The following is a 144,179-nucleotide window of genomic DNA, read 5'->3' on the forward strand; positions in this document are numbered from 1 at the left end:
AACCTCTCCTCCTCCTAGAGGTTCAACATAGTTTTAGCTGGTTAGCAGCTTGACTTCAGGCAATGAATCAAGACATAGGGGAAATGATTCACAAGTTGAGGGAATTGGGACTTTATTAAAATGGTGTTAGGTAAGGTAATCTGTGTTTGTGTTAGAGACCTATAATTTATGTAGGTTCACATGCACTTCTTTTTTGTTTAGAAACTGCATAAATTGGGAAATGTGTAGAGTGTTGTGGAACCAAATGTATTTGTATGTGTTCAACACACTGTACCGTTGACTCAATTATCCATGTCGGGATTGGTGGTGTTAGTCGCTCAGTCGTGTCCAACTCTTTGCAACCCCATGGACTGTAGCCCACCAGGCTCCTCCCTCCATGGGGATTCTCCAGGCAAGAATGCTGGAGTGGGGTGCCAGGCCCTGCTCCAGGGGAATCTTCCCAACCCAGGGGTCGAACCCAGGGCTCCACTATTGCAGGCAGATTCTTTACCATCTGAGCCACCAGGGAAGCCCATGTCGGGATTATTCACTTTAAAAAAATTGATTAATTTATTTTAATTGGAGGCTAATTACCTTACAATATTGTAGTGGTTTTGCCATACATTGACAAGAATCAGCCATGGAAGTACATGTGTTTCCCATCCTGAACCCCCCTCCTACCTCCCTCCCCATCCCATCCCTCTGGGTCATCCCAGTGCACCAGCCATGAACACCCTGCCTCATGCATCGAACCTGGACTGGTGATCTATTTCACATATGGTAATATACATGTTTCAGTGCTATTCTCTCAATCATCCCACCCTCTCCCTCTCCCACAGAGCCCAAAAGTCTGTTCTTTACATCTGTGTCTCGTTTGCTGTCTTGCATACAGGGTCATTGTTCCCATCTTTCTAAATTCCATATATATGCATTAGTATACTGTATTGGTATTTTTCTTTCTGGCCTACTTCACTCTGTATAATCGGCTCCAGTTTCATCCACCTCATTAGAACTGATTCAAATGTATTCTTTTTAATGGCTGAGTAATACTCCATTGTGTATATATACCACAGCTTTCTTATCCATTCATCTGCTGATGGACATCTAGGTTGCTTCCATGTCCTGGCTATTACAAACAGTGCTGCGATGAACATTGGGGTACACGTGTCTCTTTCATTTCTTGTTTCCTCAGTGTGTATACCCAGCAGTGGGATTGCTGGGTCATAAGGCAGTTCTATTTCCAGGTTTTTAAGGAATCTCCACATTGTTCTCCATAGTGGCTGTACTAGTTTGCATTCCCACCAACAGTGTAAGAGGGTTCCCTTTTCTCCACACCCTCTCCAGCATTTATTGCTTGTAGACTTTTGGATCACAGCCATTCTGACTGGTGTGAAATGGTACCTCATTGTGGTTTTGATTTGCAATTCTCTCATAATGAGTGATGTTGAGCATCTTTTCATGTGTTTGTTAGCCCTCTGTATGTCTTCTTTACAGAAATGTCTGTTTAGTTCTTTGGTCCATTTTTTGATTGGGTCATTTATTTTTCTGGTATTGAGCTGCATGAGCTGCTTGTATATTTTTTGAGATTAATTCTTTGTCAGTTGCTTCCTTTGCTATGATTTTCTCCCATTCTGAAGGCTGTCTTTTCACTTTGCTTATAGTTCCTTCGTTGTGCAAAAGCCTTTAAGTTTAATTAGGTCCCATTTGTTTATTTTTGCTTTCATTTCCATTACTCTGGGAGGTGGGTCATAGAGGATCCTGCTGTGATTTATGTCAGAGAGTGTTTTGCCTGTGTTTTCCTCTGGGAGTTTTAGATTATTCACTTTTAATTTGCAATCTGGCTTCTCCTTTCAGTTAGGATGTTTCAGGGCTGCTCTTGGAATGCCAACTAATTAAAATAATTTAAGTAAAACATAATTAGGTACAAAAATAAAATCCAATCTTTTCTCAGCTCCTGAAGATTCTGCCACTAAAATGTAACTCTAATTCATCCACTATCTTTTCATTCTCCAGCACCATTTTACTGCAGAGAACTTTATTGCTTTCCATGGGTTATCGTAGTAGTTCCCTATCTGGCTTTCCTGCTCACCTCTTCCCCATCCAATAATCATTCTGCTGATAGTAATCTTCAACAAACAAACACACCTCTCAACACAAAATTTTCTTTGCTTGAATACGTTTAATGACTCATCAGATTGCATGTACATACCAAACTGATCATTTAAGGCTTCTTCGTGCCGCCTGCCCCAGGAAGCTTACCTGATCAGAGCTCCATGTCTTATCTCGCTTCCCAGCTGTGAATCTTAATGCACTAGATGTTTTTCTCTAAGGGAGACTAAGGTATTCCTGAACTCCTGTTGTCTTTCTGCTGTCCTGTCCTTTTATTTTATTTAAAACATTTTTTATTTATATTGAAGTTTAGCTGTTTTACAATGTTGTATTACTTTCTGCTATACAGCAAAGTGAATCAGATACACACTCACACACACACACACACACACACATATACGTGGGTCCCCTTTTCCAGCACAGAGCACTGAGCAGTGTTTCCTGTGCTACACAGCAGGTTCTCCTTTGTTTCCTATCTTCTTACATAATAGTGTATATATATCTATCTATCTCAATCTCCCAGGCCATCCCAGCCCTCACCCACTTTCCCCCTTGCTGTCCATACATTTGTCCTCTACCTCTGTGTTTCTATTTCTGCTTTGCAAATAGGTTCATCTGTACCATTTTTCTAGATTCCACATATATGCATTTATATTAATTAGGGTCTCCACAGGAATTCATCTCAGCTACTATGCAGTAGTGTAGCTAATAGATGGGGAAACAATGGAAACAGTGACAGGCTTTATTTCTGTAGGCTCCAAAATCACTGCAGATGGTGACTGCAGCCATGAAATTAAAAGAGGCTTACTCCTTGGAAGGAAAGCTATGCCCAACCTAGACAGCTTACTGAAAAGCACAGAGATGACTTTGCTACAACGGTCTGTCTGGTCAAAGGAAATCTACTCTGAATACTTGTTGGAAGGACTGATGCTGAAGCTGAAGCTCCAATACTTGCGCCACCTGATGTGAAAAGCCGACTCATTGGAAAAGACCCTGATGCTGGAAAGACTAAAGGCAGGAGGAGAAGGGGAAGACAGAGGATGAGATGGTTGGATGGCATCACTAACTCAGGGGTCATGAGTTTGAACACTTTGGGAGTTGGTGATGGACAGGGAAGTCTGGTGTGCTGCAGTCCATGGGGTCGCAAAGAGTCGGACAAGACTGAGCGACTGAACTGAATTATGCAGTACCTAGCTTGGTGACTGACCCCAAAGAGCTGCAACTTGCCTACTTAACTAACGGCTCTAGGTGTCTCACCTAGAGCCAGACATCCTGGAATGCGAAGTCAAGTGGGCCTTAGGAAGCATCATTATGAACAAAGCTAGTGGAGGTGATGGAATTCCAGTTGAGCTGTTTCAAATCCTAAAAGATGATGCTGTGAAAGTGCTGACTCAATATGCCAGCAAATTTAGAAAACTCAGCAGTGGCCACAGGACTGGAAAAGGTCAGTTTTCATTCCAACCCCAAAGAAAGGCAATGCAAAAGAATGCTCAAACTACCGCACAGTTGCACTCATCTCATATGCTAGTAAAGTAATGCTCAAAATTCTCCAAGCCAGGCTTCAGCAATACGTGAACCATGAACTTCCTGATGTTCAAGCTGGTTTTTGAAAAGGCAGAGGAATCAGACATCAAATTGCCAACATCCGCTGGTTCATGGAGAGTTCCAGAAAAACATCTATTTCTGCTTTATTGACTATGCCAAAGCCTTTGACTGTGTGGATCACAACAAACTGTGGAAAATTCTGAAAGAGATGGGAATACCAGACCACCTGACCTGCCTCCTGAGAAATCTGTATGCAGGTCAAGAAGCAACAGTTAGAACTGGACATGGAACAACAGACTGGTTCCAGATCCGGTAAGGAGGACGTCAAAGCTGTATATTGTCACCCTGCTTATTTAACTTATATGCAGAGTACATCATGCAAAATGCCAGGCTGGATGAGCACAAACTGGAATCAAGATTGCTGGGAGAAATATCAATAAGCTCAGATACGCAGATGACACCACTGTTATGGCAGAAAGTGAAGAGGAACTAAAGAGCCTCTTGATGAAAGTGAAAGAGGAGAGTAAAAAAGTTGGCTTGAAACTCAACATTCAGAAAACGAAGATCATGGCATCTGGTTCCATCACTTCATGGGAAATAGATGGGGAAACAGTGGAAACAGTGACAGACTTTATTTGGGGGGCTCCAAATTAACTGCAGATGGTGACTGCAGCCATGAAATTAAAAGACACTCCTTGGAAGAAAAGTTATGACCAACCTAGATAGTATATTCAAAAGCAGAGACATTACTTTGCCAACAAAAGTCCATCTAGACAAGGCTATGGTTTTTCCAGTAGTCATGTATGGATGTGAGAGTTGGACTTTTAAGAAAGCTGAGCGCCGAAGAATTGATGCTTTTGAACTGTGGTGTTGGAGAAGACTCTTGAGAGTCCCTTGTACTGCAAAGAGGTCCAACCAGTCCATCCTAAAGGAAATCAGTCCTGAATATTCATTGGAAGGACTGATGCTGAAGCTGAAACTCCAATACTTTGTCCATCTGATGTGATGAACTGACTCATTGGAAAAGACCCTGATGCTGGGAGAGACTGAAGGCAGGAGAAGGGGCCAACAGAGGATGAGATGGTTGGATGGCATCACTGACTCTACTGTCACGAGTTTGAGCAAGCTCCAGGAGTTGGTGATGGACAGGGAAGCCTGGTGTGCTGCAGTTCATGGGGTTGCAAAGAGTCAGACATGACTGCATGACTGAACTGAACTAACTGCTAACAAATCCCATGGTCAGGAATTTTGGTCTTTTATTCCCTGAGTCTGAATTTGGTAATAAGGAGTTCATGATCTGAGCCACAGTCAGCTCCTGGTCTTGTTTTTGTTGACAGTGTAGAGCTTCTCCATCTTTGGCTGCAGAGAATATAATCAATCTGATTTTGGTGTTGACCATCTGGTGATGTCCATGTGTAGAGTCTTCTCTTGTGTTGTTGGAAGAGGGTATTTGCTATGACCAGTGCATTTTCTTGGCAAAACTCTATTAGTCTTTGCCCTGCTTCATTCCATATTACCAAATTCAGACTGAAATTGAAGAAAACAGGGAAAACCGCTAGACCATTCAGGTATGACCTAAATCATATCCCTTACAATTATACAGTGGAAGTGAGAAATAGATTTAAGGGCCTAGATCTGATAGATAGAGTGCCTGATAAACTATGGAGTGAGGTTCGTGACATTGTACAGGAGACAGGGATCAAGACCATCTCCATGGAAAAGAAATGCAAAAAAGCAAAATGGCTGTCTGAGGAGGCCTTACAAATAGCTGTGAAAAGAAGAGAAGCAAAAAGCCAAGGAGAAAAGGAAAGATATAAGCATCTGAATGCAGAGTTTCAAAGAATAGCAAGAAGAGATAAGAAAGGCTTCTTCAGCGATCAATGCAAAGAAATAGAGGCAAACAACAGAATGGGAAAGACTAGAGATCTCTTCAAGAAAATTAGAGATACCAAGGGAACATTTCATGCAAAGATGGGCTCGATAAAGGACAGAAATGGTATGGACCTAACAGAAGCAGAAGATATTAAGAAGAGATGGCAAGAATACACAGAAGAACTGTACAAAAAAAGATCTTCACGACCTGGATAATCACAATGGTGTGATCACTCATCTAGAGCCAGACATCCTGGAATGTGAAGTCAAGTGGGCCTTAGAAAGCATCACTACGAACAAGCTAGTGGAGGTGATGGAATTCCAGTAGAGCTAGTTCAAATCCTGAAAGATGATGCTGTGAAAATGCTGCACTCAATATGCCAGCAAATTTGGAAAACTCAGCAGTGGCCACAGGACTGGAAAGGTCAGTTTTCATTCCAATTCCAAAGAAAGGCAATGCCAAAGAATGCTCAAACTACTGCACAACTGCACTCATCTCACATGCTAGTAAAGTAACGCTCAAGATTCTCCAAGCCAGGCTTCAGCAATACGTGAACCGTGAACTTCCTGATGTTTAAGCTGGTTTTAGAAATGGCAGAGGAACCAGACATCAAATTGCCTACATCCCCTAGATCATGGAAAAAACAAGAGAGTTCCAGAAGAACATCTATTTCTGCTTTATTGACTATGCCAAAGCCTTTGACTGTGTGGATCACAATAAACTGTGGAAAACTCTGAAAGAGATGGGAATACCAGACCACCTGACCTGCCTCTTGAGAAACCTGTATGCAGGTCAGGAAGCAACAGTTAGAACTGGACATGGAGCAACAGACTGGTTCCCAATAGGAAAAGGAGTACGTCAAGGCTGTATATTATCACATGCTTATTTAACTTCTATGCAGAGTATATCATGAGAAATGCTGGACTGGAAGAAACACAAGCTGGAATCAAGATTGCTGGGAGAAATATCAATAACCTCAGATATGCAGATGACACCACCCTTATGGCAGAAATTGAAAAGAAACTAAAAAGCCTCTTGATGAAAGTGAAGGAGGAAAGTGAAGAAGTTGGCTTAAAGCTCAACATTCAGAAAACAAAGATCATGGCATCAGTCCCATCACTTCATGGGAAATAGATGGGGAAACACTGGAAACAGTGTCAGACTTTATTTTTTGGGGCTCCAGAATCACTGCAGATGGTGACTGCAGCCATAAGATTAAAAGACGCTTACTCCTTGGAAGAAAAGTTATGACTAATCTAGATAGCATATTCAAAAGCAGAGACATTACTTTGCCGACTAAGGTCCGTCTAGTCAAGGCTATGGTTTTTCCAGTGGTCATGTATGGATGTGAGAGTTGGACTGTGAAGAAGGCTGAGCACCAAAGAATTGATGCTTTTGAACTGTGGTGTTGGAGAAGACTCTTTAGAGTCCCTTGGACTGCAAGGAGATCTAACCAGTCCATTCTGAGGGAGATAAGCCCTGGGATTTCTTTGGAAGGAATGATGCTAAAGCTGAAACTCCAGTACTTTGGCCACCTCATGCAAAAGAGTTGACTCACTGGAAAAGACTCTGATGCTGGGAGGGATTGGGGGCAGGAGGAGAAGGGGACGACCGAGGATGAGATGGCTGGATGGCATCACTGACTTGATGGACACCACTCTGAGTGAACTCTGGGAGTTGGTGATGGACAGGGAGGCCTGGCGTGCTGCGATTCACGGGGCTGCAAAAAGTTGGACAGGACTGATCGACTGAACTGAACTGATCCCCTGAGTGTCTAGCATAGTGCCTGGCACACAGTAGGTGCTCAGTGAACACTACTGAATGAATAAAGCACCAGAGGACAGGCTCCACGCCCACGGCAGAGCTCCAGGGACGCACACACATGAAGGGCAGTGGCAGCAGGGCATGGGCTGGAGCTGTCCTGGGCTCCTTGAGAAGAGAGATCCCCGGCCCGCCCAGCCATGCAGGCTGTGCACAAAACCCTTCCTCGAAAAAAAATTCATGTGTATGTGTACACTCTCCTAAATATTTGTTTATACACACACTATCTACATAATACATGAAAATATCCTCACTCCATATGTGTATATATATATATGGATTGTATACATATAAAATCAGTTCAGTTCAGTTCAGTCACTCAGTCGTGTCCAACTCTTTGTGACCCCATGGGCTGCAGCATGCCACGCCTCCCTGTCCTTCACCAACTCCCGGAATTTACTCAAACTCATGTCCATCGAATCAGTGATGCCATCCAACCATCTCATCCTCTGTCGTCCCCTTCTCCTCCCGCCTTCAATCCTTCCCAGCATCAGGGTCTTTTCAAATGAGTCAGCTCTTTGCATCAGGTGGCCAAAGTACTGGAGTTTCAGTTTCAACATAAGTCCTTCTGATGAATATTCAGGACTGATTTTCTTTAGGATGGACTAGTTGGATATTCTTGTAGTCCAAGGGACACTCAAGAGTCTTCTCCAATAAAACCACAGTTCAAAAGCATAAATTCTTCGGTGCTTGGCTTTCTTTATGGTCCATCTCTCACATCCATACATGACCACTGGAAAAACCATAGCCTTGACTAGAGGGACCTCTGTTGGAAAAATAATGTCTCTGCTTTTGAATATGCTGTCCAGGTTGGTCATAACTTTCCTTCCAAGGAGTAAGTGTCTTTTAATTTCATGGCTGCAGTCACCATCTGTAGTGATTTTGGAGGCCCCCAAAATCTTTTGCCATCAAGTGATGGGACCAGATGCCATGATCTTAGTTTTTTGAATGTTGAGTTTTAAGCCAACTTTTTCACTCTCCTCTTTCACTTTCCTCAAGAGGCTCTTTAGTTCCTCTTCACTTTCTGCCATAAGGGTGGTATCATCTGCATATTTGAGGTTATTGATATTTCTCCTGGCAATCTTCATTCCAGCTTGTGCTTCTTCCAGCCCAGTGTTTCTTATGATGTACTCTGCATATAAGTTAAATAAGCAGGGTGACAATATACAGCCTTTGGAAGAGCCACTCAAACTCCATGACAGGCCCTACCGGACCACAATTCCGATTTCCTCAGAAGGATAAACTCAAGTTTCCTCCAAACTGGCTCAGCACTTAAAAGCCAATCCGCTGCCAGCCCAGGAAAATCAAACCAAGCGCAGGAAATAAAACCAATCAGGACCCGCAGCCAGCCCGGGAAATAGAGCCAGTTAGAACTCAACACCTAACCCCTCTGAGGGTGAGCAATCTGACCCAGAGATTCCTGTTTCTAAAATTTTTCAAACGAGAATACCCCATACAAGCAATGCAACCCAGGGCTCAGGGCTCCTCTCCTTAGCTGCTGCGTTGGTAAGGGTGGGAGCCCCAGCTGGAGCTTGGTAATAAAGACACTCTTGCTTTTGCATCAGATATAGGTTCCCTGGTGGTCACTGGGAGATTTGGCGACTTGGGCATTACACGTTGACGTACTCCTTTTCCTATCTGGAACCAGTCTTGTTCCATGTCCAGTTCTAACTGTTGCCTCCTGACTTGCGTACAGATTTCTCAGGAGGCAGGTCAAGTGGTCTGGTATTCCCATCTCTTTCAGAATTTTCCACAGTTTATTGTGATCCACACAGTCAAAGGCTTTGGCATAGTCAATAAAGCGGAAGGAGATGTTCTTCTAGAACTCTCTTGCTTTTTCGATGATCCAGCGGATGTTGACAATTTGATCTCTGGTTCCTCTGCCTTTTCTGAAACCAGCTGGAACATCTGGAAGTTCACATATAAAATAGGTAAATATATAAAAATGTGTGTGTATACGTATATCATAGGTTAAAAAGTACATGTAAGTAAATTAATTCTCGTACAGCCTTGACTCGGAATGGCGAGAGACGGGTCAGGACAGCCGGGGCCGCCCCTTGGCCCCTCGGGGACCGCCAGAGCGGAAGGGCGCGGTTGGCCTTTCTGGCTTGCTGTCCGCCGCCCCGCCATCGGGTGGGCTCCGGGCGGGTGATCCGGGCTGCGCGGCCCGGGAGCGGAGGCTGGCGGCGGCCGCAGCGCCCATCCTGCGGGAGAGCCCCAGGTCGCCCGGCGGCGCGCGGGGCCCCAGTCCCAGGGCGGCGCGGGCAGGGCCGGCCCGCGGATGCTCCTGCTTCTGTGCCCCGGCGGAGGCGGGCGCCGCCCCCCGCACGCCGGCTCTCGCCAGCGCGGGCTTACCAGGAGTCTGGAGGCTGAGGTCGGTGCGACGGCGCCTGGTCACTGTCGCTGTTCCCCGAGGCTGGTAGCGCAGGTGCCCAAGCCATCCTGGAGTTGTACTGAAATCACGTGAAAAGGTGATCCGTTTCCATTTTCAGTCCCTTCAGACTGAGTATGAGAGAGACTCCCACTGGTCCTTGGATGGTCTTTAATATCTAACACGTGTTAATAAATACACCTTTTCAATCAAGATAGAATAGGCCTCAGGTCAGGAGTTTGGGGCTGGTAACAGCATCTGACCAGAATTTGATAACATTGCTTTTGTTTTCACTTTATTTCTTTTTGTTCATTTATATATGTAGTTAATTGCTTTTCGTGGTAGGTAAGGTCGGCTGTCGATGGTGGTGATAAAGTTCTGTTTTAAAATTTAAGTAAAAATGACTCCATTTATTGAAAGATACGTAATAGTGTAATTGGTTTGTGGATGCAGAAAAGTGCGGAAGTTTAACAGGCTGGAGAATGACTTCCTTGTGTCTAGACTGGACAGGGGTCTTTTTGAAGAGACTTGTCATTTTGAAATTTTTACGTATTTGATTGAGCTCTGAGAGCTAATTCCTTTTCTCACACCAGTGTCCTGGGTGACACACTACATCAGTGAATCATATCCAACGTGGTGCAATAGAATTGTTTTTATCACATAATTTGAAGCTGATTACAGTTTAGGCAGGGTTTTATTTTTAATTAATTTTAATTGGAGAGTAATTACATTATTGTGATGGTTTTGGCTACACATCAAAATGAATTGGCCACAGGTATACATGTGTCCCTCCCATCCTGAACACACATCCCACCTCCCTTCCAACCCTGCCCCTCTGGGTTGCCTTAGAGCAGCAGCTTTGGCTGCTCTTAAGCAGGGTTTTAAAACAACTGTGTACTTAGTGACCCCAAATGATATTGTACCTTAGTGTCTCTTTTTATTCCATTATCTGCTATGTAGGGTTTTTTTTCTTTTTTTCTATTTTTGGTGTAATTGCCGCTTCCCTCCTCTCACTCTTTTCAGAGTTCTGAGTTAAGGGGTACATAAACATCCACTTCTAAATTGATACGGTTCCCCACCGAGTGCAGGCTTTCCTAAATAGAGCGCCTGGCCCAGAAGAAAGAGAAAATGTGCCAAATAGACATTTTCAACAGAAGTACTTCCGGCGGTATATGTTGGAAATGTCCTGTCTTCTTTGCTGGCCGTCATCCGTTTTTCTTAATTTCACTTTATAGCAGTCAGTTGTTGACTGCTTAACAGTCAACTGTACTTAGAGCAATGACAGTATCACTTGGGGGAAACTCATTTTAAAACTTTGTTTTGTGAATTTCTTTAGCATGAAAAAGCAGTGTCCCTGATAAATGAAATAGATATAGGAAGATTTCCATGATTGCTCACCCGAATTCTTCAAAAGCTTCACCTGAAGGTTTGTATGTTTGAATTTCTATAGCTTATAATTTGTTCTTGTGATTCCACTGCCACTCTGTTTCTACTTGAAGAACTTTTTTGCAAGGTGGTGTTCTGCAGCAATACTGGAGAATACTGGGTCTTAATGGCAACCCAGTCCGGTACTCTTGCCTGGAAAATCCCACGGACGGACGGGCTTGGTGGGCTACAATCCATGGAGTCATGAAGACTGAGCGTCTTCATTTTCACTTTTCACTTTGGTGCATTGGAGAAGGAAATGGCAACCCACTCCAGTGTTCTTGCCTGGAGAATCCCAGGGACAGGGGAGCCTGGTGGGCTGCCGTCTATGGGGTCGCACAGAGTCGGACATGACTGAAGTGACTTAGCAGCAGCAGCAGAAAATTTGATGATAGTCCATGATCAAAAGTTTGGGAAATTCTGCCTTCATTCCAAATACTGTTTTTAAAAAAAGTTATAGAACTTTTCAGAGTATATTTTATGGTAGTGTTAATAATAAATATTTAAGGGTGAATATTGTGTGCAGAATTTTCCGTACGTACTTGACCATGGAACTGTTTTATCTGTTTTGGGACAAAGGCTTTGTGGAACTTGCTTTGGGAAAATTCTGATATCATGATTTCATTTTTCCTCTTAATAATAATTCTGTGGTTTTGCTATCAACCAGTATATAATCTTTCTCTTCCACTTTTATTTCAAGGGTGTGGTTATCTTGAATGTATTGATAGTTGGTAATTCACTACTTGGTCACTAAACTTATTTCTTTATTGGGTTATAGAAGAATTATGAAAATCAGACACCAGAAATACCCAATTCATTACCAGAAACTAGTGTAATCCAATATACTTTGTTTACAGAAGTCTAGAATGGGTACCATACATTTCAGAAAGATTGATTTTAAAACTTTAAGTTATCTCATAGATTGACTTGTGGGTACCACCATATTTCCCTATTATGATAATTAGGTCTTAGTATATTAACATAAAGGACAATCACAAGTGTAAACCCCAGCATATAGAAATGTGTGAGGATTTTGGTGGTTGTTGTTACAGTGTGTTTAGGGTGCTACCGGCATTTCTCTATATAGAAAAATTAATATCCACTTTCCATTTAAAATTTAAGTTTCTTGGACACTTGGTTTCTAATTTTATAACATGGGCCTTAAATTTTTTCTCCCATTGAGAAGATAAAAATGAATGTATCTCTTTAGCTTTCTCTTTAATACCCATTTATGTGTGGGTTACTTTTGGCACAGAGGGAGAAGTTAAGCTGCTGTTGGAAGCAAACAATGTGACTTACATTTAATATTTATCTGCCCGGGGATGTTGTTGGATTAAGATGTTGAAGAGAGTTTGGAACTTTGTTTTAGAGCTGTGTTCTCCATTTGTTGTTCTGCTCACATATTTTAAGCTCCACCTGCTTTTAAGGGTGCGCGTGTCTTGTATCAGTTATCGGGGGGAGATAAATGTTTCCTTGTCCCCCTTCACTCCACTTTATGAATAAAACTTCAAACCACTTTATTAATAAGATGCTTTTGAAGATCTTAAGAATGTTCTTTTGTTTTTGCTCTCTTTTTTAAAAAAAATCTCACTTTCTTATACATTTTGAGGACATTGAAGTTTGTTTTTCTATGTGCTCAATCACTATTTTTATTTTGTCAAAAAAGCACCTCATTTGGCATATGTTAAAAGGAATCAGTTGACAAACTTGGATGTTAGATTGTACATATTCATTGAATTTAATGCAACATGTGGCTTAGTGATTATACATTAGTAATACTGTTATTCTGTTCCTCATATTGACAAACTCTGGTACTGTAAGTCATTATTTCAAGAAGGTATATGGTAGTCACAGAAAATTACATTAAGTGATTCATAATGCAGGTTGACCCAAGTCTTTACATTCAAAGACTGCCTTTATTAACCCACATAGTTGTCCCTAATCCTCATTTCTGCCAGCTCCTCCCATAAACTTCCTGCACATTAATCTTAGAAAGAGTGATGGATGGTTTCTTTTTTTCTTTTATGTATAAGGATTCTCATGGAGAGATGGGTTTTAGGGTCTCTAAGGTCAATGCAGAAGGTGGCGATCTCATAGAGACGAGACTGTTTCAGGGAGGGAGAGGCAATTCCTTAGGAAAGCACCGCGTTGGATCCTAACATAACACTTCTTCATAAGTCAGTTTCAGTTGTATTATTTTTCTTCCGAAGTTTGTTGGAGCTGTTTGCTGTTTCTGTAGTTGAACACTTAGATTTGGAGTGCATGTTTGTCTTTTAGCCCTAGAATCACCCTAGTACACGTGAGATCTCAGCACACACTGACCGAGGAAGCAGAAGACACATTCTGCATCTCACACTCACTGACTTCAGGACTTAACTCGTTCAGGGAATGGTGGACCTCATTATTTAGTCTGGAGAAGGAAATGGCAACCCACTCCAGGATTTTGCCTGGAGAATCCCATGGACTGAGGAACCTTGTGGGCTACAGTCTATGGGGTCGCAAAGAGCTGGGCACGACTGAGTGACTAAGCAGCAACAATTATTTAGTTAGTATTCTATCTCTGTTTGCACAGTGTATAGATGAAGTCATATAAGTGAATCCTGTTTGAATTCACATAAATTAAAATGTCATTCTGTTCGATTAACTGATGACTTATTTACACTTTGTCCCTTTTGTGTCTTTCCAACTTATGCCTTCAGAATCTTCAGGTTCTCTTGTCTTAAAATTTAAAAGTACTACTGGGAGATGGTGATGGACAGGGAGGCCTGGTGTGCTGCAATTCATGGGGTCACAAAGAGTCGGACACGACTGAGCGACTGGACTGAACTGAACTATATCTATTAAAGAAAGGCTCTTACCTATCACCAGTCTCTTACTGATTTATGGGATTAGAGCCTGTGAGGAGAGAGAAAAGTTTCTTAAACATAAACTCTCTGGTATTCTGTCTTTGTCAGGGAAGTATATTCTCATAAAAATCTTGTAGGTAAACAAATATTCTGTGTGTCCTAGTGAAAAAAAGGAGGGGATAAGATAGTATAGATTTAGGTGTTAACTTTTAAAGTGGGAGGAATGTGAGTATCTTCACCTAGTTGGTGCCAATTTGAGGAATTCTAATATGATTCCCTGTTTTCCTTCCAACTATATTGAATTGGGTTCTGTTGCTGCAAGCCAAGTTATTCTAATTGAATTTAGATTCAGACATGACTGTTTCCCATGGCTTCCATTCTTGTAGGCTTTATTTATACTGCTTTGGACAGTAAGGGTTTGCCTTTATTTATATTCACAGCATTAATCACCTATTAATTTTTCATTTTAGGTTATTAAAACATCACATTCATTAGTATAATAATTAGAAAGTCAGTTATCCTCCTAAGGACCAAAACATTTGAGAACAACTCTGATATTTAATTTCTTATATTTTAAAAGGTCTGGCTGAAGATTTTGACTTGAGTTTTGTCCCCATGTTAATATTGTTGTAGGGAGGTTTAGACTTATTAAATAGGTGTGTGTCCTGGAACAAGACATTTCTCTGGATCCTAGTGATTTCTACCATCCAGCTAAAAACTAACTGTATTACATTTGGTAGATAGTGGAGAATAAGGCAAAGGATTTGAAGGTGGCATTGATATGTACTAAAAACAACACGGGCTTTGGGATCACACTGTTTACCTCTTGGGGACTAGCTAAAGACTCTCGAGCAGGTTACTTACCTAGTTGAGACTTAAATTCTAGTCTGAAAGTTTGGACAATAATAGCAACCTTTCGAGGTTTTCCTGGAATTAAATACAGTGCACGCTCAGTCGTGTATGACTCTCTTGCAGCTCTGTGGATTGAAGCCCGCCAGGCTCCTCTGTCCATGGGATTTCCCAGACAAGAATACTGGAGTGGGTTGCCATTTCCACCTCCAGGGGATCTTCCCGACCCAGGGATCAAACTGTGTCTTTTGTGTCTCCTGCATTGGTAGGTGGATTCTTTACCACTGTACCACCTCAGAAGCCCTTAAATACGGTCAGAAATGTTAAAGCATCTATTGCAGTACAGCACATTCATATCTTAAGTTTCTAAAAAAGTCTTTCCAGTTTAGGGCAGGAGACTAGAAATGCCTAGCTCTTTGTAAGGCCGTTGTTAAGTTTTGCCAAAAGTGAAACTAGTTGTGAAAGTAGAAGGCGTGAAGAAGATAATTCCTTCCTCTTCTTTTTTTTCTTTTTTTTAAAAATAGTCTCTCTATTATCTTTAGGATAAATTTAGGAAGAAAATGTTTAAGGGAAGATTCAGTTCAGTTCAGTCGCTCAGTCGTGTCTGACTCTTTGTGACCCCATGAATCACAGCATGCCAGGCCTCCCTGTCCATCACCAACTCCTGGAGTTCACCCAGACTCACGTCCATTGAGTCAGTGATGCCATCCAGCCATCTCATCCTCTGTCGTCCCCTTCTCCTCCTGCCCCCAATCCCTCCCAGCATCAGAGTCTTTTCCAATGGGTCAGCTCTTCGCATGAGGTGGCCAAAGTATTGAAGGTTCAGCCTCAGCATCAGTCCTTCCAATGAACACTCAGGACTGATCTCCTTTAGGATGGACTAGTTGGATCTGCTTGCAGTCCAAGGGACTCTCAAGAGTCTTCTCCAACACCACAGCTCAAAAGCATCAATTCTTTAGCACTCAGCCTTCTTCACAGTCCAACTCTCACATCCATACATGACTACTGGAAAAACTGTAGCCTTGACTAGATGGACTTTTGTTGGCAAAGTAATGTCTCTGCTTTTGAATATGCTGTCTAGGTTGCTCATAACTTTTCTTCCAAGGAGTAAGCGTCTTTTAATTTCATGGCTGCAATCACCATCTGCAGTGATTTTGGAGCCCCCCAAAATAAAGTCTGACACTGTTTCCACTGTTTCCGCCTCTATTTCCCATGAAGTGATGGGACCAGATGCCATGATCTTCGTTTTCTGAATGTTGAGCTTTAAGCCAACTTTTTCACTCTCTTCTTTCACTTTCATCCAGAGGCTTTTGAGTTCCTCTTCACTCTCTGCCATAAGGGTGGTGTCACCTGCTATCTGAGGTTATTGGTATTTCTCCTGGCAATCTTGATTCCAGCTTGTGCTTCTTTCAGCCCAGCGTTTCTCATGATGTACTCTGCATATAAGTTAAATAAGCAGGGTGACATAGATCTATTAAATGTCCTTATTGAATATTGTTCTTTGGTGCTAGTGACCTTTCCCTAGCTGTTTGAACCAAGTGAAAAAGGTTAATAAAGCTCTACAGTAAAACAATCTGACTAAAAATAAAGCTGCATACTTAATGGAAAGCCTGGCCCTTTCATTATAAGTGGGAGAATATAACTGAATGTTTGATGAATGCAGAACTTTCATAAGATTTGAGACTATACCAGTTCAAGTTTAAAATAAAGAGGAAAAGAAGTTCAAAATGTACAGATCACCAGATGAGAGTATAAATTATATGGGAAAGTGTATATAAAATAGAAATTAAAGAGGTTGTGGGCATCCTAATGTCACATCTATACTGAAGATATAAAAAATTAAAGTGTCTTCCAATTTTGTATTTTTAACCAGAGAAAAGTTGTTTTCTGTGAATACTTCTGTTTACCAAAACAACCATTGACTTGGTTCTAAAAGAGTTAGATTATTTAAGTCCTGTAAGAATTTCATCTGAAATAGTTTTAGCAGCATACAGTATCAGTAATTATGATATGAAGTCAGCATAATGTTTGCATCTTCTAAAACTGGTTTGATATTTGCTTAGTGCAGTTTTACCCAATTATGTTAGTGACCTTGAGAATTAAAAAAAAAAAAAAAGTCGCAGCAGTGTCCTGTGAAAGAAGTTTCTGTAACCTGAAGTTAATTTAAAATTACTTATGATTGTCACTTATTTTGGGCTCCTAATAAAATCCAGTTACAATTTTAAGACCTGGCAAAATTCAGTTAAAATTTCTATTTGCTTTATTCAGAGTACCAAGGAGTAAATTTTCCCCCTAATTTGTTTATGGAGACCTACTTTTCATAAAGGACTTAAACAAAAGCATCTTGGGTCAAGGATTTGCATAAAATATTCGTTTCTCCCAATGCAGTTAAATGGATGCTCTTTCAGAAGATGTTCTTGCTTGCAAAGATGATCATAAAGTCATGCCTATTCCCATATGGAAGAAAATTTGTTATTTTCCAAAGGTTTAGGACAACCTGGGGCAGTTTTTTTGAGGAAGCTTCAAACAGCCCAAGAAAGAAAGGACTCTTTTGAGGATGAGAGTGATGCAGAGGCTTCTTGGAACAAAAAGATAAGCCAGAGGTCAAAGGGGAAGACTTGAGTTAGGTAGGGCTTGCCTAGTGGCTCAGCTGGTAAAGAGTCTGCCCGCATGCCAGAGACCTGGGTTTGTACCTGCGTTCGGACGATCCCCTGGAGAAGGGAAGGGCTACCCACTCCAATATGCTGGCCTGGAGAATTCCATGGACTATCCATGGGGTTGCAAAGAGTTGGACATGACTGAGGGACTTTGACTCACTCACTGAGTTAGGTAAGAGATGGGAGGGGTGGTAACAGGAGTGGGTGGCTCAGTAGCTTTGGCCCAAGGGAAGGAATGTGGGGAGGTGAACTTAGATAGGTCACCAGAGGTCCCTTCACTGATATGAAGGGATGTGGGATGTTATTGGCAGAGGGGAGTCACTGAAGTCTTCATAGGAATCAGATAAAGACGTTTCTGATTTAAGAATATCAGCATGACCACAATGTTCTGGGTAAATTTAGGGTAGGAAGAAATTGTGGGCAGTCGTTTTAGGATGAGATGGCAAAACTGAGTGAAGAAAATTATACCTATCCTTACATCACCTGTAATTGCCTAAGATAAGATTCACCTGGAGAGCTTTTAATTATTGCAGATTATCCCGATTTTCATCCGCGAGTGGTCACCCCAGTAGGACTGGCATCTGACAGGGAATTGATCATTTTAAAAACAGTTCCATGTGGTTTTATCTCCAGATGGCTGGGGAAATGCTGAATATTCATTGGAAGGACTGATGCTGAAGCTCCAATACTTTGGCTATCTGATGGGAAGACCTAACTCATTGGAATTGACCCTGATGCTGGGAGTGATTGAAGGCAAAAGGAGAAGGGGGTTGCAGAGGATAAGATGATTAGGTAACATCACCAACTCAATGGACGTGAATTTGAGCAAACTGCGGGAGATAGCAAAAGACCGGATCTTCACTGGCCGTAGTGTATGCTGTCCCAAAGAGCTGGACGCAACTTAGCGACCGAACACCACCACCACCACCTAGAAGAGGCAGGCGCTGCTTGCTTCTTGTTTTGGTCCTGCTTACAAGTATGAACCCTGCTACTAATATGAACCCAGCAGTTCCTGGAAGAGGGTCCCTGCTCACTTCAGGTCTTCTTAGTCAAAGTGCCTTCACATCTCTCTGAACGTCAACTTCCCTAAATGAAAAAGGTTTGAGAGTGTCACTTTACCGTGCTATCTCAGTCTGTCCTCAGCCTGTCACAGGCCCAGGCATAGAATTCTGGTCAGTTCAGTTCAGTCGCTCAGTCGTGTCCGACTCTTTGCGACCCCATGAATCGCAGCACTCCAGGCCTCCCTGTCCATCACCAACTCCAGGAGTCCACTCAGACTCACATCCATCGAGTCCGTGATGCCATCCAGACATCTCATCCTCTGTCGTCTGGTCAAAGGGCGCTTTTCTTCTGGGAGCTGGCGAGTTAGACACACGGAGCCCTGACCCCAAGACCGTCAGTGCCCGTGGTGATCCCGGGGCTTGCCGGGTCGTGGACTACCACTCCCAGCATGCTCCGAGCCCCGCCCTCATCCTGCCAGGTCTCGCGTGAAGTGACGCAGCCTCGGGAGAGTTTATCAGGGAGGCTGCCGGCCGCTGGTATCCTGTTCTCCCTCCCAGGTTGGCGTCGGGGACCCTCTGTGTCGCCACAGGCACAGCGCCGCTCACACCATGGCTTGGATCCGGACTGCGCAACAGCCTTTCGAGAGACGTGGGTCTTTGGAGCCTCTTTAGTCCCGGGCCGCAGGCAGCTCCGCGGCGGCGGCGGACGGAAAGGTAACTGGAGGAGCCGGGCCTGCCCTCCCGGGGGCTCGGGCTCCGCTGTTTAGGACGGCCTGGCCCCCGTCCCCGCCAGGCCCGGGCCTGGGGCCTCGCGCTGCCCTCCCTCAGGCGGGCTTACTCAGGCTCGGAGCTTGGCTGGACCGCACCGGGCAGCTTTCGCTCCGCCTTCTGTGCGGGGGGGGACGGCGGGTTCCTCCCACCGCGGGGTTCCTCAGCGATGACGCCCCCGCGGCCCCGGCCCCCGGCCCCGCTTCTACCAAGCCGGCCTGGTCCTGGACCACCCTTGCCCGCCTTCAGCTCCCCAGCCTCCTCCTTGCCTTGCCCCGGGAAACCTTCATCTTGAGCCAGCCCCTGCCCCTAATCTCCGTAGTCTTCTTAAGCCTCGCTGGGTGGAAGAGGCGGTGAGTCAGCCCAGGCCTTTCGCCTCCTGGTGGCGTTGTCTTGCCTCTGGTAAAGGAGAAGTCAGAGCTCTGCGGGGCAGGGGGAGGGCCGGGCCCCGGGAAGTGGAAGGGGAGGTGGCCTTGTCGGAACGCTCCCTGGCCTCCGAGGTTGATGGAGCTTTGGCTTCTGCGATGCTCTTTACGTGGTTGCCGTCTGAGCTTCATCACGGTAGGGGGGCCAGTGTAGCAAGTTGAAAGCTAATAACGGCTTCCTCAGAGCTTTGCCTTACAGATGGGCCACTTATCTGTGACCTTGGACAAGTCACTTCTCCTTTTTAGTTTCTTCTAAAGTGGGAGTAAACAATGGATTGCTCCAAGGGTTAAAACACAAGATAAGCGTTGTCTGAGTATCAGTCAGTACTAGCAACAAAGAATGAATTGATTGACTTGATCCCTGGCCGCTTGCTGTGGGTCAGGTTATTTTGACCCTGAGCCCTAACTTACTGAAAAATAAAATGAGTATAGTATCTCTTTTTAGGGTGTTGTGGCAAAAACATGAAATACAGGGAGATGTTTGGCAGACTCTGCAGGGCTGTGCCAACGCTGGTTATTTGTTCTCAGAACCTCTGGAATGGATGGACTCTTCCTGAGCAGTTTCGCTAATTTGCAGCAGCTGGACAATGCTCCTCATTGATAGCTGTCTGTCGGCATAATCGTCGCATCATCTCTCTCTGGTAAGGGGACCTTTTCACTCTGCATGGCGTCTTTGTCATATCATGGGTGTTAAGATCAGTGACGGGTACGCTGAGTCCTTTGACTCTATCCTTTTTTTTTTTTTTCTCCCTTGGCATGTTTGTCACTCATCGGCTCTTTATGTGTTAAAGCCATAAAACTCTGTGTGCCTGTTGAAAGAACAGCATTGGAGCTAGTCTTTGGTGTTCCCTGTAAGAAAATACCCTTTGTTATTTTTATTAGGTGGCGGGGAACTCAGCTCAAAATCTGTGTAGGAAAAGCGCCTGGATCCCAGTCTTTCAATGGCTTCGAGACAACCAGAAGTGCCTGGTAAACTTAGTTCTTTTTGGTAAAGTTATGTTTTACCCTTTAAGGTTTTAAACTAGACAGAAACCACTTTTTCTGAACCAGATGTTAATAGTTACTCTCTGCCATTCAGACTTACTATTTAAATGATGCCAGTCTATTATCTTATTAATATAATCCTATTAAATGATTAGTATTATCTTATTATCACATTAAATCTTAACATATTATCTTATTAACCCACCCAGGGTGTGAACGCAAAATCTAACTTGAAAGAGTACCCTTATTGCACTTAGTAGTAGTAGTTAGTCGAGTCTGACTCTTTGCAACCCCATGGACTGTAGCCCACCAGGCTCCTCCCTCCATGGGATTCTCCAGGCAAGAGTACTGGAGTGGGTTGCCATTGCCTTCTCCAGGGGAATCTTCCCGACCCAGGGATGGAACCTGGGGCTCCCGCGTTGCAGGCAGACGCTTTACGCTCTGCACCACCAGGGAAGCCCTGTTGTGCTTAAGCATATGACAGATTTGTCAGTTTCTTACATATCAAGTCAAAATTCAGAATAGTTCTTGTACCAAAATGACTAAACTCACCCCTTTTTTTTTTTTGTGAGGAGGAGGTAGGAGATTGGGAGGAATGAAAGTCAAAGCAAAAAAGACACCAGCCTGATTTCAAGGCACCTTGAACTTAGTTATGAGAATATTCACTGCAATTAGTGAGTCCTGGGTTCTTTACAGGGTGGTAATTTCTGGGTTAGTGAAGTCATTGATCCTTCCTTAGACTGTTTCAGTGGGAGTGGTTAGTGATTTTTAAAATCTGAATCACTCAATTTTTAAAACAAATTTAAAAATCTGTTCATCATCATCCTGGCTGCACTGGTCTTCGTTGTGGTGTTGCGGGCTGCTTTCTCCAGTTGCGGCGCCTGCAGGCCTGCCTTGGTAGTTGGGGCACGGGCTCTCCAGTGAAGGTGCACTGGCTTCGTTGCCCCATAGCGTGTGGGATCTTAGTTCCTGGCTAGGGAGTGAACCCCTGTCCCCTGCCCTGGAAGGTGGGTTCTTAACCACTGGACCACCCGGGAAGTCCCTGAGTCAGTTTTTGAGTCTCAGTATAGGTGATGGTGCCTGTCTCTCCGGGTTACTGTGCAGGTCAAACATCAAATAAATGAAAATTGTGAATCAAAAGTTAATATCGAATAGTTACTTACTGCCCAGAAAAATTTTTGTTTTCTTATTTATGGGAATATGTGTGAAAGTTGCTCAGTTGTATCCGACTCTTTGCGACAGTCCATGGAATTCTCCAGGCCAGAATACTGGAGTGGGTAGCCATTCCCTTCTCCAGGGGATCTTCCCAACCCAGGGACCCAACCCAGGTCTCCCACATTGCAGGCGGATTCTTTTCCAGCTCAGCCACTGGGGAATATATTTCCTCATAAATACTACCTGACTTTATTATTTTTAGGAAGGCTATTGGGATGTCTTTAAGATGTTTGTGAAATTGCTCCCAAATTAAGTGGAGGGATAGGAGTCTCCCCTCTGTCTTTCGGTACGGATCCATCCTGAGTCTCAGCCTCCCGTCAGCTTGTGCTTGTTTGTCTTTCGCTGTGGTTGTGCTGACTGTAACCTCCCTGTGGGCGTCTGGGCCCCAGGGTTGCATGCACCAGGTTGCTGCTTGAAGGGTGGGGAGCATGGAGGGTGTGAGTGCTGGCTGGTTTCACCTCATGCTTGCTAGTGGGGTGTTTAAGATCTGTGCCTCAGTTTCCCAGGCTGGAAAAGGGGAAGAATATCTGCTTAATGAGGATTAGAAAAGATGAGGGATGCGTGCTTGACAAGGAAGGTACTTGGTAATTGTTATTTGCTTTTGTGTGTGTTTTGAGTGAGATAATCCACATACTATACAATCAGCCATTTTAAAGTGAACAGGTCAGTAGCGATCTTTAGTGACAGAGCTGTGCAACCATCACCACTGCCTAACTCCAGAATATTTTCTCACCCCCAAAAGGAAGCCTTGTCCCTGCAGTGGTCATGCCTTATCCCTGCCTTGGCTCCTCCCTCCACCCAGTTCCAGGCAACTACTAATCCTCTTTCTAAGGATTTGTTGGTAATTGTTACAAATCATAATAGTAAGGGTAACTGCTTGTCCCACTCTGTTTACATAGAATGTCTTTGCTGGTTTGGGACTTAACTGCCACACAGGTTGATGTTTTGGAGAAAGTGGTTGTGTAATTATAGCAAGAGGAAACTGTCAGCCTGAAGGCAGGATCGGGCATTAGTCCTGGTTTGAAAGGATCCACAAACAAAGTGAACTTTGCTCCCTGGTCTGGTAGAGCTGAGCGCGCCCTGGAAGTGGGAGCCTGGGTCAGGGTGGGGCGTTCCAGTGGGCAGGAATAGCAGGGTCAGCTGGTAGTGCTTCGAGAGAACAGTAGCCAGTAGTTTCTGGATGGACATTGCCTTTGCTCTTTTGAGTCATAGGGAACATTTGAAACTGTTTTGGACGCTGCTGGACACCCAGTGTGCCCAGCACGTCATATTGCTCGTTTTCTGAGGAGATGTAGGAAAGGCAGGATCTGTCACCTCTGAGCCTTCACTCACTCGTCTGTAGTATAAAATGGGAACAAAACTTCATGCTTTTTTTGGGGGTGGGTGGTGCAGGCCATGAGGCTTATGGACTCTTAGTTCCCTGACCCTGGATTGAACCTGGGGCCTCAGCAGTGAAAGTGCCAAGTCCTAACCACTGGACTGCCAGGGATTCCTAAGACTTCATATCCTCAGTTTTGCCTGAGTTGAGATGCTTGGGATTGCCACGGGGGTGATGGCCTAAAGAATACAAGCTTTGAAATCAGGTGGGTTTGGGTTTTGATTCCTTACTGCACTTTGAAGTTATGTGACCTGGCTCAGGTAAATTGAATTGTTTGGTTTCCTAATCCATGAAGATGGATTAGGGCCGCTGTGTGGGTGAAGTGGAGAATCCAAAGTGGCAGGCCGAGAGGAACGGCTTTGTCCTGTTTCCTTACCTTGCCTGGGTTAGCTGTTCCAGAACCAGCTGCTATTGCTTTGTCCCAGAAGTGTTTCAGAGCCTTCCTGCCTACAGACAAATTAGTTTAAAGCTACCAGTATGTTCAGCTGGTAAACCCATCCTGACCAGTGTCTCTGTTCTTAGCTCTTGAGCCTAGTGGGCCTCTAGGCAAGATGTCCCTGCCCATCGGGATGTACCGCCGGGCATTCAGCTATGATGATGCCCTTGAGGACCCTACACCCATGACTCCTCCTCCATCGGACATGGGCAGCATCCCCTGGAAGCCAGTGATTCCAGAGCGCAAGTATCAGCACCTCGCCAAGGTATCTGACCCTGCCGAGTGCCGCTGGCAGGCCCAGCCCCTTCCTTCTGCTTCCTCTGCTCCTGAAGCCGCCGGTGGCTCCCAGCACCCAGCGAATGGGGCACCCACTCATCTTTGTACATGTTAATGTTCCCTGTGGGGTTGGTGGGCCTCTTTTCCTTTATCATTTTAAACTAGCGTGGCCCTGTCTTCTCTCGTTACCCGCCCCTGCCGTTTCCACAGTATTAAGTCCAAGCTCCTTAGTCTTAGTCTGGATTTGCATGGTCCTGGTCCTCTGAACACCATGCGCCCCACATGCCGTGATCCAGCCTTGCCAGTTTCCTAAGATTTCTTGTGCTTAATAGGGTGTTGGATGCCTCTGAATCTCTGCTTGTCACTGCTCCGATTGCCTGGAACAGTCCCAGTCCCCGTCCTGTCCCATCTGCCTGACAGACGGCATCCTTTGAGTCTTAGCTCGATCTCAGTCTCCTCTGTGGTCTTCCTCTGTCCTCCCAGTAAACTGTCCCCCTGCTTTTCAGGTCTCCAGTGTCCTCTGGACCCTGTCAGCATCCCTGCTGTGTTACGGCACCCTCCATTAGCATATTGGGGGCAGGGCTGCGTCTGATCTGTATCCCTCTGCAGCATCTGGTGGAGGGCGTGGCAGATGTGCTGCGCTGCTCCTCGTGCGGTCCTGTCTCGGGTGCCTGTCCTGTGCCGTCCCCGGGAAGCTGCCTCCCTGTTGGCCCTCCTGCCGCAGGCACACGCGCGGATCTGCGCTCACAGCCCTTTGTGCAGCTGGGCTCATGCTTCTTACATGTTGGCTGCAGGCTTGTTATTGGAGCCTCTGCTTCCTGACTGTCTGTTCTCACCTCTGACTTCCCACGACCAAGATGCCAGAAAGTGGTCCCATTGCCTGAATTAGCTGGTGCTTCTGCTGCTGCTAAGTCACATCAGTCGTGTCCGACTTTGTGCGATCCCATAGACGGCAGCCCAACAGGCTCCCCCGTCCCTGGAACTCTCCAGGCAAGAACACTGGAGTGGGTTGCCATTTCCTTCCCCAATGCTTGAAAGTGAAAAGTGAAAGTGAAGTCACTCAGTCGTGTCCAACTCTTAGCAACCCCATGGACTGCAGCCCACCAGGCTCCTCCATCCATGGGATTCTCCAGGCAGCAGTACTGGAGTGGGTGCCATTGCCTGAATTAGCTAGCCTTGCCCAGTTCAGGTGACTCCTCCTTACCCACACCTGCGGTCGCGCTGCACTGTGGGGTCGTGTGACGGCTCGGGTCCTGAGGGCAGGTAAAGCCCCTGTGTAAGCAGCCCTGGGGGTGAACCCCGAACAGCCTGTTCCCCTGCCGTGAGCCTGGCCTCACCCCTGAGGCAGCGTCTCATGTGAGAGATGAAAATACTTTTGTCATGGAGCTGCTGTGGGGATTAAAGAAGAGATAGCAGGGAGGCTCCCATCTTCTGTGTGGAGCTGATGCTGTGACTGGCTCCCAGCCCGCCTCTCTCGGTAGAGCCGTATCTGAGCCTTCCTTTCTAACGGGGGTGCCCCACTCACCCGCGCCCGCCCTGTCAGGCTCTTAGAATGGGGCGCCTCTTGCCGTCGCCATGAAGGAGTCCCCTGCAGCTCCAGGGCGCATTCCCCACATTAGTCATCTACCAAGATCTGACCCAGTCAGCTACTGAGGTGGAAGCACTCTGTAAAAAGTGCTGGCAGTACCAGGAGAGAAGGGCCCGGCAGCGGCCGGTGGCGCCACAGCAGCAGGCTCCCGGGACTGGAGCAGGGGATAATAAGCGCGGCTCCTGATGGGGCTTGGGGCTTGGGCGGCCCGCCACCCTCTGCATCTGTGAAGGCTCCTGCCTGCTTCACGAGGCAAAGAATGTGCGTCCAGTCTTCGGCTGTGCCCCAGCTGGGACAGCTGACATTTGGAACAGCCGTTCTCCACGGGGAGCCCAGCCCCACTCTGCGTGCATGCTTCCGCTGGTCCTAACTCTCTACGCCCTAGGCATCCGCGTCCCCACCCGCAGCTGTCCTCCAAGTGAGGAAGCAGAGGTTTATTTAGGTTTTACTCGAGTTAGTTAGATTGTGGCTGAGAAGTTTAAATCCTGTTTTGTAACAGGGACACATTTCAGTACTTTCCGTCTACTCCCCTCCTTTCTGACCATATTTCCTCTCAGCTCCTTTGGAGAAGCAGAGAATAAGGAGGAAGCCCACTTCTCTGCTTCCAGTCAGCGCCGAGCACCGCGTCAGGTGCTGAGCTGAGGGAAGGCAGCATGCTCCAGCTTGCTCGCGTGAAAGATGAAGCGCTATGGAGACTTTCTGGTGTGTTTTAAAGGACCATTATTGGACCTTTAGAGCCGTGGTCCAGAAAGTGTGGTCTCGGGACCTGCAGCAACAGCATCACTTGGGGGTTTGTTGGAAATAACGTTCTTGAGCCCCTGCCCAGACCTCCTGAATCCCCTCTGGGTGGGGCCCAGCAGTTGTTTAACAAGCCCTCCAGTGGATGCTGGCGCTCGGCAGGGTTCCAGAACTACTTAGTAGATGCAGTGGTTAATCGCGCAAAAGCAGGGATGGTGCTCGGGACACAGTCAACGCCTAGTGATAGGTCTCCTCTGCGTCCTTAGGGCGTGGTAATATAGTGTACTGGACAGTCTGGGAGGACAGTAAAGCCCAGGGCTTCCGATTCTGGCCCTCCCACTTCTATGAGTATGTAAATACAGGCTCTCTGTATCATCTCATATGTGCTGTCGCTGTGCATCATCTATAGCTAACCAGGTGGGGATGACAGCCCCCTTCACGTGTTTCCTCACAGATCTGATTGCTCCTGAAGGGGGGGTGAGGCTGTGACTCTGTGTCTGGCTCACGCGCCCCCTCCCATCTTGAGCAGGTGGAGGAGGGAGAGCCCAGCGTCTCCCCACGCGCCCCGGCCCCACTGCCGGCCACTCACAGTGCAGAGAAGGCCCCTGTGGTGAAGGCCAAAGCAACCCATGTCATCATGAGCTCTTTGATCACAAGTAAGCCTCTGCGCCCTCGGAATAGAGTCAAGTGGGGCGGGGGAGAGCTGAGCCCCCGCAGCCAGCTGCCAGGGGCTCTGCATGCCCACCTGCCTCAGTGTCTGTCCTCAGCAAGCCCCGCCGAGGCCAGCCTGAAAAGGCGGGAGATTGACCCAGCGCTCAGGATTGTGGTTCATTCGGGGCACTCCCGCTGCTCTTTTGCTACGGCCTTGCTTTCCCCCGTCCATCAGTGTGGCCTGGGGCAAGTTGCCTTAACTGTGGCGGCTGTTCCCCCTCCAAGAGGTGGGGGATCTGGCCCGCAGTAGGTGGCAGGGTTAGATAGCACAGTGCTCAGGGGCCAGGGGCTTCTGCTGCTGCTGTCTCAGGCTCTGCTAGAGGAGACCCCCTCAGGCATCACCCACCTGCCCTGCGCTTTTTAAAATTAAATGGCTCAGAGTTGTTCTTTTTCCTGGACCTTGAGGCACCAGTCTTTAGTCTTAAGAATATGTGATTTATGGTCCTGATGAGACTAGAAACAAGATAGCCTGAATTAGAAACATCCTGACAAGTTCTCTAAACTCAGTGGTTCTGGAGGGTCCTTGTAGTTGCCATGGGAGGTTAACAGTTAATAGATACAGAGCTCTGCTTGTCCGCAGCAGCCTCTGCTGGGGGCAGGGCACGTTGGAGGTCAGAAGCCCTTGTTTATGAGCTCGGGGAGGGCGCCAATTAGTCTTGGGCAATTCCTGAAGAGCTCACCCGGGAACCGAAAGTTCAGACTCTTACCTGGACTTAGTTTCTTATTCACACAGAAATGCACTGTTTGAATCAGCAGCTACTACTTGTATTTTGCAACCTTGAGAATGTGTCCTGGCAGTGTTAAGAAGCTTAGTCATTGTTCTTTCTGAGCAGTAGAACTTGTTTATTGAAAATACAGGTTACCAACAGCATAAAACATCGTAGAACCCCAGTATATATTGTTATCACTCAGATACTTATTTGGCTTAGTTATGTCCACCTGTAAGCATATTTTTATATAATTGTAGGTATAATAAACCGTTTTATTTTTTCAGCTAATACTGCCATAAACTTTTGATGTTGGTATAATCTTAATTTTTTAAAAAAGCTGCATTTAAATTAGTGTATTCATGAAGAAGTCCTTTCCTGCTTTTAAAATTTTCAGGTGACTACCTGGCAAGACTGGAAAACACCTTTATACATTTAGTGTGTGTCTGTTTTCCCTTGCTTCTACTTCTGATGGAAATAAACTAGCCTCTTGGAAGGGGAAGAACTAAGTCCTGAAGGGCCTGTGGCGTCTGCACTTTTGGCCCACAGCCGCCACATTCTCACCCATGAGGGGTGTATTACGCAGAGTGTGCAGGTCAGGCAGAAATTCCAGTCGTCCAGGGCGTCACTGACACCGGTGATGAGACGATCAGATGCTGTGCCAGGCCCTGTGGCGGGCAGCCGCGCGCACCGTGGGAAGCACCGCATCGGTAGACCTCGGCCAGTTCAAGGCACATTCTCTCGGGTTCAGATCTAACTGCTACCCTGGTGCCGCCTGGCCTAAGCGTGGCCTGGTTTCTCTTTGGGCAGAGGTCTGAGAGAGGGTGGTGAGTCTCTGAGAAAGCTTTGTGTTGGAGAGCTCGCACTGTCTCTGAATGTCTGCTGCCTTCTCCGTGTCGCGTGTCTAAATATGAGTGACAGAAAATGTCCTGGGGTACGAATGAGAGGACAGTAAGGAGTGTTTCCCTGGAGTTTGGCCGGCTGTCTCTTTAGGAGTAACCTGCTCTTTAGCTTGGGTCAGGGGGCTTCCTTCTGCTCAGAGACGCTCTGTGGGAGATTGAGAATTGCTGCCATGACGCCTGTCTGGGGGATCCTCTCTCAGACAGCCAGTGTGAGCTCTTGCTCCCGGGGAGAATGGTGGCTATGTTATCTCCCCCAGGTTGTGATGGGAGGTGGGGGATGGCCATGACTGTCATGTCCTCTGTCCCCAGAACAGAACCAGGAGAGCATTCATCGTTTTGAGCAACAGGCAGGGCTGCGAGATGCCGGCTACACCCCACACAAGGGCCTCACCACTGAGGAGACCAAGTACCTGCGAGTGGCAGAAGCACTCCACGTAAGCTTGTTCTTAGGGACTGAACACACGCAGACCCTCGTCCTCTACAGCCTGAGTGCGGCTGTGGTTCAGGAGTTCCCGCTCAGCTAGTTGGGGGTTGAGGAGAGTGGTGGGGAGAGACTTGAATGAGGAATTTAGAGCTGGTTTAGTCCCCCTCCAGAGTGGTTGCACTTTAGCTGAAAGGTCCAGGGCTCTCAACCTCGTTTCTGCTTATCTGCCTATAAAGCTTGGGTCGGAGGGTCAGATGAGATTCTGGGCTGATCCGTGTGAGCACGTGATGAACAGCAGAGCCAACGTGGGTCACTCTGTGCTAGTGAGTGACCGAGGGTGAGAAAGGAGAGTTGGGAACCTCAGAGGTAACACTGGATGAGAAGGAGTGTCAGGTTCTAATTTAATTTTAAAAAAATTTAGATAGTGTAGAATTGGGATGTTTCTGCTCTTTGATTTTTAAAATTGGAACAAATAAAGAATTTTCAGTAAGGCTTTTGTTGTTTAGTCACGAAGTCCTGTCTGACTCTTCACAACCCCGTGGACTGTGGCCCACCAGGCTCCTCTGTCCACGGGATTTCCCAGGCAAGAATACTGGAGTGGGTTGTCATTTTCAATTTCTCCAGAGCATCTTCCTGAGCCAGGGATTGAACCCATCTCTCCTGTACTGGCAGGCAGATTCTTTATCACTGAGCCACCTGGGAAGCCCCTTCAGTAAGGTTTATAATGACCAAATGTATCAATAAAATAGTTTTAAATGATTTTCTTTCAGGGACTATCATTTTATAATTAATGCTGCTTTTAAGATTTATCAAGCACTCATATTCACTTCATCTTATTAATCCTCTGACATAGACTCTATTATCCGTGTTTTGTAAATGAAGAAACGGGTTTAAGGTTATGTATTTAAACATCCACAGTATCTGAACTCAAATCTCTGGATACCCTATTCCCTGTGGATTCTTTCTCATATTCCAGAATCTTCTAAGAATTTGGCTCCTGAAGGGGCTTACTCGGAGGCGTGATATACAATATATAGAAGGAGGAATAATGTAGTTAGTGGCCTGTGGCAGAGATACAAGACACTGTAGACGATGGTTGCCTTTTGTAATGAGTGTCCCGAATGATTTTTGCACACACATAAAACTGTGCCGTGGGGGAGTCAGGGCTGGTTTGGTGTCCAGCTGAGGCTCTCAGACGAGACATGCTTTTGGAGGAGCTCCGTCAGCCTTTGACACCGACAGCTTTCCAGGGTGCCATTCCGAACTCACGTGCCCAGTTCACCCCATGCACCCATGGAGCTGAGTCCGGCACATCTTCTGCATCTTGGTCGCAGAACATGAGGATGGCTGAGATGCCAGCTCACATAGCTTCCCATGCTGAGGATGGAGAGGATTCACACGTGGGCACTTAAGCGTAGCCTGGGCATTGGCATACTAGCCCCGGGGCATGGAGATGTGTGAAAGCCTTGGCCCAGGAGCAGTGAGACAGGCAGGCTTGTCTCCCCGGGAAATTGCTGGTCTGTGGTTAGGCATCTGTTTACTGCACCCAGAGCACCGGGTGGCTGGGTACGGGAGGGAGAGGCTCACAGAGGGAGCGTTGAGCTGGAGAGAGTGGTGCGCCGAGGCTGGGCCTAGGAGAGGCAGGGAGGGGCGCTGAGGAGGGCCCACGGCGGGGCTTCTGGCTCCTCCACTTACTGGCTGTGAATGTGTGGAAATCAGAAGCTCTGGTGTGAAGTTAGTACAGAGATGTTTGAGATGTATTTGATGAAAACATGTTTTTAAAAGACGGCCTTTTACCTAGCACGGCAGAGCCGGAGAACATCTGTCCTGTAACCCAGAGGGCGCGCCTGCGGACATGTCCTTTTCCTGAAGTCAGAGTGAGGCAGGTTGTTTGCACCCTGACTTGGCTGTCTTGTATCTGCTCTGACTTTCACAAAGTCTCTCTTCTGAACCCATGTGAGCAGAAACTAAAGCTCCAGAGTGGAGAGACAGCAAGAGAGGAGAGGCAGCCGGCGTCCACGCAGTCCACCCCGAGCAGCAGCCCCCAGGCCTCCCCTAAGCAGAAGAGCAGGTGAGCACCTCGCCGGCCCCAGCAGCCGGGGGCTCAGCCCGAGGCTTCCAAGTCAGGGGCGGGAGCTGGCGGCCCCTGGCCTCAGCAGGGAACACTTCTAGAGCTGGAGCAAAAGGGTGTGTTACCTGGCATTTTATCCTTTCTCTTCAGAGGCTGGTTCACTTCTGGTTCTGCCACAGCCTTACCTGGCCCCAGTCTTAGCACCATGGATTCTGGAAGCGGGGATAAAGACAGAAGCTCAGCTGATAAATGGAGCCTCTTTGGACCGAGATCCCTCCCGAAGTCTGAGTCAGGTGGGGCACCCTCTTCCCTAAAGAAAGCAGCGTGGCGGGCGTTTGACCACGTTTGCTGGTAACTGCCGACAGATCTTGAAATTGTCTGCTCTGTGGTTTCCTTCTGCAGGAGGCTTTGCCATCCAAGCCTACAAAGGAGCCCAGAAGCCTTCTCCAATGGAAGTGATGCGCGGACAAGCCACCCGGAGGACGGAGGAGCCAGCAACGTTCAAGCCGCCCAAGATGGATATCCCAGTGATGGAAGGGACGAAGCAGCTGCCGCGGGCCCACAGCCTCAAACCCCGGGACTTGAATGTTCTCACACCCACTGGCTTCTAGAGCTTTCTGTCCCGGGGGCTCTGCATCGAGGGTATCGAGCCCAGCTCCCTTTACCTTGGCTCTGACATAGGAAAAGTTTTGTCTTTGTGAAAATCAGACTGAGGCTAGATGGAGACATAATTGGTTTTTGCGAAACATTAGTGCAAAGCTTGTCCTTGTGTGGAAAAGCCATTTTGTATTGCTTTAACGTTAGACTAAACTTGAGCAGTGGTGTATGGGGACCTCCCCAGAACTTGGACCACTGCTTACTAGGTGACTGTCTGTGTTGTTCCAAAACCAAGGCTTCAGGATTCCTTCACCACTGTCCAGGTGCGCGTGGACAGACCATGGCGAGGGGATGTCCGTGGACTAGCGCAGGCGGCTTCGGCCCTCACGGCTGTGCTGGTGCTGGTGCTGGGTGCTCCGGTCTGGTCAGTCAGGGAACCCAAGGCCTGCTTGAGATCTGGGTAGGGCTAGGAGCCAGCCCCGGCAGGGACCCCCCGCTTGTGCTGGCACCGGCGTCTCCTCGCGTCCTGGGGGACCTCGTGGGCCTGTGTCCCGCAGCCAGCCCTTGCTGTGGGACCTCTGGGGCCTGTGCTGTGGGAGGGGTGCTTCTCTTCTGCGTGTCACAGAACAAACACTAGTCTTAACACATCCTTTGTTGCACTTTAAAGTGACATTAATTTAGCTTCCATTTGCTGCAGTTGGAATGTAGTCTTGAGGTTCATGGGAAACTGCTGTCACTCTAGTTTGATTTTCTTGCTCAGGCTAGGGCTTCGAAATTTTTTTCCTGGGAGGCAGAAGAATAAAAAAATTTCTGTATGCAATCATTTTCCCCTCAAATGAGCCTCATGCCTTCGTAAACATACCTCGCTGAGGAAGGAACTGGGGAAGCCACTCTCTCATTTCTCTTCACTGTACACGTGCAGCCACTGTCTTGAACACCATCCGTTCCTGCTGTCTCTTGCCTTTGGACGGTATTGTGTCTACACAAGGAGCCGAGCTGACCTTCCCCCAGAGACACCCTGGAGTCTCAAATGATCAGAATTAATTTATTTGTGTCTTCTGTTATGCTTGTATCTCTTACTTGTTTTGACAATAAAAATCCGTACTACTTTCTCAAATGTAGATGGAAGTTTTTTTTCATTAAGTTACTCCATTCTGCCTGCTCAGTCATGAAGCCTAAGCATGATAAACTTGATATTTTGAAACACCATTGCCTTTTTATTGTATCCTTTTAACATCAGTCTTTTTGCAGCACACTCAATACTTTTGTTTCTATCCCCCTTCATTACATTAGGTCTTAACAGACTGGCCACAAATAGGCAATATCACAGGTCCGATATAGGATGTTTGTTTTCCGTTAGGGACACAAACATCTTTCTCTTTCGAAACAGGTTCTCAGTACCTTGAATGACGTAACATTGATGTCTCAAATTTGTTTAGCACATGGATTCTTTTTTTCACATCTTGAATGGAAATGTTAAACATATAGTGCATACAGTATTACCTGTTTCAAAAAAAAGTATACATAAATAATTTATTAAAAAATATATACACCATATGTATTTAAGTCATATCTGAGAAGAGGCTAGGACAGGGTTGTTAAAAAAAAAGATGTTTACTAAAGAGTTAGAAAGTTATCATAGCCTACAGATAAATAAGGTAGGTTTGGTCCTGTTAGATTTTAAACTACTTTCTATCCTTCTGGGACTTCCAAGCAGTTGGAGGTGGAGTTCAGGAGGTATTCTTGGTGTTCAGTGCCTCAGACAACCTTGTGCTGCTCCGGGCCTATGGAGAGACCTCCGAGTCGGGGTTCAGGTCTGCGGCAAAGAAGAGCAGGAGCCTGAGGAGGCGCACCTTGTCCTGCAGCTGCGGGACGAGCGGCTCCCCCAGCATGCGGACCAGGCGGCTGCGGAAGGCCTCGATCTGCTTCTCCACGTCCACCACGGAGATGTCGTCCCCCTGCTGGGGCTTGGGCTTGATTCTTTTGATTATTAAGTCTTTCCGGTCAATCACTGAGCTCCGCAAGTGCTCTGCAAGAGGGAAAAAGTCAGCGGCACTGTTCCGAACGACTTTCTATTCCTCTATGACTGGGGAAGACGGAATTTTGGTAGGTAGGGTGTAGGCAAAGATTTGTTGATGAGTGACTAGGCTACAAGTCAAAGGCCCATTTCTGAAAGGTCCTTTGTTCTGGTTCTCTCTGGACCTCAGGTTTTAGTATTAAAAAAAGCCTTGGTTTTAGTTCTTTTTCCTTTGTTGATTTAGACAACAAACCTATATTAAATAATGAAACTATTTCAAATGGATATAATTGGAGAACTATTCTCTGAAAAGAATTGCAAAGATATTACATTTTACATGGTAAGTCTGTCATGATTTTGGTTAATCGTAATTCTGTTGAATCCATTTTGTATGTATTGCAGGATAGACCAAATGAATAAACATTCATGTTGAGAATAAAGCAAGGGTTCTCACTATGGGAGACAAGACTGAATTAAGGAACAGGAAGAGGAAGAATTCTGTGGAAGTGGAAACAGGTATCAGTATGAACTTTCATTTTTTTTAAATTACATAATTTACTAGCCCTTGTCAGAAAGGGCCTAGAAGCAATAACAACTGATGGCTGTCCCAGTAGCAATCAGCATACTCAGCACCTAGATCTTGGTTTTGAAATACTATTTCCCACTCCCCACTAAAAAATACCAGAACTCTTGGCAAAAAGGCTGATTTTAGGATCATGGCAAGGAAGTTACAAGGGGAACCTGGAACTTTTTTTTATAAGAAAGTAAGGGAATGCTTAGAAACTAATGGGGACATATTAGTTTCTGTTGGCCACATTTTGAACAATATGATGGTAAATAATGGCCAAAAAAATGGGACTATAACACACTGAATTTTAAAATGTCCCAAATCCATAGTAAATAAGAATGAGTGCAGGGAGAAGGGGAAGGTCATTTTTATCAGAAGGCCAGTTAAGAAATGTAGAAGGAATACATGACTAGAAAGGGACCAATTTTCCATCTACTAAATCAATTCAGTAGTTCACCAAATGAAAGGCTGAACGGGAGACTGAGTTTCACCCTCTGGGAAGAGAACACGGGAGAAGTCTCTTAGGGACTCCCTGACCATATGGTCCAACTTCACACCAGTGAGACCACACTGATGTTCCTGCCTCTTGATGTAATGCACTGGAAAGGGGTAGCCACCCTCATCTCTTCTGTGTTCTTGCTGCTCATGAGAGAATAAGCTGACCACCCCAGTTGTGTGGTGTTCTATGAAGTAACTGACCTGGACTCTTCAAAAGTGTCCTGTTACGAGAGACAAGTAAAGGCTGGCAGCTGTGTTAGATGACAGGAAGCAGAAGAGCATACCAGCCAAGCACAATGTGTGATGCTTGACTGAATCCTGACCCAAAGCAAAACCAAACAGCAGTCAAGGCTACCACTGGCACACATTAGATAACATTCTATCAAGGACAGAATCAGAGGGATAATGAATAACGGCATGTAGGAGAATATTCTTAAGCTGAAGTATTTAACAGTGAAGGATTATGACAGTGCAACTTACTCTGAACTGGTTCAGCGAAAAAAAGTATGTGGATGGAATAGATAAGCCAAATATGGCAAAATGCTAACAGCTTCTGAATCAAGGTACAAGTTACAGGAGTGTACGTCATACTACTCCTTAAGCTTTTCTGTAAGTTCAAAAATAAAATGCTGGGGAAAAGTACAAACTTCTAAAGGTACCCATTACAAAACCATGACTCGGTCCCAGCAGGGCTCTGGAAGTGTGTGGGATCGAGGCACACAGGGCACAGGGTCACAGGCAAGGCAAATGGAGGGGAAGGGCCCTGCAGGCCTTTTGAGTCCAGGTGTACCAGAGACCATGCCAGCATCATTGTATCCATCTCATTTATAAAAGGGGGTAATGGCACCTTCATTAACAGGGTTCCTAGAAGGACTGAACTACAGGGTCTAGAAATTTGAGAAAATAGAATCAACTGAAAAGAAAAAGTATAATAAATAGATTGCAGAATATCCAAAAAGTCTGGAAACAGGAGGCACAGCTGCTCTGAGATGTCATCATAGGGGCATTTCAGCATTTAATCAATGTTACAGTGAGCGCCTACTCTGCCTCTGGGACAGGGCTAGGCTCCGAGGAGACAGTGGGATCAGAGACCTGGGCCCAGCCCTCCTGGACTGACATTCTAGCCGCAGGAAGCCTGACAGTGGTTAGTCAACAAAGACAGTTGTGGTTTTGGTGAGTGCAACCAAAGAAATCAACTGGGTGCTGTGATACACAGGAACACTGAGGATCAAGGGAGGCGGTGTATTCTAGCTGGGGAGGGCCTCTTAGTTGAGTCCCAAAGGATAAGGAGGTAAGCATGAAAAGTCTAGCGGAAAAGCAGTCCATGTAGCGGGAAAAGGTGCAAATGCCATGATGTAGGAAAAGCTTGTTTGGAAAACTAGAGGTTAGAGCTGGGTAGTAACAAGGAAAACGGGACCAGAAGAGACTGGCAGGCAGCCTGGGTCACAGAGTTTGTCTTCTGGACGCAAAAGGAGATACGTGGAATGTTTTAAGCAGTGAAATGTGCGATACTTCAGTCTGCTACTGGGGAAGAATGATCACAGGGGGCAAAATCCTTTTAGTAGAATTTGATTTTCTTAAAGCATGTGCTACTCTGAAAAACAAGAAAACGACTTCAAAATAACAAAGAATTGGCTGCAAAGAGAGGGATGGGGAGACTTGGGAGCAAGAGGAACTTGGAATTTATTAATACCGGAAATTTAGAGAAGCAAAGGTTAGCAGTGCCCACCTACCCACCGCCCAAGGGGAGGAAGTCCTGGCCAGTGGACTTGAACCATTCTGGCCCAGCTGGCGGGGCCTTGGATTTCATGCTTCAGTAGGGATGAGAGTTCTTACTGCAGAGGTTCTTGGGGTTGTTGTGTGAGGCAGTCTTTGCAAAGGGCTTAAGTGGCATGAGATCTGGCTCGAGATACTTGGGCTGGGAGTGCCGTTACTCGTCCCTGGGTCAAAACTAGGGCTAGTGATTATCATGTGTCAAGGTCATCGTCACCAGGGCCTCCAATCCAACGGTCACATGGAGCCCTTTACCATCTCTGCAGCTCTTCCATGTACCTCCGTGTCAGTACCGGCAGAACCCTGGGTGTATCTTCAGCCTCGACACCCTTGCCCTGCCACACCCTTGTCACCATTACCCCCGCCTGACCTCCCGCGTCCTCAGCCAAGCTGTCCGCCACCCATCGGGCCTTACGTCGACCGTCTTGCCGGGCTCCCTTCACTCTGGAATCAAGACAAGTGAGCTCCCTAGCTGGGGGCCTTCACGCCCGCTCCTGTCTAGGCCCACGGTCTTGTTTGCTGCTGCGCTCCCCTTGCTCACTGAATCCTAGTCCTACTTGGTTGCTCTATGTTCCTTGGACTCATTAAGTTGCTTCTGGCCTCAAGGTCCCTGGACATGCTGTTTCTTCTTTCTGGGAAACTTTGCCCTCCCTATTCGCCTGGCTAATACCAGTACTTCACATCTTAGTCTGAGTATTACTCCTTTAGGGAGGCCTTCCTGAGTTCCTCCATAAACAAGTCCTACTTTTTCCCTTCACAGCATTTATTTTCATTGCAATTTTTACTAGTGTGATGGTTTGTTTCAAGCCAATCACTTCACTAGACAGTTAAGCTCTAGGAGGGCAGGGGCCACGTTGGTCTTGGACACTGAAGTTTTCCCAATGAGCCAGGTGCAGAGGAGGCGCTGGGTGAATATTTGTTGTCTGGATGAATGTATGGACTGAGCCGACTGTGCCCGAGTCTGCCTTTCTCCCCTCTGTGGATGAGGCTCCTTCAGGAAGGCTGTGTGTGAGACTCTCCTTGGAATGAACAGGCGTCTGACTTTCACATCACTCTCAGTGGCTCAGAGTGAAATTCAGGAAAGTAATTTTGTTCATTTAAATACCATATGTTTAAATTCCTAGATTCATAGCTTCAAAGTATATTCTAATTACATGCATCAGGAGAACTCACAGCATATGGCAGCTCGTAATTTTGCTGAGGCTCGGACTTGAGTTTCATGGCTGTGAAACTGGGGTGAGGGGGCTTACTTCCCTCAGCTCAGGTGACAGCCCAGCATCCACCTCTTAGGGGCTGCTGTGCTCTCTATGGGAACATTTACAAAATGTGGGGGTTCAAGATACATTGCTCCCCAAGGCCAAGGGTCAGTATGAAAGTAATTTAACCATGTATAGAGAGTTTAGAAAGTGGGCATCAGAAATTCCTTAGAACCTCATCTTCTAATCTCATCTGGAATTTTACAGAAAATTAATTTCCTCCAGTGTGTTTCCACTGTACACAGGCTCTGGCCACAGACCTAGGTTTGAACCCTGGCTCCGCAGGTACTTTCCTCTCCGCTTCTGTTTGCCCATGTGTGAAGGGGGTTGGTGCTCATCTCACAAGCTTACTGGGTTAGACAAGCCAGTGTATGTGAATTTGCCTATGCCCCCTTCCTCTCTTCCTCCTTAGAAGTTCCCACAAACAAAGGGCACACTTGGACTCCCCAACCTCTTTCTTTCCTCCCCACCCTTGGAGCAGGACAACTCTGTGTGTGCGCTCAGTTGCTTCAGTCGTGTCTGACTTTCTGCGACCCTGTGGACCGTAGCCCCGCCAGGCTCCTCTGTCCGTGGGATTCTCCAGGCAAGAATGCTGCAGAGGGTTGCCGTGCCCTCCTCCAGGGGCTCTTCTCCACCCGGGGCTCGAACCTGTGCCTCCTGAATTGCAGGGGGATTCTTTATCTGCTGCTCCTCCTAGGAAGCCCATTGGACAACTCTGGCTGACCTCGAAATGCACTCAGTGATGTCCTCCTCCCACTTGAACCGGGCAGAGATGACTAAGGAGCCGTCACAGTAAAATGCCTCCTGATAAAGACACTGACTATTTCAGGGAACCATTCAGTTGTGTTCTTCGCAGGACACTATTTTCAAACTTCTGGTTCTAAATATTTCTTCTCCTTCTTAACTCTTTTCCAAAGAAGCTGAAAAGAATGCTAAGGATAAAACAGGATTGGAACACCCCATTTATTCTTAGTCAGTATACACTGGTCTGAGAGCTTCCTCTCCCTTATTCAAGGCAGAAAAGAATATTCTGTAATAAAAGTCGATCCCATGTCCACCTTGAATCACTATTGCCCATGACCCAGGTATATTCCCTGGGAAACAAAACAGAAATGAACAACAAGTATTAAGGGTGAACTTTAAACAAAACCAAGCTGCTTTAATATTAAACTTTCTGCTAGATCTCCAAAAGAAACAATTTACATAAACTTCAGTGAGGCTGAGCACACATGGAATTTGCCTTTGGGGCTTTGTTCTTAAAAGGACACGTACCTTTCTTTGAGCATGTTAAAAAATGCACAAACCACACAACCTCACGTCATGGCCTTGACAACACTGTGTTAGGTTTTAGTTACAAGTGTCTGAAACAGAGAAGACCCCTGTAATATACTCCTCGCCTGGCCACAGGCAGCCTGAGAGTCGGCAACACTGACAGCAATTTCTGCTTTATTTCACGCTGCTGCTGCTGCTGCTAAGTCACTTCAGTCGTGTCCAACTCTGTGTGACCCCATAGATGGCAGCCCACCAGGCTCCCCCGTCCCTGGGAGTCTCCAGGCAAGAACACTGGAGTTGGTTGCCATTTCCTTCTCCAGTGCATGACACTGAAAGGTGAAAGTGAAGTCGCTCAGTCATGTCCGACCCTCAGCGACTCCATAGACCACAGCCTTCCAGGCTCCTCCGTCCATGGGATTTTCCAGGCAAGAGTACTGGAGTGGGGTGGCTTTATTTCATGCCTATTAGCAATTAGTCTTGGCAAGTTATGTATTATCATCCCTATTCTATAGAAGGAAGAAACTGAGGTCTAGAGATATAAAATTAGCTGCCCAACGCAGAGTAGGTGATGGAATTGGGATTCAAACCCAGAACTTCTATATTCAATCCAGTGCTTTTAAATTTTTTTAATGTTTCTGTAATACCTTCCTCAATTCCAGGCAAAAGAGGGTGTAAGGACCATCTTATCTTCCCAAGAGCATTACCGAGCTAAAATCAACCTCAATATGATCATGTATGTGTGTATATAGGTGTATATATATATATACACACATATATATATGCAATGTATATATATATATTAAGGACAGAATAAATGGCAGAAATAGCAAGGACCTAAAAGAAGCAGAAGAGATTAAGAAGAGGTGGTAAGAATACACAGAAGAACTGTACAAAAAAGGTGTTAATGACCCAGATAACCATGATGGCGTGGTCACTCACTTAGAGCCAGATATCCTGCAGTGTGAATTCAAATGGGCCTTCGGAAGCATTATTATGAACAAAGCTAGTAGAGGTGATGGAATTCCAGCTGAGCTATCTCAAATCCTTAAAAATGATGCTGTTAAAGTGCTGCACACAATATGTCAGCAAATTTGGAAAACTGTGCAGTGGCCACAGGACTGGAAAAGGTCAGTTTTCATCTTACCCAATCCCAAAGAAAGGCAATGTTGAAGAATGTTCAAACTATCTTACAATTGAGCTCATTTCACATGCTAGCAAGGTAATGCTCAAAGTCCTTCAAGCTAGGCTTCAACAGTATGTAAACTGAGAAATTCCAGATGTACAAGCTGGATTTGGAAAAGGCAGAGGAACCAGAGATCAAATTGCCGGTATCTGTTGGATCATAGAAAAAGCAAGAGAGTTCCAGAAAAACATCTACTTCTGACTCATTGATTGTGCTAAAGCCTTTGACTGTGTGAATCACAACAAACTGTGGGAAATTCTTACAGAGATGGGAATACCAGACCACCTTACCTGCCTCCTGAGAAACCTGTATGCAGCTTAAGAAGCAACAGTTAGAACTGGACATGGAACAACAGATTGGTTCCAAATTGGGAAGGAGTACATCAAGGCTGTATATTGTCACCCTGCTTATTTAACTTCTGTGCAGAGTACATCATGAGAAATGCCAGGCTGCATGAAATACAAGCTGAAATCAAGACTTACGGCAGAAATATCAACAACCTCAGATATGCAGATGATATCAATATAATGGCAGAAAGTGAAGAGGAACTAAAGAGCTTCTTGATGAGGGTTTAAAGAGGAGAATGAAAAAGTTGGCTTAAAACTCAACACTCAAAAAACTAAAATCATGGCATCCAGTCCCATCATTTCATGGCAAATAGATGGTGAAAAAGCAGAAACAGTAGCAGATTTTATTTTTATGGGCTCCAAAATCACTGTGGTTGGTGACTGCAGCCATGAAGTCAAAGGAAGAATGCTCCTTGTAATAAAAGCTGTGACAAACCTAGACAGCATATTAAAAAGCAGAGACATCACTTGGCCAAAAAAGGTCTGTATAGTCAAAGCTATGGTTTTTCCAGTAGTCATGTATGGATGTGAGAGTTGGGCCATAAAGAAGCTTTTTTTTCAGGATCCCCTCCAAGATCATGTTTTGCATATAATATTCATGTGTTTTGGTTTGATTTTAATCATCTGGAATAGTTCTTCAGTCTTCCTCTGTTTTTAAGACATTGGGACTTTCGAAAGTACAGGCCAGTTAGTTTGTAAAAGGCCCTTCAATCTGGGTTTGTCTGGTGCTTCCTTCTGATTAGATTCGGGTCAGGAATTTTTGGCACCTAAGTGATGAGGTGTTCTCAGGGTATCACATCAAGAGGACCGTCAGTTTTCTCCCTTGTAAACCTACTGTCTTTCCTTATGTAATCTGTAACCACGTTAGTTTTCCTAAGGGCCTCGTTAATCCTTGGCTGATCAAATCACTCCTATCTGAAGCACCTATTCCACCATTATCCTTGTTGATATTTGCCCAAGTGCTAGTTAACCAATTAATTAGTCTAACTCTCCCAGATCCTCACTGGCTTTGCCTGTGACTGGGGCAGAGCCACGTTCACAGTCTTACATCATTTGCAAGATGTTCACGTTTACCTTGCCACTGATTTTCTGTGTTTGTATCATATTGACCGATGTTTACAACATCCAAGTCAGTGAGCAGGAGACCCAACAGAGATTCTGCAGTGATGGGCCAGGGAAAGCTGCCAGGGCTCGGTCAGGTCATTACTGAATCTTGCTCATGTTAGGGTAACTCATTTACCTACACAACCCTAAGGACTGCGAGGACCACTGTGGTATCTGCCGTAACAAAAATACTACGTGAACTCTTCTGTTTCAGAGCAGCGATTCCAGCTATGTCCTTTCTCGTTTCTTGCAATTACACTAAGGAACAATGATTTACGGAAGTTAATAGAGTCCCTTATGTGACTTTAATTCATAATAATGTCCATGGCCAGACTCCCACACCACCCGGTTTGTGCCCAAATGCTCCTTACCTCTTAAAACATGCTGGTAACTGGATAACAGGAACTGTAGGTGCTCGACCAGCTCATCCCATTTCTGCCACTGGGTTTTATCTGACTGTAGAGATAGTAAAAGCAGTTGGTAATAAATTCTTTCCTCAGTAAGAGGTTTATACAGTTTTTAAGTAACTTACAAAAAGCTCAAGGATTAAGGAAAAGGTGGTCTGGGCCTGGGACTGAAGTAGGGAAAAACATACCTGACACTTGAGCAGTGACGTGGAATTGTTCAGAAAATAGAGGGCCTGGGCCAGAGACAAGGGTAGGCGGGTGGGCGTCTCACAGCTGTGGAGAAATATGATTTCCAGCACTTTGCAGCGTAGCAGGTGGCTTTCCATGGTAGTAAAGAACATCTCTCTGCATGGAGGAGAGAGAGCGCACCATCACAACTATTGTTTCAAGGAACGTATACCACAATTCTCCCTGAATGCTCTAACCTTTGCCTAAATCAGAGAAGGCTAGGAAGGAATACAATGAAGGCCTACAAAATCACAAAGCCTGTGGACAGGGCAGAAACAGATTCGTTCATGAACTGACAACTGCCAGAAAACTCCCTGACGTTTGAAAGTGAAAGACTATAGTTTAGGACACGTGAAGAATTACAGCATACTCTAACCAAGAGAATTAATCATGAGATTAAATGTTTCTGAATGGCCATAAAGTGCCATAACTGGCACAAAAGAGGAATATTATTAAGAGGAATAAAAGAGGGTATTGCTCTTGAAAAGCTCATGGTTGAACAGGGGCAAAAGTGTGCAACAGGAACCTAACGCGCAGGGCCAGTGTGTACACGGTGTGGTGGTGCCCCCATGACACAGATGGGAGAGCACACTCGGTCGGGGCTGGAAGCAGCCTCTGACGGGGGAGACGGCACGGGCGGCAGTGGGCTAGGGGAGTAAGGAAGGCCCAAGGTAAGAGGCACTCCAATGCTAGGAGAGACATGGCGAAAAGCAAGAAGCAAAGAGATATACACATCTGGGGCGCCACAGCCTTCTTCAGTTTCAAGTCTCTAGGACTGAGGAGTCCCCGAGGGACTTGGCCAGCGAGAGTGGGCTGAGCACACTCAGAGGCTTCTGAGAAGGAGAGCTGTAAAACGAAGGCTGAGCTTCGGGAAGGCGAATCCCACTCACTGTTCTAAACACAGTGTCAGCTTCCCCCCCAGAATGTGATGAATCTCAGATGCACAGGGTGCATCTCTGGACTGCCTAAAGGCTTTTGCCTGAAGGTTTGGTTGGTGGTTCTTGCCAGGTCTGCGCATCAGAGCAGTTTCTGAGGAGTAGGCAGTGAACAGATAAGGAGATGGCAACAACAGAACCTGCCCCAGATATCAGGGTTCTTTCTGCTACAGCTGTCCCTTTGCAATGGAGCAACATTTGGAAAAATAGGGGGCTCTTGGTGCCACTGCCGCTTGTAACAATGATAAATAACAAAGTATCTATTCATTTTTATTTTCTTCTTCCCTTTCCTTTTGCTGTTCCACCAGACACGTTATTAGTGTAAAAGCAAAATTTTAAAAAGCAGAATAAATAATTCTAAAACCTTTGCTTAACATTCTAAAGTATTAAAAATGTCTAAAATATTTATGAAAATCCATTTGATCTCCTTAATGTATTTTTTAGTACCATTCTATATCTTCTGTGACAAATTTTCTTTAATACGAAGGACTCCAAATTATTACATTCCTAAGACATTCTCCAAATTCTTTCAAGTCTAATTTCTACTCTGCATTTGGTGTATGACTTTCGCAGACAGTTGATCTATTCAATAACTTTTAGTTTCAAACTGTATTTTCTCCTCCAGTTTTGACTCCAGAGTCTGCATTTGTCCTGGTTTTATAATCCAATACGGCAAACCCAGAAATATACAAATAACAAGAAAGTAATTTTAGTGTGTTGGACATAGTAGGAAATGGAGGTACAATTATCTATAGCAATTCAAATTCACATTTTAAAAACAAGATAGAGAGGAAGGCTAACTTCCAGATCCAGCCTTAACAAGTATATCTGATATTGGATTTACTCTCCTTTTATCAACAATTATAAACAAAAGATATGATATAACTATTTTCAGGCATTGGATACAAATGACTATTGTTCTTGAGAGAAAGGGGAAAAAAGGTGGTGAACTCCATGTTTACCCCAGATTTCCTGCTGGGGGCACTTTCTAACTAAGGCCAAGGAAAGTATGGGTCCTAAACAGAAAGCAGTGGATTTGTTGGACGGAGCAGAGACTGGAGGTCAGGGGAGCTGAGGTGGCTGGAATATCTGTAACGGTCCCCCTTGGCACATGGACAGGGAGATAGCCAAAGCCTGGGAGAGAACAGTTAGTGAGGGCTGTGAGATGAGTGGGGATTCGGGAAAGTGCCCAGTGTTGAGAGAGATGGGGTCTCAACGAACTAGAAGAGAAATCTCAATTGAACATGTTGGGCTTTCAGGGATAACCCCAGAAGACTAAGCTACCGGACATTAGTCTCTTAAGAAAGGCTGCTTTAGCATGCTTGGGGCTGGTGCACGGTGATCACCCAGAGAGATGTTATGGGGAGGGAGGTGGGAGGGGGGTTCATGTTTGGGAACGCATGTACACCTGTGGTGGATTCATGTCAATGTATGGCAAAACCAATACAGTATTGTAAAGTAAAATAAAGTAAAATTAAAAATTAAAAAAAAAATAAAAATCACGTTCAAAAAAAAAAAAAAAAGAAAGGCTGCTTTAGAATACCCTTACAATTCCTAGAAACAAGCTTCAAAAGGAGAAAGCTAACCTGCTAATAAATCACTATCTGCCAGACTGGAAGTTAGTATTCTTTAAAGGAAGTCAGCAGATTTCAGATTCTCAACAACGGACCATTCATGTTAGGCATGCAATAAAAAAGTATTAGACAAGGGAAAAACAGGAAAATGAATCCATACCCAGGATCAAAATGCCCAAAGAAACAGACCAATAGATGACACAATGTTGGAGTTAGTAGACAAGGACTTTAGAACAGCTGTTATAAATATGCTTAGATTAACCAACCAACCAAGATATATATACACGAATGAATAGAGGGGGACTCTCAGCAAAGAGAAATGGACACTCTAAGGATGAACCAAATGGAAGCTCTTGTTCTGAAAGATATAACATCTGAAATTAAAAAAAAAAATCACTGGATAGGCTTACCAACAAATTAGGCACCACAAAAGAAAAGAAAAATCAAGGAGGAGGAAGTGCAACAGAGAGAGAAAAAAAGACAAGTCAAAACAAAATTAAAAAACAAAAAACAATAGTAGAAAACACCAGAGCCGTAATGTTCTGTGGAACAGTGAGACACAGCCTAGCATATATGCACTTGAATCCCCAGAAGATGAGAATTCAGGCCAAAAAAAACCGCCCAAGATATTTCAAACTTTGATCAAAAATATTAACTCACAGATTCAAGAATCTCAATAAACCCCAAGCAGGGTAAACACAGTGGAAACTACAACTAGTTACTGTAATCAAGTAGACGGAAAAAAAAAAAGCAGCAGCCGGAGAAAAAAAGACACATGACTCAAAAGGGAGCAACAGTAAGAAATTCTGATGACTCCCCATTAGCAAGCCAGAAGAGAGGGACAGCTTCAAAACAAGGAGAAACACCTATCAACCTAGAATTCATAGCAAGTAAAAACACTACTCATATATGAAGGTGAGATAGCATATACGGATAAACAAAAGCTTTGCATTACCAGTAGACTTGCAGTACAAAAAAAATTAAAGAAGCTAAGTTCTTTACCTGGAAGAGAAATAATACCAAATGGAACTTGGATAGTCAAGAAAGAAAGAAAGAACACCAAAGATGGTAACTGTGTGGGTCTGATATGTGTTTTTTCCAGCCACACTAAGCAATTGACTCAATTTTGACACTATTTACCATAGCGTCAGATTCCGCAGGTTAAGGGCTCAGGCCTACAAGGCTGCCCTCGCATTCTCTCTTTAGATGCCAACCCAAAGTCCAGCTTGTCAATCTGTGTGCTTCTGAACCACGTAGCTATAGATGGGAGGTTCCCAGGACCCCCACTTAGCTTTGATTAATTTGCTACAGGGCTTACAGAACTCAGACAAACCCTTTGCTTACTAGGTTACCAGTTTGTTATAAAAGGTTTAACTCAAGAGCAGCCACATGGAAGAGAGGTGTAAGGTATGGGGCAAGGGTGAGGCACGTCCATGCTCTCTGAGTGCATCACTCTACAGGCAGTCTCCACCTATTTACCAACCTGGAGGCTCTCTGGACCTAGTCCTTTGGGGTTTTCAAGGAAGCTGCATCAGACAGGCATGGCTGATTAAATCAGTGACCCCTGGTAACTGAACTCAACCTCCAGCCCCTGTCCCTTCCCCGGAGGAGGGGATGGAGCGGGAGAAGGGAGGGTAGAGGAGAGCTGGAACAGAAAGTTCCACTTTCTAATCACATGGTTCCCCTGGCAACCAGCCCCCAACCTTCAGGTCACCAAGTGGTTTTCCGAAAGATACCTCATTAACGGAACAAAAGATAACTTTATTAATTACTCTTATCACTTAAAAAACTCCAAAAGAGCTCTGTGCCAGGAACAGGATGAAGGTCTCTCTCAAACCCCGCCCCCCACACAAGCTTGGATGGTAAAGAATCTGCCTGCAATGTGGGAGACCCAGGTTTGATCCCTGGGTCAATAATATCCCCTGGAGAAGGGAATGGCAACCCACTTCAGTATTCTTCCCTGGAGAACTCCATGGACAGAGGAGCCTGGTGGGCTGCAGTCTGTGTGGTCACAAAGAGTCGGACACGACTGAGGACCAACACTTACTTCCTTTATATATATATTTCTTATTATAGGTTACAATATCACAGATAGGTGGAACAAAGACCGTTCCCCACCCACATCCCTGAATTTCTTTTAAAAACAACTGTTTAAAGCAAAAACATGATTCCATCTCAGAGTAAAATGCATGACAACAACAGCACAGATAGTGGATGGGAGTGGATAAACGAAAAAAGGGTTATTAAGATTTTAACACTACATGTTACGATAGAGTACTAATTCAAGGTAGACTCTAATAAGAACACATATTGTAATTCCAAGAGCAACCATTAAAAAAATAAAACATCTCTGAAAAAGCATTTGATAAAATTTAACATCCACTCATGATAAAAACAGAAAACTAGGAATAGAAGGGAAATTCTTCAGCTTATTAATGAACATCTACCAAAAAAGTCCTAGAAATAGCATCATGATTAATGGTGGACTGACATTTTAATTAATCAATAATTAATTAATGAACTGAATGCTTTCCCCTAAATCATCAACAAACCAAAGATGTCTGCTTTCCCCTGGATCATAACCAAAGCAAAGATGTCTGCTTTCCCCTGGATCATAACCAAAGCAAAGATGTCTGCTTTCCCCTGGATCATAACCAAAGCAAAGATGTCTGCTTTTGCCATTGCTATTCAACATAATATTGGAAGTTCTAGTCAGTGTAGTAAGGCAATAAAAGGCATACTGACTGGAAAGAGAACTAAAACTTTCCCTGCTTGCAGATGACATGATGGTCTACACAGACAATCCCAAGGAATCTCTGGCATGAGAGCATTTTCCATAAAAGAAAATCTGATAAGATACAGATTTCATCAAAATTTAAAACTTGCTCTGTGAAATATCTTGTTAAAGAGGATGAGAAGACAAACTACAGAATGGGAGAAAATATTTGCAAACTACAGTCTGAAAAAGGATTACATCTAGAATATAGAAAGACTCTGGAAACAGGAAAAAGCAAAAAATCTGTTAAGAACATGAGAAAAGAAATATTTTAGTAAAGATGTTATACAATTGGCAATTAAGCACATGGAAAGATATTCAACTTCATTAGCGATTAAAGAAATGAAAATAAAAATCACAATGAGATACCATCATACACTTATCAGAATAGCTAAAATAAAAAACTGTTTTAACACCACCAAATGCTGGTTAGGATGCAGAGAAACTGGATCATTCATACTGCTGGGGAGAATGTAAAATGGTAAAGCCACTCAAAGAAACAGTTTGGCAGTTTCTTAAAAAAAAAACTAAATAAGTAGCTACTATATAATGCAATGGAGAAGTAAATGGCAATTCATTCCAGTATTCTTGCCTGGAGAATCCCATGGACAGAGGAGCCTGGTGGGCTACAGTACACAGGATCGCGAAGAGTCAGACATGATTGAGTAACTAACAACACATAAGGCAAAAATTGCACTCCTTGGCATTTATTCCAGAGAAATGAAGATTTATGTTTATTCAAAAAGTCTGTACATGAATGTTTATAAAAGCTTTATTCGTAATAGTCCCAAATTGGAAGCAACACAGATATCCTTCAATGGGTAACATGGTTTAAAAAAAATACCAAAGGTATACCCACACTATGGAATACTATTCAGCAATAAAAAAGACACCACAACCTGCATGAATCCCAAGAGAACTATGCTAAGTGAAAAAGCCAATCCCAAAAGGTTCCCTACTGTATGATTCCCACTTATATAATATGTTGAAATGATCTAATTTTAAAAATGGAAAATAGATAAGTGGTTGCCAGGGGTGGGGTGGGAGGGGAGTGGGTAGGGTCATAAAAGGTCAGAATTAAAATCCTTACGGCGCTGGAAATGCTCTAAACCTCATCTTGTGTCGTCCTTGTGTCCTGATGGTGACACGTGCACCAAGTTTGGCACTGTCACCACTGGGCAACCTGTGCAAAGAGCACATGTGGTGTCTCTGTACTATTCCTGTCAACTGCATAAGAACCTATAACTACGTCAGAGTAAAATTTTATTTAAAAAGCTAGAAAGCTTTGCTTGTGCTCAGTCACTTCATTCTCTTTGTGACCCCATGGACTATAGCCTGCCAGGCTCCTCTGTCCGTGGAATTCTCCAAGCAAAAATACTGGAATGGGAGGCCATGCCCTCCTCCAGGGGATTTCCCAACCCAGATATCGAACCCAGGTCTGGGGCACTGCAGGCAGATTCTTTACCATCTGAGCCACCAGGGAAGCCCAAAGGGAAGAATAGAAAATACTTAATTAATCCAAAAGAAGGCAGAAAAGGAGATAAAAATGAACAAAGAACAAATAGTAAGCAAATAATAAGATGACAGATGTAAAACCAATAATTAATTTAAATGTAAATGGAATAACTAACTCCCGTTAAAAGGCAGAGATTGTCAGCTGCCTAAAAAGCAAATCCGACTATATGCTGCTTACATTAAACATACCTTTTATTTAAAAAAAAACTTTTTGTTAGACTCAAAGAGTTGTAAGAATAGCACTAATAATTCCCAAATATCCTTAGTACTCCAGATTCCCTAAGTGTTAAACGTTTACCATATCTTCTTTATCCTTAATATCTCTGTGAACTTTTTTTGAACTATTTGATAGAAAGGTGTAGGCATGATGCCCATTTATCCCTAACCATTTATCCCTAAGTTCTTCAGTGTATAATTCCTAAAAACATTTTCTAAGGTAACCAAGTGAGTGAGTGAGTGAGTGAAGTTGCTCAGTCGTGTCCGACTCTGCCACCCCATGGACTGGAGCCCACCAGGCTCCTCCCCCATGGGATTCTCCAAGCAAGAGTACTGGAGTGGGCTGCCATTTCCTTCTCCAGGGGATCTTCCCAACTCAGGGATCGAACCCGGGTCTCCTGCATTCCAGGCAGATGCTTTAACCTCTGAGCCACCAGGTAACCAAAAAAAAAAAAAAACCAGAAAATTAATCTTAATGCAACAGTATTATATTAACTGTAGACTTTAATCAGATTCTTTTCATTGTCCTAATGTTGCTATTAATAGCAAAAGAAATCGCAGGTTAGCACTGCATTCAGTTGCCTGTTTTTTTCAGTGTCCTTTGATCTGGAACAATTCCTCATTCTCGCTTTGTCTTTTATGACATTGACATTTTGCAAAAGTGCAGTGCAGTTTTTTTCGTAGAACATTTCTCATTGGGGATTTCTGATATTTATCCATGATTTGATGGAGGTTATGCATTTTTTGGCAAGAGGACTGCAAAAATGTTTTGTGCATCCTATCAAGGAGCATATGATGTCAGTTTGCCCCACTGCTGGTGTTAATTCTGATTACTTGACTCCATAGTAAAGTTATTTTTCACTTCATAATTAATATCTTGTGAGAATATACTTTCAGACTATGCAAATATTTTGGTACGCCACAAAATTTCATCATTTTAGTACCCAGTCATACCTGAATTAATTCTTATTATGATGCATGCGGCTCAGAGGGTAAAGCGTCTGCCTGCAGTGTGGGAGACCCGGGTTCAATCCCTACATCGGGAAGATCCCCTGGAGAAGGAAATGGTAACCCACTCCAGTACTCTTGCCTGGAAAATTGCATGGACAGAGGAGCCTGGTAGGATATAGTCCATGGGGTCACGAAGAGTCAGACATGACTGAGTGACTTCACTTTCACGATGCATGCCAAATGGTATTTTCCCCCCAAATTCATCATTTCTTCTTATATTTATTAGCTGGCTTTCTATTATAAGGAAGAGAGCCCCTTCTCTTCCTTCCTATCAGTATTAGAATCATGGGTTACTATTCTACACAACAGTGTGTAGTCTTTTACTGTCAATATTTATTTTGATACTCAAATTATCTCAGATTTAGCCAGTGGAAGCTCTTTAAGCTTCTTTTGTCATGTTCCAAACATTCTTTGAACATTTCCTCACTTTTTGGATCAAGATGTTCTGGGCTCATTTTATACTTTATCTCAGGTCTGGAATCAGGCATTTCTTTCAACATAAATTTATTTATTTTAATTGGAGGTTAATTACTTTACAATATTGTTGTGGTTTTGCCATACATCAACATGAATCCGCCACAGGTATACACGTGTTCCCCATCCTGAACCCCCCTCTCTCCTCCCTCCCCGTACCATCCCTCTGGGTCGTCCCAGTGCACCAGCCCCAAGCATCTAGTACCATGCATTGAACCTGGACTGGTGATTCGTTTCATATATGATATTATACATGTTTCAATGCCAGTCTTCCAAATCATCCCACCCTCTCCCTCTCCCACAGAGTCCAAAAGTCTGTTCTATACCTCTGTGTCTCTTTTGCTGTCTCGCATACAGGGTTATTGTTACCATCTTTCTAAATTCCATATACATGCGTTAGTATACTATATTGGTGTTTTTCTTTCTGGCTTACTTCACTCTGTATAATCGGCTCCAGTTTCATCCACCTCATTAGAACCGATTCAAATGTATTCTTCTTAATGGCTGAGCAATACTCCATTGCATATATGTACCACAGCTTTCTTATCCATTCATCTGCTGATGGACATCTAGGTTGCTTCCATGTCCTGGCTATTATAAACAGTGCTGCGATGAACACTGGGGTACACGTGTCTCTTTCAATTCTGGTTTCCTTGGTGTGTATGCCCAGCAGTGGGATTGCTGGGTCATAAGGCAGTTTTTCTTAACAAACTCTGGTTCCTTTTTGTGTAAACTAGTATTTAGAAACAAAGATCTGAGTACTAGGTCTGCTCATTGCTACTAGGGTGTAGTTGTTCCTATGCTCTCTTAGTGGGTAGAGGTAGGAAAGAAATGTGTGAATGCACACACACATATAATATATATATAAATGCTGACACCTCTACTTTTATTCCTGTATCTATCTATTTATTGGAACCACAAGTTCATACTGATGCCTCCAAATCCAATCCAGCACCACAGGGTTCCTTCTGTCCTTTCTGCTTTTCATATGTGTAACTCCTTTCTCTGACAGTGAGAAACTTGGCTCTCGTTATCCACAATACATTTAAGTGTTTAATCCTAGAATACATATAAGATATTTTTTGAATTGTTAATACTTCCTGTGAAAAAGAAATTTACTAACTAGAGTTTAATATTTATTTACACTTCATTTTTTGTCTTTAGCCTGAGGGTATTTAGTCCAAATACTGCGTTTTAACTTACTTGGATGGGCCGGGGAAGATGAACAGTTATCATAAAAGGATAGTATTAGGGATCTTTGTGGTGATGGAACAGTTCTGCATATGTTGACTGTCTTGGGGATTATATGAAGCTACACATGTGATAAAACTTAGAACCACATATGGTGAGTGCAATCTGGGCGAAATGGGTGAAATCTGAATATGCTCTGTAGATCATGCCGCTGTCAATTTCCTCTCCGCGATACTGATACAGTCATGCAAGACGTAATCGCTAGGGGATAGACAGTGAAGGGCATAGAGGACCGCTCTTACTAGTTTTTGCAACTTCCTGTGAATCTTTATTTAAAAATAAAAAGTGAAGGAAAAAAGGTTGCTTGGGCTTGTCCTCCCCCCAACTCTCATCCCTCAGCCCCATTTAAATGAATAATAATTCATTTAAAACACAGGTTAATTTGTTTGTATTGCTTGTTAGGCTCTCCTCCAACTTCCTTACTATTTTTCTTTTTTGAGTATATAAAACATTAACATGGTTCTAAAAGTCTAAAAGTTATAACTATACAAAGAAGTATATTCAGGAAGTACTATACTATCAATACCAAATTAAGGTCATTGTCACTCCAGCCCAGCACCCTCGCTCCTTTCCAGCCCATCTACCCCTGTATGTAAACAATTCGATTGGTCTGCATTTATCTTAACTATGTTTCTTTTTTTTACAATTATAATCATGTATATTAAAAATGTTCTCCTTCTTATATATATATTTATTATGCATACTCTATGTATTTTGCTTTGTTTACTTAACAATATATTTTGGAAAACAGTTCATAAAAATTTTGCTCCTATTTTCAATATTTACTCTTTTATAGCTACATCTTCATTTTGTAGATATACCACAGACATTCAGCCACTGTCCTATGTATGGGAATTTGGGTTGTTTCTAGTATTTTGCAATTATAAACATGCTGTTGTAAATATCTTTTGCATATGTATTTTCATACTGTTAAACGTGCCTCTTTAGGATAAATTCCTACACATGATTTTTCTGGGTCGAGAGATTATGCACATTTAGTTTTGTCAGATACTGTAAGACTTCACCACACACACCCCCACCCCCCACTGGCCGTAACGCTTGCACCACTTTGCATCACCACCAGCAACGTATGGCACCTGCCTGCTTTCTCAGACCTTCACTAACAGACTGTTTCATAGTACTTTAAAATTTTTACTATTTGTATAGGTTGGAAATAGTATCTCAGTGTAGTTTTAATTTATATTTATTTATTTTTTATATACATTTCTTTAAAGATAAATGAAGTTGGACATTATACAAAAACAAAATTACTATCTCTAATTAACATAGATGAAAAAGCTCTTAACAAAATATTAGCAAATTGAATCTGTCAATAGAAAAGAATAATATATTACAATCAAGTAGGGTTTTTTATTCCAGGAATGCAAAGTTGGTTATAATACGAAGGAATCAATCAATGTAATTCAGCATATCAATGGAATGAGGGAGGAAAAACTGTGATTATTTCAATAGATGAACAAAATACATTTTATAAATTCAAATACCTATTCTTCACAAAACACTGAATATCTTAGACAAAGAAGGAGGCCTTCTCAATCTGACAACGGGCACCTATGAAACATCCACAGCTAATATTATACTTAATGGTCAAAGACTGAATATTTTTCCTCTAAGATCAGGAATAAGGCAAGGATGTCTCTTCTTATCACTTCTCCAACATTCTATTGGGGGTACCAGCCCTTGCAATAGGGTAAGACAAAGAAGGAAAAGGTATACAGATTGGAAAGGAAGAGATTAAACTTTTCATTTGCAGACAATATATTGTGTATATAGAAAATTCTAAGGAAATCACAGAAAAATTCCTACTAGAATAACTGAATTCAGCAAGGCTGCTGGATTTCTACCACTATCAGTGAACCACTGGAAAATAATAGGTCACATAAGTTATACTTTTGTCAGAACTTTGGAATGATACCTATGTAAATTAGTTTATATCATTTAACTGCATGTAAACTATACATAAACTTTAAAAGATTAAAAGGTAAGGCCATATAAAGTATCTTCTAGTACAATTTGGGGTGGTTACAAATTTTCCCTTCCTGAAAAGTTTTAAATTAGGACCAGGTTTCATTTAAACTATTTTTGTCTCTGTTTAGTTTAAATTTGTTTACAGTTACCCACTCCTTAGATTTCCCATCTCTCACTAGAATCTGGGCATAAATAAATAAACAGTATGGGAGCTGGATCCAAATGAAATACTAACGAAGTGATAGAGCAAGCACGATTTTATGAATGCTTCCTTCTGGCTGACCACTGTAATGTACTGCCTTCTTTGAACTGACCTTGCAATTAGGAAGTCTTGGGTTTAAATCTGGATTCTAAATCTGATTAGTGATGTAAACTTTGGCTAGTTATTTAACTATTTAGAGTATTTTTTTCATTTGTTAAATGGGACCAACATTATAAAGCTTTATAAAAACATGAGATACTTAATGTAACAATGACTGGCACATTGTATGGATCCAATTAATGTTTGTCTTAATCTTAGCAGGATAGTTTAACTAAATCTTTATTACAATTCTATTTGGAATGACATTTTCTTCTAACAGAGGAACCAGAAATGTACAAGAGTAGTCTTGGTTATCAACTGGGAGCTTACGGGATGGGGTGGGAAGCAGAAAAGGAGCTGACAGAGATTCCCTCAAGTGTTACCACCCTACAGTAGCTCTCCCATAGTTATTTCCTGTTCTAGCAACTGTTCATGAAATTACAGTCATGGTAGCTTATTTTCCTTCCTTTGGATTCTAAAATTACTGGTTCAAAGGAGGAATCATTGGTCCTAGCCAAGAACTCTTATTTCTTTGTCTCTTCCTAATGGAATGCTTCACTAATTGTTTAGAGAAAGTGAATTCCCTACTCTTAATATCTGGGCTCATTCTACAGGTACAACTGTACTCACTCTTGGATCACCTCTTCTTCCCCTTATATGGACAGGCCTATTTCACCCAACAAGACTTTAGTAAACATTTATACCAGGCTCTCTGGCTGAGGGTCAGAGAAGATGGTAGTGCTTAACAGCTAAAAACTTGAGGGATGAGTGAAGTTATTAGACAAATGGATAAAGTGGGAAATTTAGGCTGCATTTAAGGTAACCTGCCTCTTCCTAAGAAATTATGCCTTAGTAGCAAATAATAACAGTTGGTTGAGAAACTATTTCTTTCAAAGGTTAAAGAGACAGGAACTATTTCTCTACCCTTTCCCCCCCTAATTTAACTACTGTTTGGAATTTTCTTTTGAAATTATGTTCCCAGATCAAAAAATAAAACAAAGCTAAGACTCACCTCTGACTCCTCTCAGGAATGTCCAGCACAAACCCAAACATCATTTCAGCAATTTTATTGGAGCTGCACGTGGGGGTCCTGTCCACCTCTACAGCAATAGACAGCATCCTCTGGAGCTGGCATACAATCCTGAGTCCAGAACACAGAACACAAATGAGCAGGAGGGTCCCTGCCGGCTGGGATGAGGTGCCCGCCAGTGTACTAAAGGCTCTTGTAAAGCACACACTAGGTCAGGGAGAACTACTCAAGCATCAGCATGCTTTTATTAGCAATTTCACCTACCTGAATCCCTTTTGCCAGATCATACTATCAACCTCTCAGAACCTGGGGTTGCGCTGCAAAAGCAAGCTGCTTTTAAATTCAAAAATAGAAACATACAATCTTTCAAAAAATATAGTTCTTGTTGCTTATCTATTTATTTAAAAAAAAATTTTGGCCATGCCACAAGGCAAGTGGGATCTTAGTTTCCTGACCAGGGATCAAACCTCTAGAACCTTCCTCAATCTGCCCCTGCATTGGAAGCATGGTGTCCCAACCACTGGACTGCCAAGGAAGTCCATAGGAACATATAATCTTAAGGATCTAGAGAGCTTTAAGGATACCTAACCTAAAACTTCTATATTCTACCGGTGAAGAAACAGCTCAGAATGACTAACAATTATCTGAATTTCTTTGATAGGAGAAAATACAAATTTACTACATAGTTTTCTCCTGTTACTGGTTCCTTTACAACAATCTTTCCCTAAGTTCAGCGTCAGAATTTCAACTGGTGAAACGTGACCCTCTCTCCCATCAGACCTAACTGTGGGAGAGACCCAGGCTGAAGGAAGGAATCTGAGCAGCCCCTCAGGAGGTGAGCCTCACCTGAAGGTAGCCTTTTCTAATGTGCGCTGTTATTTGTGAGGCAAAGAGGGGCTCTGTTTGCAGAAAATCTGCAGCCAGGACACAATAGGTGGACCAGAGTCAGATCAGATTCTGGCTCTGCAATGACAAGCTATTCAATTTTTGACAAATTACTAAACTGCTCTGAGTCAAAATTCTCTCATCTCAAAAACGGGGAAATAACACCACCTATTTCATAAAGTTGTGCTGAGTAACAGATCTGGCATATAGGCACTAGTTAATGGTAAACAGCAGTGCCTACTGTTGTTAAGATCATGATAAATCTTCAAGGACTCTAATTTTATTTTTCTAATATCTACTTATAATTACTATTCTTATATTAGTTTTCTCTTAAGGAACAGTGTCTGCCTCTCTCTTGGTCTATATACTGGGGTTCTGACATAATCTTATTTTCCTACTTTAGGACCTTCCCCATTCTGCCCAAGCAAATGCTTCATCGTTCCAAAACATTCTTCCTTTAGATACACAATTGTCTCCTAGATTAGTTAAAATCCATAGCACTTATTTAAGAATCCGGTCAGTGCAACTAAATTATAGCACTGTGAATCTAGTTGCTATATTTGAACAAATGCTATATTTGAAATATCAAGTTTAACTGGCTTTATAAACATAACTGACATAGAATAGCAGGTTACTTGTACAAGGCCAGCTCCAGACCATAAAATCCTGGCATTTCCCCCAAAATGCCAAGACCACTTTCGATTCTGTTAAAGAAATGCCAGGAATTTCTTTCTGGTGCAGTCTGAGGGAATGGGACCTGATCTGGTCTGAGCCATTGCTGTTACAACTTGTTGGAACCTGCAGGTTGAACTGCTATTCTTCTTCCAGGACTGGAGGAGAGAGACCCAGGCCCTTGAGGATTAGAGGCTGCTAGAATGTCCACTACCCGTGAGTCCCCATCTGTCAGGGGACAGATGAAGTGGTGAGTGGCTTTGATCTGTATTGTCTCTGGGGATCTAGGAAGGGGAGGCACTGTTGTTCACTTTCGCTCCGCTTCAGCTGGTGAATTCACTTAGTGATGTCCTGTTCACCTAGGGGGAAAGATCTGCTTTTGTTTTACCTCTGGAATTAGGAACTTAGCCTTTGGTCAAAATAAGGTAGTTTTTAGTAAGAATCAGCCTATGCTATAAGAGCTGTTAATTTTGGGGAAACTGCTCATAGAGAGTGGTGCTAGTCTCCAACACAGTAAACCCCAGAGCTCCAGCAAAGGTAACTTCTGTCTGCTCCTTACAGCTGATTGGCGTTCTTTGTCAGGTTAGGTTGGGAAGAAGGGTGATTACTGCTGGTCTTCAAGATTCCTTTTCCTGGAGAGGTTTGATTCTGATTTGGGGGCTGGATTAATCTGTCTTCAGTTACTGCTCTGATCAACCACTTGATGACATCCCTGCAATGGAGAAGAAGATAAGAAAGAAAAAGTTTAAACTTCTATCTTACTGGTAGGGTGCTCAGAACTGCAACTTTAATATGGACTCCTAGACACTTAGATTTCCCTAAAGGCAACAGAGAGGAGCCCTTAGGCTATTTTCAATATTTTACAAGTCTAATGGAAACCCTGCATTTAATTGCAGGAAGGTTACAAAAGATAAGGAAAATGTCAACAATTTTCTTTAAGTTAGAATTGTTGAAAGGTATCTCCAAGGTTAAAGTGTACTATCTGTGGCTTCCTGACCAGGAACATGCCTTGCTTGACAAGGCGGAAAGCTGGACTAGACAACCTTGCTGGCTTTCTATTATTGGGCTAATAACCAAAGCTTAGAGTATGTTTGGTGTAGTCATATCTTATACAGGGTGTAGGTGCTCAGTGTTAGGGAGATAAAAGCTTCTCATACAGTCCACATTTAATTTTGTTGCCTTCTAAAATCTCACTAATAGTAAATACTTTTTAAAAAATCCACAAAGAAGGGAAGAAAAGGAAGGCAGATAATAATGGTAAAAATCTGCAAGTTGGAAGGAAAATGAGTATTTCACGAAACAGAATATTATATAGTAGTGGAAATGAATACGCTACAGTGGATAGGTAACAATATGGACAAATTTTAGTACACTATAATATTAAGTGAAATAAAAGTACCAATCAATTACATACAGCATGATACTCTTATAAACAGCTAAAAGGAACTAGAATAAAAATATATACTTCACAGGAACACATACAGATGCAATAAACTACATGAAAAAGAAAGAAAAATGATGAACATTTGGGATGCCAGTTACTTTGGATGCAAAAAGGTGCAAAAGTAGGTGATAGAGGATGGACGTGTGGTTAGATATAGGTAACTGTCAAGGTCCTAGCCTTTGATTTAAGGGGTGGGGTAAGAGATGCTGATTACAACATTCAGAGTAACCAATTAGCTAAGTAAATAAGGCAACTGTCATATTTAGATGATGTTTAATCTAACTCTATGCCTTTGGCAAAGGAATACATTTGAACTGACTTGACAGAATTGAGGAAGCTGAGTCCTAAGCCACTGGTAGAGAAGAGTAATCCTATTTAAAGGCAGTACAAGGTTTCCATGAAGTTAGGATAAAAGAGGGTAAATTAAAAAATAAATATAATGGTTTATAATCTGTTTAAGAAACTTTTAGAGCCCTAGATCTTCTTTTCCAGCCCTGAAGACTACAGGTTAACTCTGTGGAGAGATAAACAGGGTCTCTGGACTAGGATATCAGGCACAGCTGGGAAACAAAGGCATCAAAGCAAAAACAGGGGCGTTAAGTGGACCTGCACATGCTCAGTGCAGAGATCCTCACCATCTTCCCACACCTGTCTTTCAAAAACCTGGCATCCTGGTCTCTATCCTTCATGGAGGGGATCTGAAGTCTTTTCTGGAAAACCCATCCAGACCAAGAGGAAAGATCTAAAGTCATTGACAAGGTATTTTCTAAGAAATGAGAAGCCAGTTCCACCTACAGGAAAACTCAAAAATGACAAGTCCTCACCCGTACTCAGAGCTTCCATCAGCTTTTGAGCACATCAGCTTTTTGCCCTTGAACAAGAATAGAGCACCAAATTTTTCCAGACTTCTATGGACATATTCTAACAGAAGAGATTAAGGGAAAAAACCCCAAACCAACCCGCCTCTCTCCTCAAAAAAGCAACTTGGAGAAAACAGACATTATACAGAAAAGTAACAAAAACAAAAGCTATCATTAGTAACATCAAAGATATGAAAAGACACAGATCTAAGAAAGAAAAAGTCACGAACAGATTCCTATTTATTAATTTTAAAAAGGAACATTTAAAGAAAAAGTAAAAGAGCTCTTGGAAATTAAAAATATAGTAACAGCAATGAAAACTCTATTTTCCAGAAATGAAGGATGTGAAATGGCCCACTGAATGTCCATCATAACAGATGAATATAGACCTAAAACAAGTATACTGGGAAAAAAGATTCTGCAAACATCCAGAGAAAAAAATCAAGGCACATACAAAGAATCAGTAATCAGAGTAGCCTATGGCTTCTTCACAGCAAGAAGCTAGGAGGCAATGGAAAATTTGGAAAATTTCCTTTAATATTCTGTAGAAAAGTTATTTGTAACCTAAATATCTATACTCACATGAATCAATGTATGGAAGATAAAGATATTTTCAGACATACAAAAACTCAAATTTTACTTCCCACATACCTTTCTAAGAAGTTACTGGAGACTGATCCATCAAAACAAGGGAGTAAACCAAGAAAGAAAAGATATGAAACATATCCAACAGTGGGAACAGGTGAAGGGAATTTCACATTTATGGTAGAGACTTGGCAAAGAGGACAGCCAATCCAGGTTAAAGGAGGTCGAAGTACCCCACCACAGATCTTCAAGAAGAAGAACTTCAGAAGTGGGAACAAACATCTTGACAGGATATTTAAATCAAACAGCAGAGAATTTGGGACTGACTTCTGATATGCAAAAGAATAGGAGGAAACTAAAAATGAGGCAATTACTAACTCTAAGGAAAACAAAAAGTTATGAGTGGAGGGAAAAGTAATCATAGTTTGTACTGGGCTCAACTCTGACTAGCACACAGTTATAGTGATCAGAACATCAAATACTGATCTAAACAAAGTTCTGATATAGCTATATTATGGTATGGGGGCTGGGAAGTGTGTGTGTGTGTGTGAGGAGGGAAAGAGGAAAAAGAGCTAACTCCTCATCTTACAGGCGGGGAGTCAACAGATAGTCAATAACAGTCAATTATAGCCAACAGCAGACAGCAAGGAGATCCAACCAGTCCATCCTAAAGGAGATCAATCCTGAGTGTTCATTGGAAGGACTGATGTTGAAGCTGAAACTCCAATACTTTGGCCACCTGATGCAAAGAGCTGACTCACTTGAAAAGACCCTGATGCTGGGAAAGATTGAGGGCAAGAGGAGAAGGGGACAATACAGGATGAGATGGTTGGATGGCATCACCGACTCCCTGGACATGAGTTTGAGTAAACTCCGGGAGTTGGTGACGGACAGGGGGGCCTGACGTGCTGCAGTCCATGGTGTCGCAGAGAGTCGGACACAGCTGAGCGACTGTAGTGAACTGAACTGAACAATAAAACATCAATAATTAGCAACACAGGCAAGTTATTCAGCCCTGAAGAAGTTAAATCCAAGGAATCTCTTAAATGAAAGAGTTGAAAGCAGTTACCCCTGCTGGAAAAGAAAATGGGGGTGAGGTCACCTGGGGACAACTATATTTCTTAAATTGTGTAGAACTAGATTACTCTTTGTATGCACAGTTAGAAAGAAAAGAAAATCCCTTAAGGGGCCACATGGAGACTGACCTACCACCACTCTCTTTTAAAAGCTTATTTTTGAGGTATAACTTATATAAAATAAATTGCACACTTTTTTGTTTAATGAGGTGGTTTTTTTTAAACTTTGAGACAAAAAATGGAAATTTTAATTGCACCAAGCTGAGGATTACAACCCAGGAATAGCCTCTTCTCTGACAACTAAAGGTCAAAGCACAGTTATACCATTTGATGAGTTTAGATAAATATATGCCCATATCCATGTACCACAACCTCAATCTAATAGCCACCTCTTATTGAATCGAAAGGCTTCCCAGATGCTCAGATGGTAAAGCATCTGCCTGCAATGCACGAGACCCAGGTTCGATCCCTGGGTCGAGAAGATTCCCTGGAGAAGGAAATGGCAACCCACTCCAGTACTCTCGCCTGGGAATCCCATGGATGGAGGAGCCTGGTAGGCTATAGTCCATGGGGTCGCAAAGAATCGGACATGACTGAGTGACTTCAATTTAGTTTTAGTTTTTTATTGAATCAAAAACAGTGGTTTTCCCTCCAGCTGGAATTGACGTTTTTCATTAAGAAAGCACAAAATAGTGTATTTTATTTGCATTTAGAGGTCATAAATTCCCATCTTTAAACTCAAGAGTTTAGTGTTGGGTACACTGAGAGGCTTGCGCCCTGAAAGGTGGAAATGAAAGTGAGCAACTTGTTAACGGATTGAGTTGGGTTCAGGTCTCCCATCTCCCAATTCAACGCCTAAGCTCATAAAGCAGAATGGTCAGGAGAGCTGCTGTCACTATTTAAATTGTTGTTTTTCAATTTTACACCCAGTTACGCTATCCTGTGCTCTTGTAGTTTCGTTACTTACTGATTTTCTACCTCTATAATTAACATTTAAACTTCACAAAAAATGCCACATTCACAGAAACGGATGGAAGCAGGCAAACCTAGGGAGAAAAAGCCATTGTCATTGTTACTGCTCAGTTGCCCAATCGTGTCTGACTCTTTGATGCCCCATGGACGGCAATACACCAGGGCTCCCTAGCCCTCATCATCTCCCAAAGTTTGCCCAAGTTCATGTCCATTGAATAGGTGATGCCATCCATCCATCTCATCCTTTGATGCCCTCTTTTCCTTTTGCCCTCAATTTTCCTAGCTGACTGATAATCAAAAACATAATGAAATGTCCTTCTTTTTTAATTAAAGGAATTATAATAGCAAATATCCCATATTGGCCTGTGGAAACTATTCTTAACAAATATGCAAGAACATATGAGAATGTATATGACTGAAAAAATCTCAGTGATGTTTTAAAAAAATGAATGCTGAAGAGAAGTTTCCAAAAGAAGCAAAAGAAGGGGGGTAGTTCCAGGATGAAAATTCTAGTCTGAGATCCCTACCCTAGAAACCACATTTACCCCTACTTTTATAAGGATATGGTAGTTTCCCACTCTGAAGCTTCTAGCAGCTTTAGCTCTGATTTTACAGAAAAAAACATGTGTTTGCTACCTTATTGTATCTTGTTCCATGTAACCTATCATGAAAGATTTCTCAGAAAGTTCAGTTCAGTTCAGTTGCTCAGTCATGTCCAACTCTTTGCAACCCCATGAATCGCAGCATGCCAGACCTCCCTCTCCATCACCAACTCCTGAAGTTCACTCAAACTCATGTCCATGGAGTCGGTGATGCCATCCAGCCATCTCATCCTCTGTTGTCCCCTTCCCCTCCTGCCCCCAATCCCTCCCAGCATCAGGGTCTTTTCCAATGAGTCAACTCTTTTACATGAGGTGGCCAAAGTATTGGAGTTTCAGCTTTAGCATCAGTCCTTCCAAAGAACACCCAGGACTGATCTCCTTTAGAATGGACTGGTTGGATCTCCTTGCAGTCCAAGGGACTCTCAAGAGTCTTCTCCAACACCACAGTTCAAAAGCAGCAATTCTTTGGCGCTCATCTTTCTTCACAGTCCAACTCTCACATCCATACATGACCACTGGAAACCCAAAAAAGATGTCCTTTTCATTATAGGAGACTTGAATGCAAAAGTAGGAAGTCAAGAAACACCTTGGGTAACAGGCAAATTTGGCCTTGGAATATGGAATGAAGCAGGGCAAAGGCTAATAGAGTTTTGCCAAGAGAACACACTGGTCATAGCAAACACCCTCTTCCAACAACACAAGAGGAGACTCTACACATGGACATCATCAGATGGTCAACACCAAAATCAGATTGATTATATTCTTTGCAGCCAAAGATGGATAAGCTCTATACAGTCAGCAAAAACAAGACCGGGAGCTGACTGTGGCTCAGATCATGAACTCTTTATTGCCAAATTCAGACTTAAACAAACTGAAGAAAGCAAGAAAACCACTAGACCGTTCAGGTATGCTGCTGCTGCTGCTGCTGCGAAGTCGCATCAGTTATGTCCAGCTCTGTGCGACCCCATAGGCTCCCCTGTCCCTGGGATTCTCCAGGCAAGAACACTGGAGTGGGTGGCCATTTCCTTCTCCAATGCGTGAAAGTGAAAAGTAAAAGTGAAGTCACTCAGTCGTGTCCAACTCTTAGCAACCCCATGGACTGTAGCCTACCAGGCTTCTCCATCCATGGGATTTCCCAGGTAAGAGTACTGGAGTGGGGTGCCATTGCCTTCTCTGATTCAGGTATGACCTAAATCAAATTCCTTATGATTATACAGTGGAAGTGAGAAATAGATTGAAGGGACTAGATCTGATAGATAGAGTGCCTGATGAACTATGGACGGAGGTTCATGACATTGTACAGGAGATAGGGATCAAGACCATCCCCATGGAAAAGAAATGCAAACAAGCAAAATGGCTGTCTGGGGAGGCCTTACAAATAGCTGTGAAAAGAAGAGAAGCGCAAAGGAGAAAAGGAAAGATATAAGCATCTGAATGCAGAGTTCCAAAGAATAGCAAGGAGAGATAAGAAAGCCTTCCTCAGCAATCAATGCAAAGAAACAGAGGAAAACAACAGAATGGGAAAGACTAGAGATATCTTCAAGATAATTAGAGATACCAAGAGAACATTTCATGCAAAGATGGGCTAGATAAAGGACAGAAATGGTATGGACCTAACAGAAGCAGAAGATATTAAGAAGAGGTGGCAAGAATACACAGGAGAACTGTACAAAAAAAGATCTTCATGACCCCACACTTCACGATGGTGTGATCACTCACCTAGAGCCAGACATCGTGGAATGTGAAGTCAAGTGGGCCTTAGAAAGCATCACTACGAACAAAGCTAATGGAGGTGATGGAATTCCAGTTGAGCTATTTCCAATCCTCAAAGATGATGCTGTGAAAGTGCTGCATTCAATAAAATGTCAGCAAATTTGGAAAACTCAGCAGTGGCCACAGGAATGGAAAAGGTCAGTTTTCATTCCAATCCTAAAAAAAGGCAATGCCAAAGAATGCTCAAACTACCGCACAATTGCACTCATCTCACACGCTAATAAAGTAATGCTCAAAATTCTCCAAGCCAGGCTTCAGCAGTACGTGAACCATGAACTTCCAGATGTTCAAGCTGGTTTTAGAAAAGGCAGAGGAACCAGACATCAAATTGCCTACAGCTGCTGGATCGTGGAAAAGGCAAGAGAGTTCCAGAAAAACATCTATTTCTGCTTTATTGACTATGCCAAAGCCTTTGACTATGTGAATCACAATAAACTGTGGAAAATTCTGAAAGAGATGGGAATACCAGACCACCTAACCTGCCTCTTGAGAAATCTGTATGCAGGCTAGGAAGCAACAGTTAGAACTGGACATGGAACAACAGACTGGTCCCAAATAGGAAAAGGAGTATGTCAAGGCTGGATACTGTCACCCTGCTTATTTAACTTCTATGCAGAGTACATCATGAGAAACGCTGGGCTGGAAGAAGCACAAGCTGGAATCAAGATTGCCGGGAGAAATACCAATAACCCCAGATATGCAGATGACACCACCCTTATGGCAGAAAGTGAAGAGGAGCTAAAAAGCCTCTTGATGAAAGTGAAAGAGGAGAGTGAAAAAGCTGGCTTAAAGCTCAATATTTAGAAAATGAAGATCATGGCATCTGGTCCCATCACTTCATGGGAAATAGATGGGGAAACAGTGGAAACAGCGTCAGCCTTTATTTTTAAAAACATGTGTTTCCTACCTTATTGTATCTTGTTCCATGTAACCTATTATCATAAAAGATTTCTCAGAAAGTAGAGCATCAAATGAGGCTTATCCTGAGCTACTCAGGGGGGTGGGGGTAAATTCAGGCTTATAGCCGCTGTGAGGGTTACACAAGTTCACGTTTTCCCCTGTGTCTCTTGAGGCTGTCTGAACAAAACTGAAATAGATCAGTGCAAGTCTGATGGTCTCAGGAGGAAAAACCATACAAGTTATGACACCTGACACACAGCTGGTACAGAGGTTTTTTTTTCTAGGACTGTCTACATATCTGCCTGCAGTGCAGGAAACCTGGGTTCGATCCCTGGGCCAGGAAGATCCTCTAGAGAAGGGAATGGCAACCCACTCCAGTGTTCTTACCTGGAGAATCCCATGGACAGAGGAGCCTGGTGGGCTAGAGTCCTTGGGGTTGCAAAGAGTCAGACACAACTGAGCGGTAACACGTCCCCTTTCATAGTAATAATAACTATCCCTGTTACATTATCTAGTTACTAGACAGTCTCATCCACCTGCTGTGTTCTCCGGACTTGATGACTCTTGTCATCCCAGGCTTCGGATAGCTGGTTACCTGACATTGTGGGGTTGCTTGTCACAGGACAGCACAGTGCTCGCAATGGCTTGCTGCAGGTGCTGTCGCTGCTTCCTCAGGATCTGCTGGAAATCATCTTCCAGGGTCTGTACTACATAACGCAGAAAGAAGACTCGCCCGGGCAGGTTTTGTCCCTTGGGGAGAAAAAATGAGAAGTAAGTATTTGTTCTCAGTCTCCTGGATGACACTGAGCCCTGGGCTCTCATAAATACTAAATCAAGGGAAGACGCATGAGTCAACAAGTGTGTCTGTATCCAAAAGAGAGGCCTGTGGGAGACAGCAAGCAGCCTAGGTCATTGCAAAAGAGGGCAAACAAGGCAATTCTAGAGCTTGAAAAGTCAGTTTCTCTCTCTCACTGAACCTCAGTGGTGAACCCCAGTCTCAGGAGAGGCCCCAAGCTGTGTATATCTGAACAGAGAGACAGAAAAATGACTGCTAAGCTGCTATACCAAACCGCCATGATCTTTATCCCACTGCCAAACTTCTAGTAACATGAGCTGATATACAGTTTATTGTTTAAGCAACTCTGAGCTGGGCTTTTTGTTACAGGTGAAATGATCCTAATTGCTGAAGCCCAGCTAATGCAGGTAAAGAGCATGGGCTTTGGTGATGCAGAGACATTATTTGTTTGTTTGAAACTCAGCCCCATTCCTTATTTAACTTACTGCTCTGAGTCTCAGTGTCCTCATGGTTTACATGGTGATCACCCTAACCTTACCAAAGCCAGGCAGGCATGCACAATTTGTTGGTTTCCTTTTACTGATAAAGAGAGACTTAATTCTGGCCTTGTTCTTTGTTTTCTAAATGCCTTCTAGTTTTTTGGTCCCTCATTTCCTACATCACTGTCTTTCGCCTTTAGTTGATTCTTTTTGGTGATCAAATGCTTACATTCTTTTCTTATTTCCTTTTCTGTGCATTCTATAGCTGGTGTCCTTGTGGTTACCATGGGGATTACATTTAACATTCTGAAATTATAATACTTTGAATTTATACTAGGTTCACTTTAATAACACACAAAAGCTCAGCTCTTTATGGCTCTGTTCCCACCTGTTTTAATTGAAGTCACAAAACTACATTGTGTGGCCAAAAATAAACTCATAATTCTTTAAAAACTTTTTGGTTTATTTATTTAGTTTTGGCTGCTCTGGGTCTTCACTGTTGTGCTCAGGCTTTCTCCAGTTGCTGCAAGTGGGGGCTACTCTCCAGTTTCGATCTGTGGGCTTCTTGTTGGGTGACAACTCCTCTTGTTGCAGAGCACGGTCTCCAGGGCGCATGCGCTTCAGTCGTTACGGCTTGCAGGCTCTAGAGACACAAGGGCTTAGCTGCCCCATGGCATGTGGAATCTTCCCAGTCCAGGGATGGAACCCATGTCCCCTTCATTGGCCGACAGATTCTTAACCACTGGACCACTAGGGAGGTCCAATAATTGTTTTCAGTTCTTTTCAGTCTTTCAAATTATGTAGAAAACACAATGTGGAGTTACAAAGTTAAATAACACTAGCTTTTAGATTAATAATTTTAAAAGGTATTAGTCACTTAATACATTATAGAAAACCAATGTGGAGTTACAAATCACTGTCATAATAGTTTTTATAATTGCCCATGTATTTATCTTTACTAACATCTATTTCTTCATATGTCTTCAAGTTACTGTTTAGTGTTTCATTTTACCCTGCAGGACTTCCTTCAGTGTTTCCTGCCGAGTAGGACCAGTGGGAATGAATTCCTTCCAGCTTTTGTTTATCTGGGAGTTTCTTTACCTCTCCCTCATTTTTGAGGGACAGTTTTGTTGAATACAGGAATCTTGGTTGAGTTTTATTCTTTAGCACTCCAAACGTAGGACCCCACTACCTTCTGACCTCACTTCTGATGAGAAATCTTGCTGAGGATCTTGTATCGACATGTCACTTCTCTCCTGCTGCTCCTTCTCATTTCTTGAAGGCAAGTTTTGCCAGATATGGTATTCTCGGTTGACTGCTTTTTTCTTTTAGAACTTTGAATACATTATCCCATTACCTTCTGACCTACATGGCTTCATTGAGAGTTTGCTGAGAGACTTATACAAACTCACCTGTGTGTGATAATTCACTTCTTCCTTGCTGCTTTTAAGTCTGACTTTGGACAGTTCGAGCATAACGCTTCTTGGTGTGAGTCTCCTTGGCTTACCCTCACTGGTGCTAACCTCCTTGACTCTGCGTGTCTATTTCTCTCCTCAGAGTCGGGAGGCTCTTTGGTCACCGGGCTCTTTGGCCCTCTCTTGCTCTCTGGAACTCCCATAATGTACATGTGGTCCGTTTAATGATGCCCCATAGTCCCGCAGGTGCTCACCAATTTTGTTCACTGTTTTCTTTTTGCTCCTCTGTCTCAAGGATTTCAAAGACCTTTCTTCATGTTCACTGATATGTTTTCCTCCTGCCTGATCAAGACTGTTGTTGAACTCCTCTAGTGAAATTTTCAATTCAGTTATTATACTTTTCAGCTCCAGAATATGTCTGATTATTATCTATAGTTTAAAAATTTAATATTCTCATTTTGTCCATGCATCATTTTCCTGCTTCATTTTGTTTGTGTTCTGTTTTAGCTCCTTGAGCATCTTTAAGATGGTTTTAAAAAATTCTTTCTCAGGAAGTTGAGAGATTTGTATTTCTTTAGGGTCACTTTCTGGAACTTTATTTCATTCTTTTGATTGGGCCGCACTTCCCTGTTTCTTTGTGTGCCTTGTACTCTTCTTTTGAGATTTAAACATTCAAAAAAAACAACCAACTTTCCCAGTCTTTATGCATTGAGTTCATGCAGGGCAAGGCCCTTAACAATCAGTCTGGCTAAAGGTTCTCAGCGCTCTCAGAACTTTTCTGGAGATGTGTTTTCTCTGAGCTTGGTGTATGCTTTTATCTGTCTTAACTCCCCAAGCAGCTTGCCCTTGTTCCTTCTCAAGAGCCACAGTCTCTTGCTCCCCTAGTACCTGTTTATGGAACTGCATACTCTCTGAAGCTCTAAAACGCTGCAGTGCTCACCTTTCTTTTCAGCCAGAAAACTAAGCCAGGGTCTTCAACAGTGTTCTGAGTCAGGTGAAACAAAAACTATGCCCATAACAAGCCAGAACCTGGACTTGACGTTCTCTCCTTTGTTTCCACCCCAAGGGAGAAGCCAGGGTATGGGAGAGTTCCTCCTGGTAGCATTGCGCTAGGCTGGGTACAGGAAGGGGCATGGACACACAGAAATACCAAAAACATTCCTACTCCTTTTAATGGAGTCCCTTCTTGGTTATGCTTTGGTCTGGGTACTGCAACTTCTCAACTGGTTGCTAGAGTTTTCACAAAGGTATTCTGGCCCATATATTGTTGTTAAGTTGGTGTCTCCATTGGGGAACAAGGGCCTGGAGCGTCCTCATCTACCATCTTGGTGGTATTTCCCAGATCAGCCTTTCTTAAAGCCCTGTGGTTTTTTGCTCCAATCTGGAGTGACTTTAGGTCTACTATTTGTGGTAGTCTCAGGACTTCTCTTTCTTATTCTTCTGGATTAGATCCAGTGTCCTTTGGATCCTGTGCCTCTTCCTCTTTTGATTTCTCCCCTATTCTCTGTAGGCATATCTTCAAGTAACCTATGAAATGGGGTGTATGAATATTTTTTCAAGCTTGTACATGTCTGGAAATATCTTTATTCCACCCTCACACTTGATCAATATCTTGGCTGACTAGAGAATTCTAAATTGACAATAATTTGTTCCATCCATGTTCTTTTGGGTAAGTAGACACAAAGCTGGCAATTAAGCTCAAGGATCCCTAAAGGTCAGAATGTAGACTTTTTTCTGGAGCACCAACTCTACACTGAAAGGAAGTGAAAGTGAAAGTAAAGTCGCGTCCAACTCTTTGGGATCCCAGCCTACCAGGCTCTGGCAGGACAGCAGCCTACCAGGCTCCTTCACCCATGGGATTCTCGAGGCAAGAGTACTGGATTGGGTTTCCATTTCCTTCTCCAGGGGATCTTCCCGACCCAGGGATCGAACCCAGGTCTCCTACACTGCAGGCAGACGTTTTACCCTCTAAGCCACCAGGGAAGCCCATATAAGAAGTCCAAAAATTCTCTGTTCTAAAGGGCAGATTTCCTTCCTCTTTGGCAAGCCTGTGTTCTAGCCTGTAGCTTTTGCTGCCTAGCTTCATCAGTCATCACTTTTACATTTCCTTTAGCTTTTCCAGTCTTCATTCAAATCTGTTCTCTTTCCCCTTATTTTCAGTGCCGTAGGTTCATAACTTCTTCTATTCATTTACTGTTATTTTAAGTGAAATCTTAAGAAGAGAAGGAATAAATGAGTATATTCAATCTTGAATTGGAAGACAGCACATACCATTTCAATAGAAATATTTTGGCCTGGATCGGGGGAGTAAAAGCTAAAAGGAAGGAATAATGGCAAAGACTGTACTACCAGGTTTACTGTCACTTTTGTTTCTAGTTAAAACTTCCTCCGCAAAAGATTTCTGCATGCAAACTGTTGTTACCTCTTCCTCCATGACATAAGCGAGCAGCTTCCAGTCCCACTCCACCGTCTTGGCATTAGCTGGATGTAGCCTGAAAGTCAAGTGATAGCAGTTAGAATTCTGGAGATTTTAGTGGAAGGAAGGATGGGATCTGGAAGACAACAGAAGCAAGAAGCCTCTTCTTATCCTCAGTGCTCTTGCCCACCCTTGTCTCTGAGGGAAGTAGAACTTCATTTTTTTTTCTGGCTACCTAGTATCTACTTCTCTTTTGGGAGGCATTAGCACTCCAATTTTGCCTTGAAGAAATCAACTCTTTATTACTCTTAGCCCAGTGGCTTTCACCCACTAGGACCCTGGGATGAAGCCTATGAAGCATGTTGAGCTAATCACGATATTCTGTCCCACCGTTCACATGATTGGCTCAAAGACAGACTCATGTCTTGTATCATGCCAGTTAAAACCTGTAAGACTCAATTTCAGAACTCTCATGTGATTATAAAGGAAATGGATGCTCTCTTGTATTAAGAGTGTCTGAGAAAGCCACCATATGAAGCCTAGAAACAGAAGCAAAGGAAAGCTGAAAAATGGATACTGGAAACCATTTTGGAGCTGAATTAAGTCACATCTTACTCCTAGGTTTCTAGGTTTTTAGTAACATGTGTCATTAAATTCTCTTTTATCATTTGTTAAAGCCAGTTTGGATTGAGTTTCTGTCACTTGTAATCCAAATAATATTAATATACTGTCACCCGCTCTAATGTTTAGTTGAATAAATCTTAGGCAAGAGAAAATTGTGCCCTGATTCCAGGTTCCCTAAAAGATTTGCCAACAGCCAAGGTTCATACTGTTGAATTTTCATGAGAAGCATGTAGGCCTCCTTTAGAACATCCACAGTCTCAGAGCCACTGAGCAGGATTTTCTGGATGATGTGAGCCACAATTTCTCGGGGTGGGTAATGCTGGGGTGACACAAAGTCCATCAAAAACTGCACAGTCCCCAAGGGGAAATTTTCTTCAATGGTGTTTGTCACCATCCTTAATCTTCGATGAGGGATAGGTTCTAATTTTTGACTCTTGTTCTGTAGAGATAAAAAGAAAATAAATTAGGATAGGTTTCTATAGACAAAAACACAAGAGGTTCTAGAAAAAGTTGAAGACAGCATTTGAAATATTCATAATTAGAAAAACTGAGATTGGAAAGCCTTATCTAAAAAACTTCTAATGATATAGGAAATGCTTATATTAAGTTAAATAAGAATTCAAAGTTCTACATGTAAACATGACTTCAACTGTTAAAATACAGCATAGAAAGGAAAGTACAAGAATCAAGAGCTAGCCTAAGTTGATTCTGAAGTGAGGGTGGTAAGATATTTAGGGGTAGTTATGATACTATATCAGATATTAAAACAAAAAGATGAAGAAAGATGCTTTAAATATGTTTCATTGTTAGAAGAATTTCATTTTGTTGATTTTTTTTTTCAGTTCAGTTCAGTTCAGTCGCTCAGTCATGTCCGACTCTTTGCGACCCCATGAATCGCAGCACGCCAGGCCTCCCTGTCCATCACCATCCCCCGGAGTTCACTCAAACTCACGTCCATCGAGTCGGTGATACCATCCAGTCATCTCATCCTCTGTTGTCCCCTTTTCCTCCTGCCCCCAATCCCTCCCAGCATCAGGGTCTTTTCCAATGAGTCAACTCTTCGCATGAGGTGGCCAAAGTACTGGAGTTTCAGCTTTAGCATCATTCCTTCCGAAGAACACCCAGGGCTGATCTCCTTTAGAATCGACTGGTTAGATCTCCTTGGAGTCCAAGGGACTCTCAAGAGACTTCTCCAACACCACAGTTCAAAAGCATCAATTCTTTGGCACTCAGCTTTCTTCACAGTCCAACGCTCACATCTATACATGACCACTGGAAAAACCATAGCCTTGACTCGAGGGACCTTTGTTGGCAAAGTAATGTCTCTGCTTTTCAATATGCTATCTAGGTTGGTCATAACTTTCCTTCCAAGGAGTAAGTGTCTTTAATTTCATGGCTGCAATCACCATCTGCAGTGATTTTGGAGCCCCCCCAAAATAAAGTCTGACACTGTTTCCACTGTTTCCCCATCTATTTGCCATGAAGTGATGGGACCAGATGCCATTTTTCTTTTTTCAGTCAACAGTAAATATTAAGCTCCTTCACCCCCTACCCCTACCCTCAAACAGCATGTATATAAAGACTGAGAATGTGTAAAAAAACTATCCATTATCTAGGTGGTGAAATGATGGATACTTTTTCCTCTGTATGTACCTTTGTATTTTTTACTTTTTCTGTAATAGGCAAATAATCAGAAGGAAAACAAATGCTAAAAAGTCTGTTATGGGAACAGTATAATAAAAATAACTATAATAACACTTTTTTTAACATCTAACTTATTCTCGCTTAATTCTCACAACTCTAAGAAATACATGTTATTATTATTCCTATTTCATACATAAGGAAACAGATTTAGAGAGAAAGCACTTGTCAGGCAACAGAAGTTGGTTTCATATGGTGCTATTACTTCAGAGCTACCCTCTACATTCATACTCTCTATAAACAACAAACCCAACAATAATAAATATATTTTGTTTAAACTCCCAATTATTAAAAAATTTAAAGTGCCTGCAAAAAGGCCAAAAGGAAGGAAATATATCCAACTATTAATATTAATAAATGCTGACTGATAGCATCATGTGGGTAATTATTTTTCAATATTATATACTTTAAAATGTTTTATACTAAGCAAGCAAGCATTATTTCAAAATCTGAGAACAAGCATTAATTTTGAAACACCAACTAGACAAAGTTTTGACAGTTTCTGTGTAGCAGTAAAATAGTGACGGCTAGAAGTGCCCTTCTAGGGAGAGGGCAGTTAGCATTTTGGAGGAGAGAACTTCAGCTAGTCTCCTTACGTCTCAAGCCACCTGAGTGTAACCCCGCTGACCTCACTGATGAGAGACCAACGCTGTGAATAGCATGGAACAAGAGTTGAGAGCGAGAGCAGAAGAGAAACCTCGCTCGGCGACTATTTTACGTGTGATGCGCGTTATGATCTTGAAACTGTATTTTATTCATTACTTGCCTACAAATGGGGACCTCTACAAAGTTTAGATAAAGTTTATAAATTGTTCTAATGCCCTTATCCTTAAGGGGAACTACTATTCATGGAACATTTCTATAAACCCTGAAAGGTTGCTTCATGCGTCTATGTGTTTACCTTTAAGCCAAACAATGGCATAATACAGGCGTTATGACCCATTCTAGTGCTAAAGAGAAAGAGACTCAGCAGAGCTACGGTCCGTAAGCAAGGAATTAAGAGGCAGCATAGAGCCTGGCCAGGAAGCCACTGGGCGAGTGCACTGCATAGCTTAGCAAGCCGCAGTGCAGGAGCTTCTCCAGCTGCAGCACACGGGCTCCTCTCTCGCTGTGCTAGGTGGGCTCCAGGGCACGTGGACTCAGTAGCTGCAGCACATGGGCTCAGCTGCCCCATGGCATGTGGGATGTTAGTTCCCCAAGCAGGGACTGAACCAATGGCCCCCGCACTGGAGGGGGACACTGGAGGGTTTGCTAATATAGGGGATTATATTCAACATCTTGTGAAAACCTATAATGGAGTGGCTCAGTGGGTAAAGCGTCTGCCTACAATGCGGGAGACCCGGGTTCGATCCCTGGGTTGGGAAGATCCCCTGGAGAAGGAAATGGCAACCCACTCCAGTACTCTTGCCTGGAAAATCCCATGGACTGAGAAGCCTGGTAGGCTACAGTTCATGGGGTCGTAAAGAGTCGGACACGACTGAGCGACTTTCCCTTCCCTTCCGAAAAGATAATGGAACCATTCTGTTATACACTTGAAACTAACATGATATTGTAAACCAACTATATTTCAATAAAAATATTATTAGAGCGATCCTAGTAGATGTGATTTTTTTTTTTTTTTGCAGTTCCTAATGACTGGCTTAAGACTCAACATTCAAAAAACTAAGATCATGGCATCTGGTCCTATCACTTCAAGGCAGACAGATGGGGAAACAATGGTAACAGTGACAGACTTTATTTTCTGGGGCTCCAAAATCACTGCAGATGGTGACTGCAGCCATGAAAGTAAGACACCTGCTCTTTGGAAGAAAAGCTATGACCAGCCTAGACAACATATTACAAAGCAGAGACACTACTTTGCCCACAAAAGTCCATCTAGTCAAGGCTATGGTTTTTCCAGTTGTCGTGGATGGATGTGAGAGTTAGCTCACAAAGAAAGCTGAGCACTAAAGAACTGATGCTTTTGAACTGTGGTGTTGGAGAAGATTCTTGAAAGTCCCTTGGACAGCAAGGAGATCCAACCAGTCCATTCTAAAGGAAATCAGTCCTGAATATTCATTGGAAGGACTGATGTTGAAGCTGAAACTCCAATACTTTGGCCACCTGATGCAAAGAGTCGACTCACTGGAAAAGACCTGATGCTGGGAAAGATTGAAGGCAAAAGGCGAAGGGGGCACCAGAGGATGAGATGGTTAGATAGCATCACCTACCCGATGGACATGAATCTGAACAAACTTTGGGAGATAGTGGAGGACAGAGGAGCCTGGCGCGCTGCAGCCAATAGGGTCACAAAGAGTCAGACATGACTTAGCGACTGAACTACAACAATGTGATGTCTCCAGTGCCGGTTTCTAAGTGTGAGGCTGAATTTGAACCCGGACCCATTCTATATTGGACGGCTCCACAAACGGGAGAAAGATAATGTGAAACTCAACTGGCCCTGTTCTCTATGTGTGGATCCCCTTGAGCATATACAAGGCCCATACAGAGGACACTTGATCCCCAAGGGAAGGCATGTTAGCTCACCTCTCTTGTGTCTTTATCTGGTATTAGTGTCTGGAAGAAGAGGTGATGCACTGGAGGTCGTAAGAAGTACTTCAGTCTATGTAGGCACGGTCTGTTGTACAACCCGCCTTGCGGTATCTGTGTCTGTATCAGGGCACACCCAGGGTTGACAGGCTCTGACAGTGATCTCTCTTTTCTGGCTGGATTTTCTGTGACAGAGAGCCAAGGAACTTTCTCTAAGGAAGTCTCAAACTCTGGGGACTGTGGGCTGGGAAAGGAGCTTGGAGAGGCTGGAGCTGAGATATCCATAGGGGTGTCGTGGTTCTGTACGTCATTCTGCAGAGAGGCAGGCCTGATTTTTGGCAAATGAGCCAACTGTCCAACTGCGGGTGGCACGTCTTCCAACGAGCATGACATGGCCCCAAGTGAATGCAGGGCCTCTCCTGATAAGCGTGAGACTTCTCTAGGTGAATGCGGCACACTTGCTGGTGACGGTGGCACGTCTGCTGATGGAGGTGGCGCGTCTGCTGATGGAGGTGTGTTGACGGGTGGCTGTGACGCCTCTGCTGATGGAGGTGTGTTGACGGGTGGCTGTGGCGCACCTGCTGGTGGCTGTGGCATGCTGACCAGAGGCGGCGGCATGTCTCTCGGTGACTGTGGTGTGCTGACTGGGGACAGCGGCATGTCTTCTGGTGACTGTGGTATGTCTCCCAGGGACTGCGGCACGCCTGGTAGATGGACCACGTCTTCCAGATATGATATATTCTGAGGTGGACCTGGTACATCTTGAGGTAGGCCCAGTGAGTGTTGAGGTGGGCAGAGTGAGTCTTGAGGTGGGCTTGGTGAGCGCTGAGGAAGCCATGATGAACCATGAGGTGGACTTGCCATACCCTGCTGGGGGCCTGGCACATTCTGAGGGCAGGGCATATCTTGAGGCGGACATGGCTCTTCTTGAGGCAGGTGAGGCAAAGTTTGTAGCTGGTACTGCATGGTTTGTGATGGGCATGACAAGGCTCGCGGTGGGCATGAGGAGGCTCGAGGTGGACATGGTGAGGCTTGCAGTGGACATGGCAAGGCCCGCAGCGGGCATGGCAAGGCTTGTGGTGGGTATGGCACATCTTGCTGTGGGCATGGCAAGGGTATCCTTTGATTGCTACTGCTACTATTATTGCTGGTCTGGGGGAGGGAGTGAATATTTGAAGAGGGCTGTAGGCTTGCCAAGAAGCTGAGGTCACCTTTGAATATGGTTGAGCTACAGTTCGGCTCTACTGGGTAAACAGAGTCCCCACTGATAGACATGGGTGGCTGGGGACCTTCGAATGCTGTTTCTTCCAAAAGGTCCAAGTCCACAGGATCACTGTTGATGATTCTCCGTGCTGCAGGCCTAGAGCTTCTGTCCACCCACCCTTCCATTATCTCTTTGCTGGAGAGGCTGGCACATGCTTGAAGACTGGCTGGCTCTTTCTGGGAAGGAGCAACAGGCTCTAGAGTCAAGTCAAGCGTGGCAACAGGTCTACTCTCTTCCTCAGATCCTGTCAGGTCAATCACACAGAGTCCACTGCGATCCTTTGCCCTTGGTCTGGTTTCTCTAGTTAAGTCGATGATGTCCTGTTGAAGGATTGTGAGAAGATAAAAGGTTAAGTTGGGAGGGGAGGGGGTGTCTTAGCTTTATCTAAGAGGACTTAAAGCTTAGCTTTTAAGGCTAAACCTATTTTACCTTTTCATTTCACTGGCAATTTACGTATCTTGTATAACATAAGTATTAGTTTATTTCCTTTGGTCAAAATTTCACTATTGTCAAAGCTGCCAACTTCCATACCTTCTTAAATTATCCAAAGCCCATAAGCACATAACAGAGGGCACAGAGGGAAATGTTTTATGATCCACGGTAGACAGGGGAGTAGTAGGGAAGATTTCAACCTTAAGTCAAAGTGAAAAGCAGCCTTTGTTTGGAAAAGCAAATACACAGGATAACCTACAACAGAAGTGAAAGAAGGGAAGCTAGTACAAGAGAATCTACTTTGTGCTAAGAACACGGTGAGTGCTTCCATACATCTTTAATTTTCACAGTTACCCTATCAGGAAGCCATTTTATCATCAGGAAGGCACCATCATCTCCATTATACAGGTTGGGAAACTAGAGTTGAGAGAGTTATGAATTATTTAGCTATGAAGCAGAGAAAGACACTCAAACCCAGGCCTGTTTCTTTCTTTTCCTGTTAGGCCCTAAGACTGTACCACCTCATTCAATGTATAATCAGCTTATAGTCAGATATGGAGGATAATACAATAAGGGTTATAAACCTAACCATTGTAAGTTTAAGCCTACATTAATTACAAAAATATCTTCTATCTTCACTACCATTCCTTGGCAAAATGATTAAGCAGTTCACAAAGTCTAATGATGCCAGCTGAGGTACTTAAACAGCCTCTGTGTCAGGAGCCAGGAATGATATTGCTCTCTCTTCCAGGTGTCTCTTCACTTGGTTGGGTACCACTGCCACTGGAATATTAGGTAGCAACTTTAGCTGAGCTAGCGTCCTTCACAATTTAGTGTCTTCCTGATTTCTGTTCCTCATTTGAGCAAATCACATAGAAATACTTCAGATCCTTAAATATGCCATGCTGTCTCAGTATTTCTATCTTTATGTTTGCTTATGGTTCTTTCTTTTGCCTGAAATGACTATTATCTGTTTGACTGTTTCAAAGTTACTTGTCTTTCAAGACTCAGCACAGATATCACTGTGTCTGAAAATTCTTCCAGATCACTTCTGGTCTCAAATTATTTGTTTCCTTCCTTATTTCCCCACTGCATCTGTACAAACCTTTTCCTTTTTTAAAATTTATTTTTAATTGGGGGAAAATTGCTTTGCAATGTTGTGTTGGTTTCTACCATACAGCAATGCAAATCAGCCATAATTAAACATATATCACTCTCTTGAAGAAACACTTTAAAAATATATATTTATTTATTTGGTTGCACCATGTCATGTTTGCAGCATGTAGGATCTAGTTCCCTGATCAGGGATTAAAGCTGGGCCTCCTGTATTGGAGGAGTTTTATCCACTAAACCACCAGGGAAGTCCCCAAAACTTTTCTTTTGATCCCAAAGAATTTGATGCTTTTAAATGATATTGATAATGGAAACATTTTTTCATTTTCCAATTATTCATTGCTAGTATAAAGCAGTACTATTGATTTATGTATGTGTATTATCCCTGTGTCCTTTGACCTAGTTAAATTCGTTTACTAGTTCAAGTAACTTTTTTTTTTGTAGATTCCTTGAGGTTTTGCATATTAAAAAATCATGTCTGTAAATAAAAGAGTTTTATTTCTTCCTTTTCAATCTGCATGCCTTTTATTTCCTTTCGTCACCATTGCAGTGGCTAAGGCATTCAGTACAATTCTCAATAAAAGTGCTAAGAGCAGACATATAATCATTAAGCACCATGTTAGCTGTGTTGTTTTCATAGATGCCCCATATCATGTTGAGAAACTTTCCTTATTTTGTTTTCTGAGAGTTTTAATTGGGAATGATCATTAGTCAAATGATTCTTCTGTACCTGTTATTTTATGGTTTTCTCTTGTACTATTAATATCAAAAATTATATTCATTGATTTTCTAATGTTAAATTAGTCCTGGGGAAAATTCCACTTGGTTATAATGTATTACTCTTTTTCAATAGTTTGGTTTAACATATCAATATTTAGTTAAGAATCTTTACATATTCTTGAGGGATATTCAGTTCAGTTCAGTTTAGTTGCTCAGTCGTGTCCAACTCTTTGTGACCCCATGGACTGCAGCATTCCAGGCCTCCCTGTTCATCACTAACTCCCAGAGTTTATTCAAACTCATGTCCACTGAGTCAGTGATGCCATCCAACCATCTCATCCTCTGTCGAACCCTTCCCCTTAGTTTGTAGTTTTCTATTCTTGTAATTTCTTTTACTGGTTTTGCCATCAAAATAAAACTGGCCTCTTACAGTGACTTGGGAGCTATTCTCATCCCCTCTATTCAGGCTGTTGTTGGGTTGGTGCCACATCTTTCTTCAGTGTTTATAGAAGCTATCTGGGCCTAAAATTTGCTTTGTAGTTAAAATTTGGAAGACATAAGGCTATTAACATTTTCTACATCCCGTGTTAATTTTGTGACTTGTGAAACTGGTCTTTTTCATCTAAATTGTCAAATTTATTAGCATAAAGTCATTCAAAATAGTGTTAACTATCTTTTAAATTCTAAACTCCATATAGATTTATCCCCAATTTTCTTTTTTATGCTCAATATTGGTAACTTATATCCTTTGCATTTTCCCCCCTCATCAGCCTAGCTAGAAGTTTATCAATTTTACTGATATTTACAAAGGACCAGGTTTTTTCATCTATTTCCTTTATTTCTATTGTTACCATTATCATTTCCTTCATTCTATTTACTGTGGGTTTGAATTTGCCTTCTTTTTTTTCTAACTTCTTTTTTAAAAAATGTATTCATCTTATATCTACCTTTGATTGTGCTGGATCTTCACTGCTGTGCCTAGGGGCTACTCTTCATGCAGGGCATCGGTCCTCATTGTGGTGACTTCTCTTGTTGTGGAGCACAGACTCTAGGTGTGTGGGCTCAGCAGTGGTGGGGCATGGGCTTCATTGCCCCACAGCGCGTGGAATCTTCCTGGATGAGATGGAATCTGTGTCCCCTGCGTTGGCAGACAGATTCTCATCCACTGTACCACCAGGGAAGTTCTTCTACCTTCTTAATGTGGAAGCTTAGATAACTTGATTTTTGAAATCTTTCTTTTCTAACATTAGCATTTAAAGCTAGAAAATTTCCTGTTAAGTACTGCTGTAGCTTCATCCCACAATTTTTAATACAAAGTCATTTTATAATCATGCAGTTCAAGCTTACCATCACCGTGGTCGGAAAACAAAACCCTGTAAGATCTCAATCTTTTGAACTACACTGAGGCTTGTTTTATGCCCTACATAAAACATGGCCTACTTGCTGAATGTTCCTTGTATATTTTGGGGAAAAAATGCTCATTCTGCAATTGTTGGCTATAAATGTCAATTAGGTCATGGCTGTTGACAACTTTTGGATCTTTGACTTTCTTCACCTTTGAAGCAATGCAGCTATGCTATTAATTACTGAGTGTATTAAAGTGTCCAACTAAGATTGTGGCTTTGACCATTTTTCCCTTGTGTTTGGTTAGTTTTTGCTTCATGTATTTTCAAATTCTGTTTATTAAGTGTAATAATATACTTAAAATTATTCTACCTTCTTAATGTATTAACCCATTTATCATTATTAAAACAACATTTATCCTCTCAAGTCTCCAGCAATCTTCCTTGTACTGATGTCTATTTTTTCTGGTAAATAATAGAGACACCTTCTTAAGCATATTGTTTGCCTAGTGTATTTCTATCTTTCTATTCTCCACATATTTGTGTCTTTGTATTTAAAGTGCACCACATATAAATAGCTAATAGCTGTTATTGCTTTTTTTGTCCAATCTGACCACCTCTGCCTTTTGATTAGTTTTTGGTTCATTTACACTTAACTGTTGATATATCTGCATCCATATATTTATTTCTTATTTGTCCTATCTGTTAACTCTCCCTCTGTTCCTCCTTTCCCACTCTCCTTTGAGTTAATCATATATATATTTTGGAATTCCATTTTAATTCCTCTGTTGGGGTTCTAGCTATATTTTTTTAATTATATTTTTAATGGTTACTCAAGGGCTTCTCTAGTGGCCCAGATGGTAAAGAATCTGCCTGCAGTGCAGGAGACCTGGGTTTGATCCCTGGGTCAGGAAATCCCCTGGAGAAGGGAACGGCAACTCAATCCAGTGTTCATTCTTGCCTGGAGAATTCCATGGACAGAGAAGCATGGTGGGCTTCAGTCTAACTCCTCTCTTCAGCTCTTATTTGGGCTTTCCAGGTGCCGCTAGAAGTAAAGAACCCACCTGCCAATGCTGGAGATGTACAAGACATGGGTTCAATCTCTGGGTTGGAAGATCCCCTGGAAGAGGGCGTGGCAACCCACTCCAGTATTCTTGGCTGGAGAATCTCATGGACAGAGGAGCCTGGTGGGCTACAGTCCAAAGGGTCGCAAAGAGTTGGACACAACTGAAGTGACTTAGCATGCATGTGATTACAGGGGCTTTCCTGTGGCTCAGATACTAAAGAATCAGCCTGCAATGCAGGAGACCTGGGTTCGATCCATGGCTTGGGAAGATTACATGGAGAAGGGAATGGCTACCCACTCCAGTGTTCTTCCCTGGAAAATTCCACAAACACCGGAGCCTGGAGGGCTATAGTCCATGGGGTCCCAAAGAGTTGGACACAACGGAGCGACTAACATTTTTACATTTTTCATGTGGTTACAGTATACAGATTCAATTTATTCCAGTGTACTTAGGAAAATATTAAAATACTTAAGATAAAAAAGTAGAAATCTTACAAAATATTTCTTGTCTTATGCCCCATTATTTTTGTTGTCATATATATTATACTTATATATATATATACAGCATAAGTATTTACTTTCAGTTATTCATTCTTAAGGAAATTAATAGAAGAAAATACTTTCTTTTCTACACATATTTACAATTCCTAGTTCCTTCATTTGTGTAGATCCAACAGGACATTTGGTGTCATTTCCCTTCAGCTAAAATATCTTATAGTACAAGAGGGCTAATGATAAATTCTCTCATTCTATCTGAAACTGTCACTATTTTGTCCTTATTTTTTTTTAAATAATTTTATTTATTTTTGGCTGTGCTGGTTCTCCATTGCCATGCAGACTTTTCTCTAGTTGCAGCAAGTAGGGGCTGCTCTCTAGCTGAGATGCACGGAGTTCTCATTGCAGTGGCCTCTCCTGTTGTGGAACCCGGCGCTGGAGCACAAAGGCTTCACTAGCTGTGGCTCTCGGGCTCTAGAGTGCGGGCTCAGTGGCTGTGGTGCATGGGTTTTTAGTTACCACAGGATCTTCCTGGACAAGGGATTGAACCTGTGTCCCCCACACTGGCAGGCAGATTCCTAATCAGTGGACCATCAGTTCAGTTCAGTCGCTCAGTCGTGTCCGACTCTGCGACAGCATGAATCGCAGCATGCCAGGCCTCCCTGTCCATTACCAACTCCCAGAGTTCACTCAGACTCGCGTCCATCGAGTCAGTGATGCCATCCAGCCATCTCATCCTCGGTCGTCCCCTTCTTCTCCTGCCCAAATCCCTCCCAGCATCAGGGTCTTTTCCAATGAGTCAACTCTTTTGCATGAGGTGGCCAAAGTACTGGAGTTTCAGCTTTAGCATCATTCCTTCCAAAGAAATCCCAGGGTTGATCTCCTTCAGAATGGACTGGTTGGATCTCCTTCCAGTCCAAGGGACTCTCAAGAGTCTTCTCCAACACCACAGTTCAAAAGCATCAATTCTTCGGCGCTCAGCCTTCTTCACAGTCCAACTCTCACATCCATACATGACCACAGGAAAAACCATAGCCCTGACTAGACAGACCTTAGTCGGCAAAGTAATGTCTCTGTTTTTCAATATACTATCTAGGTTAGTTATAACTTTCCTTCCAAGGAGTAAGCGTCTTTCAATTTCATGGCTGCAATCATCATCTGCAGTGATTTTGGAGCCCCCCAAAATAAAGTCTGACACTGTTTCCACTGTTTGCCCATCTATTTCCCATGAAGTGATGGGACCTGATGCCATGATCTTCGTTTTCTGAATGTTGAGCTTTAAGCCAACTTTTTCACTCTCCTCTTTCACTTTCATCAAGAGGCTTTTGAGTTCCTCTTCACTTTCTGCCATAAGGGTTATGTCATCTGCATATCTGGGGTTATTGATATTTCTCCCGGCAATCTTGATTCCAGCTTGTGTTTCTTCCAGTCCAGTGTTTCTCATGATGTACTCTGCATAGAAGTTAAATAAGCAGGGTGACAATGTACAGCCTTGACATACTCCTTTTCCTATTTGGAACCAGTCTGTTATTCAATGTCCAGTTCTAACTGTTGCTTCCTGGCCTGCATACAGATTTCTCAAGAGGCAGGTCAGGTGGTCTGGTATTCCCATCTTTTTCAGAATTTTCCACAGTTTATTGTGATCCACACAGTCAAAGGCTTTGGCATAGTCAATAAAGCAGAAATAGATGTTTTTCTGGAACTCTCTTGCTTTTTCCACCATCCAGCGGATGTTGGCAATTTGATGTCTGGTTCCCCTGCCTTTTCTAAAATCAGCTTGAACATCTGGAAGTTCATGGTTCACGTATTGCTGAAGCCTGGCTTGGAGAATCTTGAGCATTACTTTACTAGCATGTGAGATGAGTGCAACTGTGCGGTATTTTGAGCATTCTTTGGTATTGCCTTTCTTTAGGATTGGAATGAAAAGGGACCTTTTCCACTCCTGTGGCCATTGCTGAGTTTTCCAAATTTGCTGGCATATTGAGTGCAGCACTATCACAGCATCATCTTCCAGGATTTGAAATAGCTCAACTGGAATTGCATCACCTCCACTAGCTTTGTTCGTAGTGATGCTTTCTAAGGCCCACTTGACTTCACATTCCAGGATGTCTGGCTCCAGATGAGTGATCACACCATCGTGATTATCCAGGTCGTGAAGATCCTTTTTGTACAGTTCTGTGTATTCTTGCCATCTCTTCTTAATATCTTCTGCTTCTGTTAGGTCCATACCATTTCTGTCCTTTATCAAGCCCATCTTTGCATGAAATGTTCCCTTGGTATCTTTAATTTTCTTGAAGAGATCTCTAGTCTTTCCCATTCTGTTGTTTTCCTCTATTTCTTCACATTGATCGTTAAGAAGGCTTTCTTATCTCTCCTTGCTATTCTTTGGAACTCTGCATTCAGATGCTTATATCTTTCCTTTTCTCCTTGGCTTTTTGCTTCTCTTCTTTTCACAGCTATTTGTAAGGCCTCCCCAGACAGCCATTTTGCTTTTTTGCATTTCTTTTCCATGGGGATGGTCTTGATCCCTGTCTCCTGTACAATGTCATGAACCTCATTCCATAGTTCATCAGGCACTCTATCTATCAGATCTAGGCCCTTGAATCTATTTCTCACTTCCACTGTATAATCATAAGGGATTTGATTTAGGTCATACCTGAATGGTCTAGCGGTTTTCCCTACTTCCTTCAATTTGAGTCTGAATTTGGTAATAAGGAGTTCATGATCTGAGCCACAGTCAGCTCCTGGTCTTGTTTTTGTTGACTATATATAGTTTCTCCATCTTTTGCTGCAAAGAATATAATCAATCTGATTTCGGTGTTGACCATCTGGTGATGTCCATGTGTAGAGTCTTCTCTTGTGTTGTTGGAAGAGGGTGTTTGCTATGACCAATGCATTATCTTGGCAAAACTCTATTAGTCTTTGCCCTGCTTCATTCCATATTCCAAGGCCAAATTTGCCTGTTACTTCAGGTGTTTCTTGACTTCCTACTTTTGCATTCCAGTCCCCTATAAAGAAAAGGACATCTTTTTAAGGTGTTAGTTCTAAAAGGTCTTGTAGGTCTTCATAGAACCGTTCAACTTCAGCTTCTTCAACGTTACTGGTTGGGGCATAGGGTTGGATTACTGTGATACTGAATGATTTGCCTTGGAAATGAACAGAGATCATTCTGTCATTTTTGAGATTGCATCCAAGTACTACATTTCGGACTCTTCTGTTGACCATGATGGCTACTCCATTTCTTCTAAGGGATTCCTGCCCGCAGTAGTAGATATAATGGTCATCTGAGTTAAATTCACCCATTCCAGTCCATTTTAGTTCGCTGATTCCTAGAATGTCAACGTTCACTCTTCCACCCCCCCGCAAGAGAACAGTGATATTTTATTTTTTTTTTAACTTTTTATTTTTACTTTATTTTACTTTATAATACTGTATTGGTTTTGCCATACATTGACATGAGTCCACCACGGGTGTACATGCGATCCCACACATGAACCCCCCTCCCACCTCCCTCCCCACAACATCCCTCTGGGTCATCCCTGTGCACCAGCCCCAAGCATGCTGTATCCTGCATCGGACATACACTGGCGATTCGATTCTTACATGATAGTATACATGTTTCAATGCCATTCTCCCAAATCATCCCACCCTCTCCCTCTCCCTCTGAGTCCAAAAGTCCGTTATACACAGCTGTGTCTTTTTTGCCGTCTTGCATACAGGGTCATCATTGCCATCTTTCTAAATTCCATATATATGTGTTAGTATACTGTATTGGTGTTTTTGTTTCTGGCTTCCTTCACTCTGTATAATCGGCTCCAGTTTCATCCATCTCATCAGAACTGATTCAAATGTATTCTTTTTAACGGCTGAGTAATACTCCATTGTGTATATGTACCACAGCTTTCTTATCCATTCATCTGCTGATGGACATCTAGGTTGTTTCCATGTCTTGGCTATTATAAACAGTGCTGCGATGAACATTGGGGTACATGTGTCTCTTTCAATTCTGGTTTCCCTGGTGTGTATGCCCAGCAGTGGGACTGCTGGGTCATAAGGCAGTTCTTTCTATTTGCAATTTTTTAAGGAATCTCCACACTGTTTTCCATAGTGGTTGTACTAGTTTGCATTCCCACCAACAGTGTAGGAGGGTTCCCTTTTCTCCACACCCTCTCCAGCATTTATTGCTTGCAGATTTTTGGATCGCAGACATTCTGACTGGTGTGAAGTGGTGCCTCACTGTGGTTTTGATTTGCATTTCTCTAATAATGAGTGATGTTGAGCATCTTTTCATGTGTTTGTTAGCCATCCGTATGTCTTCTTTGGAGAAATGTCTATTTAGTTCTTTGGCCCATTTTTTGATTGGGTCATTTGTTTTTCTGGAATTGAGCTGCATGAGTTGCTTGTATATTTTTGAGATTAGTTGTTTGTCAGTTGCTTCATTTGCTATTATTTTCTCCCATTCAGAAGGCTGTCTTTTCGCCTTGCTTAGAGTTTCCTTTGTTGTGCAACATTCACCCTTGCCATCTGTTTGACCACTTCCAATTTGCCTTGATTCATGGACCTGACATTCCAGGTTCCTATGCAATATTGCTCTTTACAGCATCAGACCTTGCTTCTATCACCAGTCACATCCACAGCTGGGTGTTGTTTTTGCTTTGGCTCCATCCCTTCTTTCTTTCTGGAGTTATTTCTCCACTGACCCCCAGTAGCATATTGGGCACCTACCGACCTGGGGAGTACCTCTTTCAGTATCCTATCATTTTGCCTTTTCATACTGTTCATGGGGTTCTCAAGGCAAGAATACTGAAGTGGTTTGCTATTCCCTTCTCCAGTGGACCACATTCCGTCAGACCTCTCCACCGTGACCTGCCTGTCTTGGGCAAGGAAGTCCCTATGTAACATATTTTTTTCTGGACAGTAAAGTAGTGGTTTTCTTTGTGTTCATCTTGTCTTGAGTCTCCTCTGCTTCTAGGATGTGTAACTCATTTTTTTCCTCATCAAATTTGAGAAGATTTCAGCCATTATTTCTTAAAAAAATTTTTTACAGTTATTCCCACCCCTCCTTAAAAGACTATTTTTTAAATTACTTGGTATTTCCTTGCAGATCTCTGATGTTCCGTTCAACTTTTTCCATCTTTTACTCTATTCTTAAAATTGGGTGATTTCTACGTTCTGTCTCAAACATCTCTATCCCTCCCCACCTGCCATCACCTGCTTTCTTTCCTAATTTGCCATTGAGCCCATGTAGTTACTTTAAAATTTTAGTTACTGTATTTTTAAACTCCTGAACTTTTCTTTTCTAAAAATTATAGAACGTTATTGTCTCACAGCTCTGAAGTCCAAAATCAAGGTGTCAGCACGGGAGGTGCCTTCCTGGGCCCCTCTAGCTTCTGCTCATCGCAGTCCGCGGCACTCCTGGCTTGCAGGTGCAGCACTCCCGTCACGTGGCCATCTTCTCCCTGTGTGTCTTCACACTGTCTTCCCTGTGGATGTCTCTCTACATCCAGACTTTCTGTTTTTATGAACTGAATTTCTGCTCTTTATAGCTTTCACTTCTCTGCTGAGATTTTCTATCTATTCGCTCACTGATGTCATATTTTCTTTAACTGAATAAATGTATTTATAGTAATTATTTTGAAGTTTTTGTTAAATCCAACACTTAAGCTCATTCCAGTCAGATTCCATTGACTGCCTCCTTTTTTATCTCCCCCTGAGAATGAGTCACACTTCTGTTTTTTTGAATGTCTAGTAATTTTTGGTTGAAAACTGAGTTTTATAGCTACATGTAATGATTTGATTGTTTTCTTCCAAAAATTGTCCTTTCATTGTTGTTGTTGGTCTAGTAGTTATTCTGCCTGAAGTCAAACTGCAAGTTCCGTCTCCTCACACAACGTAGGTGCTGGTATCTTTGTTCTTATGCTTTCCAGCTGCTACCCTTTTAACCTGACCTTTTGGTGGTGAGGGACAGGGTGGTTCTTATTTGGGCAGAAATTTTACTTTAATTTTGGGGTTTGCTCTTACTGTGATTTTCTTGCTTCAACAGATTAGGGATTGCAGCCCTAACTCTTTGCTGCTCTGCTATCCTTTACCTCTATCCCCTGACATTTCAAAACCATAAAAATTTCAGCTTTCTGTCACTTATGTGGCAAGTGATTAGGGAATGCAGTCTGTTAAAAGAGCAGCAAATTCATAGATATTGCCCTACGAAGCTATCTTTCAGTAGATTTCTCACTAGTGTCTGCCTGATTTTTAACTGGGCACTCAGGAAGTATTTTGGCAGGTGAGTTTCACAGATTGGAAGCACAATTCAGCTGCATTGCTCAACCTTGGAGAGCTTACTGCTTCCCTTTTGGTTACTCCAAAGCACTCTGCACATACCAATATCACTTTAGTGCATATCACAGAGCACTTCCGTATCCTCATTAGACAGCAGCTTATTCTTGTATCCTGCACCCTCACATAGTATTTTACATTCAGCTCGTAGTATTTATTAACTCCTTAGATAAATGAATAAATTTAATCTAATGACAATTGTTTGTTTATCCTCTCATCTCATTGTCCTCCGATAGTCCTAACTTAAATATTTTGCATTTTATCACATATTACGCTAAGTTTTCAGAGATAAATTATCCTTCTAGTTTTAATAATTATGTCATCAGATGGAAATACAGATGACTAAGACTCTCCAATGGGCTTCCCTGGTGGCTTAGTGGTAAAAAAATCCGCCTGCCAATGCAGGAGACTCGGATTCAGTCCCTGGGTTAGAAAGATTCCCTGGAGAAGGAAATGTCAACTCACTCCAGTATTCCTGCCTAGGAAATCCCATGGACAGAGGAGCCTGGCAGGCTATAGTCCATGGGATCACAGAAGAGTTGGACATGACATAGCAACTAAACAACAAGAAGGCCCTCTAACAGTCTGCATCTGCAGAATGAAACACAGCAATAAGCCCATAAAGCCCTTGTCTACCCTATTTTCTGACCCAGATGCCTCACAATTACCCTGTGAGGTGAATATCATTCATATTTTCTAGCTATAAAAACTAAAACCCAGAAAGCAAATTACTTTTGGGTTTCTGGATCTGTTTAAATGAGAAGTCTCATTCATTTTCAGCTTCAAGGGGCTGGTCCAAGACTTACTTCCTGATTATGGTGCTGATAATGGGATTTGTTCTTCACCAGTCCAAGTTATCTCATGATTTTGGTTTTACTTTTACTTTCCTCCTTTGAGATTTCTGTTAATTCCTGCCAACCCAGCAAGCAGGAAAATTAGTTGCTTTCAGAATCTAGTTGTTGTTTTAGCAGAGATCCCTTTAAAGTCAGTCAGTCATATTGCTGAAGGAAGAAGTTCCTAGATCGTCTTTTTACAATATTCCAATATCGGCTGCTTATCTTTTCCTCTAGGACTGAGTATAATGTCATAATGACTGGCACAGCATCTTTTGGAAAATGGCAAAGTGCTCAAGAAACATCAACTGAATCTAAAAAAAAAACAATTTTGAGGCGGAAAGTTCATCTTCCATACCTCACATATGGACCTTCCATTCAACATGACTGAAAACAATAGAGATACTTTAGGTTTCTCTCTACCTATCACTCTTTTCCAACAAGGCAAATGGAATGGCTTCATTATTTGGAGAAATTAGAACGAAGGGCTGAACTCAGAGTCCCCCTTCTTTATTTTAAGCCCTCTTCCCTAAAGTTCCTATCTGCTTTTTCCATGGGTAAGGTTACCATGCAGGCTTTTAACTTGAAACTTGTTAGGTAGGAAGGGAACAAAGGAGCACTAAGTTTAATTATAGTTTTAGGGAGCCAAATGGAGCTACAGATCCATGAAGCTTATTCTAACTAAGCACTATTAGTAACATAGCTATTATATCAATCTCCAGCTATCTGACCTATATATCCTTTTCCTGTCTCTATGAATTTGCCCATTCTAATATTTCATATAAATGGAATCATAATTATGTGGCCTTTTATGTCTGACTTCTTTTTTATTAATATACATATTTTATTGAAGTATAATTGACTTACATTGTTTCAGGTGCAGCAAGGTGATTCAGTCATACTTACATACAAATATTATTTTTGAAATTATTTTCCATTATAGGTTACTAGAAGATATTGACTATAGTTCCCTGTGCTATATAGTAAACCGCTGTTGCTTGCTGCATATCTGTTTTTTTAATTAGAAATCTAGCACTCTACTCACACTAAGTCAAACAAGTAGAATCAAAGTTTCATAAATTTTTAGGCAAAAATTGGTAAGTTCTCTAAAAAACATATATTACACATATTATTTATATATATGCATACAAAATTTTTCTATTAAACTTGATAAAGGCTTGAGAAAGAACACCAGGAAACAAAAAGAGATGGAGAAATTGGAAAGCAAACTAAATGAAATGAAAGCACTGAATATTAAATAGAAAAAGTGAAACAAACTAGATAAAAGTAAAAGATCATCATATAGTCCAGTTGTTTTTAACCATGACTGCTTATTAGAAACCTATCTGGAACTCTGGAGATAAAAAAAGCAATACATGAGCATTTGTATTTTACAAAAAATTTCAAGATAATTCTGACTTGCGTCTGGATTTTAAAAAGTGATTAAAGGTTTTTCTATTAAATTACAGTTTTGGTGATATAGAATTCTATTATTTCTCTGCTGACAAATCATGATACAATGGTATTAAGTGACTAATAGTTACATAGTCACCATAGTGAAAGATGTTTATCAGTTTTCAAAATGAATAGCCAGAAAAAAAAAACAAGATAATTATAACTGCAAGCCATAATAAGAATATGATTCACTTAACAATATAAAATAATTACATACAATTTGTGGGGGCCAAGAAGAGTGATGTGGTGAGTGGAAGTGTATGCATGCACATGTTTTCATCTGCCTAGCCAGTCTATGTCTTTTGGTTGGTACATTTGATCCATTTACGTTTTAGGTAATTATCAGTCTGTATGATCTTCTTAGAAAGCCTTGCTCAGTGATCAGTGCAAAGAAATAAAGGAAAACAGTCGAATGGGAAAGACTAGAGGTAGTCTTCAAGAAAATCTGAGATACCAAGGGAACATTTCAGGCAAAGATGGGCACAATAAAGGACAGAAATTGTATTGACCTAAAAGAAGCAGAATATATTAAGAAGAGGTGACAAGAATATACAGAAGAACTGTACAAAAAAGATATTCATGACCAAGATAACCACAATGGTGTGATCACTCACTTAGAGCCAGACATCCTGGAATGCAAAGTCAAGTGGGCCCTTGGGAAGCATCACTACAAACAAAGCTAGTGGAGGTGATGGAATTCCAGTTGAGCTATTTCAATTCCAGTTGAGCTAAATCAACTGGAAATCAAATCCTAAAAGATGATGCTGTCAAAGTGCTGCACTCAATACGCCAGCAAATTTGGAAAACTCAGCAGTGGCCACAGGACTGGAAAAGGTCAGTTTTCATTCCAATCCCAAAGAAAGGCAATGCCAAAGAATGCTCAAACTACCCTACAATTGCACTCACCTCACATACTAGCAAAGTAATGCCAAAACTCAAGTGAGGCTTCAACAGTATGTGAACCATGAACTTCCAGATGTTCAAGCTGGATTTACAAAAGGCAGAAGAATCAGAAATCAAATAAACAAGATCTGTTGGATCATCAAGAAAGCAAGAGAGTTCCAGAAAAACATCTACTTTTGCTTTATTGACTACGCCAAAGCCTTTGACTGTATGGACCACAACAAACTGTGTGGAAAATTCTGAAAGAGATGAGAATATCAGACCACATGATCTGCCTCCTGAGAAATCTGTATGCAGGTCAAGAAGCAAAAGTTAGAACTGGACATGAAAAAACAGACTGGTTCCAAATTGGGAAAGAAGCACGACAAGGCTGTATATTGTCACCCTGCTTATTTAACTGCTATGCAGAGTACATCATGAGAAACACTGGACTGGAAGAAACACAAGCTGGAATCAAGATTGCCGGGAGAAATATCAATAACCCCAGATATGCAGATGACATCACCCTTATGGCAGAAAGTGAAGAGGAACTCAAAAGCCTCTTGATGAAAGTGAAAGAAGAGAGTGACAAAGTTGGCTTAAAGCTCAATATTCAGAAAACTAAAATCATGGCAGCTGGTCCCATCACTTCATGGGTAAAAATGGGGAAACAGTGGAAACTGTGTCAGACGTTATTTTTTTGGGCTCCAAAATCACTGCAGATGGTGACTGCAGCCATGAAATTAAAAGACGTTTACTCCTTGGAAGGAAAGTTATGACCAACCTAGATAGCATATTAAAAAGCAGAGACATTACTTTGCCAACAAAAGTCCATCTAGTCAAGGCTATGGTTTTTCCAGTGGTCATGCATGGATATGAGCGTTGGACTGTGAAGAAAGCTGATCACCGAAGAATTGATGCTTTTGAACTGTGGTGTTGGAGAAGACTCTTGAGAGTCCCTTGGACTGCACAGAGGTCCAACCAGTCCATCCTAAAGGAGATCTGTCCTGGGTGTTCATTGGAAGGACTGATGCTAAAGCTGAAACTCCAATACTCTGGCCACCTCATGTGAAGAGTTGACTCGTTGGAAAATACCCTAATGCTGGGAGAGATTGGGGGCAGGAGGAGAAGGGGACGACAGAGGATGAGATGGCTGGATGGCATCACCAACTCAATGCACATGAGTTTGAGTGAACTCCAGGAGTTGGTGATAGACAGGGAGGCCTGGCGTGCTGCGATTCCTGGGGTCGCAAAGAGTCAGACACAACTGAGTGACTGAACTGAACTGAAGCTTCCTGATGGGAGCAACAGGCAATGGGAAAAACTGCATCTTGCTCTGATGGGCAGGGTCTTGCTCAGTAAAGCTTTAATCCAATTATTTGCTGATGGGGTTGCACTCCATCCTTGGTAGTTGTTTGGCCTGAGGCAACCCTGCCCTGGGGTCTATGGGCTATGATAGGGTTTATGCTGAACTCTAAGAGGGTTACACTAAGAGTGACCTTTGTTGCCTGATGCTGCCAGTGTGCCTGTCCCTGTGGTGAGACCCTGCCAACCCATGCCTCCACAGGAGACCCTCCAACACTAGCAAGTAGTTTTGGTTCAGTAACCTAGTGGTCACTGCTCCTTTCCTTTGGGACTTGGTGCACAGAAAACGTTTGTACCCTCTAAGACTGGAGTTTCTGTTTCCCCAGTCCTGTGGAAGTCCTATAATCAAATACCATTGGCCTTGAAGGCCAGATTCCCTAGGGATTCCCAGTTCCTTTGTCATATTTGATTTTTTTCATGATTGCACCCCCTCTGCTGTCTCGCTGTGGCTTGTCTTTGGATGTGGGGTATCTTGTTTTGGTGGGTTCCAGTGTTCTCTTGTCAATGGTTGTTCAAAAGCTAGTTGCAATTTTGGTGTTCTCACAGGAGGACATGAGCGTACATCCTTCTACTCTGCTGTCTTGAACCAGAACCTATATGTGAGCTTCACGGTAGCCACAAAGCAAAACTCTCTAATATGCACATAAAAGATAACGTGAAAGGAATGTATGCATGACACTAAAGAAACTCATGAAATCACAAGGCAAGAGAGCAGCACAGAAACAAACCAGAAAAACGCCAGAAAACAATTAACAAAATGTCAGTAAGTGCATATCTATCAGTAGTTACAACACCTATCGATAATTACTTTAAATATAAGCAGGCTAAATTCTCTAATCAAAAGACATAGAGTGGCTGGGTGGATTAAAAAAACAAACATATGCTGCCTGTTAGATTTAATTCAGATGTTAGGACACACTCTGACTAAAAGTGAAGGGAAAGTCGCTCAGTCGTGTCCGACTCTTTGCAACCCCATGGACTGTAGCCTACCAGGCTTCTCAGTCCATGGGATTTTCCAGGCAAGAGTACTGGAGTGGGTTGCCATTTCCTTCTTCAGGGGATCTTCCTGACCCAGGGCTCGAACCCGGGTCTCCCGCATTGCAGGCAGATGCTTTACCCACTGAGCCACCAGGGAAGCCTGACTGAAAGTGCAGGGATAGAAAAAGATGTTCCATGCAAATGGAAACCAAAAGAAAGACTGGGTAACTATACTTATATCAGACAAAACAAACATTAAAATAAAGACTGTAGTAAAAGACAAAGAGGGGCATTACATAAAGATAAAGGGGTCAATCCAACCACAGGATATAACATTTGAAAATATTTATGTACTCAACATAGCACCTAAATATATAAAGCAAATATTAATAGATGTAATGGGAGAAACTGACAGTAATAAAAAATGTGATACACTTTAATACCCCATTTACATTAATGGACAGATCATTCAGACAGAAGATCAATAAGGAAACACTGGTCTTAAAAGACACACTAGGCCAGGTTAATTTAATATATATAGAACACTCCAGCCAAAACCAAGATATTATACATTCTTCTTATGTGTACATGCAACACTCTCCAGGACAAATCCTATTTAACAACAACAAAAAAATCCCAATAAATTTAAGAAAAAGAGACATTAAAAAAAATGCGTTGAGACAAATGAAAAGGGAAAAACACAACTTATCAAATCTACAGGATGCAGCAAATGAGCTTTAAGAGGAAACCTGACAGTGAGGCAGGCCCACTTCAAGAGACAAGGCAGATCTCAAATACGTCATTTACCTTTACAACCAAAGGACTAGAAAAAGAAGGGATGCCTAGAGTTAGCAAAGGAAGGATATAATGAAGATCAGAGTAGAAAGACATGAAAGAAAGACTAAAAAGACAACAGAAAAGATCAATGAAACTAAGGGCTGGTTCCTTGAAAAGATAAACAAAATAGACAGATCTTTAGCTAGACTCACCAGGAAAAAAAAAAATAGGAAAGACTCAAATAAATAAAATCAGAAATGAAAGAGAAGTTACAACTGATACCACAGAAATACATAGGCTCATAAAAAATACTAAGAGCAATTATAGGTCAACAAATTGGACAACCTAGAAGAATTGTATAAATTCCTACAAACACAATCCTCCAAGACTGAATCATGAAAAAATAGAAAATCTGAATAGACAGATTACTAATAATAATGAGATTGAATCAGTAATCAAAAACTGCCCATCCCCCAATAAAAGTCCAGGACCATGGTTTCATTGGTGAATTCTACCAAATATTTAAATAAGATTTAATACCTATCCTTCTCAAACTCTTCCAAAAAACTGAAGAGGAAGGAATGCTTCCAAACTCATTTTACAAGGCCATCATGGCCTTGATACCAACCAGACAAGAATATCAAAAGAGAAGTACAGGCCAATATCACTGATGTACATAGATACAGAAATCTTCAACAAAATAATAACAAACCAAACCCAACAATTTATTCGAGGAATGCAAGGATGGTTCACCACGCACAAATCAAGTAACACGATATACATGAACAAAATGAAGGATAAAAATCAAGATTATAGCAACAATTGCAGAAAAAGCATTTGACAAAATTCAACATTCATTTATGACAAAAACTCTCAACAAAGTGGGTAGAGATGGAAACACCTCAACATATTAAAGGCTATATATGACAAACCCACTGTTAACATCATATTCAACGGTGAAAGCAGAAAGCTTTTCCTCTAAGATCAGGAATAAGACAAGGATGTCCACTCTTGTCACTTTTATTCAACATGGTATTGGAAGTCCTAGCCAGAGCAATAAGGCAAGATGCAGAAATAAATGGCATCCAAAATGGAAAGGAAGAAGTAAAATTTTCACTATTTGTAGACAATATATAAAATGCTAATAACCATATCAAAAAAACTCTAAGAACTAATAAATTCAGAAAAGTTGCAGAGTACAAACTAATACAAAAATCTGCTGTATTTCTACACACTAACAATGAACTGTTAAAAAAGAAGTTGAGAAAACAATCCCATGTACAACAGTATAAAAAAAAAAATAAAATACCCATGAGCAAATTTAACCAAGGAGGTGAAAGACCTGTATATCGAAAACTGTAAGACACTGATGAAAGAAACTGAAAACACAAATTAATGGGAAGATGTTTTGTACTCATGGTTTGGATGAATTAATATTGTTAAAATGTCCATATTAGCCAAAGCAATCTACAGATTCAATGTAATCCCCATCAAAATCCCAACGGCACATTTCACAGAAATAGAACAATCTTAAAATTTATATGGAACCACAAAAGACCCCAAATAGCCAAAACAGTCTTGAGGAAGACGAATAAAGCTGAAGACACTGCACTCATTGATTTCAAACTCAATATGATTTGGCATAAAAGCAGACGTTGGAACAATGTTAAGAAAAATAGCCCAGAAACAAATCCCATGCATACATGTTCAATTAATTTATGACAAAGGAGGTTAAGATTATACAATGGACACTCTTTAATAAATGGTGCGAGGAAAACTGGAAAGCCACATGCCAAAGAATGAAACTAGACTACCATCTTATACCATACACAAAAATTAACTCAAGAGACTAGAGACTTAAATATAAGACTTGAAACCACTGAACTCCTAGAAGAAAATAGAGGCAGTAAGCTTGAAGATATTAGTTTTGGTGATTATTTTGTATCTGATTCCAAAAGCAAAGCCAACAAAAGCAAAAACAAACAAATGGGATTACATCAAACTAAAGCTTCTGTACAGCAAACACCACCATCAACAAAATGAAAAGACAACCCCCTAAGTGAGAGAACATCTTGGCAAATCGTGTTATCTGATAAAAGATTAATATCCAAAATACATAAAGAACTCATACAACTCAATAACAAAAAGCCAAAAATCTGATTATGGAATGGACAGAGGACCTAAATAGACATTTATAGATGGCCAGCAGACACAAGAAAAGATGCTCAACATCCCTAATCATCAGGGAAGTAAAAATCAAAACCACAATGAAATATCCCTTCATTCCAGTAACAGTGGCTCTTATTAAAAAGACAGGCGATAACAAGGGTTGGTAAGGATGTTGAGAAAAGGACACCCTTGTGCACTGTTAGTGTAATTAATGTTTAGCTCAGTGCTATGGAAAATAGTATAGAAGTTTCCCCTCAAATTAAAAATAGAACCAATCTGTGATTCATCTAGCCATTCTACTTCTGGTTATTTATCTGAAGAAAATGAAAACATTAATTTGAAAAAATATATGCACCCCTACATTCACTGAAGCATCAGTTACAATAGCCAAGAAATGGAAACAACGTGTTTGCTGATAACTGAATAGTAGTCCATGTATGTATCTATATGCACACACACTTTGGGCTTCCCTAGTGTCTCAGACTCTAAAGAATCTGCGCACGATGCTGGAGACCTGGGCTCAATCCCTGGGTTGGGAAGATCCCCTGGAGAAGGGAATGGCTGCCCACTCTCACTGGGAGAATTCCACGAACAGAGGAGGCTGGTGGGCTACAGTCCATGGGGTCACAAAGAGTTGGACATGACCGAGCAACACACACACACAACAGAATACTGCTCAGCCATAAAAAGTATGAAATATTGCCATTTGTGACAACACAGATGGAACTTGAGGGTATTATGCTAAGTAAAATAAGTCAGACAGAGAAAGGCAAATACCATACGATTTTACTTACACGTTCAGGCTAAAAACAAACACACACAATATGAAATTCACAGGTACGAGGATTATCATGGTGGTTGCCAGGAGGGTTGGGAGGGTAAGCAGTCGGTTAAGGGGGTCAAGAGGTATAAACTTCCTATCAATAATGTTTTATAATATATTGATGTATGATAAATGATGTAGACAGACTTATCATGGATGTCATTTTGCAGTGTGTATAAATACTGAAGCATTATGATGTACACCTGAAACTAATATAATGGTATATGTCAATAAAAAAGTGAAGGATTTTTGGAAAGTGGGACATGACACTAAAGTTCATTTATAATGTGTGAAACTTTGATTAAAACATAAAAACTTTATTAATTAAACTTCATTAGTTAAATCACCATGATATATACTTAAAATATCTTAGTTTCGTCAATTATAAATCAACAAAGCAAACATTTTAAATAAATAACAAAACAGGAGAAATGTGAGAAAACCTACCAAAAACTCTGGAAAATAATGAGCTGGGAACTAATACTACCCTAATTTTCACTGCATACCATTCTCTAGTATTTGAATTTTTTGGACTGGTACATTTTTTAAATGGATAAACTTTACTTTTTAGAGCAGTTTTTGGTTCATGGCAAAATTGAACAGAAAGTATGGAATGTTGCCATATAGTCCAACTCCCCATATATGTACAACTTCCCCACTATCAGCATCCAGCATCACAGTGGTGTATTAGTTACAAATGATAAACCTACACTGGCACATTATCAATACCCAAAGCCCATAGTTTATATTAGGGTTTACCCTTGTACATTTTATGGGTTTGGACAAATATGTAACAACATGTATCTACCAATGTAGTATCATACAGAACAGTTTCACTGCCTGAAAATTCCTGTGCTCTGCTTATTCAGTACTTTCTCTCCACTAACCCCTGAAAACGAGTAATGTTTTCACTGTCCCCTTAGGTTTTACTTTTCCAGAATGTCATATTGTTGGAATCACACAGTATAGTCTTTTCAGACTGCATATTACTAAGTGAAAGAAGCCATTTAAGTTTCCTCCAAGTATTTTCATGGCTTGATAGATCATTTCTTTTTAGTGCTGAATAATATTTCAGTGTCTGGAGGTAACAGTTTACTTATCCATTTACTTACTGGAGGACATCTTAGTGGCCTTCCAAGTTTGGGCAATTATGCATGAAGCTGATATATAAACATCTATATTCAGTCTTTTTGTGTGGATTTAAGTTCCAATTCATTTGGGCAAATACCAGGGAGCACAATTGTTGGTTTGTACTATAAGAATACATTCAGTTCAGTTCAGTCGCTCAGTCGTGTCCAACTCTTTGCCACCCCATGAATCGCAGCATGAGAGGCCTCCCTGTCTATCACCAACTCCCGGAGTTCACTCAGACTCACGTCCATCAAGTCAGTGATGCCATCCAGCCATCTCATCCTCTGTCATCCCCTTCTTCTCCTGCCCCCAATCCCTCCCAGCATCAGAGTCTTTTCCAGTGAGTCAACTCTTCGCATGAGGTGGCCAAAGTACTGGAGTTTCAGCTTCAGCATCATTCCTTTCAAAGAAATCCCAGGGCTGATCTCCTTCAGAATGGACTGGTTGGATCTCCTTGCAGTCCAAGGGACTCTCAAGAGTCTTCTCCAACACCACAGTTCAAAAGCATGAATTCTTCAGCGCTCATCTTTCTTCCCAGTCCAACGCTCACATCCATACATGACCACTGGAAAAACCATAGCCTTGACTAGATGGACTTTTGTTGGCAAAGTAATGTCTCTGCTTTTTAATATGCTATCTAGGTTGCTCATAACTTTTCTTCCAAGGAGTAAGCATCTCTTAATTTCATGGCTGCAGTCACCATTTGCAGTGATTTTGGAGCCCAGAAAAATAACGTCAGACACAGTTTCCACTGTTTCCCCATCTATTTCTCATGAAGTGAGGGACCAGATACCATGATCTTCGCTTTCTGAATGTTGAGCTTTAAGTCAACTTTTTCACTCTCCTCTTTCACTTTCATCAAGAGGCTTTTGAGTTCCTCTTCACTTTCTGCCATAAGGGTGGTGTCATCTGCATATCTGAGGTTATTGACATTTCTCCTGGCAATCTTGATTCCAGCTTGTGTTTCTTCCAGCCCAGCGTTTCTCATGATGTACTTGGCATGTAAGTTAAATAAGCAGGGCGACAATATACAGCCTTGACGTACTCCTTTTCCTATTTGGAACCAATCTGTTGTTCCATATCCAGTTCTAACTGTTGCTTCCTAGCCTGCATACAAGTTTCTCAAGAGGCAGGTTAGGTGGTCTGGTATTCCCATCTCTTTCAGAATTTTCCACAGTTTCTTGTGATCCACACAGTCAAAGGCTTTGGCATAGTCAATAAAGCAGAAATAGATGTTTTTCTGGAACTCTCTTGCTTTTTCCATGATCCAGCGGATGCTGGCAATTTGATGTCTGGTTCCTCTGCCTTTTCTAAAACCAGCTTGAACATCAGGAAGTTCACGGTTCACGTATTGCTGAAGCCTGGCTTGGAGAATTACTTTACTAGCATGTGAGATGAGTGCAATTGTGCAGTAGTTTGAGCATTCTTTGGCATTGTCTTTCTTTAGGATTGGAATGAAAACTGACCTTTTCCAGTCCTGCGGCCACTGCTGAGTTTTCCAAACTTGCTGGCATACTGAGTGCAGCACTTTCACAGCATCATCTTTCACGATTTGAACTAGCTCAACTGGAATTCCATCACCTCTACTAGCTTTGTTCGTAGTGATGCTTTCTAAGGCCCACTTGACTTCACATTCCAGGATGTCTGGCTCTAGGTGAGTGATCACACCATCGTGATTATCTTGGTCGTGAAGATCTTTCTTGTACAGTTCTTCTGTGTATTCTTGCCACCTCTTCTTAATATCTAATGGAATGGAATGGGTGAATTTAACTCAGATGACCATTATATCTACTACTGTAGGCAGGAATCCCTTAGAAGAAATGGAGTCACCATCATGTTCAACAAAAGAATCTGAAATGCAGTACTTGGATGCAGTCTCAAAAACAACAGAATGATCTCTGTTCATTTCCAAGGCAAACCATTCAATATCATGGTAATCCAAGCCTATGCCCCAACGAGTAACGCTGAAGAAGCTGAAGTTGAAGGTTCTATGAAGACCCACAAGACCTTTAAGAACTAACACCTAAAAAAGATGTCCTTTTCATTATAGGGGACTGGAATGCAAAAGTAGGAAGTCAAGAAACACCTGGAGTAACAGGCAAATTTGGCCTTGGAATATGGAATGAAGCAGGGCAAAGATTAATAGAGTTTTGCCAAGAAAATGCACTGGTCATAGCAAACACCCTCTTCCAACAACACAAGAGAAGACTCTACAGATGCACATCAGCAGATTGTCAACACCCAAATCAGATTGATTATATTCTTTGCAGCCAAAGATGGAGAAGCTCTATACAGTCAACAAAAACAAGACCAGGAGCTGACTGTGGCTCAGATCATGAACTCCTTATTGCCAAATTCAGACTTAAGTCGAAGAAAGTAGGGAAAACCACTAGACCATTCAGGTATGACCTAAATCAAATCCCTTATGTTTATACAGTGGAAGTGAGAAATAGATTCAAGGGCCTAGATCTGATAGATAGAGTGCCTGATGAACTATGGACTGAGGTTCGTGACATTGTGCAGGAGACAGAGATCAAGACCATCCCCATGGAAAAGAAATGCAAAAAAGCAAAATGGCTGTCTGGGGAGGCCTTACAAATAGCTGTGAAAAGAAGAGAAGCAAAAAGCCAAGGAGAAAAGGAAAGATATAAGCATCTGAATGCAGAGTTGCAAAGAACAGCAAGAAGAGATAAGAAAGCCTTCCTCAGCGATCAATGCAAAGAAATAGAGGAAAACAACAGAATGGGAAAGACTAGAGATCTCTTCTAGAAAATTAGAGATACCAAGGGAACATTTCATGCAAAGAAGAATACATTAGTTTTATAAAAAACTGCCAAACTGTTTTCCAAATTTGCTGTACCATTTTGCTTTCCCACCAGTAATTAATGAGAATTCTACTATTCCACATCCTTACCAGCATTTGTTGTTGTGTTTTGGATTTTGTCTATTCTAAAATCCAAATGCAATAATAGTTCAGTGTTGTTTCAATTAGCAATTCCCTAATGGTGTATGGTGTTGAACTTCTCTTCATACCTTTATTTGCCACCTGTATGCCTTCTTTATGATGTATCTGTTTATGTCTTTTGCCCATTTTTTAATCAGGTTGCTTGTTTCCTTACTGTCGATTTTAGGAGTTATGTGCATAGTTTCAGTAACAGTCCTTTATCAGTGTCTTTCATAAATATTTTCTTCCAGTCTGTGGCTTATCTTCTCATTCTATTGTCTTTCACAGAGAAGTTTTTAGTAGTAGTGAAGTTCAGTTTAACAATTATTTCTTCCATGGATTATGTTCTTAATGTTATATCTAAAACATCATTGCCAAATTCAAAGTGGTCTAGGTTTTCTCCCATCTTCTAGGAATTTCAGTTTTGCATCCTAGGTTCAGGTCTGTGATCCACGTTTTGAGTTGATTTTTATGAAAGTTGTAAGGTCTGTGTCTAGATTCATTTCTTTGCCTGTGACTCTCCAGTTGCTCCAGCACCATTTGTTGAAAAAACTATCTTTGCTCCATTCTATTACTTTAGCTCCACTGTAAAAGATTAGTTGACTAGCGTAATTTGGGTCTATTTCTGGGCTTTCTATGGTGTTGCACTGATCTATTTGTCTATTCTTTTACCAATTCCATACTGTTTTGATTACTGCGGTTTGTAGTAAGCTTTGACGTCAAAAGTGGCAGTCCTCTGACTTTGCTCTTCTCCAATATTCAGTTGGTTATTGCATCTTCTTAAAGAGAAAGGGAATACCAGACCACTTTACCTGTCTCCTGAGAAACCTGTCTGTGGATCAAGAAGCAACAGTTAGAACCAGACATGGAACAATGGACTGGTTCAAAATTGGGAAAGGACCACATCAAGGCTGTATATCATCATGCTGCTTATTTAACTTATATGAAGAGTACATCATGTGAAATGCTGGGCTGAATGTATCACAACTGGAATCAAGATTACTGGGAGACAATGTTCACTACAGCACTATTTACAATAGCTACAAAATGGAAGCAACCTAGATGTCTATTAACAGATAAACGGGTAAAGAAATTGTGGTACATATACATAATGGTTATTACTTAGCCATAAAAAAGAACGCATTTGAGTCCGGTCTAATGAAGTGGATAAACCTAGAGCCTATTATACAGAGTGAAATAAGTCAGGAAGAGAAAGATAAATACTGTATACTAAAGCATATTTATGGAATCTAGAAAGATAGTACCAATGAATTTATTTGCAAGGCAGCAATGGAGAAACAGACATAGAGAACCAACTTATGGACACAGGGAGAGGGGAGGAGAGGATTAGACGTATGGAGAGAGTAACATGGAAATTTACATTACCATATGTAAAATAGATAGCCAATGGGAATTTGCATTATGTCTCAGGGAACTCAAACAGGGGCTCTGTATCAACTTACAGGGGTGGGATGGGGAGGGAGATGGGAGGGAGTTTCAAGAGGGAAGGGATGTATGTATACCTATGGCTGATTCATGCTGATGTTTGACAGAAAACAATAAAATTTCTGTAAAGTAATTATCCTTCAAAATAAATAAATAAAAAGATTACCTTTTAAATCTCAGATGTGCAGATGATACCACTCTAATGGCATAAAGTGAAGAAGAATTAAAGAGCCTCTTGATGAGGCTGAAAAGAACAGAGTGAAAAAGCTGGCTTAAAACTCAACATTCAAAAAACTAAGGTTGTGGTATCTGGTCCCATCACTTCATGGCAAATAGAAGGAGAAAAAGTGGAAATAGTGGCAGATTTTATTTTCTTGGGCTCCAAAATCATGGTGAACTATGACTGCAGCCATGAAATTAAGATGCTTGCTCCCTGGAAGGAAAGCTATGACAAACCTAGATAACATATTAAAAAACACAGGCATCACTTTGCTGACAAAGGTCCATATACTCAAAGCTATGGTTTTTCCAGTAGTCATGTATGGATGTGAAAGCTGGGCCATAAAGAAGGCTGAGTGCTGTAGGAACGCTTTCAAATTGTGGTGCTAGAGAAGACTTGAGAGTCGCTTGGAGAGCAAGGAAATAAAATCAGTCAACCCTAAAGGAAATCAACCCTGAATATTCATTGGAAGGACTGATGCTGAAAGCTGAAGCTCCAACACTTTGTCCATCTGATGCGAAGAGCCAACTCTGGAAAAGACTCTGATGCTGGGAACGATTGAGGGCAGGAGGAGGGGGCAGCAGAGGGTGAGACGGTTGGGAGCATTACTGACTCAATGGACATGAGTTCGAGCATATTCAAGGAGATAATGAAGGACAGGGAAGCGAGGACCATAGAGTCTCAAGCAGTCAGACATGTAAGTGACTGAACAAGAACAAATTGCCTCTCCATATAAACGTTAATCAGTTTACTGATATCTACAAAATAACTTGCTAGAATTTTGATCAGGATTGCACTGAATCTATAGATAAGGTTCTTAGGAACTGACATCTTAACAATATTGTTTTCCTTTCCATGAACATGCGATCAGTTCAGTTCACTTAGTTGTGTCTGATTCTTTGCAACCCCAAGGACTGCAGCACGCCAGGCTTTCTTGTCCATCACCAACTCCCAGAGCTTGCTCAAACTCACGTCCATCAGGTCCGTGATACATCCATTCAACCATCTTATCCTCTGCTGTCTCCTTCTCCTCCTGCCTTCAATCAGAAGGCATTAGAGTCTTTTCCAGTGAGTTAGTTCTCATCAGGTGGCCAAAGTATTGGAGTTTCAGCTTCAGCATCAGTCCTTCCAATGAATATTCAGGACTGATTTTCTTTAGGATTGGCTGGTTTGATCTCCTTTCAGTCCAAGGGACTTTCAAGAGTCTTCTCCAGTACCACAGTTCAAAAGCACAATTCTTCTGCACTCAGCTTTCTTTATGATCCAACTCTCACATCCATATATGACTACTGGAAAAACCATAGCTTTGACAAAATAGATCTTTGTTGGCAAAGTAATGTTTCTGCTTTTTAATATGCTGTCTAGGTTGGTCATAGCTTTTCTTCCAAGGAGCAAGCGTCTTTTAATTTCTTGGCATCAGTCACCATCTGCAGTGATTTTGGAGCCCAAGAAAATAAAGTCTGACACTGTTTCCATTGTTTCCCCATCTATCTGCTATGAAGTGATGGGACTGGATGCAATGATCTTAGTTTTTTGAATGCTGAGTTTTAAGCATCACTCTCCTCCTTCACTTTCATCAAGAGGTTCTTCAGTCCCTCTTCACTTTCTGCCATAAGGGTGGTGTCATCTGCATATCTGAGGTTATTGATATTTCTCCCAGCAATCTTGATTCCAGCTTGTGCTTCATCCAGCCCAGCATTTCACATTATGTACTCTACATATAAGTTAAATAAGCAGGATGACAATATACAGCCTTGACAGACTCCTTTCCCAGTCTGGAATCAGTCTGTTGTTCCAAGTCCAGTTCTAACTGTTGCTTCTTGACCTGCATACAGATTTCTCAGGAGGCAGCTCAGGTGGTCAGGTATTCCTATCTCTTTCAGAATTTTCCACAGTTTGTTGTGATCCAGCCAAAGGCTTTGGTGTAGTCAATAAAGCAGATGTTTTTCTAGACCATGGAATATATCTCCATTTATTTCTTCTTTGATATATTTTATCAGTTTTACAGTTCTCCTCATATAGATCTCTCTCATAGATGTTTTATGAGATTTGTATTTAATTTTTACAGTTTTGATGTAAATGGTAGTATGTTTTTAATTTCAAATTCCCCTTGTTCACTGCTGGTATACAGGAAAGTGGTGACTTTTGTAAAGTGACCTTGCATCCTGTGATGACTTTTGTAAAGTGACCTTGCATCCTACAATGTTGCTATTATTACTTATTAGTATTTTTTTTTGGTTGCTAATTCTTTTGGATTTTTTTCTACATAGGCAATAATGACATCTCTGAGTAAAAATTTTATTTCTTCTTTCCTAATCTGTATACTTTTTCTTGCCTAATAACATCAGCTAGGACTTCCAGTACAATGCTGAAAAGCATTGGTGAGAGAGGATGTCCTTGACTTGTTCCTGGTCTTTTTGTTGTTTCTCACAGTTCTGGAGGCTCAGAAGTTCAAAATTAAGGTGTCTGTAGGACCACGCTCTCTTAAATGCTGTCGGGAAAAACTGTTCTGTGCCCTTCTCTTACCTTCTGGTGTTCATTGATTTGCAGTTGCATAACTCCCATAGTCTCACAGTGTTCTTCCTCTGTCTTCACATCTTATAAAGATATTACTCATATCAGACTAAGGGCCCACCCTACTTTCTATGATCTCATCTTCACTGATTACATCTGCAATGACTTGATTTTCAAATGAAGTCACATTCTGTAGTGGCACTGGGAGCTTCAACACATCTTTTTGGAGGACCCAATCCAACTTATTAAAAGTCTTTACTATGTAAGTAAAACTATGCTAAGTTGCTTCAGTTATGTCTGACTCTACTGATTGCAGCCTGCCAGGCTCCTCTGTCCATGGGATTCTCTAGACAAGAATATGGGAGTGGGTTGCCATTTCCTTCTCAGAGATCTTCCCAACTGAGGGACTGAACCCACATCTCTTTTGTCTCTTTACTACTAGCACCACCTGAGAAGTCCAAGTAAAACTGACAAATTAGTAAAACAAAAACAAAAAAATCCACCAGGACAAAAACAGGCAATTAACTCTCATAAACTATATATACACACACTCACACAGATATAGCACACTACATTTAAGAATTCATGAATCTTTCCTCTAACCCTGTTCCTCCACAAGACATCCTCATGTCAATGACTGACACCAACCTGCATCCAGTTGCTAGGGACAAACCAAGGCATCATTCAGGAATCCCACTTTCCCCTCATTAACCACAACCAAGGATCAGGACTGTAACCAAAAGTAGGGTCTGGCTGCTTGTCATTCAAAAAGTCAATAAAGAGGCAAGGTTGTTGGAAAGGAAAGTTTGCTTTACTTTGGATGCCAGCAGCTAGGGTATGGGGGGTGTAGAGGGTGGACACCTGTCTAAAGGCCAACTCCGCCCCCTGAAAATCAGTGGACAAGAGCTTTCATAGGCTGAGGGAAGGGGCTACATGCAGAAACTGTACAGTCAGCTCTGACAATCACCTTGAAATTGGTCATCAGTGGTCTGATCAGTGTCACCTTGGTTGTTTTAAGTACAGTTAGTCTTCAGTTTCAGGGTTGGTTTGTTCTCACTTCTTTGAAGCCAATTCTTGGAACTGTGGCAGCTTATGTCATGGTTTCCCTGGTGGCTCAGAGGTTAAAGCCTCTGCCTGCAATGTGGGAGACCTGGGTTCGATCCCTGGGTCAGGAAGATCCCCTGGAGAAGGAAATGGCAATCCACTCCAGTATTCTTGCCTGGAGAATCCCATGGACAGAGAAGCCTGGTGGGCTACAGTCCATGGGGTCACAAAGAGTTGGACACGACTGAGCGACTTCACTTCACTTCATGTCATGGTTACAGTCTGGTCATTATGTGGTTAACTTCTACCTGGTTGGGGTTTCAGTAACCATAAGACAGCTCACAGGATTTGGCTCAGAATGTTATCTATAGTGCTTGAGAAGGAAGGAAAGGTCCTTGACTTTGTTTACGGACTAAATTATTATTACTTGGTCTCCTTGACTGCTTTCCTTTGTTTCTGCATGTTCTTACTTCTCTGATTAAACTTACTATGTAGCTAAAGTTTTTCCACGGACAAAAGGCAGAGGACGTACAAGGCAATGACCTCAGGGTCCTGCTGTTTTATGACCAGTTGATTTTTCTTCATTGGTACCTTCCATATCCCTCCAGTTATCTAGTCGCACCACCTACAAAGCTACGATGATCTCTGGTCTGACTACTGCAACCTCCAAGACAAATCTCTTTGCTTCCACTTTTGTCCCCTTACAGTAAAGTGAAACAGGTTTGTATGGGACAGTTTCAGTCTTTACTTGTTGTCTGACACCCTGTCCAGTTAGCAACCTCTTTCATTTGCAAAAGGATCCCCACCTGGATGATAAATTATATGGTCACCCTACCTTACAGTCTTTTCTTCCCACAGTAGCTAAAGTCACTTTTTAAAATATAAATTAGATCATGTCATTCCCCTGCTTAAGACCCTTCAAAGATTTCTTATTACATAAGAATAAAATCCAAATTCCTTATCGTGGTCTACAGGCCTTATATAGTCTAGCCCACCTACTTCTCATAGCTTTCCAACTCTGTCCGTCACTTACATTCTAGCCCCACTGGCCTTTTGATTCCTCCAGTTAGTCATGCGCCTTCTTATTTCCAATCTTTGCTGTTGCTACACCCTTTGCTGTTACTTTATTCCCCAAGATCTTCTCCTAACAAATCTGTCATTTTGTTCTCAGATCAAATATTAACTCTTCAGAGAGGTCTTCTTTGAAGACACAATCTAACGTTCCCAAACCCACCCAAGTTGTTCTCTATTATACTGTTCACTTATTTCTTAGTTTATTGCTATTTCCCCAGAACATAGGTACACTTTCACCTTGTTCACCTTTGGTACCCAGGGACAGAGCATGTGCTCAACAAGTATTTAATGAGAGAATGAATCACTACCTACAACCAAAAAATAAAATTAAAACCATGACAACTCACAGAATCTAGCTATCAAACCAGCAAATACTGAAAAACCAAAAATGCCTTACTTTTCTTTCTAACACTCTGTGTATCATCTGATAGGACACCTATGTGATTGGTTACTCTTTGTCTCCCTCTGACTAAAATGAAACCTCCACAAAAACAGGGCCTTGGTTTTGTATTTTTAGCTGCATTCTTAGCAACTGTATGCCAACAAGAGTATCTGGCATATAGTAAGTGTTGCATAATTATTTACATATTTGGTAAATTGATAGTATCTAGGGGTAAGTAAGTAGTAGAGAAAGGGGTACCGTGAAAATATAATTGGTGTACAATTTCTGTAGGAAATTTGACAATATATATCAAAAGTCCTGGAAGAGGGCATACCTTTAGACTTAGCAATCTCACTTCTAAGAGGAACTTATCCTAAACAAACAAATGAACAAAGGCACAGAGATTATTTATGAGGAAATTTCTGACTTGTTTTATAGCAGAGAAAATTTAGAAATGGCAACATAATACCCATTTATAGGAAAAGGTACATGTAATTATAAATCTGTATAATGAAATACATTATAAATATTGGTGAAAATGTATATTTGTTGATGTAGAAAAGTGTATTAAGACAAAAAGGCAAACCAAAGAAAGAAGTATAGCGAGATTTCATTTTTGCAAAAACACAGTGGGAGACACATTTGTGTATGAGCGCACACTGGCACTCACAAAGAAAAGTTTAGGCAGGCATACTTCAAAATGTTAGCATTGGTTATCTTTGTATGGTGAGATTAATGGCAATTAAAATTTCCTTTTGTATACATTTCTCAATCTTTGTAATTAGGCGAACCAAAATTAGCTGAACATGTTCTGCTTTTATAAGTGTGTGTGTAGGGGGAAGAGGGGGAAGCAATAAATATAAAAAACACAGACACATTTCATCAACTTACTGAAGTCTAAAGCCCAGGTTAAGACCAGAAGTTCAGAAACATCAACTTCAGCATAGGAGGTGGCTTTCTGATTTCCTGAATTCAAGCAAGTTGTTTCCCCTCAGTCAATATTTGCAAAAAAGAAAAAAAAAATCACAAAACTTGTTTCTTTTATTTCATTGCTTGCCAAGCTTGAGAAAACAGCATAAAGTGTAGCAAAAGCTATCATTTATGTTGGGCACTATCCTTGCACTTTTTCATTAAAAACCTTCTAATGGTCCTGCCAGGTAGGTATTAATGTTCTCAAATGCAGAAGCTGAAAGAGACAACAGAACTTGCCAAAGCTCCCAGAGCTGTTGGGCGGATTGGGAAGTAGAGTTGGGGGCGTTCTTGATTTAAACAGAGGTTTCTCTGACCTCAGGGCCTTGAGGAAAACCTGGACAAAGGTGCTTGAGAGTCTCTTAATGCCTCTGATATTTTGTGCGGTTATCCTACCACCCTTATAACTTGCAAGAAGGATAAAAGGAGAACCAGCCAGGAGTTCTGAGAAAGCTGGAGTAAATATCTGGAGAAGTGAGATTTACATTGGGTGCTACTCTGGAACATACCTTTCACTTCTCTTCAGTTCTAAACGGCTCCCACTCAAAATGCTTGATTGAGTGGTCACAGAGGAGGAGGGGAAGTGTGTGAGCACCCCTATGTGTGTGCAAGGAGGGTTAGAGCACATATCACAGACTTGGCTAAGGATGACATCTGTACACTTGAAGGAGGAAGCTGGCTCAGGATGATGGGAGGTGGACACCACTTGGGTGGAAAAAGCGAAGTTGGTAGGAAGTACAAAGTTAAAGGGGGGGCTGAGAGAAGGAGGAGGAGGGAAGAGGAAAAACTAGGAGAGGCAGTTGAGGGTTATTCTGCAGTACTTTTTTCTTCCACCTTGTTTCTTTCTACATTCTTTCCCTTGATTATCTCAATCATAATTAGACCTTCAGTGCTTCTTTCTATTTAGATAACTACCAAATCTTTTCAATCCTGACTGTTCTCCAGAGTTCAAGTCCTCTGAGGCCCAAACTGAATGCAGCTTTTCTGCCACCTTAAGCCTGCTTCTGTTATATTCACAGTCACCATCAAACGACCGTCTGAACTGCTCTCTCCCCCATTCCGTCAACCTTCTTTCATCCAGCAGATATATCTAGTATGTCCCCCACACTGTACTAGGGACATCCAGTCACTTTTACCTTGAAAATCTCTTGTCTAAAAAAAAAAAGAAAAGAAAATCTCTTGTCTGTCCATCTCTTCGAAATTATTTACTGAAAGTTATAGAGAATTCCTCTTGCTTGAACCATGGCAACACAGCAGTATAGGTTAATTGGTTTTGCATGCCATTCATTCTTATAGTGACCTCCTAGATTTAACACTATACCTGAGACACAGAAGTGGCTCACAGTGGAGGCTTAGGGACTCAAGACGCTGGGAAGGGGATTGGAGGAGCAGAAGCTGGACTTGCCTTGATTAAGTATTTACACAGGAAGAAAGGCGTTTACAAATAACATCAGCTTGACAATTCTGTTATTTCTGGGGTGTGGCTTTAAGAGGCTAGGAAGATTGTTGGAAGTCTGATGTTGAGAGTCTCCTGATACCGAAAAAGCCCCGCCCACCTCCCATCCTTTGAGTATTCTATAGCTACTTGTTGATTCTATCACCTTCTATGACAGAAGGCAGGAATGTTGTGTTCATCGTATCCCCAGCTCTTAGTACACCTGGCCCATAGTAGGGGCTCAATAAATATCTGTGGAGGATTCTAGAAAGGCAGGGACCATAGATGTTTTATTCACCACTTTAGGCAGAAGGACAAAGACTAATGAGCCCGAGGGGTAAAGAAATCGTGGATGTTTCCCTCCCTATTCCTTTAGACCTTGGTAAATGTTTGCGAAGCGCCATAAACCGCCCTCCCGCACAACTCCAAAATCCGGCCCCTCGCTCGACTGCCAGGCCCTGGAGCTTGGCCACCGTCGGGCCCAGGCCCCAGCTTCCCTCCCTCCCCGCCCGGGCTCCTGTTACCTCCCTGCACACATCTGTACACACCACAGGCTAAACAATTACGCGCTCCCGCACGCCCGCCTCGAGGTCCGGGTCTCCCCAGGGGACCCCGTGTGTCCCCGGCCCCCGCCCAAGGCTCGGGGCAGCCCGCGGCCTGGCCTGAGGACCGCCGCCGCCTGTGGGCTCCAGCGGCCCCCGCACCTGGCGCGCCAGGACCTCGTCCATGTGCCCGGCGGCCACTCTCCAGCCCCAGCCGCTCTCGGGCTTGAGCGCGGAGCCCGGGAGGCCCAGCGTCTCGACCCGGGGCCCGCCGCGCTCCTCGGGGCGAGTAACAGCGGGAAGGCGGGAAGCGGCTGCAGCTGCGAGGCGCCCGGGGGCGGGCGGCGGAGCCGCGGTGGGTCGAGGGCTGTGCGAGCGGCGAGGGCTCCGGCCGCAGCGGGGCTCGGCGAGCGGCGGCTCGCTCACTCACCACAGTCCGGCGGGGCAGCGCGCCGGGGGTCCGGGACAGGGCCCGGCGGAGCCTCCGCGCCCGGCCCGAGCGGGTCCCCCCGGAGCTCTCGGAGCCGCTGTCGTCCGAGATCACAATGAAGTCCTCCATGGCTGCGGGACCGGCCGAGACAGCGCGCGGGCGACCAGCGACCCTGGCGGCAGCGACTTCGGTTCCTGCTGCTGAGGTGGGGGCCGACGACAGCCAGAGCCAGCCCGCCGGCCCCGCCCCTTCCCACCCCGCCGGCCCCGCCCCCTGCCCTCCGGGGGCCCGCCCCCTGGCGGCGGGCGGCCGAGTCAGGGCCGCCGTCACGGTACTTGGCAGTGGCGCTGGTCTTCCCTTCCGGGGGAGAAAACAGAGAAGGGGGAAAGATCAAGTCGCAGCCGGCTTGGGCTGGTGTTGGGGCCGGTCGTGCGGGACGCTGAGGCTGTGAGGGCTTTCCCCGCTGCTTCCAACTGACTCCAGTGTGAAGTGAGGTGTGAATAGGCTTTTCTAACCACTATTAAGGGCTTCAACGGACCCACCCGGAGAAGCCCTTTGAGTATGGGACCCAGGCTTGGACTGGCGGAGTGCGGTTAGGTGGAGGGGATTGACTGAAGGTGGGTGAGCTGGCCTTCGGTTGAGTAGGGGGAGAAAGGCCCCCTTCTTTGTGCACACATGCAGGCCCCTCTGTAGGATCGCTTCCCTGTCGCTGTTGTTTTGATAAGTGAGGCAGAATAAGTTGTACCAATTTCCGGGTTTCACCAACAATCTATGTCACTCAGGAATTTAAACTGAAATTTAGAGATTTGTTCAGTTGATAGCAGGATCAGAGATTGGGAAAAAATGCACAAAGAGAAGCAGCGAAGGAACAGACAGTTGTGAATAGTTAGATGTAATGAAGAGCAAAAAAGAACCCAGTGGATGGAGAAGTGGTCAGTAGTTGGTATAGGATAGGAATTGTGTTACAATAAATGTGGAGTATTGACCCAATCTTGCTGCTCAGGCTCTAGCAATTTGGCAACATGTTATTAACAGATCCAAAGGAAAATGAGTTTATCAAAAAGGGGATTGGTTCCTAAAGGAATGGCTATCAGGTGCTATCTAAGCACCTTCTAGAGCAGCGATTCTCAAACCTTAGTGAGGATCAGAATCACCCGCGAGGCTTGTTAAAACAGACGCCTGGACCCCACCCCAGACTTTCTGACTTAGTAGGTATGAGGTGGGGCCACCCAAGTTCATTTTTAACTCGACCCCAGGTGATGTCAGTGCTGCTCTTGTGGGGGCCACTGCATCGAAAACCCACAGGTCGGTGGCCAACAGATTTCAGATGTTCTGGTGGTATATTTGAAATCATCCTTGTGAAGGGATTCATTAAGTTTTTTTATCTTCACCAAATGCTATTAAACATTTAGTTTAACTTCTTTTCTGGGTTTCTGTGACTCACACCTCTGTTGCGACTTCTTTTCATTCTCCTTAGCTGATTTACTTAGTAAGTCCTCTAAGTTACTCCTTAAATCATAGAGTTCCTCATGACCTTTGCATACTCTGCCTACACAATCTCAACCATTTCCAATGCTTTAATGATACTTTTTATGGTGGTGAATCCCATATGTTTATCTTCAGCCCAGCCCTGTCTTCAAAGTTCCGGATGTATATATCCAAATGTCTATTGAGCCTCACGGGCATCTCAAGTTGAGTATGTCCAAAAGTGAACTCAAAAATACCTGTCCCCTACCCTGTGAACTCCGGGAGTTGGTGATGGACAGGGAGGCCTGGTGTGCTGCAATTCATGGGGTCGCAAAGTCAGATACGACTGAGCGACTGAACTGAACTGAACTAAACTGAACCCTGCTCTCCAGAAATAAAGCCTGTTTCTTCTGTATGTTCCCTCCTTCAGTGACTGGAGGTACCACCAGCCAGTAATTGCTCAAGTCAGAAATCTGAGCTTTATGCTCTCAACAAATCCTATCTCTTTTACCCCCTAAATAATTCTTGCACTCACTTACATCTTTAGGTTTCTCACCTTAGCTCTTGCTCCAGCTAAGTAGGGATGAGGAGAAGGGAGAAAGAATGTTCTCTGCAAGACTGTCTATGAAGAGTTGTCTGCTCATTTTCTTCTGGTTTTTGCTACTTTAGTAACAGTTCTCCCAAAGTGTCAGGAGTCCAGATGCCAGCTCTCTTACTTGGACTGGGAACATCCTTGCTTTCTGGGGCCTCCCCTTGCACTCTCTAATGTAGCAGGGGTCAGTCTCAACTCTTTCTCCTGGGATATCCCCATCAGTCCCTGCCAGGGGTAGTCTAACATATAGCCTTTTGTTGTTGGGAGATCCTTGTCTAGAGGAGCTTTGTGAGGAGTGATAGCAAGGGACTGAAGTCTCGGCCATCTTCTGTGCTCTCCAGTTGACTCATGCATGGAGAATTTACATGGGTAACTCAAGGAGGAAAGGAATGCAGGCAACTCCCATCTTGGTGCCCTTCTGTCAGCATCAACTAGCTCTCCCCACCCTTCCTTCACCACAAAAGTTATCAGGGGCTTGTTGAGGCAATAGTTCAGTGACTTTGAGACAGGGTCTCATCTTGGGGAGTAGAGAGAGTAGTTTATCGCATTTTAAACTGTGGGAAGGGATTGGAGAACAAGATGAATGGCTTGCATCTTCTTTAGCTAGGGAAAAGCAAATGGATGGTTGCTATCTACAATAAGTGATGCTCATTCATAGATATATGGAACTAACTGGAAAAAATTCAAATATCTACCTCTTGCAGAATATATGATAACGTGATAAATATTAGTAGCTGACTTTCAAGCATATAAATAGTGATAAGACTTTAGGGGTACAGCAGTTTTATGATTGTATGTATTTTTCTCATCAGCCATCCTGCCTGAAACTCAAGAAATATAGAATCCCTGGGAATGTAATGTGAGAACACTTGCAAAGTTCCTTGTCCTTAGCTGGCAAGCTAAATGGATGAATACTAGCCCTGAGATTGCCTTTCTTAAAACCATAAGTAGTGTCACTTATGTTTTCTTGGCCATCCTGGATCTTTCGTGAAGTAGGCTGTTTACTCAAGACTTCCAAATTTATGATGATGTCTTTTTCAGAAATTAGTATGTATGTGTATTTTTCTTTTTCTTCTGGGTGACTTATTTTTTCCAGGTTTAATGAGATACAATTGGCATATAACATTGTGTAAGTTTTAAATGTGTGATGTTTTGATGTATGTCTATGTTGAGAAGTGTTCGCCACAATAAGGTTAGTTAACACATCTTTTCCCAGGTAGCACTAGTGATAAAGAACCCACTTGCAGGAGATGTAAGAGATTTGGGTTCAACCTCTGGGTCAGGAAGATTCCCTGGAGGAGGGCATGGCAAATCCACTCCATGCCCCACTCCATGTATTCTTGCTTGAAGAAACCCGTGGAGAGGGGAGGCTGGCAGTCTATGGTCCATTGAGTCACAGAGAGTCAGGGACAACTGACTCTTTTTTAAACACATAGCACAGCACATCTTTTACATTACATAATAACCATTTTGTTTTTGTTGTTATGGTGAGAACAGTAAAGAAATGTTCAAGTATATTATACAGTATTGCTATCTGTAGTCATCATGCTATGCATTAGATCCCTGGAACTTATTCATCTTATAATTGAAAGCTTGTAATTTTAACCAACATCTTCCCCAGCCCCCAGACACCAGCAGCCCCCATTCTACTCCATTTTCTGTAAGTTTGCTGTTTTTAGATTTCACGTGTAAGTGAGATCACAGAGTATTTATCTTCCTCTGTACAACTATTTCGCTTAGCATAGTGCCCTCAAGATCTATCCATATGGTCCCAAATGGTAGAATTTTCTTCTTTTTTTTATGGCTGAACAACATTTGTGTGTCTGTTTTGCAAGGTGACACTTCTTCATGACTTATTCCCCTCAATCATACATAAATTGGAAGGATAATGCAGCCATTTATTCCTCAAGTGTATACCCTAATGAATGAGTTCCCACTAGGTGCCAGGCACGTTGTTAGGGGTTGGGAATGCAACAGTGAGCAAGACAGCCCTGGCCTCAATCTCCACAGTGTTTTGTTGTTGGTCAGTCACTCGGCTGTGTCCAGATCTTTGGAACCCCGTGGACTGCAGCACACCAGGTGTCCCTGGCCTTCACCATCTCTTGGAGCTTGCTCAAGCTCATGTGCGTTACATTAGTGATACCATCCAACCATCTCATTCTCTGCCTCCCCTTTTCCTCCTGCCTTCAATCTTTCCCAGCTCAAGGTCTTTTCTGAGTCAACTCTTCACATCAAGTAGCCAAAGTATTGGAGCTTCAGTTTCAGCATCAGTCCTTCCAATGAATATTTAGAACTAATTTCCTGTAGGATTCACTGGTTTGATCTCCTTGCAGTCCAAAGAACTCTCAAGAGTCTTCTCCAACACCACAGTTCAAAAGCATCAGTTCTTTGGTGCTCAGCCTTCTTTATGGTCCAAGTCTCACACCCATACATGACTATTGGAACAACCATAGCTTTGACTAGACAGACCTTTGTTGGCTTTTTAATACATTGTCTAGGTTTGTCATAGCTTTTATTCCAAGGAGCAAGCATTGCCACAGAGTTTAGCAATGAAGAAAAAGTATCTCTTGTCTATGAATGAAGAAAAGAAATCCTGATCCCTTACTTTCTTTTTCTGAAATAATTTTTAATTAAAAATTTATAGTACATGAAAAAAATAATATGTAAAAATGCAAATCAAAACCACAGTGAGATACCATTTCACACCCATTACAGTGGCTTATTATTTTAGAAAAGAAGTGAGGATGGGAAACAAGTTTTGGCAAGGATGTGGAGAAATTGGAACCCTCAATCATGGGAATGTAAAATGGTGCAGCTGCTGTGGAGGACAGTTTGGCAGTTCCTCAAAAAGGTAGAATTACCATATGAACCAGCAATTCTAGATATTTTCCCAAAAGCATTGAAAGCAGAAACTCAAACAGATACTTATCCACCAATCTTCATAGTATTATTCATAATAGCCAAAGGTAGAAATCAAGTATTCATCAACAGATAAATGGATAAACAAAATGTGGTATATCCACATAATGGAATTCTACTCAGCCTTAAAAAGAGTGGAAAATATGACATAAGCTACACCATGGATGAAAATTGAGAAACCTATGCTAAATATAATAAGCCTGTCAAAAGGGACAAATATTTTACGATTCTACTAATACGAGTTACCTTTAATAGGTAAATTCATAGAGACAGAAAAATATTGGTTATCAGAGGTAGGGGGAAGGAAAATGGGGAGTTATTTAATGGGGGCAGAGTTTCTATTTGGAATGATGAAAAAGTTCTAGAAATGAAGAGTGGTGAAGTTTGTGTAATATTGTGACCTTACTATACTACTGAATTGTGCATTTAAAAATGGCTATAATGTGAATTTTATGTGTATTTTAATCACAACATGTAAATACTTTTCCTTTTACTAGAAAATTAAACATTATAGACAAGGTTAGAGCCCTCTTTGACCACTTCCTTCATCCTGATTCTAGTCACCCCTGTTCACTGCTTCTGTGCTTACTTAGCTAGAGTTTCTTTTTTTTTTTTTTAATATTTAGCTGTATTCATATGTACTTACCAAAATGCTATGTATTTTCAGCTTTATCCAAAAAACATATCTGCTTTAGTATGGAGATGTGAATCCATGGTTTGCAGTGAAAATGTTCTAAGCAGCAAGGCTACCTGGCTTATTAATGGAGACTTCTTTTTTTTTGATGGATATACATCTTTAAAAGGTTTTTTTTTTTTTCAGTTTTCTTTTTTGTTGTTGTTGTGGCAGGGTTAGTGCCTGCAGACCCACTTTTGTTTATGCTAAAGCTGGCCAGCTCAGGTTTCACTCTTGCCCTAGGGAACACTCTGTTCTCCTTGCTGAATTCCAGGTATAGACTCCCAGTTTCGGGTCACTGCTCTTTTTTGCACAGGGCTGCTTTAGTAGGCAGTCTCTCAGTGCCTACTTTATTTAAATCATTTTCTTTTCCTTTTCCCATTTCTATTACAGCTTCTAGTTTGCAGAAATATCAAATAGATGTCAGAATTTATATTAAAAAATTTTTATCTTCTGTGTTCAGAGATGATGCATCCTCATTCTGAGAAAATTAAGGCAATTCAGAATGGTTGCAAAGCAGAATGTATATGCATTTTGATAATCTTTCCAGACATTTCTTAATGTAATTACCCACAGGTGCCAACACATAATTTTACATAAGTAGGATCATACTATGTACATTGTATTGCAGTTTGCTTTTTTAAATTAAAAAAGGAAATCTGTATAGTTTTCTGTGTCAGTGAATAGATATACAAACCCATTTTTGACTCACAACAATACTTTTAAAAATAGAATGGGATTTGGTCTTATTCTATAGAAAAGCTCAAAGAATCAAACATTCTCCCAACCTTGAATGCTTACAGGGAACAGTTTGTTAAATTAAAAGAAACACATCTATGAGATTAAAAAATTCATGCTACAAAAAGTTCCCTTTTCTGGGGGGTGGCTTCCCTTGTGGTTCAGCTGCTAAAGAGTCTGCCTGCAACATGGGAAACCTGTGTTTGATCCCTGGGTTGGGAAGATCTCCTGGAGAAGGAAAACGCTAACCACTCTAGTATTCTGGCCTGGAGAATTCCATGGACTATCCAGTCCATGGGGTCACAAAGGGTCGGACACTACTGAGCAACTTTCACTTTCAAAAAGTTATAAAGTAAAAAGTGAATGTTGAGAGCCACGCTCCCCTTCTTAGTTCGTTTACCCAAGGCTAAAATGCCTTTCTTAGTTTCTTGTGAATCCTTCAAAACATACAAAATTATTTACATATACTTATTTCTGTCTCTTTTTTTGTCTTTAACACAAAAGATCATAGTATACAGTTACTTACTTTGCTTTTATCATTTAATACATTATGGGGTTAGTTCCCTAACAGGAAGGTATAAAATATAATATAGTGTAATATAATATGCATGCATGCTACATCACTTCAGTTGTGTCCAACTCTTTGCAACCCTGTGAACTATAGCCTGCCAGGCTTCTCTGTCCATGGGATTCTCCAGGCAAGAATACTGGAGTGGGTTGCCATGCCTTCCTCCAGACCTTTCTGACCCAGGGATCAAACCTGCATCTCTTACGTCTCCTATAATTGCAGGTGGGTTCTTTACCACTGGTGCCACCTAGGAAGCCTATAATATAATGTAATATAATATAATGTAATATATAATAAATATATTTCTGGGCTGCTAAAAAAGTCAGTTGTTAGAATCTGCCACAATTTATTTAATCAGTTTCCTATCATGGTAATTTTGACTGTTGCTAGAGTTTTCCTTGTTTGTTTATTGTAGGTTTTGATTTTACTGTTACAAATAATATTACAAGAATACCTATGTACTTATGTTACCGAGTCCAAGCTTGTTTCGCTGGCCACACGACAGGCCAATGACTTGGAGACGAGGTGTTGAGGCAAAGTATGTGACTTTTTTGCATTCACAATGAAAAGCAAGTCAAAGAAACAATTACAACATAGAGTCAGAATTAATTCTTCTCTTCAACATTTTTCTTAAGAAGTCTTGCCAGCATATCCACAGAGAGAATCCTAAGCAGTGAGGACTGGGTTAAATGATGTATGTGTCTTACATTTTGAATGAAATTACCAAATTTGTTTCCTAAAATTCCACAAGCACTGGTTATCAAAAGTTTTAGTTGTTGCCAATCAAATACATTAAAGTTAGTATCTTGTTCTGATGTGCATTTACTATATTATGAATGAAGTTGGGATACTTTAAAAATGTTCATTGGCCATTTGTAGTTTTTTCCTTGAAACGTTTATTCACTGTGGTTTTCTCCTGGGCTGTTCATCTTTTTCAATAGTTATCAGTAGAAGATGGTGGAGGACTAGGACGGGGAGACCACTTTCTCCCCCACAAATTCATCGAAAGAGCATTTAAATGCTGAGCAAATTCCACAAAACAACTTCTGAATGCTGGCAGAGGACATCAGGCACCCAGAAAGTCAGCCCATTGTCTTTGAAAGGAGTTAGGACAAAATATAAAAGATATAGAGAGACAAAAGAATTAGGGACAGAGACCTGTCCTGGGGAGGGAGTCTTAAAAGAGAAGTTTCCAAACACCAGGAAGCTCTCTTCACCGGCAGGTCTGTGGGGAGTTTTGGAATCTCAGAGGGCAACATAGCTGGGAGGAAACATAAATAAATAAAACCCACAGATAATGTGCCTAATGGCAACTCCCAGGGGAGAAGTAGCCCAGATGCTCGCATCCACCACCAGCAAGCGGGGGCTGAACAGGGAGGTGCGGGCTGCATTGCTTAGGATAAGGACCAGGCCTGAATGCCCTGAGGGCAATCTGAGGGAGCTAACATGAGACAGCAACCCAAACTGTGGGATAACCAGACAGAGAGAGAAAAAAAAAAAAAAAGGAAAGAGAGAGAGAACTTTTCCACGAAAATCTCTAACCTAAGGCACTGCTGGCGGCTCACAGAACAAAGGACTGAGCAAATACCAGAGGAAAGCTAGCCGGCTGCGGACTGGCCCATCCCCCGCTGGAGGCAGGGAGGCAGGCGGGAGGCAGCCAGAGCTGGAAAGGGGCAATCTCGCCCCAGAGACGGCATTCTCTACCAAACTGCGAGCAGGCTCCCAGTTGCTAACCAAGACTTCCTGGGATTCTGGACTGTTGACATCCGCCAGGAGGGTCGCAGCCAGAGATCAGCGCCCCAGAGGAGACACACGGCACACCTGAGATGGCGCTCCCGCTGCGCACCCAGGAAACTGAGTGGCTGCAACGGGAGAGGTGATAAGACTCACTGGCCCACCTAGGGAGAGTGCACTCGCCAACCTGCTCTGACCTGGGAAGGGCACAAAACGCAGGCCCAACCGAGTCTGTGCCTTTGTGGAGTACCCAAGAACCTGAACCTGAGCAGCTTAGACCTGGGAGGTGCACACAACCCAGGGCCCGCTTTAGGCAGATCCCCTGCAGAGCAACATGGAGCCTGAGCAGTGTAAACTGGGAAAGCACACACACGGTGAGCAGGGGCACACCCAGTGTGGCCCAGACACTGGGAGCACTCCCCACACACGCCAGTGATATTTGTTTGCAGTGTTCCTTCCTCCCCACAGCACGACTGAACAAGTGAGCCTAAATAAGTGACCACCTTTGCCCCCTTGTGTCAGGGTGGAAATTAAGCACTGAAGAGACTTGCAAACAGAAGAAGCCAAAATAAACAGAGGGAACCGCTTTGGAAGTGACAGGTGCAACAGATTAAAACCCTATAGTTAGCACCAACTACATTGGAAGGGGCCTATAGGTCTTGAGAAGTATAAGCTGGAACAAGGGACTATCTGAAACTGAACTGACCCCACACTGCCTGCAACAGCTCCAGAGAAATTCCTAGATAGATTTTTACTATTATCATGTTTTAAATTAAAAAAAATTTTTTTTTAATTTTAAGTCCTCTATTACTCCTTTAATTTTCACTGTTTATGACCAACCTAAATAGCATATTCAAAAGCAGAGACATTACTTTGCTGACTAAGGTCCATCTAGTCAAGGCTATGGTTTTTCCTGTGGTCATGTATGGATGTGAGAGTTGGACTGTGAAGATGGCTGAGCGCTGAAGAATTGATGCTTTTGAGCTGTGGTGTTGGAGAAGACTCTTGAGAGTCCCTTGGACTGCAAGCAGATTCAACCAGTCCATTCTGAAGGAGATCAACCCTGGGATTTCTTTGGAAGGAATGATGCTAAAGCTGAAACTCCAGTACTTTGGCCACCTCATGTGAAGAGTTGACTCATTGGAAAAGACTTTGATGCTGGGAGGGATTGGGGGCAGGAGAAGAAGGGGATGACCGAGGATGAGATGGCTGGATGGCATCACTGACTCGATGGACGTGAGTCTGAGTGAACTCTGGGAGTTGGTGATGGAGAGGGAGGCCTGGCATGCTGCAATTCATGGGGTCGCAAAGAGTTGGACACAACTGAGCGACTGAACTGAACCTACTATTACCTTGCAAAAAAAGACCCTATTTTTTGAAGCAAACTTCATATATATTTTTTATTTTTTTGATTCTGTTTTGTTTTTTTAATATTGTATTTTTGAGAGTCTACTGTCTACTCTAGATTTTTAATCTTTGCTTTTTGGTATTTGTTATCAATTTTGTACCTTTAATAATCCAATCTTCAATACCCATCTTTACTTAGGAGTGTGGTTACTGGCTTGATTAGTCTCTCCCCCTTTTGACTTTCCTTTTTCTCCTCCAGGTCACCTCTATCTCCTCCCTCCCCCTTCTCTTCTCCAAACGCTGTGAATATCTTTGTGTGTTCCAGGCTGTAGAGAACACTTAGGGAACCGATTACTGGCTAGATCTGTCTCTCTCCTTTTGATCCCCCCTTTTATCCTCCTGGCCCCCTCTGTCTCCTTCCTCCCGCTTCTCTTCCCTGTGTATCTACGTGAACATCTCTGAGGGATCCAGACTGTGGAGAGCACATAGGGAAGTGATTACTGGCTAGCTTGCTCTCTTCTCTTTTGATTCCCCCTCTCTCCTCCTGGTCACTTCTATCTCCCTCCTCCCTCTTCTCTTCTCCATGCAACTCTGTGCACCTCTCTGGGTGTCCCTCACTGTGGAGAAACTTTTTATCATTAACCTAGATGTTTTATCATCAGTGCAGTATGGATGGAGAAGTGTTGAGGCTACTGTAAGAGTAAGACTGAAAACCAGAGGCAGGAGGCTTAAGTCCAAAACCTGAGAACACCAGAGAACTCCTGACTCCAGAGAACATTAATTGGTAAGAGTGCATCCAAAAGCCTCCATACCTACACTGAAACCAGGTACCACCCAAGAGGCAACAAGTTCCAGAGCAAGACATGCCACGCAAATTCTCTAGCAATGCAGGAACATAGCCCTGAGCTTCAATATACAGGCTGCCCAAAGTCACACCAAACCCATAGACATCTCAAAACTCACTACTGGACACTTCATTGCACTCCAGGGCGAAGAAATCCAGCTCCACCCACCAGAACACTGACGCAAGCTTCCCTAACCAGGAAACCTTGATAAGCCACTCGTCCAACCCCACTCATGGGGAGGAACCTCCACAGTGAACAGGAACCACAAACTGCCAGAATATAGAAAGGCCACCCCAAACACAGCGATCTAAACAAGACGAAAATGCAGAGAAATACTCAGCAGCTAGAGGAACGTGATAAATGCCCACCAAACCAAACAAAAGAGGAGGAAAAAGGGAGTCTACCTGAAAAAGAATTTAGAATAATGATAGTAAAAATGATCCAAAATCTTGAAAACAAAATGGAGTTACAGATAAATAGCCTGGAGACAAGGATTGAGAAGATGCAAGAAATGTTTAACAAGGACCTAGAAGAAATTTTTAAAAAGCCAATGAATAATGCAATAACTGAGATAAAAAACATTCTGGAGGGAACCAACAGTAGGATAATGGAGGCAGAAGATAGGATAAGTGAGGTAGAAGATAGAAGGGTAGAAATAAATGAAGCAGAGAGGAAAAAAGAAAAAAAGAACTGAAAGAAATGAGGACAACCTCAGAGACCTCTGGGACAATGTTAATGCCCCAACATTTGAATCATAGGAGTCCCAGAAGAAGACAAAAAGAAAGGCCATGAGAAAATACTGGAGAATATAATAGTTGAAAACTTTCCTAAAATGGGGAAGGAAATAATCACCTAAGTCCAAGAAACCCAGAGAATCCCAAACAGGATAAACCCAAGGTAAAATACCCCAAGACACATGTTAATCAAATTAACGTAAATCAAACACAAAGAACAAATATTCAAAACAGCAAGGGAAAAACAACAAATAACACACAATGGGATTCCCATAAGGATAACAGCTGATCTTTCAATAGAAACTCTTCAAGCCAGAAGGGAATGGCAGGACATACTTAATGTGATGAAAGAGAAAAACCTAAAACCAGATTATTGTACCCAGCAAGGATCTCATTCAGATATGAAAGAGAAATCAAAAGCTTTACAGACAAGCAAGAGCTGAGAGAATTTAGCATCACCAAACCAGCTCTTCAACAAATGCTAAAGGATCTTCTCTAGACAGGAAACAAAGAAAGGGTGTAAACTCTAACTCAAAACAACAACGTAAATGGCAATGGGATCATACTTATCAGTAATTACCTTAAATGTAAATGGGTTGGATGCCCCAATCAAAAGACAAAGACTGGCTGAATGGATACAAAAATAAGACCCCTATATATGCTGTCTACAAGAGACCCACCTCAAAACAAGGGACACATACAGACTGAAAGTGAAGGGCTGGAAAAAGATATTTCACACAAGTGGAGACCAAAAGAAAGCAGGAGTAGCAGTACTCATATCAGATAAAATAGACTTTGAAATAAAGGCTGTGAAAAGAGACAAAGAAGGACACTACATAATGATCAAAGGATCAACCCAAGAAAATATAACAATTATAAATATATATGCACCCAACATAGGAGCACTGCAATATGTAAGGCAAAAGCTAACAAGTATGAAAGGGGAAATTAACAGTAACGCAATAATAGTGGGAGACTTTAATACCCCACTCACACCTATTGATAGATCAACTAAACAGAAAACTAACAAGGAAACACAAACTTTAAATGATCCAATAGACCAGTTAGACCTAATTGATATCTATAGGACATTTCACCCCAAAACAATGAATTTCACCTTTTTCTCAAGTGCACATGGAACCTTCTCTAGGATAGATCACATCCTGGGCCATAAATCTAACCTTGATAAATCAAAAAAATTGAAATCATTCCAAGCGTCTTTTCTGACCACAATGCAGTAAGATTAGATGTCAATTACATGAAAAAAAAACTATTAAAAATTCCAACATATGGAGGCTAAACAACACGCTTCTGAATAACCAACAAATCACAGAAGAAATAAAAAAAGAAATCAAAATATGCATAGAAACAAATGAAAACACAACAACTCAAAACCTATGGGACACTGTAAAAGCAGTGCTAAGGGGAACGTTCATAGCAATACAGGCTTACCTCAAGAAACAAGAAAAGTCAAATAAATAACCTAACTCTACACCTAAAGCAACTAGAAAAGGAAGAAATTAAGAACCCCACGGTTAGTGGAAGGAAAGAAATCTTAAAAATTAGGGCAGAAATAAATGCAAAAGAAACAAAAGAGACCATAGCAAAAATCAGCAAAGCTAAAAGCTGGTTCTTTGAGAAGATAAATAAAATTGATGAACCATTAGCCAAACTCATCAAGAAACAAAGGGAGAAGAATCAAATCAACAAAATTAGAAATGAAAATGGAGAAATCTCAACAGACAGCACAGAAATACAAAGGATCATAAGAGACTACTATCAGCAACTATATGCCAATAAAATGGACAACTTGGAAGAAATGGATAAATTCTTAGAAAAGTATAACTTTCAAGAACTGAACCAAGAAGAAGTAGAAAATCTTAACAGACCCATCACAAGCACAGAAATCAAAGCTGTAATCAGAAATCTTGCAGCAAACAAAAGCCAGGGACCAGACTGCTTCACAGCTGAATTCTACCAAAAATTTAGAGAAGAGCTAACAGCTATCCTACTCAAACTCTTCCAGAAAATTGCAGAGGAAGGTAAACTTCCAAACTCATTCTATAAGGCCTCCATCACCCTAATACCAAAACAGGACAAAGATGCCACAAAAAAAGAAAACTACAGGCCAATATCACTAATGAACATAGATGCAAAAATCCTTAACAAAATTCTAGCAAACAGAATCCAACAACATATTAAAAAGATCATACATCATGCCCAAGTGGGCTTTATCCCAGGGATGCAAGGATTCTTTAATATCCACAAATCAATCAATGTAATACACCACATTAGCAAATTGAATGATAAAAACCGTATGATTATCTCAATAGATGCAGAGAAAGCCTTTGACAAAATTCAACATCCATTTATGATAAAAAACCCTCCAGAAAGTAGGCATAGAAGGAACATACCTCAATATAATAAAAGCCATATATGATAAACCCACAGCAAACATTACCTTCAATGGTGAAAAATTGAAAGCATTTCCCCTAAAGTCAGGAACAAGACAAGGGTGCCCACTCACCACTACTATTCAACATAGTTTTGGAAGTTCTAGCCATAGCAATCAGAGAAGAAAAAGAATAAAAGAAATCCAGATTGGAAAAGAAGTAAAACTCTCACTGTTTACAGATGAAATGATCCTCTACATAGAAAACTCTAAAGACTCCACCAGAAAATTACTAGAGCTAATCAATGAATATAGTAAAGTTTAAGGATATAAAATTAACACACAAAAATCCCTTGCATTCCCATATACTAACAAAGAAAACAGAAAGAAAAATTAAGGAAACAATTCCATTCACCATTGCAATGAAAAGAATAAAACACTTAAGAACATATCTACCTAAAGAAACAAAAGACCAATATATAGAAAACTATAAAACACTGATGAAAGAAATCAAAGAGGACACAAATAGATGGAGAAATATACGATGTTCATGGATTGGAAGAATCAATATAGTGAAAATGAGTATACTACCCAAAGCAATCTATAGATTAAATGCAATCCCTATCAACTTACCAACAGTATTTTTCACAGAACTAGAACAAATAATTTCACAATTTGTATGGAAATACAAAAAACCTTGAATAGCCAAAGCAATCTTGAGAAAGAAGAATGGAACTGGAGGAATCAAGCTGCCTGACTTCAGGCTATAGTACAAAGTTACAGTCATTAAGACAGTATGGTACTGCTACAAAGACAGAAATATAGATCAATGGAACAAAATAGAAAGCCCAGAGATAAATCCACGCATCAATGGACATCTTATCTTTGACAAAGGAGGCAAGAATATACAATGGAGAAAAGACAATCTCTTTTAACAAGTGGTGCTGGGAAAACTGGTCAACCACCTGTAAAAGAATGAATAGAACACTTTCTAACACCATACACAAAAATAAACTCAAAATGGATTAAAGATCTACACATAAGAACAGAAACTATAAAACTCCTAGAGGAAAACAAAGGCAAAACACTCTCTGACATGAATCACAGCAGGATCCTCTATGACCCACCTCTCAGAATAATGGAAATAAAAGCAAAAATAAACAAATGGGACCTAATTAAATTTAAAAACTTTTGCACAACGAAAGAAATTATAAGCAAAGTGGAAAGACAGCCTTCAGAATGGGAGAAAATCATAGCAAACGAAGCAACTGACAAATAATTAGTCTTAAAAATATATAAGCAACTCTTGCAGCTCAACTCCAGAAAAATAAATGACCCAATCAAAAAATGGGTCAAAGAACTAAACAGACATTTCTCCAAAGAAGACATGCAGATGGCTAACAAACACATGAAAAGATGCTAAACATCACTCATTATCAGAGAAATGCAAATCAGAATCACAATGAGGTACCATCTCATGCCGGTCAGAATGGCTGCTGTCCAAAAGTCTACAAACAATAAATGCTGGAGAAGATGTGGAGAAAAGGGAACCCTCTTACACTGTTGGTGGGAATGCAAACTAGTTCAGCCACTATTGGAAATAGAACTGCCATATGACCAGCAATCCCACTGCTGGGCATACACACCAAGGAAACCAGAATTGAAAGAACCCAATGTTCATCGCAGCACTGTTTATAATAGCCAGGACATGGAAGCAACCTAGATGTCCATCAGCAGATGAATAGACAAGAAAGCTGTGGTATATATACACAATGGAGTATTACTCAGCCATTAAAAAGAATACATTTGAATCAGTTCTAATGAGGGGGATGAAAGTGGAGCCTATTATACAGAGCGAAGTAAGCCAGAAAAAAAAAACACCAATACAGTATACTAATGCATATATATGGAATTTATAAAGATGGTAATGATGATCCTATATGTGAGACAGCAAAAGAGACATAGATGTAAAGAACAGACTTTTGGATTCTGTGGGAGAAGGCAAGAGTGGGATGATTTGAGAGAATAGCGTTGAAACATGTTTATTATCATATGTGAAACAGATTGCCAGTCCAGGTTTAAATCATGAGACAGGGTGTTCAGGGCTGGTGCACTGGGATGACCCAGAGGGATGGGATGGGGAGGGAGGTGGGAGGGGGTTCAGGATGGGGAACACATGTACCCTCATGGCTGATTCATGTCAATGTATGGCAAAACCACTACAATATTGTAAAGTAATTAGCCTCCAATTAAAATAAATAAATTTTTAAAAAAGAAATGCTGATAATATATATTAAAAAAATAGTTATCAGTAGAATTTGTATGAATACCTAAGGCAAAGCATTACATTATTTTATAATTTATTCAACTACCTAATGATGAACACTTAGGGCATTTACAACATTACACTGCAGTTTCAGGCATTCTTATACTGACATACTTATCTGTACCAAGTATCTCTTTAAGTTAGATTTTTAGAAATGGAATTCCTTATTTACAGCCAAAGTATTTGTCAAAATTTTCAAAACACCATTGTTTGATGGGAGAAAAGTGCACGTGGGAGAAAAGAAGAGGAATGAAACAGTTTCTCCTAAGTGTCAGGCTGCTGCTAAGTCACTTCAGTTGTGTCCGACCCTGTGCGACCCATAGATGGCAACCACCAGGCTCCCCTGTCCCTGGGATTCTCCAGGCAAGAACACTGGAGTGGGTTGCCATTTCCTTCTCCAATGCGTGAAAGTGAAAAGTAAAAGTGAAGTCACTCAGTCGTGTCCAACTCTTAGCAACCCCATGGACTGCAGCCTACCAGGCTCCTCCGTCCATGGGATTTTCCAAGCAAGATTACTGGAGTGGGTTGCCATTGCCTTCTCCGAAGTGTAAGGCTAATCAGCTCTAAATTAGGGTTGAACTATTAGTCTAATTGATGTTATTATCTTAATTGCTTTCATTAGTAAGCTTCTAAAAAAAATCCCAAATCTCCTTCTCTATTTGTGTTTCTCTATTTACAGACCTCTTGGGAGTCTATAAATCCTATGGAGAAAAAAAGAAAAAGCTATAACAGTTTTGTAATTTTAAATTGAATAATAGTGTTTAAAAATTGTTAGCACATTCTGAATCATTTTATGGCCAGGCAGTTTTTATGTTGGCTTTAAATTTCTGTTTACAATTGTCTGAGTTGGTACAATTGTCTGAGTTTACAATTGTCTGAGTTTGATATTGTCTGATTTCCATGTTTTAATCTGATTTTAATGTTTGAAGGAACATTTAACATTGTGGTAGTTCATGAATTTAAACTGAATAGAGAGAAGTAGTGGGAGAGTTAAGTCAGTTACCTATGGCACTAGTGGACTCCTGGGGAAGCAGAGTTCAAAAGAAACTGCACAAACCAACCCATTAAATTAGAAGAATGCAGGAGACTATTTGGTGGAGGATGAATTACTTAAATCCTGTCTTTGTAGCTAACATGTTAATTAATGTTAAGTGTGGTAGAAAATATAGAGTGAAGAAACTTTCAGTTCAGTTCAATTCAGTCACTCAGTCGTGTCTGACTGTTTGCAACCCCATGAATCGCAGCAAGCCAGGCCTCCCTGTCCATTACCAACTCCTGGAGTCCACCCAAACTCATGTGCATCGAGTTGGTGATACCATCCAGCCATCTCATCCTCTTTCGTCCCCTTCTCCTCCTGCCCACAATCCCCCCCATTATCAGGGTCTTTTCCAATGAGTCAACTCTTTCACATGAGGTGTCCAAAGTATTGGAGTTTCAGCTTCAGCATCCGTCCTTCCAATGAACACCCAGGACTGATCTCCTTTAGAATGGACTGGTTGGATCTCCTTGCAGTCCAAGGGACTCTCAAGAGTCTTCTCCAACACCACAGTTCAAAAGCATCAATTCTTTGGAAACTTTACATTTCTGATTTGAGTAATAACTGGATTAGAATACCAATTTAGGCCAAATTGTATTAATGACCACAGTGCCAGCCTCAGTCTTTTAGGAGTTATGGAGATTTTTAATTTTAACTGCATTAAACTAGGTATTCTGAGATTGCTTGGGTGGGCTGCCTTGAGTTAGTAAAGAATGAAGTTATTAACACAATGTCATACAACATAATTATCTGAACAGATGTTTTCTGCATTTGTATTGACAGATACAATCAATTGGACAAAAATTGGTTTGTTCTCATTATTGATCAAATATGGATTTATTTGATTACATGAGGATATATACATATACATACATATAAAACATTAATGTTTTTCTTTTTTCCAGCATTACTTACTTGACAAAAACTCCAAGATGAAAATCTATGACTTCATTTAAGTTTTCCTTAGTCCTTGTTACCACTACATTCAGTTTTACATCCTCATTTGTAATGTTATTACTACTAGCGTTTTGGTTTCTACATTTCATTTAACATGTACCGTAAATAGTTTTCCATGTTTTAATCTGATTTTATCCTTATTTTATTTTGCCTATGCACTCTTTCTTGACAGTCATCACGTAACCTATGTCATTTGCCCAGGTATATGAGCCCACACATTTTTCTCCATAACCATTTAAACATCTAATATAGATATAGATATGTGCAAATAAATACATAAAATACATGGAAGATTGTGAGTTTATCATTTGGTTTTCCAAAAATGAGATAATAAAATCATAAGTCATATATATTTCTTAGTTATCTCCTTTCTACTTAATTTATCAGGGTAGTCCACCAGAGTAGGAGCTGTAGATTCAACTTGATTTTTTAAGATAGCAACATAGTTTCTATTAATGGATACATTAATTTACTCTTCTTCCATTGGTGGAAATGAAAGTTGTTTTCAAGTTTTTTGTCATTATAAATAATGCCACAATAGATATTCTCATAGGTTCATCCTTAGATGGTTAGAACTGGAACTATTAGATCAAATGATATGTATATTTTTTGTTTTTAATATATAAGGCCATATTACTTTAAAAAGCTGTGTGTGAATATCAAAAATATACAAGCAACTCCTGCAGCTCAATTCCAGAAAAATAAATGACCCAATCAAAAAATGGGCCAAAGAACTAAATATACATTTCTCCAAAGAAGACATACAGATGGCTAACAAACACATGAAAAGATGCTCAACATCGCTCATTATCAGAGAAATGCAAATCAAAATCACGATGAGGTACCATTTCACACCCATCAGAATGGCTGCGATCCAAAAGTCTACAAGCAATAAATGCTGGAGAAGGTGTGGAGAAAAGGGAACCCTCTTACACTGTTGGCAGGAATGCAAACTAGTACAGCCACTATGAAGAACAGGGTGGAGATTCCTTAAAAAACTGGAAATGGAACTGCCTTATGACCCAGCAATCCCACTGCTGGGCATACACACCAAGGAAACCAGAATTGAAGGAGACACATGTACCCCAATGTTCATCGCAGCACTGTTTATAATAGCCAGGACATGGAAGCAACCTAGATGTCCATCAGCAGGTAAATGGATGAGAAAGCTGTGGTACATATACACAATGGAGTATTACTCAGCCATTAAAAAGAATACATTTGAATCGGTTCTAATGAGGTGGATGAAACTGGAGCCTATTATACAGAGTGAAGGAAGCCAGAAAGAAAAACACCAATACAGTATACTAATGCATATATATGGAATTTAGAAAGACAGTAATGATAACCCTGTATGTGAGACAGCAAAAGAGACACAGATGTATAGAACAGTCTTTTGGACTCTCTGGGAGAGGGAGAGGGTGGGATGATTTGGGAGAATGGCATTGAAACATGTATAATGTCATATAAAAAATGAATCGCCAGTCCAGGTTAGATGCAGGATACAGGATGCTTGGGGCTGGTGCACTGGGATGAACCAGAGGGATGGTACGGGGAGGGAGGTAGGAGAGGGGTTCAGGATGGGGAACACATGTACACCTGTGGCAGATTCATGTTGATGTATGGCAAAACCAATACAATATTGTAAAGTAATTAGCCTCCAATTAAAATAAACAAAGTTAAATATAAATAAATAAATAAATAATTAAAAAGCTGTGTGTGGACCTTCTTTGGATCTCAATTTACACAAACTATGAAAGTCAGTATGACATTTGTAAGACAATTGGAAATTCAAACACTGACTAGATATTTCATTAAATTGAGTAATTTTTGTAATTTTTTAGATTTGATAATGGTATAGACACAAAAGGAAATATTTATGGATGAAATACTTCAGAAAATTGCTGGAGGGAGAGAAGTGAATGAAAGGATGGATGAAATAAGAGTGGTTGTGACTTGATAGTTGTTGAAGCTCGTATAATGGGAGTCTGTTACATCATGATCTTCTTTTTTATATGTTTGAAATTCTCCACAATAAGAATTTTCAAAAAATTAACAAGTCATACTATATCTAGTGAGAAAACTTATTTCCATACATTTCCCTTAAAACTGAGTGTTGCTGCTTTCTAGTTTTGAAAATCTGATGTGTGAAAAAAAGGTGTTAGTTGCTGTAATTTGCATTTCCTTTATTGTTAGTGAGGTTTATCATCTTGAGAGAGTGTAAATCTTCCTCACTGGCAGTTAGCATCTAGGCCATGGTGTTCCCAAAGGAACTTACATAATACTTCCTAGAATCTAAATAAGCTGTACACAAGGCCATTCTGACATATCTGGAATGAGAGAGACAAGACCACTTTGCAACCATAGAAACAATAAAACATCCCCCCATTCTGCCTAGCCTGAGTGACAGCTGCTCTTTTACCAATGACAACTTTAGCCTTGCTTTAGTGCTATTTACTAGATAAAAATTATGAATCTATCCAGCTACTAAATTGCCCCAGTTTCTTGACAACCTTCAATCCGTAGCTGGTCTCCACTTCTTTAACTTTTCTGGAATAACCCAGCACAAGTGCAAGTTCTGTGAGAAGCCCCTTCCAATCCTCTTGTTGAGGCCTATAGTTCCTCTGGAGAACTTTCTCCTTTGAGGCAGCGAGGTAAAGAAACCTTTTCTTATTTTTAACTACGAATATGATGGTAAACAATCCACCTGCAATGTGGGAGACCTGGGTTCGATCCCTGGGTTGGAAAGATTCCCTGGAGGAGGGCACGGTGGCAGCCCACTCTAGTATTCTTGCCTGGAGAATCCCCATGGACAGAGGAGCCTGGCTGGCTATAGTCCATGGGGTCTCAGAGAGTTGGACATGACTGAGCAACTATCCACAGTGCAGCACATGTTTCTGAAGGTCTTTGGTCAGTGGTCTTTAAAACAATCTTTGCAAAGTTTATCGTCCACTTGAATTTCCTCTTCTCTGGGACATTTCCCCAGTTTAGTGGGTAATTCTGAAACTTTCCCTTTTGTTTTAGAGTCAGTCCCATTAATAACTCTAGGACCTGTATGTACTACTTCTTAGTCAGAAGGGGCAAAAGATAAGGATTCTTACTCAGGTTGGATCATTCCAGGTTTGATGGCATTAGCAATAATTTTCGGGATCTTATTAATTCATCAGTAAGGCTGCTGAGAGATGAGGTTGAAAGTAGGAGCTCAGCTAAGTTGGACTTCTCTATTTGCTGCAGACAATTCTGGTTATTTTCTTGGCCACCAATCTTATTTGGCCAGTGTTGATGGAGTGTGTGTAAAAGTGTGTATGTGTGTTTGTGTGTGTATACCACTTATTGCTTGTTGTATTAGGTACTGAAAGAAAATTTATCATCATAACTCAGAAGTCTAATGTTTCTATTAGATTTTGTTTTATATTTTTACAAGGTCTAATGTGAGATAAATAAAAATTCAGTGCTACTTTGTTCTTTGTTAATTGTTCTTGTATTGATATGAAATATTACTGTTTGTCCCTTTTAGCACTTTTCATCTTGAATTCTACCATTTGTTACATTAACGTTGTAGCATACATAACACAGTCTTTGTTTGGTATGCTGGGAAAATATTTTGATATTTAAAGCCGTGTGTTTTTATCCAGTATGTAACTGTTTTTCCATTTAGATGACTAAACCCTTAGTCATCCTTTGCCATAAGGGAGATTGTCACAATAGAATCAGAGTAAAAGAGAGGCAAATTCTTGGCTAGTGAAGTTCCTGGCTGAGGCTCAGGTGTAGCTAGCTATAGGACGTTGAGAGCCAGTCTCTTCACCTTCAGTTAGCGAAGAGAAGAGACATGTCTTGTTCTGTTTGCTCCATTAGTTCTGTTTCCTTAAGTGTTAATGTCTGTCTTTTGTGAGATGTCGTGTTTATCAGTTTTGATGTTAGAATGTTTCTCAAATGTTGTGTAATTCTTGGGTTAGGTGTTCATTTTGATTTTTGAAGTTCCCTGTTAGTCCACATGTGAGTGCTAGATCTGTGTATCTTATCTTGTTGCCAGGAATTTCAGGAGAGTTTGAATTTGCTGCCAGACGTATTAGTGAGGCAGATATGATAACCTCTACACTATGGAAACCAGCCTGGATGGTCGACATTAGTGTCCAGTCTTCTGGGACCAGGGACGACCACATTACTACCATAGGCACTGCAGCGCCCTGCCTCTGTGGCTCAGTTACTTACACTCAGAAGCAGAGGTCTCTACTGCTAGTTGCTTTGCAAAATCTGGGGAAGATTATTTTAGTAGTTGCCTCAGCAAAGTCTCATTCCTATTTCCCTGGATCCTCCATCTCTGAGGTTGAAGAACCTTCAAGTTGCTGTCCACATTTGCTTCAGTTGTTTCCTCTGAATATTTTAGGTTATAATGTTCTCTTCCAAGTAGTCATGTATGGATGTGAGAATTGGACTATAAAGAAAGCTGAGCACTAAAGAATTGATGCTTTTGATCTGTGGTGTTGGAGAAGACTTTTGAGAGTCCCTTGTACTGCAAGGAGATCCAACCAGTCCATCCTAAAGGAAATCAGTCCTGCATATTCATTGGAAGGACTGATGCTGAAGCTGAAACTCCAATACTTTGGCCACCTGATGCAAAGAGTCAACTTATTAGAAAAGACCTGTTGTTGGGAGAGATTGAAATGCAAAAGGAGAAGAGGGTGACAGAGGATGAGATGGTTGAATGGCATCAATGACTCAACGGACATGAGTTTGCACACACTCTGGGAGTTGATGATGGACAGGGAATCCTGGCATGTAGTCCATGGGGTCACAAAGAGTCAGACACTACTGAGTGACTGAACTGAACTGAATGTTCTCTTTCAACCTGATACCGTTTAGTTTTCATTTTCCAAAGATTTCCTTGTCATTCCAGCAGATTAATGTCATTATCAACATCATATCAGTCCTCAACACTTCTGGATAATGATCCACTTTAAAAATCAGTTGGATTTTCTGCTCCATATTTATTCTATACTGCTTAAACTTTTGACTATTCTAAGTCAGAAGGCCTTGCCATTTACTGCATTACCCCTCTATACTCTACAGAAATGGTGCTCACTCAGTAAATCTGACTTCTATGGTGGTTTTAAAATCTGGGTACAAATTCTTTAATCTTCCTCCTTCAAAATGTAGAGTCTTATTCCCCCTGCCCTTAAGTGTAGGTTGTACTACCTGACTTGCTGCTGATGAATAGAATGTGCCAGAAGTGATGGTATTTGACTTCCAAGACTGGGTCACAGTGTAGCTTCAACCGCTCTGTCCTGGGTTGTTTGCTCTGTGGAACCCAGCTGTGAAGGGGCCGTGCTGGGAGGGGGTCCTCTGGTCCTGGATGGGGGTCCTCCAGGCCTGGAAGGGGGTGCTCCCGTCCTGTACACTATGCAGAGGAATATAGCCTGCCTGGCGTCCTGACTGTAGTCTCGTGGGAGGCTGAGCCATAACCATAGCTCAGCAGCTCCTGGGCCTTCCTTTCAGAAATCGTATCCCATTGCATATATATACTACATTGCGCTTATCTGTTCACTCACTGATGGACACCTGAGTGTGTGCTGCTGTGAACATGGGTGTGCAAATATCTCTTGGGAACTCTGCTTTCCATTCTTCTGGATATATACCCAGAAGTGGGATTGCTGTGTCATGTAGCACACTAGTTTTACTTTTTTGAGGAACTGCTATAGTGTTTTCCATAATGGCAATATCATTGTACATTCCCAACAACAGTGAACAAGGATTCCAGTTTAAGCAGTTTATCAAATTTTTCTTTTATGGATTGTCGCTTTTGTGTGATATCTAAGGACTTTTCGACTAACCCAAGGTCATGAGGGTTTTCTCCTGGTTTCTTCTAAAAATTTTATAGTTTTGGCTCTTACATTTAGATCTTTAATTCATTTTGAGCTATTTTTTAATGAATGTTGTGAAGTGAGGACCTAAATTCATCTTTTTTGCTTGTTAATATTCAATTGTTCCAGCAGCACTTGTTGAAACTAATATTCTTTCCCCATTAAGTTATTCTGGCACCTTTTTGAAAATCAGCTGACCGTAAATGTTAAGAGTTTATTTTTGGACTCTCAATTCTGTTCCATTGATTTATATATCCATTAAAACATTTTTATTTGGCTGTTCCAGGTCTTTCTTGCTACCTACCAGTTTTCTATAGTTGTGGCGAGCGAGGCTACTCTCTAGTTGTGGCGTGTGGGCTTCTCATTGCAGTGGCTTTTTTTTGTGGAGCATGGGCCTCTAGGGTGAGGACTTTAGAAGCTGTGGCTCGCAGGCTTAGTTACATATAGATTCCATGTGGAATCTTCTTGGACCAGGTATTAAAGCCATGTCCCCTGCATTGACAGATTGTTGTCAATCACTGAGCCACCAGGGAAGTCTCATATATTTATATTTATACCAGTACACTCTCTTGATTTCTGTAGATTTATAATTTATTTTGAAATTGATAATTTTCAAAATTGTTTGAAGCAATTCTGTTCTGGGTCTTTTGAATTTGTATATGAGTTTTAGGATCAGATTGTCAATTTCTGCAAAAAAAAGGCAGCTGGGATTTTGGTTCGCTTGCACTGAATCTATTGATCAATTTGGGGAAGAATTGCCATTTAAGAAGAGTAAGTCTTCTAATCCATGAGTATGAAATGTCTCTCCTTTTATTTTAATCTTTTAAAATTTCTCTTAGCAATATTTTATAGTTTTTTCTTCCAGCTTCATTGAGATATAAGTGATATACAGCATTGTATAAGTTTAAGGTGTCCAACATAATGATTTGACTTAAATATAGTATATGGGTCTTATGCTTTTTTGTTAAATCTAGTCCTAAGCATTTAATCTTCTTGATATTATTGCGAATGGAAATCTTTTCTTTTTTTATTAGCACTGTTGTTGTTGTTTAGTTGCTAAGTCATGTCTGACTTGTTTGCCACCCCATGGACTGTAGCCTACCTATCTCCTCCATCCATGGAATTTCCCAGGCAAGAATACTGGAGTGGGTGGCCATTTCCTACTCCAGGGGATATTCTTGACTCAGGGATGGAACCTGCGTCTTCTGCAGTGTCAGGCAGATTCTTTACCACTTGAACCACCTGGGAAGCCTATGTTGATACAAAAGATAAGACAAATGGTTTTCAGGTGAAACCTCATTACACATTTTTGCCCTTCTACTTAAGAGATTTTACAGTTTGGTTAGTCTCTCTTATCTTCCATATCACTATCTATGAAATGGGGTTAAAATGTATTTTAGTTGTCCTGGATCCCAGCTCTCAGAGCCTCAGGAGACTCTGCCCTTTGAGGGGTATTCCTCTCAGAGGGTCACTATGGCCAACAAGAAGGGGCGCTGGAAGTGGGCCATTGTTAGCGGCGTCAGTACGGTCCTAGTGTTTGCCGTTGCAATGATCCTGGGCTTCTCACTGCAGAAGTGCATCGTCCTGCCAGGCTATGAACAGGATGGGACCTGCTGCTCTGATGCAGACATGCTGGGCTGCCTGCTAAGTTTGGGTCAGCTCAGCCAAAGGGACGGCCTGCTGGTCACCTGGTACCACGCTGCCAACAGCAAAGAGCAGATGAAGGCTGCCCTCAGCAGCAGCGTCATGGTCCTGGAATCAGATGTCACAACAGAAGGGTGTGACACAGTCGACCAGACAGGGGTCCCCATCATGGTGCACCCCCCAGCCATCTACAGTGACAACACCTGAGAGCAGCGGCTGGAGGCTGTGCTGGCCTCTTCCAAGAAGGGCATCAAACTAGACTTTGAGAGCATCAAGGCTGTGGGCCCCGCCCTGGACCTCCTGCGGTGGCTGACAGAGGAGGGGAAAGTTTGAAGGCCTGTGTGGATCAATGCCAACATCCTGAGGGGTCCCAACAGGGTCAAACCAATAGAGGTCAACTGAGACCAATAGAGGCCACACAGTTCCTGGCCTTGGTCCAGGGGAAGTATCTTGAGACAACCCTGTCTCCAGGCTGGACTACCATCTACCTGCCCTTGTTTCCAAATGGGACATACACCCAGACCACGGTGGAGAAGATGCAGGAGCTGGTGGGAGCAGTGCCACAGAAGGTGACCTTCTCCATGTGGCTTGTCATGGCTAGGGCTGCCCGGCCCCGCCTCAGCTGGCTGCTGGGCCAGTCTGACAGGTACAGCCTGACAATGCAGCAGTCTGCCTTGGACCCCGCGACAGTGGATCGCCTCCTCTATATCTGGGACAACACCGCCACGCACCAAGTCTGCTATGACTTCTTTGAGCCTCTCCTGTCTCAATTCAAGCAGCTTGCCGTACCTCACGGAAGCAAAGGTACTGCACCAGGGGCAGCCTGATCCCTGCTCTCCAAAACCCTGGAGACGAGGGTCTGAGAGTGGAGTGACTGGTTCCTGACATCCAGGGCTATGGAAGCACAGCAACAGTACGGCTCCCAGACTGAGAGGGCATGATCCTGCTGGACGTGGGCCTTCAGGAGCCTGCAGCTGGGCATCCCGTGCCCATCGTCCATGCCCCAGATGGCCATGCCCTGATGCTTGAGTCCTGCCTGCAGCAGCTGGCCATACGCCCTGGACGCTGGGGCCTGCATTTGCACATAACAGAGCTCACCACCCTGCAGCCATCCCTGGCCACGCTGGCCACCCTGTGCGCCCTTGGCCACCTGTCTAGGCATGTGGGGGTTGGGGCCACAGCCTCCCGCAGGAGTTTCATGGTCCCTGGCTCCGTGGCTGGCAGGGAGTTGCTTACAGCTGTGGCCGAGGTGTTCCCCCATGTGACAGTGGTACCAGGCTGGCCCAAGGAAGTGCTGGGCAGTGGCCATGGGGAACAGCTGCTCACAGATATGCTGGAGCTGTGCCAGGGCCTCTGGCAACCAGTGTCCTTCCAGCTGCAGGTTGGGCCTCTGGGCCAGAGTCCCGCTGGAGTCATGGTCCGGCTGCTGGCAGCCTCCCCCTGGGCCACGGTCACAGTGGAACACAGCCCTGGCCAAGGCCACTATGCATCTATGTGGGCAGTGCTGCTGGCAGCCAGGGCCGTGGGGAAGACCCGAGTCTACTACAGGCTACCCCAGAGCTACTGCCAAGACTTGCAGGCAGATATTGGCAGACATTGAGCACCCAGGGGTACTCGCCTGGTGGACCCTGGCTTCCCACGGGGGAGGCAGGAAGGAATAAATGCCTCTGCTTCCTCAAAAAAAAAAAAAAAAAAAAATATATATATATATATATATAACTGATAGTAACTGATAGTTCCCCTCCACTGATACAGGATCCTCTAGAATGACCCTTTGAAGGAGAGTGCTCTGGTCTTTTCCCCAGGATAGTAAAATCAACTCCTTTAAATCTTTTTTTTTTTTTTTTGGTTGTGCAGTGTGGCATGTGGAATCTTAGTTCCCTGACCTGGGATCGAACTCACATTTCATGCAGTGTAAGTGTGGAGTCTTAACCACTCAGCTGCCAGGGAAGTCCTTAAAATTGGCTTCTTTTAATTAACAGGTTCTCTATCACTTCATTTCTTTTACAGTTTATCCTTTGAAAACCCATGACCCATGGAAAATAATATTCCCATGACTCAGAGAGAGTCTCCAAAACTGGAATTTGCTGATTCCAAACTTTTGATACAACTGGGCATGCTCCTCTGTCTTATATACTTCCTGCACATTGGCAGTTGTATCTAGAGGCTCGATCAGATTTACTTTTAATGTCCTTGGCAAACTGTAGATGTTGTATGCTTTCATCAGAGGCTTGTAATGTCTGACTGTCCCTTTATTTCTGTTCTCTTTATTTCTTGCAGCTGTTGGTGCTCATTGCCGAGGATATTAATTTGTGATTGCAAAATAGTGCTATTGTGATTCTATTACTTCTTTTTAATTTATTTGTTGAAATGTTTTTGTAAAGAGATATTTACCTTTATATGGTTACTTAGTGATTCATTTCTTTTCAAAAGTTTGGACAAATGTTTGATTTTTACCTTTGTCTACCAGTTCTCAAAATAAGAAATTTTCTATCCTTAACCTCAAAATGTGGTTAGTTTAAAAAAAAATATTATTGTGACTTTATGTCCTTAAACATGTTTGATATGGTTCACTGTATTCTAACTACAATCTATCTATATAATTCTAATTCTTATTGAAGCATAAATTAAGCTCCAGATAATATTCCTTAGGAAGTGCTCATGCAAATAATATTCCCTGACTTCTTGCTTATTACTAATAAAGTTGATTTGTGTCCTTTACACTTGAAATTTAGTTTTGCGGGATATAAAAATCCTTCACTTGAATTTTCTATTTTGTGTATCTTAAATGTTTTCCTCCTTTTTTATCTGCACAGATATGTGTCATAAAGTGTGGCTTTCAAAGAGACTGATGATTTTTAACTTATTTTCTTTGAAGAAACCAGCTTTCTGCCTAGATGCCCAGAGACTTTTTCCAGTAATTTATTATAGTATATGCCTTGATATTGGTTGTTCTGGGTTCAGATTTTCAGGTTCAGTTCAGTTCATTTCAGTCACTCAGTCATGTCTGACTCTTTGCAACACCACGAACCGCAGCACACCAGGCCTCCCTGTCCATCACCAACTCCCAGAGTCCACCCAAACCCATGTCCATTGAATTGGTGATGCCATCCAACCATCTCATCCTCTGTCATACCCTTCTCCTCCTGCCCTCAATCTTTCCCAGCGTCAGGGTCTTTTCCAATGAGTCAGCTCTTCGCATCAAGTGGCCAAAGCACTGGAGTTTCAGCTTCAACATCAGTCCCTCCAATGAACACCCAGGACTGATCTCCTTTAGGATGGACTGGTTGGATCTCCTTGCAGTCCAAGAGACTCTCAAGAGTCTTCTCCAACACCACAGTTCAAAAGCATCAATTCTTCCGCACTCAGCTTTCTTTATAGTCCAACTCTCACATCCATACACGACCACTGGAAAAACCATAGCCTTGACTAGACTGACCTTTGTTGACAAAGTGATGTCTCTGCTTTTTAATATGCTATCTAGGTTGGTCATAACTTTCCTTCCAAGGAGTGTCTTTTAATTTCATGGCTGCAGTCACCATCTGCAGTGATTTTGGAGTCCAGAAAAATAAAGTCAGCCACTGTTTCCCCATCTATTTCCCATGAAGTGATGGGACCAGATGCCATGATCTTAGTTTTCTGAATGTTAAGCTTTAAGCCAACTTTTTCACTCTCCTCTTTCACTTTCATCAAGAGGCTCTTTAGTTCTTCACTTTCTGCCATAACGGTGGTGTCATCTGCACATCTGAGGTTATTGATATTTCTACTGACAATCTTGATTCCAGCTTGTGCTTCCACCAGCCCAGCATTTCTCATGATGTACCCTGCATATAAATTAAATAAGCAGGATGACAATATACAGCCTTGACGTACTCCTTTTCCTATTTGGAACCAGTCTGTTGTTCCATGTCCAGTTCTAACTGTTGTTTCCTGACCTGCATACAGATTTCTCAAGAGGCAGGTCAGGTGGTCTGGTATTTCCATCTCTTTCAGAATTTTCCACAGTTTACTGTGATCCACACAGTTATATGATGTATTCTTTCAGTATGTAGCTTGAAATGGTTTTTTATTTCGGGCAGGCTTTCTTGAATTAGTTTTGGGTATTTGTTGTATTGTTTTACTTTGGTTTTCTTCAGGTTCTCTTATTATCTTCTTAGTATTCCAGTCCACTTACCCCTTTCTCTCTTGTTTCTCAGCCACCCAGAGCTCAAGCCTATGTGCTTATCCTTCTAACTGTGTCCATATCAGGTTTGACCCATGGAGTACTTTGTTTCCTGAAGCGCAGGTGCTTTGGTCAGCATTGAGGGTATGGATGAGTTAGTTTGGTGAAATTGCTTTTTCCAGGTAAGCTATTCTGCTAGTACTTTCCTTTTTGGATAGTTTTATTTCATCCTGGGTGAAATTGTGCCCTCCCCTTATTCTTTATACATGGGAAATTCTCTTTCTATCCTGTATTATAGCCTCATTGGTCTGTGAGGACCCTCAGTTTTAGCAATCATAGGCAGATGCTAGCCTCAATATTCGGAGAAAGCAATGGTACCCCACTCTAGTACTCTTGCCTGGAAAATCCCACGGACAGAGGAGCCTGGTGGGCTGCAGTCCATGGGGTCACTAAGAGTCAGACACGACTGAGCGACTTCACTTGCACTTTTCACTTTCATGCATTGGAGAAGGCAATGGCAACCCACTCCAATGTTCTTGCCTGGAGAATCCCAGGAATGGGGGAGCCTGGTGGGCTGCCATCTATGGGGTCACACTGAGTCGGACACGACTGAAGCGACTTAGCAGCAGCAGCAGCAGCTTCAATATTAGAGGATCATTTTATTGACACTGCATAAGTAGAGATAGGTAACTAAAACCCCCACTTCCATAGTGAGAATCATATCTTTCATCTTCAGCCATCAGAACTTCTTGAATGTCATATGTTTTTAATCTCTGCACATTGCTACTTCACCAGTATTAGCATAAATGAATTTGCCTCCTTAAGACATGTTGGTTTATATCATGACAAGCACTGCCAGGTAACAAGGGAGCAAAAGGTTTGAAAGGAACGCAGCAAGTCACAAGGAAAATTCTTTGTAAAAATATTTTACAGTTTAGTAAATTAAAATTTTTCCATAAAAACTACTTATTTTTTGCACTGGGTCTTAGTTGCAGTACATAGGATCTTTAATCTTTTTGTGATATGTGGGATTTTTTTTGCTTTATTGTGGTATGTGGGATCTTTATTTTTTAATATTTATTTATTTTTAGTTGATTGATGATTGCTTTACAATATTGGTTTGATTTCTGTCATACACTGATATGAATTAACCATAGATATACTTATGTCCCCTCCCTCTTGAATCTCCCTCCCACCTCCTGCCCATTCCTACCCCTCTAAGTTATTAGAGAGCCCCTGAGTCATACAGCAAATTCCCATCGGCTATGTATTTACATATGTTGGTGTATATACATCCATGCTGCTTTCTCCATTTATTTCGCCCTCTCCCTCTTCTCCCCCACCCTTGTCTGTAAGTCTGTTCTCTATATCTGTGTCTCCAATGCTGCTCTGCAAACAGATTCGTCAGTACCATCCTTGTAGATTCCATATATATGTGTTAATATACAATATTTGTTTTTCTCTTTGACTTACTTCACTCTGTATAATAGGCTCTAGGTTCATCCACGTCGTTAGAACTGACTCAGATATGTTCCTTTTTATGGCTGAGCAGTATTCCATTGTATTCTTCCTTATCCATTCATCTGGCAGTGGACATCTAGGTTGCTTCCGTGTCCTAGCTATAGTAAACAGTGCTGCAGTGAACACCGGGGCACATGTGTCTTTTTCAGTTTTGGTTTCTTCAGAGTACACGCCCAGGAGTGGGATTACTGGGTCATATGATGGTTTTATTCCTAGTTTTTTAAGGACTCTCCATACTGTCTTCCATAGTGGCCGTATCAATGTACATTCCGATGTGGGATCTTTAGCTGTGGCATGCAATTATGGAGTCTGGAATCTAGTTCCCTGACCAGGGACCAAACCTGGGGCCCCTGCATTGCAGATGTGAGTCTTAGCCACTGGACTGCCAGGGAAGTTCCCCAATTTTTTCATTATAAACAAAAAATTTTAATACAGAAATTAGGTGAAAGAAAGAAGAGTAACCTTTGGTGTCATTACCTAGAGACTAGCTGTAGTAACATGCATTTCTTGTTTTTTTTTTGTTTTTTTTTAATATATAAAATGTGTTAGTCTCTCAGTCATGTCCAGCTCTTCGCAAACCCATGGCTCCTCTGCCCATGAAATTCTCCAGGCAAGAATGCTGGAGTGGGTAGCCACTCCATTCTCCAGGGGATCTTCCCAACCCAGGGATCAAACCCGGGTCCCCTGTGTTGCAGGCAGACTTTGTACCATCTGAGCACCAAGGGGCTAAAATGTATTTGTCATGAATTACCAAAATAATTATGCTTTTCTTTTAATAACTCTCTCCCAAAATACAAAACAGAACTTGAAAATGGAAAAATGGAGAAGAGTATTCATATTACAACAGAAATTCCCTCAGACTTGTTTTCAAATGTGATTCTATTGTTTTTGGAAATATCATACCCTTAAACAATTTCAAATTATGCCCAAAAGAATAAGAGAAGGTAAAAAAGTTGACATTCTCCTATTTAGAATGAACTACTGTTGGAATACAGCTAACCCATTGTTTCACTTCCCAGGTGGCACAGTGGTAAAGAATCTGCCTGCAGTACAGGAGATGCAAGAGATGTGAGTTTGATCCCTGAGTCAGGAAGATCCCCTAGAGTACAAAATGACAACCCACTCCAGTATTCTTGCCTGAAAAATTCCCATAGGGTTGCAAAGAGTCAGACACGACAGAGCCCACACATACATATAACCTATTGTTTACAGATGAACTCATGGCTGTGGGTTTTTATGTTGAAAAGAAGAAAGAACTCAAATGAATAACTTAATCTTCTATTTTAAATAACTGGAATAAGAGTAAACTAAACCCAAAGCAAACAGAAGGAAGG

At 42.1% G+C, this 144,179-nt stretch overlaps 2 protein-coding genes and 1 pseudogene across 20 annotated transcripts; 2 read left to right on the forward strand and 1 right to left on the reverse strand.

Moving 5' to 3' along the window:
* The first annotated feature begins 18,108 nt into the window (after positions 1 to 18,108).
* On the forward strand, positions 18,109 to 32,813 carry KIAA1191 (KIAA1191 ortholog). 19 transcript variants are annotated; one of them, XM_069595294.1, is made up of 9 exons: positions 18,940 to 19,190; positions 20,198 to 20,310; positions 20,552 to 20,638; positions 23,769 to 23,947; positions 26,814 to 26,940; positions 28,914 to 29,038; positions 30,993 to 31,099; positions 31,250 to 31,392; positions 31,502 to 32,813. In XM_069595294.1, exons 3-9 carry the CDS (start codon positions 20,611 to 20,613, stop codon positions 31,708 to 31,710), a joined length of 918 nt encoding a protein of 305 aa, XP_069451395.1. In that variant the 5' UTR covers positions 18,940 to 19,190; positions 20,198 to 20,310; positions 20,552 to 20,610; the 3' UTR covers positions 31,711 to 32,813. The 19 variants fall into 19 exon arrangements, with proteins under 19 accessions (XP_069451405.1, XP_069451395.1, XP_069451392.1 ...); XM_069595291.1 differs by having other exon boundaries at positions 18,949 to 19,190; positions 26,811 to 26,940; XM_069595305.1 differs by having other exon boundaries at positions 18,954 to 19,190; positions 20,552 to 20,657.
* A 73-nt stretch (positions 32,814 to 32,886) lies between these two features.
* Positions 32,887 to 111,613, reverse strand: SIMC1 (SUMO interacting motifs containing 1). The gene is made up of 10 exons (XM_069595288.1): positions 111,330 to 111,613; positions 75,148 to 76,734; positions 71,127 to 71,359; positions 70,303 to 70,372; positions 65,786 to 65,940; positions 57,538 to 57,690; positions 55,404 to 55,532; positions 42,310 to 42,466; positions 42,086 to 42,170; positions 32,887 to 33,725 (listed from the first exon to the last, which is right to left on the reverse strand). The coding sequence occupies exons 1-10, from the start codon at positions 111,456 to 111,458 to the stop codon at positions 33,481 to 33,483; spliced, it is 2,943 nt and encodes a 980-aa protein (XP_069451389.1). The 5' UTR covers positions 111,459 to 111,613; the 3' UTR covers positions 32,887 to 33,480.
* Positions 111,614 to 136,991: 25,378 nt separating this feature from the next.
* LOC138443988 (protein FAM151A pseudogene) lies at positions 136,992 to 138,762 on the forward strand (annotated as a pseudogene).
* Positions 138,763 to 144,179: the final 5,417 nt, after the last annotated feature.

Source organism: Ovis canadensis, chromosome 7 (genome assembly GCF_042477335.2).
Source record: "Ovis canadensis isolate MfBH-ARS-UI-01 breed Bighorn chromosome 7, ARS-UI_OviCan_v2, whole genome shotgun sequence".
NCBI classification, from domain to species: Eukaryota; Metazoa; Chordata; class Mammalia; order Artiodactyla; family Bovidae; genus Ovis; species Ovis canadensis.

What these genes read in the sequence shown, in the direction of transcription:
- SIMC1 (XM_069595288.1), bottom strand. Translation starts at nt 111,458, where the DNA reads ATGGAGGACTTCATTGTGATCTCGGACGACAGCGGCTCCGAGAGCTCC. An exon ending in CTTCTCATGAAAATTCAACA is followed by an intron (nt 70,373 to 71,126) that starts GTATGAACCTTG and finishes CTTGACTTTCAG; the next exon opens with GCTACATCCAGCTAATGCCA. An exon ending in ATTCCTGAGAGGAGTCAGAG is followed by an intron (nt 42,467 to 55,403) that starts GTGAGTCTTAGC and finishes TCCTCCATGCAG; the next exon opens with AGAGATGTTCTTTACTACCA.
- KIAA1191 (XM_069595291.1), top strand. Translation starts at nt 20,611, where the DNA reads ATGGCTTCGAGACAACCAGAAGTGCCTG. An exon ending in GAGACAACCAGAAGTGCCTG is followed by an intron (nt 20,639 to 23,768) that starts GTAAACTTAGTT and finishes CTCTGTTCTTAG; the next exon opens with CTCTTGAGCCTAGTGGGCCT. An exon ending in TCCCCTAAGCAGAAGAGCAG is followed by an intron (nt 31,100 to 31,249) that starts GTGAGCACCTCG and finishes CTTTCTCTTCAG; the next exon opens with AGGCTGGTTCACTTCTGGTT.